Genomic DNA, 144,179 nt, shown 5'->3' with positions numbered 1-144,179 from the left:
TGCATTTAATTCAAGCGGCGTAACTGTAAATCACAGAGCGTCGCGCATTGCGCGGGTCAGGAACGCCCGCTGTCGATACGATGCAATTACGTCCATCCTCGCGAGGATGCGACGACGATAGCGATGCCATACGCGGTGCTCGTTAAATGAATGATGTATTTTTTCTTCTTATGTTGATGCATCGATCGCTCGCGTCTTGAAGGAGCGATTAAAGAAATTGTGCGGGCCACATTTGTATTCTGTGGATAACTGTCGCTCATTTTCAATTATTCATGGCAGATTACATCACGTTCTTGCAACGCTTTATTGATAAACTTGATATATATATAGTGTAAATTATTAGAATGCTGAAATATTTTCCTAGTAATCTTACGTTCTCTGTGCATTTTATTTTACATTTTATCTAATCAATATTTATACATGTAAATCTCTCTGAATGACAAGAAATTTGAATGAAAATGCAAGATGGCAAGAAGACAAGTCATCGATTATATATTTATGATAATTAGCAGTGGAGATTAAAAAAAATCCGTTAACTGAATAAAACTTCGATAATATCGAAATGCAGAATTAAACGAAGATTCAATTTTAATGCTAATTTTGTTTGATACAGAAAAAAATATTAAATAACTTTAAAGATACAAAAAATGTGTCTAAATTTTTGACAGATATATTTTTAATAATTTTATAGATGATTAAAATTTTATTTATTTGACATTATTAACATGCAACTCCGATTTATAATCTTACGTGTGCTATGCATCAACGCCGCTCCTTCGCGAGATAGAGCTTCAGCAATGAAGATTCGCGCGATGAGCAACGACGTAGCTCAGCGCGCTTATTAAATTTGCATATCGCAATTTATAGCATGTTGCACGGACATCCACCTCTTCGATCTACGATAGTATTGTCCCGCCACCCTGAAGAGAACCGGCACACCATCACAAACGAAGGTTTAAGCATCGAGAGAAAAATATGCTGTGCTCCGGTTCCCGGATGAAGGGAGGTTTTCTTCAAGAATTTTGACCGTCACTTATCGACCGTTCGTGTCGCAGCGAACGGGCGACAATAATTTTAAGGCACTCTCCTCGTAAATCTAGTCTTGGCGAGAGAACTGGTACCTCCATTACGCGCCAATTTCTCTTATGGGCAAAAAATGTTGGGATTGGCAACCAATAAGCGATCTCACGGGCGTTACCAAGCTCAAACACCTATATATATATATATATATATATATATATATATACAGTCACGCATGTGCATTCATTCGCACACAAATACACCCGCATATACATGGAACATCAACTGATCTCGATTTGAGCACAAACGTCGCCTATGCCCGCAAGGGTTTCTAAACTAATTCCATATCACCGCCGAACGCGCGCGATACGATGTCGCTTTAGATGGCAAGACTTGACGGCTTGCCGGAACTACGGGTGACTTTCAATACGTTTTAACGAGCCCCGAGACCATTTTTCATAGAATCTGAAATCAGATTGCTCTTTCAGGAAAGATATATGCACACGCTCGTAACCGTAATGACACATTTTCATACAATAATTTTATGTGTTAAATGAACTCAACAAGTTTACATCATTATGTCCTTCCGCAATGCAGCGCTATATATAACGCATTTAATTGTCTTGAATTTAATTTTTTCAAAGTTTTTAGTACGCACCAGTGAATATTCTTAGAAAACAGAATGAATATTAACATATAAACTGCTAGTCTATTATGTTAATTTTCTATGTATTACAAAATTCTTTATGGTTTTTTTTGTGTAACTATATATTCTACTTAAGACCCCTATATATCGCATAATATCGATAAATATTTAACAGTCTGGTATATAGTAAAAAAAATGCTTACACGAAATGATCAGCTGCAGCAAAAGAGAGTTAGACATTGCCGCGTTTAATTATTAATATTAATAATTAAGACTGTGGCAATAAATATCTAAAGAATGCTTCTAATAATGTACTTGTGACTTTTAGTCGTGGAAGTACATATATGATTTCGACTCTGACAAATGCATTTGTCATGAACGTTACAGGGAATTATTGATACCGTAACGAGTGTGCGAAATCGCAAAATATCATTAGCGCGTGCAGTAGCGTAGAACGAAAAGAGGCGGCGAATAATTCGTTGGACGCCAAAGGGGACGTAGGCGGCCTCCGGTACCATTTATTTTGCTCTGCGCGCGATAGAACGAGTACTATTCATCTTATCCTTTTCCCTCTCGTCTCGTTTATTCCTTAAGAAGACCGAACAAGATACAGCCGTCGGCGGTGTGGCAATACCTTGGTAAGGAATACATATCACAAAGAGCGAAAAGTCAATCGCTAACGGCGCGAGCTTTTCTTTGTACGCACGCAATGATCGCTTGAGAAATCTTCAGCATCTACGGACAGTTTACACACACATATTCGCTTTGCGATGGAAAGTCGATGTATCATAATGTTATCGGGAATGAAATGCAGTAAGATAATAAATTCGACCGATACGGATGATTGCAGTAATGCTGATCCCCGATTGTCTCAGCATGTTTACTTTAGTGGGACATGAGACGCAAATTTATATATATACCACTCAATAATTTTATTAATATAATATGTAGTTATCTCTTGAGAGAGAGACTATTACAAAGAAGTTGTTCTCTGTTGTAACAAAGAAAATCTTTCAGTAAACCTAGATAGTAGAGACCACGAAATGACTTTATCTTACTTTCGCACCTGTTCGACAATAACCGGATGTCGAGCAGACGACAGTAAAGATACTAAAATAAGAAAGCGGTCTGTCGAATTTTATATGAATCGGAAGAGGAGGATTGTTTTTATAGGAAAACGAGAAAGAAAATCGTAGATATTCCATATCTTGAAGTACTGATTCCCACTTTCAATGGGCATAAAATTGAGTATAGGATACACAAATACATATAATTGTGACATAGATTGTTGACCGGTAGATAAACTCGTGAATCAGAAATAAATTGGGTCATCGAACGACATCTCTCTCGACATTTTCGCGCGGTGACCTCGCTCGAACTTTAGACCTTGGGCCAGATATTACCCTCCAGGATCTCACGATCGATCCCTCCGACAGATGCGACCTTGTTCGTAGGTGCTTCGCGAGATGTAAGGCGGCTCGAGCTAAAAGGGTCGATGACGAGAGAGTTTGGAAATGTGCGTCCCACGTAGGTGAGTTAGTGCAAAGCCATCTTTCCTCGGCGAGTGCGGTCCTCATTCCAGGCCTCCTCGGTATATCCAAAGCCGGAGGACTCGGTGCGATTCGATAGGTGTCGTCGGATGACGAGGGAAGCCGGAGGACGGAAGATGCGGCGGAACGAAGGAGTGAGAGAGATGAAGGGTCAAGGCTTGGGGACAGGACGAAAGCTCAGGTGTTCCGTTTCTCGTGCCCGACTCATCCGCGCGACGCGCGGTTTGGCGAACTCGTTGTCGGTGAACCGACGGTCGCACAGTACCCGTCCTCATCTTTGCCCCACTGCTGCATCTCGCGTCCGTCTGCACGCCCACGCCCTAGGAGAAGTCCTTAAGGTCTTTCTCACAGTCGTACGTTGAACTGCATTCGCTGCGTTCGTCGTACGGAGTGTCGCTAGGATCGTAAGCGTGGAAACGTCTCAATCTCACCAACTTTTGCGTCTCAATTATAAAATGCTTTCGCGAGAAAACATACATGGAAAAGTAAGCTACTATATTTGAAAGTGTTCGTCTCTCCCTTGATTTTACACGACTCGGTTTAAGTGTTTTGTTTCATCCTTTGACTTACATACATTTTGACGTAAGTCTACATACTAGAAGAGTTTTATGAGCTTTTTTGATTAAAAAATATTTATCACAATAAAAAATATTAATATATACATAGTAAAATTGTGGTAAATATTAATATTTTTTTTCGTAATAAATATTAACCAGAAAAATTCTTCCAATACCATATTGTCTCATGATTATCGTGATTTTCAGGGTAAATACTAAGAGAAAATTATCTCTGTATATAAATATATTTATATATATGTATGCATAAAATGAGGACATATTTAATGCTAAATAATTTGTAATATTTATTATACATGAGTATTGTTAAAATTTCACGAAAGAATCAAGGCTTAAATAATACATTTTATGATATCGTCAATCGCATAAGGTTTAATACAATCGACTGCAATCTCGAGCATACAAGTTCTCCGCAAAATAAGGAGCGCAAAACCAGTACAACAAAAACTACGAACTGTAACCGGAATAAATGGAAATAAATAGCGAACATGTCCTCAACCAGTTCTTGCAAAATCAATGCGACAAGTAAAGTTCCAGTAGGATTTATTAGATTTCAATCTTCACCGCTGGCATGCGGTCCTTTCTCATTGATATGGACAGCCATATTTCTACTTTGACAAACGATTCTAACGAACGTACTAATTACTTGCCGCCATCAATAAAGTCCTTCATTGTGCTCTATACCGGATGTAAGAAAGGAACGACTTCCTCGTTGGATAACCTTTTCTTCGTTCGTGTCTGTTACTCATTAATTTATTTTCCTTGTGCGTCTTATAAAATAAAATAAGCGTAATAAAATATATCTCGTGGTGTCAATCGGACTTTAGCCTCCAACAAATCGTACATACGCCAACGTCGTCAACACAAACGCGTGTACGCGACCGTGGAGTGTGGATTCACCGCTCGTCGTGCGATTCAATGCGGCCACGGGATATCCAAGAGAAAGAGCAAGCGAGAGAGAGGAAGAACATGAGCAATTACCACGATGACTGCTCTACATCATCCAACTAGTAATTGTACCCTTACGTGATACGATGTAGTCTTGCACTAATACATAGGAACATGTATCGATAATATACATGTCTTTTGGTGGAACCGGCTGCTTTTGTACGCGTAACTTATTGCTAGGCGTTTACACGACGACAGATTCGCTAGCGCGTACACACCGTCAATTTGTATATCGTATGAACAAGATATGAAATATTAGTGAATAGGTGCTTAATGTTAACAAGGCGGCTAGCAAGATTGAACCGCTCCATATATATTGCACGTACGTTGGAACTTTATAAAGTAATATACATCATTTCAACGCGTCATGGCAATCTCTGATATGTACAATGAAAGCGAAAGCACCGTTATGCTAATTTATTTTATTCGGAATAATTACTTGTATTATTATTTTTTTTAGTTCAATTAATTCTCTTTATACGTACTCTTTACCAGGCCATTTTCTTAAATACGAGACACAATTTTTTCATTTATAATTTCTAAGAAACAGAATTAAGGAAGTCTTTTTTAAAAAGTAGTTTTGTGGAACATTTATGAATATATATTAATTTCTTGTATCATTTTTTTTATTCTAACAATCTGAATTTTAAATTAAATTTAAATAGATCTTTGAATAAACTCATCAACATTTATATAAATCACAAATTGTTATTTATAATTGAAAAAAAGCTTCCAAATTCTCAATAAGAAGTATAAAAAACTGATTTCCCTCACAATAAAATCTTTTATAAAGAGCAAGGAATTTGATCTCGCGTGGCTCATTGTATCGCATTTTTTCATCAATATTTTATGAATATCTTATGTATCTCACAGTGTCGAACACACTTCGGACGATTGCAATCGCTCCTTTGTGCATACGCCTGATCATTACGCGTCGAAATCGTCGGTAGGTGTTTATCCTTGTAAATTGTAATGAACACAAAAGTTTCGAGACGGATCTCTCGAGAGTAACCCGAAACCGCGCGCATCGAGAACGCTTAGAAGGCGTCCGTGAGTTGTTCGCATTTAAGAGTCGTATGAATATAGATGGTCGGAGCAGTTTGCTGCATGCTGGATGCATGCGACGAGGTATAATCTTTGTCCTGCACGCAAGGGGACTTTTGAAGGAACAAAAAGCGCAAGAGAGTCTGTGATGAGAGTCGAGGCTGGCACATCTCTCGAAAATTTTCGTAATCACTTTTATAGATCGCGTTTATCGCGATTCGAGGATGTAGCAATTTTTTTTATATTAACTGCGAAAGAATTAAATTTTTATGCCATCTTCTGAAAGTTTAATTTATCGAATTTTATATTCGATAAGCTCATATATATCCGGAGTTGATATTTTTATAGTCCCTTTTATAATTTTGACTGACGACGATAACGTTCACCTAAGGCAGATGAGCCATATATCACCGGTGTCCGAAAGAAAATATCTCGCTCAGCTTTATGTCTGATTTTAACCTACGTTTATCATTTGGCGCGTATTTTCTGACACGGCCAATTCATACCCCCACGTATACATTCACTTTTGGTTTTACGATCAATCGAGACTTTATGTCGCTATTACAACGATCACATTACAGACGCGTACAACACGCGTCTCGATGCGCTACCCAGGCCGGTGAATCACGTGTCCTATTAGCCCACGTGGTCGCCGACATCGGGAAAAGTTTTGCCGGTTCTTCGATGATGGTGACACTCTCGCAATCCCGATCGGCGGGTCAATTCCAACGCATCAGGAGACATTATATGAAGACGTCGATCGCGGATGCAAGTATTTCTCTTACGGAATAAGGGCGCAGGTTGTGCCTGCAATTTACATCCGCTTTCCGTTATGGTGCACACTAAAGTGACAAAAGTAACACGGTTTCTTTCGCGATGCAAGGCTGAAGGCGGACATAGATGAATCGCCAGTCAATAAAGATTGCCAACGTGTTGCGTCCTGATGTACTTTCCGCAAGAGCGCACCGAGAGGAGTCTTGAGAGAAAGTTCAATGAATTAGTGAATTTTCGACTGCAGCAATTTTCTAATAATAATATAGAACGTACCGCAAATTAATATAATTTATATGTATTGGAGAATATACACTAACGTCAGCTTGTTATCAAAACAATTAAGAATAATATTGCTAATACAAACACCGCTGATTTCACCACCTGTATATGAATAAAAAAAAAGAAAAAAAATACTAACAAGTTGAAAAGAAAGGAGAATCGACAAGAGAAGCAGCGAGAAAGATCAGGAACGCTAAAGAGAGAGGTTTGATCCCCGCGAAAGTTGCGACGCCGCAAAGGTACGTGATATCATGTGAGAAAATTATAATATCCTCCGTTTACTTTCTATATACGGTCGACGACGCGAGTTCTCGAGAGCGACCGAGGAGACAGAAATCGCAGTTACGTGCGTGGACCAATAACAGAAACGTCGTGAAAGTCGACGTTAATTGCCGCTTTTCCCGAATAACAACGAGAGCGGCTCGCCGCATCTCGGGATAATCATTCGTCGTTATTATAAAATCGGGTCCATCCGCGCGCTGCTCTCCTTCGGATGATGGACCACTCGATGGTTCATATCGCTTCGGTTAGCGCCCACACGTCGAGTCTCGCTCCACATTGTCGAGTTTTTACACGCCGGGCCGTTAACACTTCCATGACAAATGAAAGCTCCTTCTCTTCCTGCTCGTGACGCCACGCACACCATGCACCGGCACGGATGCAGGCGAGCCGCGCAGAGGGCACCTCATAATGCAACGCCCTCGGAACGAGCAATTACGAGGACGCATGCTCGGGCACGCATTCTGCCGCATGGCGAATTATATCGCGGCGGCGCGGATATACGTTACGCTCGAAATTCGCCGCGATAATGAGCGGCTGGGACCACGCGATAACTGCATCTTATGTGCATCTTATGACCCGATTTTATACCCGAGGTGTATATGGTACCTCGAGGAGCGACGACGCTCGTAGGTGGCGGTCTCGCACTATTGTATGCTTAAATGATGCTTAAAATTCCAGGGGGTTCGCTATACGCCAAATTCATTCGTTGCTCGGAGCAATTCGTACAGTAATAATGTGCATATAGAATCAGGATATATTGTGTATAAGTTTATGTCTACATATGTACGTATTTTTCTTAGATAATATTTTTGTAGAGAATATTTTCCAACTTTTAAAAGATAAATAATTTTAATTGTTTATTTGATTAATCAAGTTTGTGTGACATTTTATTAAGTCTGTAACCTTATTGAAATATCTAAAAGTATTCTATATTTCTTTTATATTCTTATATAATTCCTTGATTTTTTCTTGACAATTGTCTCGATGATTAGATGTCTTGCGTTGGTTGTACCATATAGATATATGTAAAATATATACTCCAGTTAAACCAAAATTACAGTAGTCAGGTACATCATCGTTCGATAATGGTGAGACTCCGGTATGTGGAATATCTTGGTACGATGAGTACGGTTAAATTATGACTTCTTCAAGATATCGATAGTATTATTACAAGCAGCACGACTTGGCTGATGACATTATCCTGGATAAGTAGTTTGCTGATGGTGTCTATAAATAGGAGACTTGAAGTATGAAGAGATTCCTCCGTTGTAATCTAACTGAAAAAATGGCTATTGCAATGCTGTAAGTAACGATAAGTTCATCACTATCACGATTATAAATCAATAGTATGAAAACTCACGAAAATATCACGGATCAAATTTATTAATCGATTGTCTAAACTGTTGCCCTTTTGTGCTTATCTCGTTTCATCCTACACATTATTTGCGACCTCAATCGTCGATGATACTTTCGCTGAATGACAAATAAATTGGAAGAAAAAAAGGTGAAAGCGCATCTTGTGATTTAAAAATATCTACGCTGTATTTAAGTTTTGTTTACTTATAATACAAAATGTTCAAAACACACTTTAAAACATGTTTTACAAAACTTATTGCAGATGATATTTTTCATTCCTAAGAAGAATGCTATCTTTGCTTATCTCTTTGATTTTTTTTACATATAAAGAATTACGTTCTTTTTCTTACGTCTTTATTTTTTTTATTGTATTTAAAAACAAAAAAATTAGATACTGCATTACGTATTCCAAAATTTGTAAAATAAAAATACTTATTTGTATGCATTCGCACGGAGCAGAGACTTATTCTGCGGTATGTTATAGCGCTTTCTGAAAGCGGAGGAAAATAAATACTTTCATCGGGTTTGTCGATAGTTGTGTAATGACAAGGCACTCTTGGATGCTGCAGTTGTTGCATACCTGCGTAATAAGTAACAAGTGATCCGTGCACATTTTCTGCGCCGGAGAAACGTTAATAACGCAATGTAAGGGGGACCACCACGCCTTCACTCTCTACGACGTAGTCGCTAACTAGCGAACAATTTCGAAAGAATAAAGCAATGAAATTTGCGTAATTTTACATTTAAGTATAATATATAAAACATTTTTTTAATTAAAAATATTTATAGAGTATAATTTTTGCTTTAAAGGATACTTTATATATAATTAACACGTTAAACTATCAAAGAAAGTAGAAACAAATAGTTGAATTTCTTATAATATTTAATTATAATTCTAGTAAATTTATTTTTAATATTAATATCATTTTCAATATTAATATCATTTTTAATATTAAAAGTAATTGCTAGAAGAAAGAATTGCATGTAAAAATTTTCGAAATTTTTAAACTTTTCGAAAATTTTAAATATTAGTCATAAATAAAATATTAAATTATAGCAGGTTTTCAAAATGATTATTTTTTGTTATTCTTAATATTTACCATTAAAATATATATTTTTGTTTGAAACATCTTGTATAAAGCTCTTATATCATTCAATGAGAAATAGAATTAACTTATTGCTTTTACGTGCAATACTAGTTACAACTTTCACTGTAGTTTTTTAGTTGGTAATCGCTTTCAGCTAATATATTATAATCAAGCTTAGAAGAATTGTGTGGTGAAGGAGTTTAGTTTCTATTAATAATTATTATGAGCGACTTAAATTATGTGCGATTTACTTATTTCCCACGGCAATTTGATCTTTGCGCTAGCAGGTATATACGTAATGTTACGAAATGCACTTCTTTAAATGCAACTTGACGTATTGTATCCGCACAAGCAAACATTGCGATTTCGATAAAAAATTTCGAAAAATTTGCAAAAATTCCATTACGACTGATAATTGTGATTATCGCCGTCTATCTGCGCACGTTTATGTACAGAAGGTGTCAATTACCCGAAACGACGGCTTAAAGTCTATATATCTGCCACGCCTGATAGGATCATAGGATGGATTTTTTGTTATCGAAAGGATCACGACTGGCGATCCGGCCAGACAGGCTGGCAACACATGTCCCCCTGGGCACAAGAAGTGACGTCACTCCTTGTAAACACACATTTTGAATTCTGCTTTCCTACGGCAGTCAATCTCGGCAACGACCACGCACCGCATCGGCGATCTTTGAACATCGTATATCCATTAGATCCTTTGATAATGAAAGGCCACAGATTAATTTGGAAATAAGATATGATTTGCATGGTTATCCCGCGTGATAATTTATTTTTCGGCCAGGGTTAATAGCTGCGACCAGAGCAGCATCAAGCCAGGGGTTTCACGAAAAATAAACGCAGTAGACAAAACCTGTCAAAATGTTTCATTATCGCAAGCTTGTAAAATGGAATTGGCGATACACATGCTGAAAACAAAATTTTATTTACTGCATCAGAATGCAGAATATTTATTATGACATATTTAGGGGAAAAAAAATAAACAGTAAAATTACTAAATAAAATTATTATATGAGAAAAATATAGTAAAAAGCCAAAAGTTAAAATCTAAAATATTTTTTTTTATTAAACAAACTTTGTATTGCTCAACTGATCACGTATTGCAACTAACATGTCCTACACAAATATTTCTGCCATTATAATCTGATAATTTGTTGTGACATTATTCAATTGATAAATATGTATATAATGAATAAAAATTAATGTATACATTTGACAGATATAATAATCCCTGTACTGTCTCGAAAATTCAGTAAGAGTAGTTTAATTAAAGTTGATTTAATTGATTCTCGATGATTTGTTTAATTAAAATAAAATAAGAATTATTAGTGGAGGATTAATTTAGCTATGTCGGAGCACGACATAACAAATTGATAGGTCGAAATAAACAGCACATCGCGCGTATTCATCAGCCACCTTTGGTACCTCGTAAAATTAGAGCTGATCTAACCGGATAGGATCCTGGTGGCTCCGGGATGCCTACGCACGGAATCGCACCGTTCGTAGCACGGTTATCGTGAGTATTGAGCATCAATGATTCACTCTCGGAAGACCAGCTGAATGAATCAGCTGATTGCAAAACTAATTTACGCGGTCTCGAAAACGCGGTCGATAAATTAATATTAGATCGTATTGTGTGATCCAACTGTTCTTATGGCGCTACTTCCTAGTCGTTTTTACAAAGATAAATTTTTTATACATTTTTAGGCAATTGGGAAGTTGTTTTATACTTCTCTTTGATCCTGCCGCCTATCGATGCATACATTGATTGCAATCTGACGCAACAATGTGCAGATTATATAAGTTTGTTTTGTCTACTTTGAAAAGGATTAAATTAAGATAGAATCGCAAGTAGATTTAGAGCCTAAAAAATTGATGATTTTAATATTGTGAATGCAAGATTAGAAATATTAAGAGAACTCAGTTAAAATATGACATTATTATATATAAGCATCAAACAGAAAAATAAAAACAAATAATTCTAAAGAGCAAAAAATTTATATATATATTTTTATATATCTTTATTTTAGAAGAAAGCAACATTAATTATATTTTATATAATGCACGTTTTTATTATTTTTAAAGATATAAAAGATTCGCGAATTTTGCAAATTCTTCAGTCTTGGAAAGCAATAATCGCGCGTGTCATGAATCAGCCGATCGTAATTATTGCGGCAAGATCAGATACGCGGCTTTTTGCGCCGTTGTTTATCTACGAAAATAAGGATCTGGTGCAATATGTGTTTACGAAGCGAGCCGCGAGCGCTTATATAGCCTATATTGCAGCCATCGTCTACGTTTTCAGCGTTGACAGATTACTGATACGGAAAATATCTAAAGTGATATCCGGTGAACGACGCGACGCGTTGATGTGCTCAGCACATCGCGAGAAATGAAAAGCTCTTAGCCGGGTATCCCTGCCTTATTACTTGGAAAGGGGTCAACTTTTTGCCGTGCATGCACTTGCGATGATAATGATCGTGCAGGTGACATAGTTCGGACGTGCCGCGATTATGTCATCGGTCCGGGAACGTTTTGCTGTTACGATTATACAGCATCAGACTTCCCGTGGATCAGCATCGAAACACCTGCACAAGGCGTTATCGGCTCAGTTTACCATCTTCTCGCTTCCTCTCACCCTTCATGCAGGAACCCTTATCGGTGATGTTTACTTTAACTGCGTCATTCATAGCAATGCACCTTAGGCGCTTGCGAATAATCTCGCCAAGCGGAATCTACATTCTCATCGTACAATGTTACTGGGAAATCGGTCTGATGATAATATGAAATGGATTATCGTTATCAAAACACTGCCGCGGATAAAAGAATAGTTATAGATTTTACACAAGATTGACGTAATTTCTCGATGAGAACGTTATGAAGATTAATTTTCGCAATAGAACGATAAAGCGGCAGGAATAGATTTATGATTCAATTCTGTCTGGCGATTGCGAAATCGACGTAATAATAGAACGAAATGGATATATATTGAATTGTACTAGATTCCTATGAATTTTTATTCGTAACATTTTATATTGGATTACCATAAAAACACATATGTTATATGTATGTTATATTTGATGACTTGCTTTATTAATTTAAAAATCAGCGCATAGCTATAAATAAAGTATAAATTTTATTATTTAAGATTTTATAAAAAAAGAAATATTAAAAAGATAATTTTAAAAAATTAATTTATCGTTAAGGCATATATTCTTAAAAATGTACATGATTTTGTATGTATATATACATGGTTTTGTATATGTTATTTTATATTTGTATTTTTTATCTATTGTGTATCTCTTTTTTATTATTTATAAAGTATACCACGTTGCTATTACACAATCGCAAGCGGATACCATCACAGTATAGCTCAAAGCATTCCAAAGCATTGAGATCATTGCTACATCGAATCTATATTCATCGATCTTATCAACATGTCAACGATTATTATATAGGTATTGTGCGATCGTTATTTGTTATACATAAAGTGAGAGTTGCAATCCTTAGTCTGATAAACGTATGTGGAAATTTTTATTTACACGTAATGATATTTGTAAACTCATTGTTATTTGGTTTCCTTGTATATAAGATTCACATATTCGCAAGCAAAGTTTGATGATAATCAGCGAGAGATATGATTTCTTCCTCTCGATATCGCGAACGATGATATCGTCAAAGCGTCCAGACGACGACATCGGCATTAATGAGTTTGTGGCGATAAATGCCACAAGCATAAAATATTACAAAGTAAAATATATATAAAATGAAAGTACGAAATAAAAATATATAACAAGTAACGAATGTTAAGGATATCGCGACCGGGGATACAAAAGAATAAATAAACAAGTAAGCGTCTGACATGACTAAAGGAAGTTTTGATTGCTGTAAATAGAAAAAAGCGAAAGTACCGGAGAATAATAGAGAGACTAATAACCGAAAAATAAAAATAAGGTCGTGGAAAAATGGAGAGAACGAAGACAATGCGCGGCCTCGACAGGCAGAGAGATTTAGACTCGCGTCCGCGATAGATGTTTTATCTCGGTGGAGAGAACTAATTGTAATCTCGGTGTCTCAAATAAATCCTAGTAAAGACCATATACAGTTTAACACCTGATAATAATTCCGTCTGAATTATCCTCTCCCGATTCGCGATATCGAAGGGACAGTAATAATTACCGAATTCACGCATTCGCGCACGCACGCATTTAAAATCAAACGACAAACCCCAAAAGTTTATTCGCCGGTATCGAGAATATAGATAGAAACGCATAAAGGAAGAAGTTTCTCTCTCTCCCCTTTTCATCTGGCAAGTTTACACGAGAACACACTGTGGACGCTTCACGAAAAGCCACCTGACATGGTCCTAGCATGACGAACTGGTTATATTCACGAAGCGATACTCGATGTCATGCTTTATTTACTCTTCAAACATCTTAATATCGTGCATAGATGTTCCGCCGTCTCCATCTCGTCAGCTATTTCTCTCACGTTTCAGACAGAAATCATACGATAATAATTATACTTTTTTTGTATCAATAATTCTAATGAAGAATAGATCATACTTTTAATTGGGACAATGTTAAGATCATGGACAACGAAAATAATTATTATAAAAGACTCATTTCTGAGATGCTACATATCAAGGAACAAAAAAATGGACTAAATTTAAACAAAGATACTGAGTTACTTAGCGAGTCGTATTTTGATATTTTGGATATATTAGCGAACAATAAATAATAATAGGACAAATAGGACATTAACGAGTAAAACATAGATATTAGATCATATATAAACACGCACGCTCTCCGATCAAGTAGAGTTTAAAATGAGCTGTCTTTCTGTATTGTTGTTTGTTAAGTGTCATCCTTAATAACTGTTAATAAGTAGCAAAATTGTCAAGAAGAACGATGATAGGTAAGCATACTACCAATTGTAGGGGATATATATTATAATTTGGACATACGTTGATCGGTAATTTCTTATTAATCGCAGCGCCTACGGTACGGGTTAATTTCTCGCATATTAACGATTAAATCCTCCGAGATCTGAACAAATCAGAGATCATATCGAGGCGAACATTGTTGGACAGGACGGATTGAAACACGCGTTAATTGCTCAAAAACTCTCGATTCTGAATAACTATAATTAAATTTCGATATCATGTGAATTGTAAGAATTTATTTTTCAATAATTATACTGAAGAAGACCGCGTGCGGTCGAAACGTTTATAGAATGATTGTAATTTGCGTTAATTTGCGTTAGTTTTAATATAATATAATGACTGTAGTTTTATAATTTATACATGTAATAAATGGTAGTTGACTGAACATCTCGAATATTCAGCTCGATAAGTTGGCCTTATATTTATCACTTTGTATTATAATATTTGTATTATAATTGTTTGTATTATAATTTTTTATGTATTATAATTTGGACATACGTTGATCGGTAATTTCTTATTAATCGCAGCGCCTACGGTACGGGTTAATTTCTCGCATATTAACGATGAAATCATCCGAGATCTGAACAAAATCAGAGATCATATCGAGGCGAACATTGTTGGACAGGACGGATTGAAACACGCGTTAATTGCTCAAAAACTCTCGATTCTGAATAACTATAATTAAATTTCGATATCATGTGAATTGTAAGAATTTATTTTTCAATAATTATACTGAAGAAGACCGCGTGCGGTCGAAACGTTTATAGAATGATTGTAATTTGCGTTAATTTGCGTTAGTTTTAATATAATATAATGACTGTAGTTTTATAATTTATACATGTAATAAATGGTAGTTGACTGAACATCTCGAATATTCAGCTCGATAAGTTGGCCTTATATTTATCACTTTGTTTTCAATACACGAGCGACAATTTATATTAATTTATTTTTAATATACGCTGGCCTTACAATGCGTCAATTTAACACAAAACGGACTGATTACTATTTTAATTTTAATTTTATTCATAGAGTTTTTGGAAGAATAACCGCAGATTATTTTAAACAATGGATTAATGCGAACTACTTGTTAATAAGAGCGAGAGCAAAATTGGAATTTTTAAGAAATTGTAAAAATAGCGATGTTTTTCCTACACATTTGGAAGGTTTTTGCCGCATTAAATTTAACGTTTTTCATCACAGATCAATCAGAAGACTAGATAGTATGTTGTACAAGTTCAAAACAAATGCGATGAGCATTGAAATTTTTGATTTGCATAGACAGGTAGAGTCATTACAAAATAGGATTTTTCATCTCACTAGCGGGTTATTTAATCGTTTGCCTGTACTCGCGTGGAATAGAATTTTCGAACATCATAACATTGCTTTTAAAAATTGCCACAACAGATTGGTTACTGCACACGAAAAGAAATTCAATTGGCTTAAGAGAAAACAATACTACAAGTATATCAACAGCATCAAACCTATAGATATACATTGTTCTTTACATTTTGAAACTTCACAACCGACGAAAATATCACAAAATTCTCTCAGGGCAATCACTAATGATGCCAAGGAGATCAATATACACATTGAAGCCAATAAATTTCTCAATGATACAATTAACCCTTTGGAAAATACTAATAAAAAATGGTTTGTTAATCTATCCAACACAGACATTCCGCCTAACGTATCTAATCTGTTGCAAATGGGTGATAAATTTTGTCTTCCGAATATTAGTAAAAAAACAGCGATACATGAATTTATCAAGGACATAGAGAGTAATAGCAAACGAAATAATATTAATAATCTCACAACGATCAGAAATATCGCGGTTCCAAAATTTGCACAACTTCTTAACACGAAGGATAAAAATGACGTAAGTCAACAAAAATTACTTGGTGCACACAGAGATTTAAAAAAATTTTGTAAAGACAATCCGAATGTTCTATTCACACGCGCGGACAAAGGTAATGCTACGGTCGCGATGGATAGATCTTATTATATTAACAAAATGAAAAACGTTTTAAAAGATGTCAACACTTACACTATTGTCAAAAAAAATCCGTGCAAAAAAATAGAGAACGATTTGAATGGTTTGTTGAAGAGATGGCTTAAGGAAGATTATATTTCAAAAAACGAATATTATAAATTACGTTGTAGTGATTCTCTCCTTCCAAAAGCGTATGGATTACCTAAAATCCATAAGGAAAACTATCCGGTTAGAATCATAGTTTCATCGGTTGATACGGCTCTATACTCGCTGGCTTCGTTTTTACAAAACACCTTACGAACTAGCCTACCCAAAGCGAAAAGTCATATTAATAATAGTTTTGATTTGTACAGCATATTGTCTGGTAAAAAGATTGATGAGAATGATAGGATGTTTTCCTTGGATGTGGTGTCTTTGTTTACGAACGTTCCTCTGGATCTTGCGATTGACGGTATTAACGATAGATGGGATCACATTGGAATAAATACTAAAATACCGAAAAACGAATTTTTGGGGGGTATAAAATTCATATTGACTTCTACATATTTTACATTTGATGACATAATTTATAAACAGACGTTTGGGACCCCTATGGGGTCACCGTTATCACCAATTATTGCAGACCTGGTTATGCAAGATCTTGAGGATACAGTTCTCAAAGCGTTGAATTTGGAATGTTTGTTTTATTTTCGTTATGTGGATGACATAATAGTGGCCACCTCTATGACTAATATGACTCAGATTGTGAATAATTTTAACAACTATCATGAAAGACTTAAATTCACGGTCGAACAAGAGGTTAATCATAGCTTGAATTTCTTAGATTTATCACTTAAAATTATTAATAACAAAATATATATAGACTGGTATCAAAAAGAAACCTTCTCAGGAAGGACGTTATCATTTTATTCAAACCACCCATTATGCCACAAAATTGGAATAATATATAACCTTGTAGACAGATGTCTATTGCTATCACATCCACTATTTTTTAATAAAAATTTGGAGTTAATTATTAATATACTCAGAAGCAATGGTTACCCTCTTGATCTGATTTTTAACAAAATTAATCATCGGATAGAACACATCATATCTAAGGGGAGCATTTTAGAGAGACAGGCCAACATAGAAAGAACAAAAAGTATAAGAAATGACTCGGTTAATAAAAAATTCTTTGTCATTCCGTATATAGATAGGGTCTCAGAAATGATTGTTTCCTCGGTGAAAAATAAAAATTGTATGGTAGGGTATAGATGTCTCAACAAACTGGATAATATTATTAAAGCACAGAAAGATAAAACTAAACATCCATGCAATTCGAATGTGGTTTATAAGATCAGTTGCAATAATTGTAATGCATCTTATGTAGGCCAAACAAAGAGGCAATTGCAGACGCGAATAAAAGAACATAAAAATAATATTAGGTTGGACTCAACGAAACATTCAGTAATTTCTGAACACATAATAAATGAACATCATACTTTTAATTGGGACAATGTTAAGATCATGGACAACGAAAATAATTATTATAAAAGACTCATTTCTGAGATGCTACATATCAAGGAACAAAAAAATGGACTAAATTTAAACAAAGATACTGAGTTACTTAGCGAGTCGTATTTTGATATTTTGGATATATTAGCGAACAATAAATAATAATAGGACAAATAGGACATTAACGAGTAAAACATAGATATTAGATCATATATAAACACGCACGCTCTCCGATCAAGTAGAGTTTAAAATGAGCTGTCTTTCTGTATTGTTGTTTGTTAAGTGTCATCCTTAATAACTGTTAATAAGTAGCAAAATTGTCAAGAAGAACGATGATAGGTAAGCATACTACCAATTGTAGGGGATATATATTATAATTTGGACATACGTTGATCGGTAATTTCTTATTAATCGCAGCGCCTACGGTACGGGTTAATTTCTCGCATATTAACGATGAAATCATCCGAGATTTGAACAAAATCAGAGATCATATCGAGGCGAACATTGTTGGACAGGACGGATTGAAACACGCGTTAATTGCTCAAAAACTCTCGATTCTGAATAACTATAATTAAATTTCGATATCATGTGAATTGTAAGAATTTATTTTTCAATAATTATACTGAAGAAGACCGCGTGCGGTCGAAACGTTTATAGAATGATTGTAATTTGCGTTAATTTGCGTTAGTTTTAATATATTATAATGACTGTAGTTTTATAATTTATACATGTAATAAATGGTAGTTGACTGAACATCTCGAATATTCAGCTCGATAAGTTGGCCTTATATTTATCACTTTGAAGAATAGATTATTCATTATTTCAAAATAAATAAATATATGTACATATATATTTAAAAATTTAGAAATGTATATATATATATATATATATATATGTATAATATATTTTTATATAATATTTTGATTTTTTAAAATTAATATTGAGATATATTAAATAAATAATTTTATTAATTAGATATATAGGCTGCAATAATTGAATAAAAAAAAAACAGAAACTATGCAAAAAGATTGACGGCTCCACGGAAGCAACAAAATCTCATTTTTATCTACTTATAGTCAACAATGCGTTATGGAACCCTGCTATGACGTCATTGTCGTGACTGCACTCACCATCTCGCATTCCTCATGGCTCTCCTCCCCTTCCGAGTTCTCTCGTGAGTGATTATCAATATAAAAATGCGAACCGAATTTTGTACGATAAATCTGGGGGGAATGTGAGGAGCCGCATGTGCCGTCAGGAATACCAATCAGCCGGTCGGACTAGATGTTTGCTCCCGATCTGCATAAAGATCGAGGCACGTCGAAAATTATGCCGAAACACGCTGGTTACGATGCTCTCGTTATGCTGCCTCGCGATTCATCTCGATTTTTTCGTCTCTTTCTGTTGGCGCTCAAAGCTTTGCCATCTATACCTCTTGCATTGTCATTAGAAAAATGAGCAAAAAATTTACATTCTTTTCTTTATAGTTAATTTTAAAATTTTCATAATTTGTAGATGAGATAAAAATGTATAGCGACGTTATTTAATAAGACGATAAATTTTTTTGAGATTTGCATAATCCAAACGCAGAGAAATATCGCGATCATTTGTTTGTATCTAAGAAGACATTTTGGTTTTATATAATGAGAGACAATGCTTGTATGTTATGTAATTGTTTAGTACTTTTATGCGCATGTCTGACCATTCACATTAATGTGCGCATTCAAAGGGCGGTACATGCAAAGCAGGCGACTGTAACCGCGAGTATTCGAAGGCGGTACCAGCTAGTTTGAAATCGTACTTACATCCATCGATGTACAATTATCCAACAGCCATAGTATGCCGCCGAAGGCGAACATCTGGAGCTAGTTGTTCGAGTCTATTTGTCACTCAACGATCATTAAGCAATGTCACAGACGAAAGGCCGATTGATAAGCAAGGTGGAAATAATTCTTAGTCCTGGATAGGCGTGCCTATCCTAGGAAAAAACAAATAAGTTGTCATAAAAATGTGAATCTTGTTATAAAAAAACACTTTTTGCTGCAGAAAGAGAGAGATCATGAGATGTGCTAGTTTTTATTGTAGATAGTTTTCGTCTTTCGATCTTCCTTCAACGATGTGAAGAAGATGATTAGATCGACGAAGATAAACAATCCAAATTATGCAAAAGCACTTTGCGAAATATTTTTCATCAAAACAAAATCAATTAATTATCTAATCTGTTAATAACTCTCGAGAAAAATGATAGGGCCGGAGGCAAAAGTCATTAAAATGTATCAGATCGATATTATCGGATTGGAAAGGAGCTTGTAGATGGAAAATTATCCTCTATATATAAGATACATGCTATAATATAAAACACAATTTATCTGGTTGACAAGAATTATTAACGCCTCATATTTGTAAGATCTAGGACAGATTTGACGTAATGAAACGGAATGTATCAAAGATATTTTTCTAACTTTTTAAACTACACATACTTTAGTATTAATTAAACAGAAATAATTTAAATAATATCTCGATCATAATATGTGGCTTATATTATAATTTTTTGTAATTATTTTAACAAAGTTTAATATATAATTATGATTATTATTTCAATAAATAAAGAAGATTGCTGCATTGAACAATTCTAATAGAAATATATTTATACATGTTTATTTATACATTTATGTTTTTTACAATTTTTAAATAAGCATAAAATAATTTTATAATATCTCTCTTCTATTTATTTTTCCAGATGTTAAAGAAAAAAAAATCATTAATTTATTTTTATAATTTTTAAAACTAAGAGTTTTATTTTGATGCATATTTTTTTCACACTACACGAATAATGTGCGCGTCTCTCTTATAGATTTCGAAAAATGCGGTGTAAAGATGTCGATTTAGACTCTCTATAAATCATGCGATACGTAAAAAAGTGATACTTTTATAACCCACTTGAGGAGAGCATCGTCATCAACGTTTGAACGGATTAACTTAATCACTAGAGAATTCATCTACCTGCGGTTTCTGAAAGTCGAAACGGCCACGTGTTAAATTTTGACGATCGACGTAACTGTCATGATATTATTTCAGTAGTGCGAATGTCCAACATGCGACGAGCCAGACGAAAAGTCATCAAGCGTAAAATGCAAACGGGAGTTATAATCTGCTACGATATCGACGCATATATTGCGCACCATTTTTCGGTAACGAGTACCATGCATTAAGTACCATGTGTGGTGCAATGAAAGTGGATTAGCATTACGTGCACATTGTCATGCTGAAAAACGCGCGACCGTACATTGGACTTTTCGAAGCGTAGAAAATCGAGGTCGGCTCAATGGTTCGTTGATTTTACTCTAATCTCTGTTTACGAAGTTCACTATTTTATTCTTTGCATTATATGAATAGCTTTAGGATCGTTTCTTTTATAAAGTACTTTTATAAAGTACCTTGTCCGCAATTCCAATAAGGAATTTAATCGTCCTTCACCGCTATAACGATGTAATGATGAAGATGAAGTTGCAAGAAGTAAATGCATAGAATCGAGAAGAATAAATATTGCAATATTAAAAATTCTTTATTTTTTTTATATAAAATTTTTGTTTTAGTATTTCAAGTAAATTGTTAGTTAACTTTTTCTCTGCTTACTTTATTAAGTGTAATCGATAATTAATTATATTTGTATTCCATCGTCTGTAAGATAAGAAGACTCGATAATAAACTTTTCGCTGTATTCTTCGAATTTGGGCAGACGCACGATAATTCGATCGGAAGCTCATACAAGTGTGTTAGTAACTAGCAGAAGCTAAAAGAACGACGCGGATCTGGTTCTGAGGTAAAATTCGCTAAGCGGTAAAAAGTTGTTGATTAGAAAGCGGCGTCTTAGAGCCAATTCCGGCCGGCGAGCTCTCGTTCCAATACGGGGAAGAGTTTCAGTTCCGCGGGAGACCAATCACAAAAGAAGACAGGACCGGACGACTAAAGGACCAAGGACATAGCGTAGACGGCCACCCATACCGATTGATCCATAGCCCGGGTTATATTCCCACGTACAGCGCCTCGGGCAGCGCCGGGTTCTGCCAAAACTTTCAGAGACCCAAATTAAAGTCATTGGCTGCCTCCTACAAACTGTTCATAGTCGGTTCATCGCATTTGCTGCATAATTAAAGGAGCGTCATGTAATTGGAAGTTGCCTTTGTTTCTTCTCTCTCTCTCTTTCCTGTCATTACGCACTTGCCGCGCATTTGCGATTTGTCGATGAACGATGAACTTTTGGCAGCATGACTTTATATAATTATTAAAATAGAATTTAGTAAATAAAGTGAATTGAAAGTAACATAATATGAAAAGGATAGATTGACGAAATAGCAAATTTTTTATTTTTTATTTAGCTTAGAAGCTTAGCCAAAGACTTAGAACTGTCTGATCTTACCGTGTGATGTTTCTTGAAACGCAGACTGGATTCGTGACTTTACAAGGTAGATTTTACGCAGTCATCGCGTGTTCCAACGATTAAGGAGAGAGAACGAGGGAGAACATTCTACAAATCATAAAATATGAAATATATCGGTAAAAGATCGTTGAGTTAGGAATCTATTTTGTTGCGGACCGCTGTAGAGAATCGTGGAAGAATTTCGTGTCCTTTTTAGAAGGTTAATATTACTAGAAAAGCAGCACAAAACGATGAGCGACTACGGCTAGCAAAGAAAGATCAACTATTAATATTTTTATTGACCGTAAAGATCACGCTATAACCGAACATCGACTGCGCCATGAAACGGAATTGAAAATGGAGATCTCGATCCTTATCCGTGACAAAGAAGATCGCCGAGAAGTTGATGATCCCCTTATCGGCGAAGAATAAGATCCAAGGTTACAAGCTGTTGAATTGCTGACTGCTCATTCATTATGCAATTTATTAATTATTTCAAAGATATGTCGAATTTATAATCGATTGCATTTTAAGTGGAATATTGAAATCACTTTCCAAAAATCTTGGGAGGATTAAGACAGTAAAATCTTGTATAAAACGATTTTTTGAGAGATGCCGAGAAATTATCAGCACATTTTATTACATTAAACAAAAAATACAATTTTAATCATACATATAAAATCTTTGATGCGTAAACTTACATATCACTTGTAATATTTGTGATTTCTAACACGATTAAGAAATTTCCGATATGATTAAACTTCATCGATTAGCCTATTTTAACACTATTCAGATTTACGATTAACGTTTAATTGTCGAGTTAAATATATGTGTAATGGAACTTAACCCCTCGATGTGACTTGACGTTAATTGACATACACATATTTGATTATACATATATACATATATTACATGTTGTATACACGTCGTCAACGCCAGCCGTTGAGCAACTGAGTACATTGAATCCATATATTAGTATGTAAATTATGCAGATCCATAAGGCTGTATTAATCTTTGACATATTTCTTGGGTGATTTGTCTTATTTTGTTTTTGTTATACTTACATAATAAAACGCACACAACAGAATTTTGCTTCCTTATTCATGCGTTCCACTTGCTCTGCGCATTTAATAATTACGTCGTTAATTATTAAATTTACTTGTCATTTTAATATTGTTTATTTATTTTACAACATTAAAAGTTCTCATTATACATATAATCTTTTGTACATCACGATTTAATATCTATATATAAATTTTATTTAAAATATTAATTGTACATGTAGATAAATTATCTTTTGTGCACCCACTTAAAAAATCTTTGAATCGAGATAAGTATTCTTTTAATAAAAAATAAAATAAAATAAAAATAGATATAGATAATAAAATAGATAAGAATGTATATAGTTACATTGCAAGATAAATACATCAACTTATAATTTGTAAAACATACTGCCTACATTTTATTGGAAAACCCAAAATACTCAAATTTATAAATATTAATCTCACACATATTTTTGATAAAGTTTACAACACCATAGAAATAAGTCAACAAGTTGAATAAATGTCATAAACACTCACTTTTCGTGGAAGAAAGTCGACAAGGGGGGATAATTGGCATGGATTTTCAATCTCTGTAACACGAGAAAACGATCGCCCATAAAAGTTTTAGGCAAAATGGACCTTTTCGACGATTTATTTAGATGCTTGAAATGGTATCACACGAACTCGCGTCGCAGAGAAGAGTTATACATATATTGTGCGATCTTCCAACGTTGGTCCGCGATCTTCTTTTATGAAATTTTAAATCATTCAATTCGGGAATCACGCATTATTTATTACCCATTCGGATACGTTATTTGACGTGTCCTATGGAAGATCCTACTCAGGCCAGCCTACTCTGCCTGCACAAACCAATGTAAAATATCGTCTTTGGCAGAAGGAGGCAAGACATTTACATGCATTCAACGCAATTTATTGTATTATCGTGAAATCTGATTTATACATCTCGTTCAGTAACACACTGCGACAATCTGACTGAGAAATGGGTTTTGCAATCATAATAAGTATACAGGGTATTTTATGTATTCTTTTTTTTATATTAATGAATTTATCAATGTTAAATGTTTATTCACACGTTACATTTTTCCTAGCTTTTTTAAAACTGTTACATTATTAAGTTTTTATGCTTTTCCGCTCTATTATATATTTTTAAAAATTCCTTTTTTTATTGAAAAAACTGATGGCTATCGTTTCATTAATATAAGACAATTTTTAAATAAGAAACCTTAAAACGTAGAAATCTTTATTATCGGTTAAGTATTACACGATAGTTTCGATGCTTGTCACGGTGGAGACTCTTCCTTATGCAAGAAGCTTATTTGTTAGATATCATAAGTTAAAAAAGATAAAATATTCAAGTTTTTATTAATGCTTTTAATTTTTAATTAAATATAGTTATGTAATTAAACGTAAAAAATTAGAAAATCTAATTATATATTGCAATTAATACTTCATATCGATATATTGCATTGTTTCATGTCAGTTAATTGTAAAGAACTATATATATCATTGATATATCTTTGACATCTTTTGACACTTTATATTCAGATATTCGATATTAGAGTAAGACATTTTCACATCTTTATATTTGGCAGATATAAAAGATGAAACATGCAATTAGCAACAATAATGTAAAATAAAACAATAATTAAAAATAAATAATTAATTATATACTATTATTAAATTAATTAATAATATATGGCTTTAAAATTTTTAAGTAAAACGATGATAAATAATATCTATAATAAACGATAATGCTATCCCAATTTTTAAAAAATTAACAAATAAGTCCTAAACCCGAAATTGAAAGATTTTAACGATGGCTATTTAAAATTAACACAAATTAAATATAATCGCATGTTAATTATCAACATTAATTTGCAATACAAATTTAATTTATTGCATTTAACTGTAATATATTTAAGTACATAAACATATAGTAAATAAATAAATGCTAAATAGACAAGCACAATGCCTTTATATAGATACAACAACATTAATATACTTTACATAAGCAAACATATAAAATTCAAGTAAAAATTTTTATTTAAATTTAATTAACAAATCACATGTATACATATAAAGACGCCTGACACATGCAACCAGATATTCAAAACTGTTTATCAGAAAATAAGTTCTGAGGAGACTATTGTTATAATTATTAACAATTTATAAAGAATTGTCTCAGGAGAGACCATTAATATTTAAACACAGTTTATGTCACATTTAAATATCAAATGTTATTTTATATTAACGAATTTAAATACACATTATATCATAAAAATATTGTTAGAAATTAATATTTGTTCAAAAAATTTCAAAAATACATCTTTGCATTATTTTTTTACAATTAAAGTGATTAAATGACAGTAAGTTGCTATTGTATTTAAGATTATCCAATTCCATCTGCTTTTTTAGGACCATACATAGATATGCATAACAGCAACTATCAGTTTGAAATTTCTCACCGGTTACTGTATAAATATAGTCGATCGCGTCAAGCGCCTTGGGAAAGTATGCCTTATCTACGTTCTTATTTGGTGTCCGGTGTGTGCTCCGAATGCAAAGTCGCCGCCGTTATCATCGCATAAGCATCTCCCGCGAGGCGGTTTGTTTTATACACGATTACTTGATGAGTCATTTCTGTAATTGGGGTATATTTTTTCGAAATTTATTGACGACAGGGCCCAGCAACCGGCGGGATTAGCATAAACCGAGGATGACTTACTCGGCCCGTCTGCCAGCAACGTTTTAACGAGCGTAAACTCGCTCGGTTTTATTTATCGTGCATATTATCAGTCTTTTCTACCTCGCATTTTGCCTTGTGCTCCCACAAGCCTTTGTAACCAGGAGAAAACGCGGCGGCGCCTCTGTTTGACATTTGATCGTACCTTTAACCGACCAGCGAGCTTGTATCGTAATCTCCCATTTGTGTGTGTATAGCTATATCTTAGAAATTCTAATGTACAATTTACAAATTATGTATAAAATGCCTTTATTAGAAATACAAAAATTAGCATTAGACATAAAAAATTATTATAATTGTACATACACCAATTTTTTCAAGTTTATGACTTTCTAGAATGCTGGAATTTAAAAATTATAAAATTGTGATAACAATGATTCTTGAAGATATCAAGCGATTAATAATGCATTAACGGTGGCAGGCTAAATACGGAAATTTATTGAAAAAAAAATATATAATAAGGAGAGAACTTGATTTATATCCGAGATTTCAACCGTGGGACCCTCGAGCCATTCAGAACAGCGACCGGTACTTAACCACGGCACTTTTTCTTTAGCAAAAGTGCTCATCGAATCCGGGGAGATAAATATTCATGTCCTGGGGTCGTTTTCCGCTCATCTTTTGCGGGGTATGCATTAGCAAATGGTCAATCTAGCCTTAGGTCGGTCGATATAAACGGAGTATGAGCGCCTAAATGCGTACAAGGTCGTTATCTTAACGCGGCACCACTAAAAACGGGAAGAAGTGGCAAGAGAGAAGAGAGAGAGATAAAGAGAGAAAAAAGAAATGAGAAAAGAGAGAGAGAGGCAAATAAGAGAATTGGAGGTTGTCGCGTTGGAGAGAGGAGGATCTCTTGGGATTGAGTTGTCTCAAGGTGCCGGATGAGTCTTCCGTGAGTTCCTCCAGGTAGGTTAGGTATGTTAACAAGTTAGGCGATACTAAGATAAGAATCCTCTGCGATCCTTTGTGGTCTCTCTCCACACGGTAACGCGACACCAGAACAACCTGGACTAAAACCAGACCGTCGCGCCTGCTTCGCTCTCTTCCATCTTCGTTCTCCCACTTTGCTGCCTGTTTCGCTCTTCCCTCTCTTTCTTTTCCTCCGACAATCCTCAAAGAGCAGATCGATGTAAGAGCTCAATGAACACGATGCTGGTAGCCGTAGGCAAGCGCCATTCCTCTCATTCATCCCGACGAGAAATCGCGATTCATAAAATTTAATCTCTATTTTTTGCCACGTTGTTTTCTACGTAAAGCTCGATCTCCACTTTAATTGTCGTCATATAAGCGAATTATGATATTATTATTATGATAATTTAAAACTAGTTTTTTCATTAGTATTAATAAAATTAATTGTGACTATTTTTATCACATATATTTGAAAAAAGCCAATCTTTTAAACAAAGGAATTAAACTTTTTTTTATAAAACGCTGAATGTGTGTATAAGTCAGCGTTTTATAAAAAAACTTGAACTTTTTATAAAAATATTGAATTTACAGAAAATAAATATGTTATCCATTAAGAAGAAAAAACAAATTTTATTGTCTGCATTTACACAATATTTTTATTATGCGTCTAACAATAAAATATGTACTCAGGAGCTGATTATTGAGTTACAGTATTTATTTAATAATTGTATTTAAAACATTATTTAATTATTTCTTACATTTTTAAATCTGCTAGTACACTGTTTTTGTCCTAATTAAATTGAATACATTTTAATTTTTTGTGTATTATATCTACATGACATATATTTAAAAAATTTCGAACTGATTGAGAGAAAAGAAATAATTCTATCAATAGAATAATTTTTCAAAGAATCACCACAGATTTATATATATATATATATATATATATATAAATCTGTGGTGTGATTCTTACATATATATACATATATATATTCATCCTTTTTTCCCTTAGCGCTTTAAAACTCATTCTTCCTTACTCATTGAATCAAGCATGTGTTCATTCATTCAATAGTATACGATTTGTTGTCATGTGTGCGATAAAAATAGCTTACGATCTAAAAATTAAATTCCTTAAATAATTCTTTAAATATCGTAAGTTATTTTTAACGTACACGTGACAAATCGTATAAGTATCAATGAATGAACACAAGAATTAAAAAAATCTTAAACTATAGAGAGAGAGAACCGCGCCGCGCGGACTTATATACCCATACTCGAGGTATTTCACATGCGAGAAAGTTTCCCGCTAGCGCTTAGTGCTTTCTCTGGCTATATAAGCCCGCGCGGCGCGAGCTGAGAAATCACTCTACTGGTAGAGTAATTTCTGTCACGGTTATTCCTATCAGTAGTTTGAATTTTTTTTGTCTGTTCATTCATTATTACTGTACGATTGCCATGTGTGCGCTAAAAATAGCTTACGGTATTTCAAGAATTTACTTTTTTTAAATCGTAAGCTATTTTTATCAGGAATGTGACAAGGTCGTATAGTAAACTGTAGTGAATGAATAAACACTTGATTCAATAGGTACAAAAGAGTGATTTTAAAGCGCTCACGGGAAACTTTTCCGCATGTGCAATCTATGAATGTGGATATATAAACGTGCGGCGCAATCTTAGAAATTATTTTACTAATAGAGTTATTTCTGTTTTCTCAATTTACGATTGGGAAATCAAAATTTAAAAAATTTTTTTTATTATTCCAACACAAAATGTTTTAAAGTTTATTTAATTCAATTAGGAAGAAAACATACTTGTGTGATGCTAGCAAATTTGAGAACGTAAGAATTAATCAACAAATAGTACGAATTTTAATTATGATTACTAAATAATTAGCACCCCTATTATAAAAAATCGAAATAACATACATATATACATACACATAAATATTTATAAATTTTTAATCTATAGTAATTGTAATAATTAAAAAATATAAAATATATTCTAAGAAAGAATTAAAAAATGTATTATGCACACTTTGATTTTTAAAGCCTCTTAAGAACTTCTAAGCGATAAATATGCAATAAAATTTAAAAAGTCATCGGTTTCAGCCATTAAGAAAAATAGATTCGTAAAAGTAACATGAAAACACTATTGAATTTTTCAATCGCATAAAACATTTTTTTTTATATAAAACGAAATTATTAAAGATCAAAGAAACTGAAGAATTGCACCAGATTCTTGTTATATTTAAAAAAATCATTTTTCATTTTTCATATAAGTTGATTATCAATTTGTTGTAACAGTATTTTTCACTACAAGCTTAAAAAAGTAGAAACAATTATAAACTTGTTCGCTATAGCTTTTCTCAACAACATTTTAGGTCTTGAAAAAAAACGTATTACAAACTTTGGGTCATCAGTTGGAACAGATTTTTTGTCTGTTACAAATGTCTAAATTTACGAGCATAGGAAATAGACCGCCTTTCTTTGACATAGGATCATGAGTAACGATCTTAACAATAGTTGGAAGTATCAGCACCAAACTGATTCCTCTATTAGCTTTGAGAAGTGAACCCCCGCGGTGTTAAATCTAGTTCTCTTTCCTTTTTTTGGGCACAAGCCCACCTTGAAGCTTTGTCAAGTCACCGCCGTCTCTTTTGAAACTAACTTTAATTTTCTTCCTCTTTTTTTCTCGACCTATCAAACACTATAAATTTGTTGTAGATATTTTTCTTTTAAGGGAAAACTTTTTACGTGCAATGACCTTTAAGAATCGAACAGGAAGATGAGAATATCGTTTGTTTTAAATATGTATATTTTTTGCATTAAATGCACATTTGTGTTTGTTTTTGACCATCTCGGATCATACTTGGACGATCGGCTAACATTAAAAAAGGGTAGGAAACCAAAGGAAGTACTCTCACCCTCGCGGGTAGACAACATAACTTCACGTCCCGCCCTTAACCCACCGGTGAGAGATCGTGTTTGGGCTTAAACCGGATCGAGAGATTACGAGGCTCGATATCGTTCACGAGCACGATGGAACGCGGTCTATTCTTCAGGGGTTAACTGATTTTGACATCCGCCAGAATTATCACGCTTTTATGCATACCGCTCCGTCATCGTCGCTTCTGCTTTCTCAGGTACTTTTTTATTCAGGCATTGAAGTGGTATCATATAGTTTTAATTATTTTTCATTTTTCATCAAATTATTTTTCAAATATTTTTCATCTTTTTCTGCAAAAGACGCAAACATTGTGTTATTGAACAATTAATTTCAGTGTGAAAAAATTTTATATACATATGTGTGTATGTGAAGAAAATTGGAGACAAATTATTGCAATTATTTACTTGAAGAAGAGTAGATAAAAAAAATGCAAAACATAGAAACACGAACGAGAATAGAGGAAGAGCGGAGAAAGAAAGAAATTAAATCATAATTCCACCGCCTAGTAAAAGAGGTCTAGTTCTGTTTGTGTGTCGTGTGCATTCGTGTCTAATCGTGTTTCACGAGATTTGTGTTTCGGTATGTGTCTCTCGCGAGTCCGACAACTCAATAGCCGGATACAATAGGGAACAAGGCCCCGTCGTGTTTGGTCCCGACAATGAGATGCCGGGACTAGTCAGGTAGGCCTCAACAAAACGACAAGGATAACCTGCGAGGGTATTCGTCCTCTCTCTTTCTCTCTTCCGGTGTCTCACCCGAGAGTTAGATCCGACACCCCCTAAAATCACTGGCAGTCGACATTCTCACGCTAATTGGCCGGCAGCGCCCTCCCTGTAATTTCATTAAGGGGTCTCGTGCCCATAGTGAGTTTAAGGCCCCGCCAACGCGCCTCTTACCCTTATCTCTCTTTTTCCTCTCCACAAATATTTGCCAGCTTTGATGGCTTTACAGAGTTCAACAGAGTCGTGAACGGAAGAATTGGAAGCCGGTATATACTTTACGAGGAGAGTCGTGCTTGATGTTAATCCTTCCTAGCGCTTCTATCGCTTATTTTCGTTTATCTCGATTCGTCACATACGCGCATAAATTAATCGAATATTTTGCACATTAAAACAAAAAGGTGTTTTATCGATTTCTACTACGATATTATTATAATCTAATTCTCACTCTTTTATGGCGAACAGCATGATGTCGGAGAGTCGGCAACTAATGCATTATAGGTTCACGCTGTCATTTTGTCACATCTGTCATTTTGCCACATTTGTCATTTTGTCGTCAGTTGAAACGAAAGATCTCTCGCGGCATTTTACTGTTATATTTTATGTTCTTGTTCTCAGGTATATATCCCAATATAGAACGAGTATTTCCTTTCTTCAGAAATCTTCCGGGTTGGGAGGTCCCATAGGACTGTAACCCCATACGGGCTACAATGGTATTCATGAATGGCGCTAAGTCGATAATGAGTAGGAAAAATATATTGTCTGTGTGATGAATGATCTGTCACTGATCTTGTCTGCGCTGTGAATGAATGCGCATGGATGCCCATTGATGTTGGATTTTGTGACTCCTTGATCCTCGCCGTGATCGTTGGATTTTGACGTCAAAATACATGCTAAAAATTTTTGCGTGCCATTTTTAGATAAAAAGATATTTCAATAAAACAACACTACAAAATCCTTTGACACACTTGTAAAATTGTCCGATAACTATTCTTTTCCCTTAACAGTCAATCAACAGCAGAGTAAAATAATTGAATCATCAGACTTTGTTCTGCGAAATGATTGCGCATGTGCAAAAACTAAATAGACTGGACTTCATATTACAGTCATTTTACAGCTGTTGATTGATTATAAAGGGAAAAAGTTAATTTAACATGGTCGGTGAGGATCAAGGAACCTTAATCTCTAATTTATTTATATCTATTTCTTACTGTCACACATATATTCATTATGATTTCTATTTTGCGCTATTTACATATTATCACTGAAAAAGCTTGGCATGCTTCGTGATAACAAAATCTAATTGCTCGACCCCCGTTGGTTTTCGCATTAAAAACTAAAAGGACTTTTCGCGTCGGATCGTGTGAACAAACGATAAACGTAAATGTTGGTCGCCTGGAAAGGTCTCGCGAATGGACGATATATGACTTCCTATCGACTTGACTTTACTAAGAGTCAGCGTCATCTCCAGGCTCACGAACCTGTTTATGATTCCTCAAGAGGAGAACCACCAGCAAGATCTCATGGGCGGTCGTTTCGAATGCCTCTTGGTGAACAATGTGCCAGGGTGTGCATACAATTAACCGGCGCGTTGTTGTCGACTTTGCACGTCCTTTGTAATTGCATCGTGTTTTGCTACGTTGTATGAGCCTTCTCGATGTTCTTTTTCACGGTCTATGTGGCCCAAACGTGCCTGAGCATACGATCTGCTTGCTAGCGGAATCGCGAGTGACCATATTCACATCTCACGACCGGCGAATGCGCATGGATAAGAATTCTTCGCTTAATCGTCGCGTTTCTTCTTTCAAATGATAGGGTCACGAGCTTTAATAAATACTCTTATGTATCGCGCGCGCGCGTATAATTTTTTAATTATTTTATTACCATTATGTCACTGCGTGATATATTTATAATACGTAAAATAAAATTTTATTTTATAGGCACATTTTACGAATTTTATTCAAATCAAATATAAAAGTATTAAGACTAATGAAAATTGTATTATATTTTTTTCACAGCTTTAAGGAAGATAATATATGCACATATTTCTAATTGTCATTATTTTAATTATTTTAATTATTGTGATTCTATTTATGTAAAATACCAAAGAGAGTACATTCATTCTATATGTTGTACGATAGTTGAGCAAATCTTTTTTGTGCTTTATTACACAGATTGTCGACGCAAACTTCCTCCGAGAAACCATCGCATTAGGATGCCTTTAAAAACATTTATTAATGATAAATCTATTATAAAGCGGAGATACCCAATTATTTTGATGATACGGAGGAAATCTTTTCGGGTATTAATTTTGTTCCATGTAATTTTATAAGTGGTTGGCGCCAGTGGATTAAATCTTCTCGAATGACCGGCGTCGGCGTTCCTTTTCAGAAAATCGGCAGGTTAAAATTCTCATAGATCTCATAGAAAGAGAGAGAGAGAGAGAGAGAGAGAGAGAGAGAGAGAGAGAGAGATCAGGAGAAGCATCCGTAACTGGCGAGCCGTAAAATCGCAATTTGCTCGCAGATTGTCGAAGTTTAGAAGCGTGAAACCGAGAGGGTGGAGCGTGACGCCACTTGATGCCGCTACTTAAGCAGCACGAATGTTTCACGCCATTATGCTTGTGTTGAGAATATTTTAAGTCATATGTTTAAGACTAAATTCAATTCAATTAAAAAAATATTACAAACAAATTTATATATAGATATAATAAATGCATAAAATTTAATGATTAGCAAAAATTAGTTTTTAAATTATGTATTAATTTTGTACATTAAGTATAAAAAAAAATATATTTTTTTTTAATCTGAAACATGTGTGTAGTAAAAAGCAAGTAGTGAATAAAAAAAGATTATTGGAGAAAAGAGCAGTATAGAAAAAGAAGTTAGCTAGAATTTAACGGCATAGCCAGATAATCAGATGTATATTTTTTTACGTATATTCTCTAAGATTGTTATCTCTGGATTTTATTAATTATAAAAAATACAAACTACCATAAAAAAGAATTATAATTTTCAAAATTATTCTTTCAAGAAAAGTGACAATGATAGGTTTCCGTGTGTTAGTTATGAATATATAATATGTTTAAATCTATGTAGATAATACGAAAAAAGAAGGAGCTTTAATTCTTTCTTCAGGCCGCTTTATACTTTACTGTTCGGACCGCTAATATATTATCGTCGCAACCGTGATATATTTGACGTGAGTGTCGGGAAAATTAAAGCAATCCTTTTCTGTTGGTATCGCCGGTGGTCCAAGATCGCGAGCCAAAAGAGCTTCGTTCATGGTAATCGGAGATGTTCGGATACAAATATGTGTGCATTAATAGAGAGCAGCTCTCCCACAACCACTGTTCCACAAGAAGCTCGTCTCAGGTCAGGATGAAGAATAAAGGATTACTTTCCACGGATGTCGGATGTAATTTTTCCCACTGGTACACACAAGGAATTAAAATTAGGTTCAAATCAGTTGAAATTTTGACTAAACTATCTTAATGTTATATATAAAAATCGTTGATATCTCAGGACAGTTAAGTTCTCTATCAATTAACGGTTTCCATTTTTTCATCTTGATTATATATATTTTGCCAAATTACTTGTTAAAAAATAACATGATCAAAATAGTTCGGCAAATTGGGCTCTCAAGAAATGTGAAGGTTTTGTTCTCGAAAAGGATATAAAATAAAATAATTTTTATTAATTATGTCAGCTTGCACCGCGAGGACTTTAGAATAGAGATTTAAAGTGAAATCTCATTTTATTATAAAATGTAAAATTTTATTACAAAATTTTATTTCCCACTTTCTTGGTTTAAATTGAAATCTATTTTACATATTGTTAGCTCGACATATTCGAACTTTACAGAATTCATTATTATTTTAAAATTAATTTCTCTTTTTTCACTATTATTTTATTTATGTTATATTTATATATAAGTAGTTAAAATCTGAAGAAACTATTTATGTAGAAGAAAAAAGAAATTGTAATCAAAATTATCAGCACTCTCGAAATATTTAGTTTACGATAATAATCAAAAACTCGATGATTTGTAGAATCTATGTCTAGAACAGTTTAGAGTCTCAATCGCACTTTACATATCCGAAACAGCTTTCTCTCTTCGGCTGGATAATGTGACACGCTTTTTGGGATTCCCGATGGTCGTTTCGCGGATGTTAACAAGGCATCAACATGAGTCTCGTGCCTGACTGCGGTCGACAAGTGAAACGATCAAAAAGGGTGCGGCAAGACTGACCGCGAATAGATGGAATAACACCGATATCGAAATACTGAATTCGCGGCACATGTTCTTGTAATTTTTTTGCCAAATTTTCTGTCAAATGTTTTGTCTGTTACTAATAACTATTTTTGACATCTAACGCCTTTTTGATACATCAATCGAGAATATTTGTTAGTATTTGTTTTTCTTGGGGAGTATTATTTAATATTTATAGGGCACTTTTCCATTGAAATTAAAAATTTTTTTTAGTTAAAATTTTTGCATATATGTAACCTAGATGCCCTGTAAAGTTTCCAAATTTATTACTATAGGTATATAATAGTCAGTCCGACCCTTTAAACGGTTGAAGGTAATTTTTTTTAAAGGCCACCAACAAAGTATATTCTTGTCGGGAAAAAAGCATTTCTGGACCCATATTTTATTTTTCTTTTTTACATAATTCATTTCTGAAATGTTGCCTTGTGCTCTGAAACATCCTGTATATATTCGAGCTATGCGAAACGTTTCCGCCGCAACGTGCTCAAAGAGATTGAATAGATCGCTTTCTACCTTCAGAACATAACTTAATATGTAATTATATATATTCATATATAATCTGAAAAAATTAGTACTGATAAGACACACATACAGCAGCTTATACCATTGTTTATTTATGGTAAGATACAATTTTTTACTAATATTATGTAAAAAATAGGAAACTAAGATTTCCATTGTGATGAAAAATCAAAAGCATTTTCAGTGGATAAATTGTCTATTGTTAGAATTATCAAAATGTCAAACGAAAAGGCCGATAAAAGGACTAATGCAAAAATGAAAGGACCGATGACGAAAGGACAAATATTTACTTGGCATTCAAGAGAATTGTGTGCTTCTGTTCTGAAAGATCTCTTATCTCTTCAATTGTCATTTTATTTTTTAGCATTATTCCTAGCAGTTTGCTTTGTAGTTTTTATCTCAAATTTTCGGGGGACTAAGTGCCTATTATCACAGCATTTATACAATAGAGTAAGTTATTTCTTAGCATTATTTCTAGCAGTTTGCTTTGTAGTTCTTATCTCAAATTTTCGAGGGATTAAGCACCTATTATCACATTTATACAATAGAGTAAATTATTTCTTAAAGATTTTCTTTTATAAAAAGAAATCAAGCAAAATAACTTTCTTTAATAAAGAAGAATAAGATTAAAAGATTACAAAGATTAGAAACATTAAGATTAAAAGAAATTGATTGCATTTATTTCTTTCTTGATATACTTTGAAGCGTGTAATTTAGGCGGAGATAGAACACAAAGAAGACGCTACAAAAATAGTGAAAATTATATAGAAAATGCTTTAAAATTAATTTAAAAAAACAATTTTTTGCATTTGATTTAAAATTTTGTATGCGTGTGTTAAGTTTGCTTTTAATAATATGCCTTGATAACATATTTCAAAATTATTGAAATCGGCAGATGATCTCTATTTCTACATTTATCTCTCTTTCATATATTGTTTGATAAATATAATAATTCTTTATATTATGGAAAACGATACTGTCATCAAACTGGATACTCTATCAAATAAATTTCTCTCGTACAGAAGTACAATATTCTACGAATATATAGCGAAGAGCACAAATTCAAGATTTGATAAAATACTGAAAATTCTTGTTTCTTTCTTTTTATTTTATTGTGACTTGTTACAGTTTTAATAATTTCTCGTGCGTTCTCCATAATTTTTAAATCTTTATCGCGGAAAATCAGACGCTCGTGTCAAGAGAAACGTTCTAATCGGCGAAGAATCGTGGTTGCACGTACGTTGCACGTACGAAAGGACGACAGTAAGGATGTCGCCGTTCGAAAAATGAGAATGCATTACCCCGACGCCTTCTCTCAGAGTTCTTGGCGAGATCGACGTTGGTGGTTCGGTGGATAGCACTGGCGTCTGGATCTGGACGCTATTACTAACGTGTGTAGAAGCGAGCGAGAGAGCGCACCGCAGAGCGACAAAGAACGAGAACTACTCTCCTCGCTCCCAGCATAGGCATTCCAAAACAAAGAGCCCGCGATGCTGGTTCAACGGTGGACAATATGTAAATCAGTGGCTGGCGGTGGTCACGATGTCGCGACCTCGTCGTTCCGCTTCGGGCTACCTTCTCAAACCTTCGCCATCGCCGCTACCAAACCCGCTATTAGACCGACTATATCCTACAGAGGTATAGAAGATAACCATACATATAATGGTCGCCGATGGGAGAAATTTTACAGAGAGACTCGAGTGGAAAAAGAGAGAGTGATTATTTCAGTTGTTTAAGAATTATTTGATCGAATGTGGGATTTCACACTGAGAGATCTGAATTATTTACTAATTCAATAAATTATTTTATATGTAACATAAATATATTTTTGCTTTTAATGATTTAATAAATTTTTATATGCCAGTATTTAATTAAAAAAAAAAATCTTATTTCAAATTCAGATGTCTCAGTGCAAACTTTCTCGCTAGAAATAAATGATATGCTTTAAACAAAACTGTTGTTACAACGTAATGTGTTACATGAAAAGTCACTTTTTCATTATGCATTTTACTTTGGTGACTTTCAAAAGTGACCACGTTTAATCAGTCTTGATGCATCAACTGTAACTTCAAACTGTCTCGTGCATTCATGACGATGACGCATTCGCCGGTCAGGATGGCTTTGGTTCCCATGCATTTCGCGAGAATGGTCCACGATATAACAGCTCCATGGTCAACTTCTCGGCCGTCCCTATCTACGGCAATTAGCTGTTAAAAGTGTTCGTGTGTTTCACCAGTTATCGCCGACCCACCCACGTGCCCGAATCGCCCTCCTGCGCGTTATCTCGCGACAAAATGCATCTCGTTGGACCGGAACAGCTGGCCGAAAACGTGCTCTGAGCTGTCGCAGTAAAAACGTGTTCGCGGTACAAGGACGATGGTAGAATATTGCGAAAGAGAGGCATTTCCATAATGCCGATCATTCCCTCTTTATTCGGTCCTTTGGTCTTTCTTCTTTTTCCCGACTGATATTTACGTCGTGTTCATGCTTCTAGGAAGTGATCTTACGGTTCCCACAAACGGTGCCTCTTTTCTTTGAAGCCATCTCACCGCTAACCAGAAGAAACCGCGTCGCAATCACTAACACGGCGGGATACAGCTCTAAATATACGCTCAGTGCGAGAGAATATTCATTATTTTTTATTTGTCTTTAATGATATTTGAACAAATAAAATATTATACTTCAATTTTTTTTCGCTTTAGTTAAATTTTGACACGGACAATCTAATTTCTAATATTTTTTATATATTGTTAATGTTATATACAGAATTTTATTATAATTGAATTTTATTGAGAAAATATTTATGTACAAATTTATTATTATTAATTGCGTATATGATGGTGTGCATTGTAACGTTACATAAAGTCATATAAATTTTTAATATGTTATAAACAGAATTATATACAAACGTGCGAAACATATCTTGAAAACGTCAAGTAGTTTAATGTAAAATTGCTATTAATATTTATTAAGTAATAAAGCACACACACGCATTTCGTTGACGGGGCACGAATAGAGAACCCCTTGCATCAGGTTGTCGGCTAACAAGGCAAAATTAGTCGTGAAATATATCCAGACTATTTTATAACGCGTGGTACCCATGATAGGATAGCAACCTATTAGCACGCCTCTCAATTAGCAGCAGTTACAGATGACCGTGTGCCATGCTCATTTTCTTCAGATTGTTCGAATTAACGATACTGTTTTCTCATAAATAAAAAATTAATATAATTACTTTACAAAAAATATATTTTACGCAAAACGTGCCACAAATTGTACTGTCGATTAAATATTTCTGCTTATAAAAATTTTAAACTTTTTCAGTAATAAATGAGACAATTTTTATATAATAATTTTATGAGATGCTGCTGAAAATTTAAATCACATATAATCATGAATGAAAATGCTTAAGTGACACGTTTTATCGATACAGAAAACTATACTTTTCAAGGATACGCGATGTCGGTCTTAGGAGGACCGCTCAACTTTTGTCTCGATATTATTGAAAGTTGTTTTAAGGGTCACTAGGAATGTAAGAGGATGCCTTCGGGTATTCGAGGATAGCGATGAGGCGAGGACGGAGAAGGATACGGCAAGTTAGATAGCGAGTGACGAAGAAGACTGAAAATAGTGAGTGGCGATTTCCTCTAGCAATCCATGCGGGCGCACTGTCCTAATTACAACGGGGCCTCCTATTTTTTCTCTTTTCTCTTTTTCTTATCTGAAAGGGACCGAAGTATGTGCCTGCGGCAATGGCGGGAGCTAAACGATTTCGGACCGCTCTCAGCATTCATTTAGAGCGAAGTGCAAAAGAATCGTCGTCGATGATAGAACAAACTAGAAGAGACGCCTGAAGAATGGTAGAGAGGGAAAAATAAAAGAGACGCCTTCGTCGCAGTTTTCAAGCCATTCATATAGTGCCGACCGATCTCTTCTCACGATTCATTCATACCTCGTAGCATGAGAGATTTTCGATCGTCGATCTTTACCTGACGACCGGCGCGGCGCGCCATTCTTCCTTTAACGCTCCGTAGACCGTCTAAAAATTCGGCAGTAGGCGCCGGGCTTTAAAATTCCATTGGAGAAGATTCACTGATTCGTTTAGTCAATTATCTGTTAATCGTTTAGTTGAATAAATATTTTTGAATCATTTGAAGTCATTATTATTAGATATATTACAATTATTACAAATATTTGTTTCAATGAATTATATACTGTAATATATAAATCTTATTTTTATTATTTTAATAATTTATACGAGGAAACAAAACACAGAATACACTTACTTAAACAAACGCGACACAATATTATAAATAGTAAAAATATTTCGAAAAAAATGTTTTTCGAAAGTAATTTATTTTACAGCAAGAATTTCTTCTCGACATCATGTGTTATTACACATATTGATAAAGTTATCTGTTTTTTACTTCAAGCAATTATCTCATCTTCTCATATATGTAAAATTCGAGAATCGTATCGCTCTTCAGCGGTCAAACGTAGCGTAGGAAGATGGGCTAACGATCTTAATGGCTAGGCAAAACATTGACACCTTGGCGGCGCTCGGGAGACCACCTGGATGAGGATGCCAAAGGGAAGGCGGGCAGCGATCGTTAAACACAGGGTCAGCACGAGAGAAGTGGAAATCTTTATGAGAAAGTAAGTTGGGCGAACGATGACAACGAGCTAACAGCGTGCGCAAACACGGCGGCTTGGGACAGAGCCGTACCCGGTCCGATGATCATGTACTTACGCGTTTCCTCTCAAACACCGACTACGTCGACAGCTCCAGAGACACGGCATCGGACACTGATCATGGGAAACGACAGATTCCGCTTGTTCAGGCTTGGAATGCCTCGAGCTGAATGCTCGAGCAACATGTGCCGATGATCGGAGAATTGTCTCGTTAATATTCAAAAGCAAATAGTGAAATGTGCACAGAGTACATTTACAATTGTATCTTTGAAGTAAGCAAGATTTATTGCATGAATATATTAAGATAATAGTTTTTTCACTTATCTATTTAGCTTAATAAGCTAGTCTATTTGCGTCTATTTTTTTAAACATATTTCGGACACATTTTTTTAGAGGAAGTCACATTGGGGAAAACGGAAAGAATGGCAGTGAAGAAACACAATAAAAAAATGTTGAACGGTCTTTGGTTTAATATGATACAACTGAGCGGGCATTTCCCGTTCAGAAAAGAGCCCACAAGAGAGCTCACTTTTGTATTACATATCCACAATTATAATTCGCAGTTTATTATTATTATTATAGAATCTTATTATCAGATAATATTATTATCAGATCTGTTTATATACAGTATATGAAGCGACCGCGTTGATTAATTTAAATTTAATTTATCGTGTATAACGATGGAACGTGTCTATCTTACTTACTAAAATTTTAGCTTACAATCTTGTACGCGATTTTTTCATTTATAATTATCGAAAACATTTAATTTTACAATAAATCAGAATGTGTACGATCGTATATAGTTTTTTTATTTATGTATTACATTTTGTTACAATTGTTCGAGTTTGTAATTAAAAAAGACAGAGAGATCGATTAAAGGTGCATGTGTAATATAAATTTTGTGATTTTTAAATTTATAAAAAATAATAAAATTATAAAAAATAATACTTTTGAAATATAAATTAGCTCTTATCATGATATCAAAAAATATTACTTTATAATAAAAATATATTTTTTAAAAATGTTATTCTAAATTTAAAATCAATCATTTAAAATTATAAACAATAAAGTCAGATTACAAATGGTCGAATTAAAATTCGAGACAATAAGTATGTCCTCTTATTCTTTTTTTTTTGCTCTTTTTTTCTCTCTGTCTCTTTTTTTTTGAAACAAGAGGAAGCAAAGTGGATAATGAATAATTAGTCGCCTGAGGGATGTTCTAGGATGCATATCACAGACGCGATGATACGGAAATAAAAATACACTTTATACGATACGCGCATGCGTGCGCACAAGTAATAATAATTTAATAATGAACGCATTTAAAATTGCGTTAATGATCAATGATTGAAAATATGAATCTCGTATACGCACATATACATATGATTTATAATTTAAGCTTACGAGTTTCTACTAATGTGAAAATTAAGTATGATTAAGGGCGTGTGAAAACATGTGATATTTGCAGGTAATCGCGCACTAACTTTTTTCTATTGTGGCCATTCTTTATAAAAGATCGCCACGCGACTACATGTCATAAGTACAAAATGAATCAATTTTGAAGATTACCGGCATAGGACGTATCAGAACATGACTTCTTTGATTTGCAATTATGTGAACAAGAATACATTTATATTACACAACATGTATAAAATATATATCGATAATTACATATTACAAAATAAAAAAATATTGATCTGTTTATAAAATTGTAAACGCACATTAAAGGAAAAAAATCTTTTTGATACGCCCTTGCTAATAGTCCTCTACAGCCTCGCATATTATTAAAATGAAAATAATCGATGTAATCGCGATATAAAAAAAGATCATGTAAAAAGATACTCTTCATAAACAGGATAGTATCAAGTAACGTATAATACTAGAAGGATCTCATTATAAGTGAAATAATTGCGATCAAAAGTGCAAAATATTAACGAGCCTCATTTCTGATTAGTTCTTATACCCTGCACAGGTATATCGAGAGAAGGAAACAATATAACAGCAGCGCGACACTTGACACGTTAAATGGTTTTTGTTGCATCAGTGCGTCTTTCTCTTTTTGTGGTATGTTAATTGATATATCGTGATAGTAAAATTCCGTACACACACACACACACATGAGCAAAATACGTGCGCACGGGATTTTAATTGTAATACATATATGTCCTTCTTTCTTTTATACACTAGGCACTTTTAAGCTCAACTAGACACTTTAAATACAATTAATCGGAGTGTGTAAAATCTTTATATAAAAATAAAATAAATAATCTGAATAAATATAGATATACTAATATTATCTAATTAGTCAATAAATTATTATATCAGATAATTATGGGGCACACGAATCGCTCGCGAAAAAAATATTTCTAATGATGCTGTAAAATTCTTCGTCGCGTGCACAGTGTAATTTATACACGCAATTTTCTCTGTTCGTTGGATCACAAGAGATCGAAAATACTGTGTTGAACTCTAACAGCGTAAATGAATTTTTTCCTATTAAACTATTTTTTTTCTCAGCTCTTGTTGCTTTAAGCATTTGAGCATAAATAGAAACTCGTAATGTTAGATAAGTGTTCACATCTCTAAATCGACATGAATTCAATAAAAAAATATTACCTAAATAATTATACTAGATAAATCGACTTGAGATTGTTTTATAATGCTTTTTGTGACAGTTCTTACTTTCTCGAGTGCTCTAATCTTGTGTATACTGTGTGTATAATAGCAGGTGATTTTTGCAATATTATTCGTATAGAGAGGTATCATAAAGAGAGAGAGAGAGAGAGAGAGAGAGTCTCAAGTCTTTAAATGTTTAAAAACTAAACAAATTAAATCGTGATCGTGTTCAACGTTAATAAAATATCGTAAGAAGAATGTGTATCGAGCGTAACAGATATCACGTTCTTAAAATATTAGATAATCGTGATATGTAGTTGTCTCTAAAGTCATTTGCGTTGAACACGTTGGACGATCGAATCGTTGAACTTATCATACCTACTTTTTTTCTCGCATGTTAAATCAAATATGAGCGTCGTGGTGCATCTTTGCGCAAAGCGATAACGATGTGTGATTATGCATGTGTACATGTGTGTAATCGTGAATTATGACGGCGAAAGCTAATGGGCCAACAATAACGCGACTTTTTATTTTTACTTTTCTTTCCCCTTTTACGTTGTCCAACTCGACGCATTATATTGTACCATTAGAGAATGTGAAGATGAATGGTGAATATTATTGAATGTGTTAATGATGATCAGGATATCCATCGGTTCGACTATGTTGATCACATCATCGATCAACGAATAACACGCTTTACGCTGAGAGGAGATGTAGCTCATTAAAATCATTGTTTCTCAATATGCGAAAATATATCGAAAAATTATCTTTTTTTGTGTCCGCCATCTTTCTCTTTATCACCTTAGAAGAGTAGAGCACCCAGCCGCAGTTGCACCGATTTCCCGTGATAGGAGATGGGGAATCGTCGTCTGGTAACTCTTTTCCCGCCTCGTCACCTTTAAGACTGCATGAGGCGCAAGCGCAGGAAAGTGAATACTTGGTTTATGTACTCGAGGGCGTTCATATAGTCACGAAAGATCATCCAGTCCCGCTTGATACGGCACGTCGTGTCACGCCTTAAATTATCTCCTCGATATTCAGGAGGCATGCGGTCTCGATCGACATTTGGCTGTGGCGTTATTCCGCGCTCCATCATAGCATTTTGTATCTCACAGAGAACCTGAAAAAAAAGCATCGAGATATTAAAGATATTATTTATAATACTTAGATCAGTCGGTACATGCAATACAAAAAATAATATTACTTTTTTTTATACAAGAGCATCTAGTATTAATAGGATTGCATTTAAAAAATATTTGTAGAATTATGAATTTTGTTAAATTTATAATCATCAATTTAAAATTAATCATTATAATATATAAAAATACGAATAACAAAGATAAACATTGCTAATAATTTTCAATGGGCAATAGTGTTTTGTATTTTTTGGATATTTTCCTCAGTGTGCAGATATTTCTCAGGATGTTTCGAAATCGATATATATCGAGAATAAATACAAAAATATAGAAAATTTTAATAACATAAAAACCGAATTGAAAGCCATAATCGTAATGGTTGTTAAAACGGCATTTTCGTTTTTCAGCGATGAACTTTAATGTTTCCTTATTTCCACTTTTACGTAAAAAGCTCGTAAAACTTGACAAAATACTTTTTTATCACAGCAACAGAAGATAGAATAATTCAGGCTAATTGCGCACTGGTGCTATTGTAAAAATCGCGCGCACAAAACTTTTTTTTATACTATACACACTGCAGAAGAGCGACAAATCAAAAATTTGTTGTCCGGTGTAATTATTAAAAAAGATAATGAATTTGATCTCAAAAATAAACTTACACTTCGGAGCTTGAATTCGCATTCCTTGAAATTTTTGGCAAACGGGTTGCCTATGAGTTCCAGGTCCCAAACCATTTGTTCTATGCTCATTGCGAGTAGCTGCATAATTTCGTACCATGTAACAAGTTGTTCATCCAGCTGAAAATGTATCAATTATGCTTATTAATTGCCTATTTAAGAACGTTTATTTGTATTATCAATTTTCGTAAAGACATGCATTTTTCAAAGATTGTTGTTGTATATTATTATCAATATTGTACGATGCTAGTAAGTTACAAAAAGGAGCGACAAAAAATAATATTATTGACAATACGTACCTCCAACTTTGACAGATACTCTTGACTCAATGACTCTCCCAGCTTCTTGGGTATTGGAGGCAGCCAGGGTAAACATTTTTTTGTAAACAATTCGTTAAGGTTGTTGAAATCTGTCTTGTAGGTCTCTTTAATCTGCAAAATTAAAGAAGAAAACCGTGGGCGCGATTAGATGCATAGTTTCACGTAAAAAAGGAGCCGCAACATCGAAGAAAGATGTGCGGAACTATCAAGTTTCCTTCATCGTCATCCTTTTAGTGTGCAATTTCGTAGAAATTTGAGAAAAATTGTTCCGCGTAGGCTCTGTTGCTACTATCGTTCTGCATATCTCTCATATTTATTACGCACGAGAGTTTATTAAAGTATATATAAAACAATACAAAATATGCATATATTTATGTTAAAATGATATAATTGCTATTTTGTTAGTGATCAACCACATTTATTATATATAAAAAACCAGTCGCTTCCATTTAATTATTTTATTTTTTATCGCATCTCTGTTTTTAATGAAATTTCAATTTTATTCTCTTGACAAAAAAATTTAAAAAACATGAAAATGCGCGATTTAGCAAAAACGCAGTGCATTTAGCGCTATTTTATCTTGAACAAAGTAGCGCTTCAGATCGTAAGAGGCTCATGGATTGGCGCATCGCGCTGCTTTTATTGTACTTCCAGGTATTCGTCAATTATGCCGACACTGATGCGAGTACTGGATTCGCGAGCTCTCGCTCTAATTTCTGCGCGGTAGCGTAGTCGTAACTCGAGGCCACTGGATGTCAGCGTGAGTTTAGTCACCGATTACACGCCGTGCACAATAGCCTTTTACACGATCAGTCTTCCGATATCCCGTGTTCTTGGCGCGTTGAAAACAGGCAGCACGCCGTGCGAAATACCACGTAGAATATAACCACTCTCTCAATGGGAGGGTGCGCATGCCAGAAGCAGCGGCACGCTGACTTTTCGGGAATACCGGGATGGGTCAGCCAACAAAAGCCAGCTTAGTCCTCCTTTACTCAGAAATTACTTGGAAATCCGGGCGCCAGTCGAGACACAATAATTATCCCATCAAGGGATCGCTTACATCGAACGAGTCATTATGAATCATCCACTGAACAGGGAAGTGCCGGTAGAAATAGGGAAACATGCCACCGTTTTCGTATATTCGAAGATCATTTTTTGTACTTTATTTTTTTATATATCGTAATGTGATTTGATGCAGAAGATTGTTTCAATGTATTTACTTCAACTACGAAGCTTTAACAAAATTAATAAGTATGCCTGCACTGCAATAATTATTATGTAAAATGAGATTTTATTGAATAATAATTATGTAATGCATTTCGCATAATAATCTTTTGCGATGCGTTCACTCCTACTTGAGATAGGTCATTGGCCTCTTATTATGATAATCAGTTGTGATTTGAAGGATGAAGCAACCGTCTTGAAAGAATCCCGACATTATTATTCTACTTTAACATCCAATGGAATTTGTGTTCATACGCGAAGAAAGATGACTTAGCATCATTGATCTCGTATCTTACAGTAATTGTTTTTAGCGCAGATAACACATCGCATGTGCACCATTATCTTAGGCAGGAATGGAAATAATGATCGTATACGATACTCTCATGACCTGCAATGCGATAATACGTTCGATCGTAAACAACATTCCTGAGATCTAACGCTATCAAGGAACCACGTGTTGCGTAGCCTGATAAATCACATATGGTCTCAATGTTCTTTCCTCTATCTAATGCATATAATAAGTTTGTGAGCTCGCATGTAGGTTTACGAACGAAAAATAAGTATAATACGCGACAAACGAATTTCTCGAAGATAGGAACGACGCGGAGGGGTAGCTCATAGTAGAAAGGCGGCATCGCGGTAGTCATTCATTAAATTCATTCCCTCGTTATATGGCATGTTCGATCTCGTGTACCTGCGGGCACTCGTGCGCCGATCGATGATCGGCCCTTCTCACGCCCCGGTCGTTACGAAAGCATCCAGAAGGATACAAAGATATCTTTTCGGGGCTCCCATCACTTTGTATCAAAAAAATATTAAATACGCACGGTGGTCGGCCACCGATTGCGTCATCGGCCGTTATTGCTAATAATACCGGTAACGATATCTCGACCGCAAAGTATCCTAGACTAGTATAATGAGGGATTTGGTGAGTAATTAAATGAAATTTTACGACAATTTTGTGCAAGCAATCCTCTAATAAATACATTAGCGAGACCTACGCGTCTACCTACAGCTCTCTTTCTCTCTCTCTCTGCTAAGCCCGCGTCTACCTTTCCTTCTTTCAGGTGCCGAAAAGAACTCGTTTTCATCGTCGCGTTTTATGATGTGTCGGTTACATTCACACGATGATGACTCTCATTCCGCTCGAGTATATCGATACTTTGGCTAATTCTCCGTTTTCGTGCGACATCAAGCATGAGAAGTTTGCAAAGACAATTTCCGTGATCTTTGTTTCACGCTCCGAAGAGCTTTGAATTTCCTTCCCTCGCACTTTTTCGCTGCGAGACATATAAATACGAAGAAATTGCGAGAGCAGGAGAGCGAGCAAAGAGGGAGAGGTGATAAAAGCAAGACAAAAAGGAAAGAAGAATTGTCGCTAACAACCACTGGCGGCGGGCAAATCTGTGGCGCGGGTCTTTTGTGCCTCGTAAAAGTCTCGTCGGCTACACCGGGGCACACGAATAATCGTAAAACCGAGCTGGAAGCTGGCAGGAAGTAGGCTGGCAAGAATAGGTCTCTCCGTGCGCGGCGCTGTCCAGGACCCGTCAAAATCAATTAGCCTTTCAGTCTTTCTTCTAGCGCGGCTTCACCGCTGCACCGCTTATTAGAAGTTATAAAATTTCGGTGTGACGGCGATTTCAAGAGCCGATTGAATGGCTCGCAAGTTCGACGCCTTCCACGAGCAAGATGTAAAGAGAGAAAGAAATGACTAAAAGTGGGAAATCGAATTTTTTTTATCTAAATAAAGCCTTCACACAACTTTTTCACAATTCGTCGATAATTTCCAAGGATCACAATAAATTGTTGTAGATTTTTTCCGATATAGAAAAATCGTATCGTATTTTAATCTCTACAACATTGAAACGAATTTTTTGTAAAATTTTATAGAATAGAGAGACTAAGAATCCGCGATGCGTTTGAAAAATATGTCATTGCGCAAAGTAGAAAGACGCGAGCACAGAGACAGAAAGTCAGCGGTTATATACCGTGGTAGAAGAAATGTGTCGTATCGAGACGAGTACATGCACTGGCAGGTTGTATATCCGGTCTGGGTTTTAGTATGCAAGCGATGTGCCAATGTGGCGTGCCCGTCCGCGGCGGATGAGAGGGGTAGCTTCCGATTCTGATTTATTGGAATCCTTCGCTTCCGATATTTTATCCGATTCTTTCACGTACGAGGATGCAGACGCCGTCGCTCGCGATCACGACGGATTGCAGACGACCGAACTCGACTTATAAGTTGTTTACAGGCTGTGCGTGCAAGGACGTACGATGAACCGTCACGAAACAACAAAAGTTTCACGATAGAGCGAATAAATGTATGGCAGAAGAACGAAATGTAGATCCACAATCGAAGATCTAATACATAGACAAAATGTATTCTAAAGATTCTCAATCATCCAGGAAGCTTTACGGAAAATTCTTTTTCCAATTAATGAGAGACCGCGACATTTTGTTGCAAATTTTCTTCGCGTTCCTATCATGAGATGCATCGATCGTTTTCTCGACATCCTTGACTAATCTATATCCTTTCTCCCAGTCAGTAGACGGTCTATCTAAACCGATAACGTGTGTTGGAAGATGAAGTCATACTGGATCACTAGACAGTGTGTCGCCGCGTGTCGATATCAAGAGAGGAAAAGGCGTCCATGGAGTTCTTAGCCTCGACGCTTTGCGACAAGGAAAGGAACCTGACTCTTCTGTCTGCTCGACTATGACTTCACTCCTTTTCCATGCCATTCTTCCTATGTCGCAAGCGAGAGATTTACACGTGTGCAATTTATTGTCTTTTCTGCCAAGGGTAGAAGCGAGTCGCGGATCCATGCGGATATCATATTATGCGCTGACTTGGAAAACATCGGCATCCGGTATCGCTGTACGATGATGTAACGGGAACGCTTTCTAGCCGCCTTCGGCCGGGGCCCCAGGGCGAGACAGGACCCTATAATGTGGAGAGGCATAAATACCCTTTCTCGATGCACGCGACGAATGTTAATTTACTCGGTCATATACTCGCTTCGCCTAGGTAAATACCGTTCGCGCGAGCGGAGGAGGGTCTTTGTGTGATCTTAACTGATGTTGTTCAACAATCAATCATGGGTGTTTATTCCTGGGTACTATTATTTGGCAAAAACGCAGCCATTTAGGAATTAATGTGATTGTTCGCTTTTTCGTGTCTCGTTTGATGAGAGTGCGGTTTCCTACATTGCCGTATAACTATCAAACATGCTTAGTGAAGATGTAGTATTACGTCTCTCGACTCTAGATTGCATCTAAAAATTATCTCGAATAATCTTTCTTGAATAAAATTTCGCGAAACATCTTCTTTGCTTCTGCGGTTTTCAAGTCGGTCTCTTTTTTTGAATCGTCTCTAGAGAGAAACCTTGAGGCACACCGCTTGGGTCTGGTGCGTGATTTATTGTCCTTGGCCAGAGATAATAAGGTACGATTGGTTGGGAAGATTCTTTCGAAACGGAAATTTTTCTCGCGTACGTATCTGTCTCATCAAATCGATTACATGTTACTTTTGAAATTTAAATCGTGTCCCAACTTTTTTGATGTAATAACTGTAATAGAGAATTAAACTTCGCGTACTTATAATAAATAAAAATATAATTAATATAATACAAACAATCTAAATAAAAACGGCAATTACGAGCAAGCGCTACGATGTTTAAACGTGTACCTTTATTAATATAAAATTAAAAATTAAAAATTGTCCATGAATATACAAAAACATTACAATAATATCATCTCAATAACGTACGTTTCGGCGCCTTTTTTTGGGTCATTCTCAGCGTAAAAAAAAGAAAAAAGTTTTTCAGAATCAATATAAAGACCATTTACAAGATCGAAATCTTTTTCAAAGATTACTTAATAAGAAGACTATAGAACTACGATCGATGTCTGGACGACCGGAAGTACTACTATAATCATCTTCCGTTTGAAATTTTCTCGCTCTATCTCTCTGGTCTTCTCTCTCTCTCTCTCTCTCTCTCTCTCAATAATTATCAAAATATTAATAAATTTAATATTGGGAACTATATTGTGACATTGTAATTTTAATCCACCAAAATGGATTACAATAATAGCATACAAATAACTAAATTTCTCGAAGAGGATGACGATGAGAAACAGCGCAAAACATCTATTACTTATTTATATATACATACTATACTATATGTACACACACACACACACACACACACACACACACACACACACACACACACACACACACACACACACACATATATATATATATATATATATATATATGATATGTATACTTTATATTTATATACTATATTGTTTTATTACTTACATATAAATCTCGAAATATTTGCACATGATCATATGCAGTTTGTGTTTCGATGCATATGCTGCCCAGGATTTGATCGTATTTTGGCATAGAGATTTCCTGACCACTTTCCAGATCATCGGAGACTTCGGAAGGACCGCAAGGTTCCACCCACTTCGGAGGACTTTTGACCATTAGTTCTTGAATTACTGCTGGTAATTTTGTTTCACGATAACAAAAATCCATTTTTCTTGGATTTCCGTGTACCGAAACCACTAATAGGATCACAATCACACACCCTGAAAGCAAAGATGATCGTGTTAGATTTGTCAACCAAGTAATTTTTATACATACTTTGCATTTGAATTATATGCCATTAAATATTACGTTAATGAAATATATTATAGCGTCTCTTCAGTTTCATTTAGACAAGATTATAATTTAATATCATGATATGGGTATATAAAGAATATTTTTTTTATTTTTTTGTGCATGCACAAGTTAGAATGAGATCGATGAAAAATATTTCCTTTCTCGTTCTTTAATTCTCGCATTGCCGACGTGGCATTTTAATGCATGTTGCATATACAATAGGAAGTTTTATAGCGATCGCCGAAAACAGTTACATTAATGCAGACGTGGCGAATAAACGCTATAAGATTGGAGATCATTTCGCGATGAAGACTTAACTTGCGTAGGGGATTATTAACGGAATTGTCTGCGTATTAAAAAAAAATAATAAAAGACGAAGATACAGCTCAATATTCGACGGTAATCAACGATTTGACGGTGAGAGCCGCGAGATGCCTGCGTGAAAATTATCATTGAGCTTCCGGCTCGTCGGGCCCTCTCTGTTTCTTCCACCCTCGGGGATTCACTCGTCGATAGTAAGCGCCTAAATGGTAGATTCCGAACGGGACCGTCTTATGATCATCCGGCAGTTTCAGGATCACCGCTCATCGAATTACGTGCCCGCGAATTCGTCGTCGCATTATTACGCGAGTTACGACCCTTGATGAGAGGCCTCGGATCACGTGCAGCGATATGACGACAAACCATCAACAGTTGTGTACGCATTTGGAGGATGTATAACGACGAGAGGCTACCGCATATACGACGTGTGTTGTATGCATTTAATCCGTGTCTCTCCTCTCTCTCTCTCTCTCTCTCTCTCTCTCTCTCTCTCTTTTCGGCCGCAGTTTCAAAAAAGTCTCGAAAATCAAGCGATAAAGTCGAACAGATATCATTGCGGAATGTAACTCCGATTTTACATTTGTCAATATAAATTTTATGTAATTGCCTATAAAATAAATTTTTTACATCAAAATCTGTCTCTTAAGTCAAATGTAATCTAAGAGAAATTATCATAATATACTTATCATAAAAAAATATATTTTCCCCGTTAATTAATTTTATGATTATTATTTAACAAACTTTGTTAAAATATTTCACAGTATCTCTTCGCAAAAAGATTATAGATTGAAATAACGATATTTCTGAGATGGGTGGAAAACATTGCGTCAAAGTAGAGGAATATCAAAGAGTCGAGTATCATCAGATTGACTCTTATCGCTCTCGACAAGATGAATAGTCGCGTGACCAAAAACCGGAGGTGCGTTGTGCCACCCATAGACGCTAACGAATTTAATTTTAATGTGCGTGAACGTATGATGCAGCGTGGCCAGCGGACGCGACGTGCGAACAGAGGGAGAGACAGAAATGCAGACGGAGAAAGAGCAAGCTGTGGAGAAAACGATGAGTGGGACCGGGCGTAGGGAGACGCCTCGGACACTTAACGCATATTAATGAGCGGCTCTTAAGTGCGTTCTACGTTGCGCGATGAGAGAGAGCAATTTGCCGTAGGGAAGTTTGCGCCCTAAAGAGACGACGCAAAATCATGTCGGTCAACGACGGCGACACGCGTAACTTTTGACACAAACATGTCCCGATAAAACTTTTTTTACGTTTGAAGATTTAACGCGCACTATTAATTAATCAAAAAACATCGCAAAAACGCGATAAGCGCTAATTATTGCGTGTTTAATCATTTGGTTTGTTTTCAAATAAGTACGAGATAGATTGTACAATCAGCTGCAATGTGCGAAATAAAAAATATGCAGAAGACAAAGTTACATGATTTCTTACATATATGTATGTATTATCGTTGCATATGGGCACATTGCTTCGATTTATTATTTGTTTCTATGTCCACAATTCATTGTACACAACACACGATGTCGATAAAAGTATCTATTTTTGTACTTTATTTTCGTCACGGAAAGAGGGAAAAAAATATCTTCGAAAGGACGACCATTGTAACGGAAAACATCCAATTATGATGTCCGCTAATGATGTTAGAAAAACCATGTACTTACAATGTACTTTTAGTCCATATTTAGTTTGAAGAGGTTTATATCTCAAGAAACAGTCATTCACATTGCAAATATAATACTTTTATTGTGTCGCAGAGTTTATATAGTAATTCACATAAATCTCTTAGGGGATCTACGACTGTATGTACATACATACATACATACATACATACATTTATATATATATATATATATATATATATATATATATATATATATCCTTAGTCGTTGCTCTAAGACATCGTTTACTTTCTCTTATTTCTTTAATTACGCCACCTTCCTTTTTTTCTCTTAGACATTTAATTGCTATGCGATTAGTCTTCCATGATCGGTTAAATTTGTCGGCGGAGAAAGGGATACGAGGTGAAATAGGCGTTCTTTCAGACAAGTTCTTATTCTTGGAGAAAGAAAGAAAGAAATTTAAACGACAGCCAGCTGCTTCGAATTTACTCTCGTATCCACCTAATCTAGGAATGTCGCGGATTTAATTATACTTCGCAAAAGCATGTCTATAATGCGGTATGAAATTCTGATCAATTTTCAGTAGATAATAATATATATCAAAATTAATTTTTATACAGAAATACATAAAACTGAATATTTTTAAATCTGAATATTTATTCTAGTGAATATTTTTATGTATCTTATATTTAGACAAAATATGCAATTTATAAACATTTCAGTCTTCTTTTACTCTATTTATTGTCATTCATGTCATTCTTTCTTACGAGTTTGACGTCATATTCGAGCAAGCCGATGAACGCATTAGTCATCCGCCTTGTGACGGTCCTCCTTATTGATTCTTCATTTATAAGTTTGCGGATCTTAAATCTACATTACGCGCGTTTTATTCTCCATCTTAACTGTTTTTTTCTTTTTTTTACAAAAAAAAGTCCTCGATTTAATTCAAAATCTATCTAATAGAAACTCTAGAATTTCCTGAAATAAAATAATAAATTCAAAATACGTGCCGCGTATACATCGCGGTTATATATTTGCTTTTGTCCGCCCACCTGTTGGACCCAGTGGGATTCCTCTACAGGTGGTTTAATGTCGGTTTCCGCAACTGTTACAAGTTCATTTGTTAGTCATCTACCGAAACACCTTTTTCTACTGTGAAATCAGAGAAATCGTTCGACGTCTCACTGCTTATTATGGAGGTGTCGATGCAGAAAAACTTGTTGCAATAAATCAACAATTATGATATGAAAAATGATATGATGAAAGCTTGGGTGTCACTAGATTTTCTTCTAGCGATAAGAAATTGACAAGGAATAATCTATAATGAATTGGCATGCGTACACGCATATACGTGCGTATCGCGACCTACCGCAACGCACTTCGATCCGTGGATGCGAACGGAAGAAAAGGGAGTAGCGGGTCGGGTGTAATGGGGTATAATTGTCACAAGCAATGCGAGGACAGTGCGTCATTACCGCATTTTTCGCCGTCTTTCTTGCCGGCCGACAGCAGAGATGCGCTTTTGCACCGGTGTTCACCGGCTTTGCGAGCCATACTTTTTTCAACGCAGCTGCGAGTTCTTAGGAATTTCGATGGAACGCGTCGTCGTTGAGGTAGGCCCTTGTAATATCGGCGATGTGCAGACGGTATCCGGGGAAAAGTATAAAAGAGGGTAAAATATGACGTACACGAGTACACCGTCTGCTGAATTATTCGTGTCAACATTTTTTTCAGTTAACGTTTGTTGATTGATAAAAGTATTCCTTATTAATTATATGAAGCATTATTCATAATGTTACGAAATAAATTTTCTTACTCTCGAAATGTGAACACGCGCAAAGAATGGCATGATATTATACAAGAAAGTTGTAATTTTCATGAGCTGATATGAAAGGTATAAGAGCAACAATTGAAGAAAAAATGTATTTATAGATCACAGTGAGTATATTTAAAGCCCGGCGTGTGTTCTGAAGGTACTTGTCACGAAACGGTTCAATGATTAAGGTTTCGAGACACACGTGGGTTTTACCGCCAAATCATGATCCGTTTTGGGTGTTTACGCTGTCGAATGTGTAGTTTATCGATATCAGCTGAGTAATGAAAGTTTTTAGCGCTATCTTCGCTTACTAATCAATAATTCTGGTCGGATTATTACTGTGTAAGAAAACTGATCTTGAAAAAAGTTTTCTTGAGTTCTTTATAGTACAGTTAATACTAAATAAATTTTCAAAATCTGTATATAAAAATATATGTCAGTGTATATATATATCTTTCCTTCTCTCTGTCGTTTGATGTTACAAAAGCTTAATAAGTAAGCAAAGGATATAAATGGCAAGCTTGATGCAAATAAAGCAAATCTTGATACGATTTCTAAATCAATTCGTGGAAAGCTTTGTAACCGAAAAGAGGATACTACTTTTATATCGACACGCTGCGCGAAGATATAATATTGTAACAGTCGAAATATTGTTATAATAATTACATAATGTTATTACGTTGCATTATAATGACCTCGAATTAATGAATGTGTAGCATAAAAATATGATAAAATAATTTTTTCATATGTCAATTATATCATTGTTTGAATTATATTCTCTTCTTTTATATTAATTCAATACATGATCCTTCTTTGAAATTATTATCCGGCAATTTTTTATATAAACGTATATCTCAATTTAATTATTTCTCATTAATAATATGTGTTGAAGAAATTAAATTTTAATTATTTTTGTAGTATTAACATTTTTTAAATAAGTTTCAAATGTTTCAGTGATGAATATAGTTAATAGTAACTTTGACTTACTTAGATACCATGATACCCTGACAGATGCGCTACGAATCGGTCGTATTCCTCGATCGTCGTAAAACGTCGGCGTAAGATGCGAATTGTATGGCAAGAGTCTTTGAGCATGATTATTTCTTTTTGTTCTCGCAATTGTTGCTTCGGTATAACAACTAGTTGCAACGTCGTTTCGACATTTAAGCGACTTTAACGTCGATTTTGGTTCGTAGCTCTGCGCGGCACGGTCAAGGACCCGATGGGTCGTAGTTCTCTGATCGCGGATGAGTATGACTTCCATCGTGATCGATTATTTGGTCAATGGATCATCACGTTTTCCACAATTCTCGCGACCATATGAAACACTTTATCACTCTAGGCGGGCGCGTCTTTCGCGTCAACTAGGACTGTATATGAGTAATAGATACACGTGCGTTATAGATATGTATATGTACGGATGCCGCGGACGGTGCGTGTATATGTATATATATATATATATATATGTGTTTGTGCTCCAACGTCCTGTCGTCACCGATTCCTGGTCACTCCGCCGAGGGGTTGTCACACTTGATAAACTGTGCGCACAGAATCACAATCCGTTTGGCACTGGTCCCAGCACACGCGATGCACTGATTCTTATACGACAGGAGGCAAGGGGGGTTGTGGGATCCCGAGAGAGAAAGAGGAGGGGGTGGGTGACAAGGTGGCGGGGGTACTAAAGAAGAGAAAGAATCAAAAGGGTACACCGTTAAGGGTGGCCCAGTCTCTCCTCTTCTCCGAGTTTTCCCACTTTCAGTTATCTTTTTCGCTACTTTCCCCAGTCTGCGACTCTTCTTTTTATCTTTCGCTTCTTCGTCACGCCCTTGCAACACTGTTGGCTGATCGGAAAAAATAATCGCGTTTCCAAAAATGTCACAGAACCTCGAATAGGAGTGAACCCTCCGTAAGGGACTGGAAGTGGAGAACTTTTGCCTTGGTCGTACGTATATCGTCCTTATCCCTCTATTCTCATTTTTTCTTCTTCTCTTCTTTCTTTTTCTTTCTTTTCTGTCTCACGACAACGCAAGTCTCTCTTTCACTCTTTCTATCACCTCTTGCGCCAGTGTATGACTGTCAGTGTATGGTACTGTCCACTCAGTCGACCGGTGCCTATATACGATTGTAAAGCCGCCGAAGCACGTGGTTCGCACCCCGCTTTCGGACAATTCTCCCACCATTCTCACCTTCCCTCGATCACCCGCGCTTGGTGTTACTTACTTCGTCCCATCTTCTATTCTTCCTCCTTCTCTTCATCATCAGAGTCGCCGCCGCCGCCACCTCCTTTGCGTCCATTATCTCTTTTCCCTCCTCCTGCTTGCTGTTTCTTCAGCGCGGCTCCCACCGTCGGGATCGCTGGTGGTTCAGGACTTCGCGACTCATTCATAACTCCCCGACTCGATCGACTCACTATCCCCCACTCAATCAGCTCATCCCACCACGCGTACGTAGTAGGCGCTAGTCACCCAACCAAATGCTAACCAAGGCTCACAGTCGACCTGCCGCTACATTGTAGTCTCATCTCCCAAACTGCCGATCTTAAGTACCACGAATAGATACTGGAGTTTTCTTATGCCAATTGATATCAATTTATTCAAGCGATTTGTGACCCTTCAATTTTTTTGACTCGAGTATCGCCAATAATTGCAATCCTATTCTTTATAATTGTCTATTTTTTATTTTACATAATTTAATTCTTTTATTTCATATCATTTTATTACCACGAATAGATACTGGAGTTTTCTTATGCCAATTGATATCAATTTATTCAAGCGACTTGTGACCCTTCAATTTTTATGCTCGAGTATCGCCAATAATTGCAATCCTATTCTTTATAATTGTCTATTTTTTATTTTACATAATTTAATTCTTTTATCTCATATCATTTTATTTTCTTTATTCCACTGTATTCAATGTGAAAGTGAAAATTTAACCCGATAGAAAAGAGATTATAATTTGAAAAATATATAGAATGTATATCTAGATAAAAAATCTAGCCACAAAGATTTTAAAATTTTCCAAATTTTTAACAATTGATTACATATATTTATAATTTGTGTGCATGTGTGCCTACAATATATAATTTGTTCTATAAAAGATAATTCCACAATATCGTGACACAATTAAATCAACGCATTTTTCATGATAAAAAATATATCTCTGACAACATATTTTTGATATTAGTATCACTCTAATTATAAGTTAAATAATGCAGTTTTCTATCTTTATATCATAATTATGTTAAGTGTTATTCACGCGAAATTTTTTTATCGCAGAGATGTATGCAGTTGGTCGATTTATATATTCTTTAGAATCGTGACAAAGTAATGCATTATTATATAGATAAAATAAATTTGTTGACAGAGTTAATTATAGCATAAAACACTCCGATTATAAAGATGTGCATCAGTAGCACAGTCGTACACGATTCCGCTAATTGTCGCTGTCGACGAAGGCGTGACACCATTCGTTATCCACGGTATGTCGTCGAGAATCTTGTACGTCCGTAGCATCTTTGTAGTATCGAGTTTCGTGATCATTGCGAAGAGTTCGTGGCATTAATGAACGGCACTAACGACGGCGAGCTGGGATTCCTTAGCCTTAGCTACGTCAGAACGTGTGCATATACGTTTCCGTATAGATAATAACGACACTGACAGTGACGTTAATAGCGATTATTACGTCGTTTCATATCGTTCTTATGTAATAAGTGTTGATGTTAGATTAAAAAGGAAATCTTTTATTAAAGGTTGCACGAAGTTTCCACATTTCATTGTGAATTTATTGAGCACATATATTTCTTTCTATCGCACGTATATATTTCTTTATTTTCATCTTGTATAGAGTGATAATATTGAAAATATTTGTATCTAAGATTGGTATCGTAATTATGTCGTAATTGGTGAATTTTATATATTTGTTTTTTTTTGGAATCCATATTTTTCGTATCGTTAATTCATCATAATTGATATCGTATCACGATCAAGTACATTCCGCGTCGATGAAACTTTCTTACAGAATTGCGAGGAGATTTCTATTTAATCGAGAATGATCCAGGTTCTCCTCTCGCGCTTTGAAATTTCCCACTATGGCGCCTGTGCGCTCCCTACTCAAAACAGCGTCCATATCCTCTTTTACCTCCCACTTGAAGTCAGTGATGACGTTTCCTTTCACTAGCTCTCGATTGCTTACGCACATCGCTGTACCTTGAACGGATTGAAGTTGGAAGCACCCGCGTAAGTCCATTTGTACTTCAAAAAGAATTTTCTTACAACAAGCAGCGGATGCTTCAAATAGGATATCAACTGACATATATTTTTGGAAAATCTAATTTAATAATCCGGATGCAATTAATTAGAGTTAGATTACATATCATTTTCAATATGAGACGATATGTCATTATTTTTGTATCAATGTTTCAATCATTACTACTGATTATTATTTAAGTGTAAGATAAAAATATGTTATATGATTAAAAATAATGAGAAGATATTCATTTTGCTGACATAATATAATCTTGCAAAAAATTTTTAATATGCTTATATTAAATAATTATTAGATATTATACAAATAAATAATACAACACATAATTTCTCTGAATTACATTATCAATCATTTAAAAATCAAACAGCAAATGGATTATATCAGTAATTTGTAGTTTTTACTATTGATTGCATCATATAATGTAATCGACGAACAGTTGAAATAGAATTTTTACAAATCAAAACACCTAATTTCTTTCACACTCGATTAATTTTTAATTGATTAATTTTATTTAATCAAACTTTAATGTCATCCATCTGTGAAAAGTGCTTTTAATTATTTTCTCTTCATTTCTTTTATTATTTTACTCAAAATTTGTTAAAATAATGACGTAATGGATTTTCATCACAGTTATGTGAATCATGAGACAAAAATATTGTGAGACTGTTAAAAGATACTCAATGAGGTCATATTCAATTCTCGGTGTTAAGTGTGCCGGATATCAGGTCAAACATATCAGGAAGCACATAACTATCGAATATAAATTATAACAGATGATATAATGCTTCTCATGTAAAACGCTAAAGATTATAAATTCAATTATAAATTATTGAAGAAAAATTATAGATTAGATTATAATTAGAAATTTTTATCTAAATATGTGTAGCGTGTTACATAGCAATAAATATTATAATAAAGGATAAACATTATATAAGATAATAATGTTTAATAGTAGTTGGTAGTTTCGTCGTCATAAAAATAAAATTTTCGAGCATTTGCATGCCTCAGAATTTTTATTTTTCTCACGATTTTGTACATTTACAGAAACGGCGTTTCGATAATTTTTTGTTTATGAAAACCATATTGATGTGCGGCTACTTATATCGTTATTCGACAAAGTGCAATTCTGCTACGTGACTATCGGTAAAAAATGGTCGTGTCATGATACAACTTATTTAATATTTGCGGATATAGTCAGTAAAAATCACGTGACGTTATTGATAAAGCACGCAGGAGGCGTGACCACCGGAAGAGTTCATCAATAAATGACCTAGGTTAATAAGACGCCGGCAAACAATGTATGGAATTTATTGGTACAGATTTGTTATGACGAATATGGTCTCTCCCCTCCCATGTAAATGTATGTACGGTTTAAATATAAAAAATAAAATTGCAATATTTTTTCTTTATTTATATTTACAAGTATAGAATTAGATTTATTTGTATACAAACATATTTCAAAACTGCATTTTATCATATTTCACATGCAAATATTTCATTGTGCAATTCCATTAAGTATATTTATATTGATATCTTTTTTAAAAAATAGGTAAATAATAATGTAATATGAATATTATACATTTAAAACGTGGTTATATTCATCAAATTTTTATTAATATTACTATTATATTATAAATTAATTCCGATTCCCGATTCTGCGACTTTCGGATCTATATTTTTCTCTCGCACTTTATTTCTTTAGGGGGAATAGGGGATACATGGAATTAAAAATCTCTTGTAGAGATTATTCCAATTTTATATCTTGGCCGTGTCCAAGTAAAAATTTGGTGCTTTGTGCACAGGTATTTAATTCTAACGAAAAAATTTAGTTTCGTTTAGAATAACGCACTGTCATCCGCGATTTGGCTCTTATTGCCTATCTTATATATGTTAAATTTATATTTATATATTACAGAGCCTAGTTAAACTCTTAATTTATACACGCTGGCTTAAAGGCGTTTATTTACCAACATTAATATATATAACAGAGAAAAGTATAGAATCGAAAGGATCTGAATAGCTCAGTTGGAAGAGCAGTCGCCCGGCAAGCGAAAGGTCTCGGGTTCGATTCCCGATTCTGCGACTTTCGGATCTATATTTTTCTCTCGCACTTTATTTCTTTAGGGGGAATAGGGGATACATGGAATTAAAAATCTCTTGTAGAGATTATTCCAATTTTATATCTTGGCCGTGTCCAAGTAAAAATTTGGTGCTTTGTGCACAGGTATTTAATTCTAACGAAAAAATTTAGTTTCGTTTAGAATAACGCACTGTCATCCGCGATTTGGCTCTTATTGCCTATCTTATATATGTTAAATTTATATTTATATATTACAGAGCCTAGTTAAACTCTTAATTTATACACGGTGGCTTAAAGGCGTTTATTTACCAACATTAATATATATAACAGAGAAAAGTATAGAATCGAAAGGATCTGAATAGCTCAGTTGGAAGAGCAGTCGCCCGGCAAGCGAAAGGTCTCGGGTTCGATTCCCGATTCTGCGACTTTCGGATCTATATTTTTCTCTCGCACTTTATTTCTTTAGGGGGAATAGGGGATACATGGAATTAAAAATCTCTTGTAGAGATTATTCCAATTTTATATCTTGGCCGTGTCCAAGTAAAAATTTGGTGCTTTGTGCACAGGTATTTAATTCTAACGAAAAAATTTAGTTTCGTTTAGAATAACGCACTGTCATCCGCGATTTGGCTCTTATTGCCTATCTTATATATGTTAAATTTATATTTATAAATTAATATTATTGTGAATTGTGATACTGATAGAATCGATTTAGAAGTACTTGATTTATTTGCATATTGCTTTGCGTATTTAGTTAATAAAGAAACATGAGTGAATGACACATTGTATTGAGAGACGCATTTTAATTTGAAGAATGCTCTACGTGACCGCCTTCACGGTTTTGTTCGCCGACTCTTGGCGTAAAATCAAACATTATGAAAGCACTGCGTGATCGTAATACAACGCGATAAAACCGTATTTAGAAAAATGATAATGTAATTAAAATTTGCGTGTATATTACATAAAAAGACACAAACGCATGAATATTATAAAAGAGAGAGAAGAGGAGAAATAAAGAGAGAAAGAGGAAAAAAAAAATATATATATATATATGTATATATTATAAAAATGTTTTCTTTATATTAAATAATATGTACCAATCATATTTTGTCCATTAAACTTAAATAGTTTTTGGTCAATAAAAATCAGGCAATTTGGAATTTAATTATCATTTAATATCGCGTTTTATATTTTGGTCGTGTAAAATTTTTTTTTGTACCTTGTTTTGCCATTTTTATTTATCACGCATGATACCATACCGACGTGTTCCTTTCTTCGAACGTACGTGATTTTCTAATAAGAAGGTAAAAATAACATTGTACAACAGCGTATATCAAAAATGGGTAAATGTTCAAGGAATTTTCACATAAAAATATTTTTCGCAATAGACAGTGTCTGAATTTTTATACATTATTGTCCTGAGAATTGCAACATTCAAACAATAAAAATTTTTCTGCATTCTTAGTAATTATTTTTATCATTAATTTTTTTATCGTTGTGTATATGCATATATTTATATCTCACTCAATTTCTAGAAATGATACGGCAAATATTTTTTGCTATCTGCTGCGGCAACAGATTATATTGAGATTTATTATAAGCAAAGAATGCATATAAAAATGATAAATACTAATTCCATTATTCACGTATTTTTTTTCGCAACAATATTTATTCCAAATCGTATTTTTAAAAGATGGATAGATCTATATTGAAGAAATCAATTATATAATTCTTTACGACAATACTATATCCCCTGTTATTAATATGCACGTGTTTCCTTCCGTTTAGAGTTCACGACAAAGCAGAGTTAAGTGATGACTGGACCGAGTTTACGCAGAAAACGTATACGCGGTCGCGTGGTTTAGGAAAAAAATGCGAGCGAGAACCAAGCGAAATGTTTTTTTGCTTAATTAATGAGTCAATTTTATAATCTTCACTTCGTTGGAAACAGATGCGTTTTCCGCCGAAAATGGAATGCGCGATGCGCAAACGCAAGTTGCGTGTGACGAATCTATCCTTGTCAACTTCTACAAGATTGACACATAGAACTCGTTACTTATGGAAATTAGTCTAATTTCGTATCGCGGTTGGCCATTACGCTCGTAGTCACGCATCAACGCGTAATGCCCATCATCATAACCGATAATCACTTCGATGGAAATACAAGAGGAGAATCGCGGGAATTGCGCGGAACGAACACGTATGCAGCGCCGTAGAAAACGGGATATTGTTCCTCAAGGCAAGACTCAAAACTTTGTATTTGCAAGTGTATATAGAATATATATATATATATATATATATATATATATATATATATTATACACTATCTATCATATCTTTAATTACAGGTGATTCAGCCTTTAAATATTTAAAAAGAAAGATTTAGCGTAATTAAAATCTGTTTAATTAATGATAATCATTAATACTGCAATTATATGTTACGTATGTTTACATGCAATATTAATTGATACTCCATTATATAATTATATATGTATGTAAAATGTGTATTCATTAAATTTTACTTAAATAAAGAGATGTTTAATATAATAGTAATATGTATAATAATGACGTTTTAATACATTTGCAAAATTCTAGGATTCTATGAATTTCGGGAATTTTAGCTATATCTTGTTGATTTGAATAGCCAGAAATAATCCTGTAGAGATTATTCTAATTTTTATTGATATTTTGTGTATAATGATCGGGAATATTATAATGCTGAATGAATTAATTCCATAGTAATGAATTCTATACTATTGTGAACTTTAAACTGGAACTAAATTCGTCTATTTTTTTCTTTTCTTTCTATTGGTGGTTCGTAATAAAAAACATATAAAATGATTCACGAATCAAAATTTATCAAACAAATACAGAAATTGTTCCAAAGTAATCTATCTTTTTCTTCCGGAGAACCGGATGCTAAAGATAGAAATGCATATTCCAGATTCCAATATAATATAGGGTTCATGGATTAAATATATTAAATCCTCTTAGAATTTGTCATACAGCGAAAAATCGTTAATATAAGATTAAGAAATAAAAGTGTTTTGAAAATATATTTAAAGAAAATCTCAAACATTTTTGGACGAAATTTTTGAATGTAAAATCTATTATCTTGAAGAAAAGAAAGGTATGACAAATATGTGAAAGTAAATTTAATATAAACTTCGAAAGATTCCATTTGTAATACAGCATCAAATATATACTTTCCTTTCCTAAAATCTCTTGTATTGCTCATTTCTATTTTGAAGAATAGAAGTGATATCTATGAGGTAATACATTTTAAGAGTAATAAATAAGGCAATCTACTAACATAGCAAAGAAAGGACAAAAATTATGACAACAATACAATTTAGTAATATATTCTCAGTAAATACGTAATTATTCATTATTTTTACAACGTAGAAAATGTCGAATAATTAATTCTGTTATATGTCGGTCTACCGTAGTATTCGTCATAATCCTTACAAAATGTATGCAAAGTTATCTTATGTGTTATAAAGTTGTTTTATACTTATTAGCAATCTATTTGTATAACAAGACATTTAAGTGGATTTACACACACCTACATATACATTAACATCACTTATATTGTGTCTAAGATTATTTATATATTTGGCCTGGCGCTCTGAATCGTGCATGAATCATGGCATTAATTCTGGAAGAAACGTGCGAGATTTTGAATAATTAATAAAGCAACCAGTAAAATAATATGAATTATAATTGTATGCTAGCAAAAATTTACATATACTGCACACATTTCGGATTGCTGTCTTTTAATCAAGTTACTACGTATACCAAAATCTCAGATTTATATTGTTTAAAAAATATATTATTTTATTTTAATTTGATATAAATAATTTAAAAAAATCGGCACAGTACAGATGAAAAATTACAAGAAAAATATTGCTGCAGAATTTGTCTTACAGTTAGATTAAACTTTCAAAATTGGATTATTTTAAAATTATTAGTTGAAGATTACGGACAATCGATTTACTAAAAACGGCAACAACAAACGACAAATAGTAATAGATTAGATAAATCCGTGAGGTGCAATACGGAGTTCATTGTTCTCGATCGAGTATGATAATTTCAAGTCGCAACCGGTTAAGATTTTGCGCGCGACATTACATTACGCGAGGAAGCGCATTCGAGGCGCGTACGAACGCGCGCGCGCTAAAAAGCGGCGTTCGACAATCTGAAGTGGAAAAGGCGGGGGTAATTTTTCGAAAGAGGCAATTATCGATTCGTGTGGTCCCCGCGATGGCGGCAGTTGCAAAAAGCGGATAGAGACATCGGCCACATTCCATTGTACAAAAGGCACGTCGGGACACCGACCGATACCGACCACGCGCCTTTTTTCCTGCCGCCTTTATCTTGGTCTTTCTACTTAATATTTCGGCCGCCTGGGACCACCCATAGATCTCCTAACGCACAATATTCAATGCGATAATGTCCGGCGGCGAAAACCAAAAAATTTTTCACCAAAAGCGTACCGCAATGATCTACTACTTGCGGCAACTCCACTGAACATCTCTACCGGAAATATAAATGAATAATTCTTAGAACATCTGCGACCCTGGATAGGCGCCGAAACGGCAGTCCAGGGTTGCATTCAAAAACGTCCCCGAGTACATTTTTTTTCTAAATTACTGACAGAAGTGATTTTCTATATCACTGACGTAGACGTTTTCGAACTCAGCCCAGACAGGAAGTATACGCCATTTTGATGTCTACGATGACTAGAGTTCGACCGAAATCTCTTTTTTAGTTTCGGCCAAAACCGAAAACCGATATTATTAAATTATAATTTAAATACTGAAAAAATTATTAAATTAAAAAAAATACATTTATTTTAATACTGCTAAATGAATCATTTATTTGAAACAAATAAATATTTATTTGAAAAAGATTTTTTTATATCAAATTAATATTATTAGTTTCAAATAAATTATTTATAAGGCAGTATTGAAATAAATATTTATTTGAATTTAATAAATTTTTTTTAGTGTAATATTTGTAATATGATGAGAGATTTTATGCAGTCGATAAGTTTGAAAGATGATGTCGGAATTAAAATTTAAAACAGTGAAGAGTTACATCTATTTAAAATATTTCTTTACTTTACTGAATGTATCGAAAAGAAATTTGCTTACCACTTTGAAGAAAGTGAGATTTGACAATTTCTTGACACGTGTCAACAGTCATTAATTCCGCTGTTTATGGCAATAAAGACTCCCATCTCAAAAGATGCGCTAATCAACGAAGGATATATCCCGATATGTCCCGATAAAATATGTTTAAAAAAGTAGGAGATAAATAATAAGTAATTGTATGAATTTTGTGGCACTATTGCAACGCCTTTGGAAAATCCGAAGTTTGAAGGTTGGCAAGATTCGTTTGCTTTCACGAGTCAACGATGTATTATAACGAACAAAAACAAAAAAAACAAAAGGGTCGCGTGACGATATATCATGCAATACAATATAAACTCTTATCGATGTTTTGTATTGCATACATAATTGCCGGGAAATCCGAATTTATATTTTGATTGGCGAGCAAATTAATCATTATCATGTAATTATTTTCTGTAGTCTGTAGCTAGACATTTGATATAATGAAGCAAGTTTATGTGTATATTATTATTATCTCGAATATATTTAAATAAAATTGATAATTAAGACATGCTTTATTTGGTACAAACTAACATAACATATATTTTTGCAATCAAGCAATCTAGTAGATTTTATAAATATATTCAATTGGTAAAATTAATATATATGAACTTACGTTTAGATTAATTAATTCCGTTGTTCGATCGAAACATTATTTTCAAAATATGTGCGTAAGTCAACTATTTGTGAGATAAGTGCGACGTATGTACTTGGGTACTTGCGTCACTCTATCAATGAAATTTCCATGAACATAAACAATTGGAGAATTTATCCTCCTGATATCACAAGCATTACATATCATTATAGTGCATTTAACAATGTTTCGAAATCATACACGATGATGTATGATGATTAGTGTGCGTTTAATCATGTATTTTATTTGTCATAAATACTTAATCATTTAAAACTTACGATTAATTATTCTCAATGTATTATATAATGATCTTTTATTCTTAATACTTAATATTTAATTATTTAATATATTTTAAAAACCTCTTATTATAATATTATTCTATGCAAACGTATCATTTATAAAACTTTTAAATTCTTTAAAAAATAAATATTAAAAAAAAATTACTAAATAGTTTTTATCGACATTTTATTTCTTATTTTTGTTAATAAAACAGAAAAAATATATTTTAAATGCACAATACGTAAATTATCAGTATAATTAATATCAGCTGTTCCTATATTATGCAGCGGAAATTTGTTCTTGTATGTTTGATTGGTTCTTATCTTACTCTGGTTACAGACGAAATCATCTGACTTTTGAATTGAACTTCGACTCTCGAAACTCCACTGTCGATTTGACAACAAACTGGTGCCTTATGTGCTATTTTAGTTGATTTCAAGTATACCATGGTAGAAGGAGAGCATATCTTAGACTTAAAGTGCATCCGCGGCCACGATCGCCAGACACTGAATTACGAAGATATATTTGCATATCATCAAATATAACTGATAAAAAGGACTTTAGATTTAAAATATTTTATAATTGGTTAATAATTGTTATATATATTATATATTGTTTGACACTTAGAAGGCCCAATAAGTCGAAATTAAAACCTACATTTATTATATTGTATAATATTAGCATTAAACAATCAATTCTCACATCTAATAACATTGCATGAAAAATGTTTCTTAAATGCAAAATTACACTACGTTTCTATAAAAAAATTGAATTAATTTATATGTAATTCAAATGTTAAAACAATTTTATACATATTTTTGTACAACTTGTCAAGTGTGAATCAATTTCTCCAATCTATATATGATGTGAATCAACCCTTAATCTCATGCTTTCTCCAATCTTTGATTCACTCTCGCCTTCGTCTTGTCTGGTTGTAACCGTCTGCTATTATTTTTAGCGCATGATCACTACGCCACGCGAAGGCGAGGGGAGAAAGGAAGGGAGCGTTTGTAAGACGGCTCTAAATGCCGACTGAGTATATTAGGTCATCCCGCAGGCTTGGCTTGCATAATTATCGGCTCTTCTGTCACCAAAGGCCGACCTGCATGTAACACTGTTGCGTTGCTCTTATACCACACCCTCAGTCGTGGCACTCATCAACATGGTATGCGTAAAAATGAACAATGTGAGATCGTACAATAATTTGAGAATTTCTGTTCTATTGTTGTGATTACGAATTATACGATTTTTTTTCTCTTTTTGCAAAATTATGAAAATATATTAATATATATATCAAATATTTAAAAGAATAATTATTTTATATGTACATTGCACATGCATCTTATAATAAAGCGTAATGCTTGAACATTATTAATTGAAGTTCATTGATTCAAAGGTGTGCAATGACACATGTGGAAACTCCTGCTAATAATCGTTAAACACTCTCCTAAGTCTCGTTAATAAGTCACGAGGAAAGATGCTATTTTGTGCAAGTAACTACAGTGTAAGAAAGTCTTGCCAGGATTTTCCAATTGTGTCATGAAACAGCTTGTATCAATAAATATTGAAAGGTCTGGTGCGTCAAGTAAAAAATATAATGTAAAAAATTTAATTAATTAATTATAGTTGATATATCAGCACTTTATCAGTAAAAAAAGATCGATTATGATAAAATTTTTATTCACATCAAAAAACTATTTTTACATATACGTTTCGATATATATAGTTAAATTTATCTATTAATATATAATCGAGAATTAATATAAATTAATATTTACTGATAATATAATACGATATAATTATTAAATAGTTTTATCATTAATTTGAAAAAATGTTTTAGGTAAAGTTAAATATAACTTTTTGTGAACATTGATGATATCACTTTGCATGTTGTATAAAGCAATAACTACTGCGTTTACGATACATCATAATATCATGAATCTATATATAAATCTAGATGAGTAAGTCGAGTTCACTCATAAAATTTTCTCCGTAACGTGGGAAAAGTACGGAAAAACATCTGAATCTTGATACATTAGAGTTTTAAAAATCTTCTATCCATATGGACAGTGACTAGTATTCTTTTGTACGTCACAGAGTCAAGCACGATTTTTGGTGTTGTTATACTTTTTTCTAATAAGAATCTCTTTTTCATTTCAATTATGGGCATGTAGTGATATAATAAATAAATTTAATTTATCTTTATAAATTTTCAGTTCTAATAGTGTGTTTTAATAGGTACTGTAAAACGTAATATAAAAAAATATTGTAAACAACATAATTTTTTCATATGAAATGTGTGAAGTGTGCGCAATGCAAAATATATAAATTTTTATATATTATTTCGGATCTATATTTTTCTCTTGCATTCATTTATTTATTTTCCGTAGGGGGGTTAAAGGGGTATTGAAATTAAATCTCAAAATATGAGATTATTTCATATTTAAAATCTTGGCCGTGTCCAAGTAAAAATTTGGTGCCTTGTGCACCGGTATTTAATTCTAACGAAAAATTATTTAGTTTCGTTAGGATAACGCATTGTCATCCGCGATTTGGCTCTTGTTGCCCGTCTTATACGTTAAATTTATATTTATATTACAGAGCCTTGTTAAAACTCTTATATTTGATACACGCTGGCTTAAAAAATGCGTTTGTTTACCAACATTAATATATATAACAGAGAAAAGTATAGAATCGAAAGGATCTGAATAGCTCAGCTGGAAGAGCAGTCGCCCGGCAAGCGAAAGGTCTCGGGTTCGATTCCCGATTCAGCGATTTTCGGATCTATATTTTTCTCTTGCATTCATTTATTTATTTTCCGTAGGGGGGTTAAAGGGGTATTGAAATTAAATCTCAAAATATGAGATTATTTCATATTTAAAATCTTGGCCGTGTCCAAGTAAAAATTTGGTGCCTTGTGCACCGGTATTTAATTCTAACGAAAAATTATTTAGTTTCGTTAGGATAACGCATTGTCATCCGCGATTTGGCTCTTGTTGCCCGTCTTATACGTTAAATTTATATTTATATTACAGAGCCTTGTTAAAACTCTTATATAAATTTTTATATTTTCTTATTTCTCTCAATTAATTTTTATAAACAAATGTATTATACATATTTGTTATTTAACAGACACGGTTAATCTGAAGTAAATAAGTGTGAATAAGTTATTGTGATGATCAATCAATAATTTGTACTCATTTATTCGCCAAGATACATGATATTAACCTATTGCTGAGGTCAATGCAAATTATATTCGCGACGCCTTCGTCTAGACGATATCCTTTTTTCCTAAGAAAGTGATGTTAGAAGTCAATTTTGTGGCTGTCATCTGGCCGCTTCCGGACATACAACATCCGTCTGCTGGCGGAACTATTCATAAAGATTCTCGGAAGTATAAATGATCAATCGAGGAACTGAATATTTCGAAATTAAATTCATCGTTCATCAAAATAGCTTTCCATCTTAGATTATACATATATATATTTATATACGTATAACTACATTTTTAAATTACTTTTAAATAGTTAATATGGTATTATATATAAAAAATCTGGTATTATATATAAAAAAGTATAAAACAGATTATATTTAAAAAAAGTATTTAAAAAATTGAAATTTTATTATTAAAACGAAAAATTTCTTTAAATTATTTTATACACTACAATTTAATATTACCAAATACAACATGTTGCGTGAAGTTTATAGTACAACAACCTATCAGGATAAATGTGTATTTTCCTATCTATGGGATGCCGTAAGACGATGAAAGGCCACCGATTACCGTGTGTGTTAATGGATATCGCATTTGCATCTCCGATACTGTTGTTTCGCGCGATGCATCGACGAAGAAATCATCGGCATCAAGGCAAACGACTCAACGAGAAAAATTAAACGAACAATACGCGACTCCCTAATCGTCGAAGCTTGACTTCGATGTCACGGATGTCATAATAATACACACATGTAGCACGTTTTGCGCGCTTCGCGATTTTTTTTATATATCGAATATTTCTGTTTCTCGTATCTGTCATTTGGCACGCTCCCAATCAATTTCACAGTACGCGTCAAACCATAATTTTAAATCAACGTCATTCCCATTAGGCGCGAGAAAAAATATTATTTTTCTTCGCTAAATAACGCGACTCATTAAAATGCTATTAAATAATAAAATAGATTGCGGCCGATTACGTTTTGCGCGATGCTATCACGTAAATGACCTTTCCGCAATGTTTGACGTCAGTGCGGTACTGTGTGTGACGGATGTTACATGATAGATTATGTTACACCGCAAAGATGCTCGTAGAGAATGTGTCACTATTAATTCGAATTTTCTGCGATAGCAGAATTCAAGTAAAGTACGATCGATCCGTCACAAGTATGACACTTTCGTTTTCCGTGGGTGCCAGAAATGTGGGCGCGAAATTTTATGTTTCACGACGACTAGCCGCCCACGTGGCCGATCCAACGTCACGAGTGCTACGTCATAGATTTCTTAGACTTGAAGAAGTATTTCGAGCACGTTACCGTTATCGCGTAACAGTTCTCATCGCAAGAATGTCATCAGCTATAACTTCATTCGGTAACGGATGTAAGAGCAACTTTGTCGCTTCATTGTCGAAACAGGATGTATCAATGTGTCGTGGAAATTTAATCTCAGAGATAAGGCACAATGTATTGAGAGGGACAGTTATCGTATGCACTCGACTGGTATTAATTACACATATAGCGTCTATCGCGCGCGAGGTATACATCTTGAAGAATAAGTTTAGATACCTATGCGTACGCAACTTTGATAAATACCCGTGAGAACATGAATAGCTGTAGTTAAAACAAATAATCGTATTTCAAAATTATATATTATAAATATTTTGAAAAAAAAAATTGCTGACAATAAATGACAATTTTTGCTCTAGAAAATTGTAAAAAAATAATAGCAAAGTATTCAATTGACTTACCTTATCTCTTGTGAAGAAATCTGAGCGGAAAAACGCGATCTGCAACAGAAGAAGATAAGAATTGATTGTCGTCAATTTCATAACAGATTTCTTAAAATATACATGTTCGTCATTGAGTTTTCTCGAGTTGCATGAAATTTTGACGTCTTTCGTCTATCGGGGATAAACACGAAGATGCGAAGTCCGAGATATTTTAAAGCTTTATGCAACGATTACGTTACACGTCGAGCAGGATATTCTATTGGAATATCCCCCCGTTGCATTTATCCTGCGGTCACCGTAAGTCCGTAAGTCAGATTTACCGCTGCTGTAATAGTTGCTTGGCGGAAGAAAAAAAGTAGTCATCCTTCAAGTATGCGGGTATTGTTTCTTAATAATATGCTTTGAATCATGCTCAGTTGGTAGACGAGTCTTCGAGATGCATCGCATTCGATTGTTGTGCCGTGCAATGTATTTATTGATGTCATAGCAAAGGTCAGCTTGCTTCTATGCGTTTTCATGTCCTCTTTCGAAAAAATTATATACCTATCTATATATTAATTATGTAGTAATATAATGTACACTCTTCTGCATTATTAGACAGAATTTAAAAAAAAACCAACAAAAATAGAAGCATATATACATATACATTAAGTATAGTGACTTTATATTAAAGAAAATATTGAAAAGTGTGTATGCATTAAATTTATATTTATATAAACTAAATAGACTAAATATTCTTATAGAATAAATAACGAATAAACAGGATAAAAATTGAAATGTATGAAGAAGATAAAAAGTTGTAATATTATCTTGTTTTTTATCCTAGACCGGAAGATATTAATTACACACATCGCTTCTTGTCAGATTAATTTTTCTCACGCAAGCAAGACCAGGTGGACCGATAAGAAACACTGCAACGGACTCTGTCATATGTGATCAACATTGTAGATGTATTGCACCTGTTTTAGCGACTTCTTCGTAATCACCATAGACTTCTTCAAAGTAAAGGCCAGTTGTGCTGGGTTTAGGATGCCAGTGCAAAAGCAGCGAGTGTAGTTGTGTGTATCATTTATACTTTCCTGACACTGCATACTAAGAAATCGTTCTAGTCAGACCATCTGTCTTGATATATTCTAACTTAGACAATATGTCTCGAATATCTCAATATTAATGTCTATCTTAATTGCAGTTTCATATTATGATTGTTTTGTACTTATTTTGGTCATTTATTTCTTTGCAATTTATATATATATATAAATAATATAATTTTTTTAAGAGTATTTATATTTTTTCCTTTTTTTGTTTGTATTATATTTATTTAATTATTTATATATTTAATATATATAATACATCATTAAATATATATGAATTTATAACATATTAATATATATGATTATATTATAATTAATGTATGTTTATGTATAAAAAAATATACATAAATTTTCGTCAGAGTAATGTGTTTAAATCAGATCTTGTGTATAAATTTTCTAGATTAAGAGATTTTCTCTAGAAATACACAGGACACCCTGTGCATGCACATATTACGATCGCACGATGGCACGTGGTCGGAGCAGCCGGTGCACACTCAAGTATACACTTGTCGCTTGCAGAGCGCTGGTATGTACAGATCATTTCCTCCGGATGATTCATCGTCATGCCGATGCCCTTCAGGGTTGAGACGATGGATCTTCACTTGGGGTCAGAAGATCGCACGATATTATGTTACTCTCAGAGTGCACCTGTGCAATGTGCAACCCTTGTCTCAACTACAATACGCGCTTATTTAGAATACATTCCAATGGAGATTACTTTCTCCTAGTGGTCTGCTGGTGGTCTTCCTTCGATTCTTTAGATATTTGTTATTCTTGTCTTAAGATATTTGTTATTTTCCTAGATAAGATTTCTAGCAAGGTCTACAAAGCTGCCGCTTTGAATTTTCTACGCTTATTCATGTTCTCGTTCAAAGTAGTCGTCTCGACTAAAGTAATACTTTAAACATTTGTGTCATTGTATTAATTTTTTTAGTTATATTCATTTGTGGTTTATGATAATCATATAATTTGGTCTCTTAGGAATCTGTTTGAGAACTTTATCACTTTTGTTATGTGACAAATATATAGTTTTGTATTACTATTTCATTAATGAAAGAACTTGTGTTACAATCTTAGTGGCTAGTGTTTAATCTTTAATTACGTTATCGATACTCTGGCCACAGTTTGTTATTATCAAAGATCATTTTACTCGGCCGTCTGCTAGCTATCCGTTTCGATACAAAGTACAAACAGAACTAAGAAGGTTGCATACCATCGATAGTGATATGATGCATTTAAAACATTTATTCATGTTACTTATGTAATTTTTTGCACAAGCATCTCTTCGTTATCTAAATAGACTTATTTAATGTTTAATTATTATTTAACTATTTAATTAATATTTAATTATTTAAATATAAATTCTCAAAGAAATAGAAATAGTTTTTTGTCTATTTGTTAGTTACCAATTTTTATAATAAAACAATCTATTAATTTATAAAATAAAAAACGAAATAAAGCATATTACTTAATATAGAAAAAGTAGAACTTTATTTATTTGATTTTTATAAATAGTATAGCTATGGGAAGAGTATTTCCGGAATGTATATCAAAATAGGTGCAATTTTCGTGAGGCGCCGGTTGGCTTTGCCTTCAAGGGCATGCTTGTAAGAGGATTGAACGTCAATAGGATCGTCGAGACCGTTTGTTGAATCATCACGATTCAATTCCAGGAATGCTCCATTCATCTCGGAGCAATGTCTTCGTAAAGGACGCATACATCGAAGGTCTTGCAAAATCGATGTACTTGCTTAAATGTTTTCATAAAGGACGCATAAACAGAATGTCTTGCAAAATCGACGTATCTGTTTACGGAAGAGTCATTCTAATTTCATTCCGCAAAGCGGTTGTAGTCTTAAGGACATGTCTTTCCAATATAATAACAAAGCGACCAACATTTTAAAAATGTCACGTTTACATTGCCATTTGGCACAATCAAAGAAATATTTAATCATCTCTTATATCATGGTATAACGCTATTTTTATGTTCCAATGGTGCTATCTTTCGCAAGTTATTAAAATTAAAAAATATATTTTTCCATAATTTTTGATTACAAATTTATAAATTGTTTTTATTTACATATTTTTTACTACAATTATTATATTCACTAGAATTATATTATTATTCAATGCATTACTGCATGTTTTCTAATCGTATACATGTTTGTAGATTACATAACTAAGATACGGATTTTCCCCTATTTTATACCTTCAGACATATGAACTCATTTACGCTTATGATGACGTGGCATACTATTTTTGCGAGTCAGTGATTACTCATTCATAGTATCGTAGATTTTCTGTCCATTCAATGGAGCTTAAATAAACTTTGGATTATTCTCTTCAAAATTGTTATGTCTGCGACAAGTACATGTTTAATACGAAATTATTGCCTGTAATATTTCTGCGTATTTTCACCTGCGTCACTGCTTTGGACCGTTTCCAGCGATCCAAGGTATTACGTAGTGTGTCTAAGTAAACGCATATACCTAATGTGAAATGCGCTGAAAATTCGGTCGGAACTATTTTGTAAGCCGGAGACGCGGCACGCTTTGAATACTCTGAATCATTGCGAATGAATTCCCTTCACGATGGGCGGTGGACCACCTTTTTCTCAATCGTTTAGTCACGATACCGTGTCTTTTTGGGATCTTACGCAAGATGGAATCCCGTTACATAGCGCTTCGCTTCTTGATTTTTACGTCGCGTCGCTCTTATGCAAATCTCTTTCTCATTCATGCAATCGTACGTTCCGTCATTCCCTGGATATGCGGACATTTCTGGACAGTACTATTGCAAAACATTGTGTAAGATGTAGTTACAATTATTACATTATTTATAATATTAGTACTAATGTGCAGCGCACATTACATACGCCATTTATGCATTTTAATTTATTATTTTACTTTATTAGAAAGTTATATATATGTATACATATGTATATTTTATTTAATTTTTAAATAATTTTTATTAACCTTTAACTTACTAATTTTAAATAATTTTTACTTTTTAAGTAACTTTTAAGTAACATTTTTGAAATTTTATTTATCTAGACGTAAAAACCTATTAAAAACTCAACATTTCTCTTAATTTTTAAACCTTTGCCAAGGTTTTATCACAAACGTCTAATAGATTTAATGTTATTTTAATTTTCTAAAAACACTATTATTTTTAATACTTTTATTTGAGAAATTTTTTTTTAATACTCCACATCGATTTTTTATTATCAAATATTTTCTGCGAAAATAACATGTTACTTTAATTTATATTTGTATTAAATATTTAAAAAATTATCAAAATCTTTAATAATAACGTAATTTCTAATAATAAATTTTTCAATATTGTTACAAACTCAAAAAAAGTGTATAAGTTATATGTATAATTTTTCGTCGTTCAAAAGTAGTATTATAAACTGGAAAAGCTTTTATCAAATAAATAAAATTACATATACTTACTTAGTAATTTATTTAATATTTAGGTTGTAAAATTATATATTTTTTAATAATGAATCGGATAGGTAGAAAAATAAAGAATAAATATTTTAAGTAAATAAGCCATACATTTTCTGATGTATCATATAAATATACATTATTTTTAAATCTATTTCTAATATCATTAAAGAAATTCCGAGAAACATATTTAATTTGCAATAAAAATGCAATTTCCTAAGATTATTTATGTGTATCGTTGTAATGCATCGCAAGGCCTCTTTTTATATCTGTTATTCATTAAGGAGAAATACATCTATGTATTATATGCGTAGATGCCAAGCGATCGGTTTTTGCGTAAGACGTCCAGACGATACCGAGGCGTAATTATCATTCACTTGAATCACCTCTCGGCTCTCGCACCGCCGCAAACACATCGTTTGTTGCGTCTCAATCCGAGTACTGAGGATCAATTTCGCGGAATTTGCCTTCGACTTTTGATCGAGGCCATTAGAGATTTAATAGCGAGTCGCTCGTAATTTCTGAATTAATTGTTGCGCTTAACAAAATAAAAAGAATGCCGTGTAAAGATTGTTCGCGTCGCTTTGTGAGGAGGATAAATTTTTTTTTTCTTTTTAAATCGACATCGCGAACGACGACGTAGGTGTTCGGCACGCGATTTTCACATTCGACATGTCGCGGATCGTCGCCTTTCTAATCTCTGTACCGACAGGTACGAACCGTTTCGTACGACGAATGGTCAGTGACGCGTGACTCACACCAGCCTTAGAGTATCAGCAAATTAGCACACCCGTATCGTTATTCTCACGCGATTGTAACGTTTGTCGCGAACGTGCGCATACCTACGTTCCGCTTAAGGACACGTTGTAAAAATATTTCAGAAAAGGGTGAATTACGATCGATCCCTCTGAGCAAACGTAGAGCTGCAATCAAATTTGCATTTTCTAAACAAATCTTTTTTTTTTTTTTTTTTTTTTGAAAGATTCTTATATCGATTTTTTGCATATTTGATATTTATAAGAAAATTGTTTAACGAAAACAAGAATTTCTGCACGAGTTCTGCAAGACTCGAATAATTTTATTCGTTGTCATTAATGTTGTGACAGACTGAATTGATTAAAATAAGCGTGATTGAATAAATTAGAAATAAGGTAAATTTAATACAAGCTCAGAAAAGTGTAGAAATTAAATTCTATATTATCAAACTCACAATTGGTATTAAAATGATTATTAATTATCATAATTTTATGTTATCATAATGATTATAAAATCTGTGGTTGTACGATTTACTAGCTGCAGCGCACAGCAGGAGGATCGTAGGTAAACCCGTGCACGATTAGCTGAATCATTCCCGCGCGACTCCGAGAAATGAACGAGAGAAGTTTCCCAGTAACCAGATCATCCGCCTTTTAAATCGAAAATATTAAATGCAATCAAGTGATTGTGGCTTATCATGCACGTCATTATGTTATCATCGTACGAAAGATCGAAAATATAACTTCGCGGGAATAAATAGAAGCATCGTTTACACGTAACGTGTTAAACATTCGTCCTACTTTAATGACGTACCGGTTTCGGTTCCTGTTTCGTCTATTTAGATTCGATCTTGTCCTATAACTTATAATAGCTATATTTAGCTATATTTCACAAATTCGAAAGTTTTACTCGTTTTTTCCATTCCATTCGAATCTAAAATGTTCTCTATTCATATCACAATTGTCTCCCCATCAATCAAATTGCGTTTCTTTATTATTTTATGCATATTGCAAATTGTACTTTCGCGTCATAATTTGAAAAATAATAATTATTCAGAAGATTGGAACATACATAATTAATATTGTGACATAAGTGAATCATAAAATTAGAAGAATTTGTTTTTTTCATTTTCAGATTAAAAATTGAGACAAATATCTCTATATGTAAAAATGCAAAGAGAGAGAGAGAGAGAAACTGCATGTATATGAGTGTAATAATTAATAAACGTTAACTTAATGATTGCAATTCATTGAGTAAAAACGATGGCATACGTGCGCTTACCTCAAACAGTATATTCCCATCTATAACCTGTGACTCTTTGCGCAAAGTGCAGATGCAACAGCACACTCGCACAATGCATCGACCTACCGTCCAAATGATCGCTATAAATCCACGGCCTTGCGGCTTGCGCGTGCGACGGCGCAAAAGTTGGATAATACGTTGGCTAAATCGTTACGTTATCTCGCAATACTGACCTGCTTTTCGTAATGATCTGCCGGAGAAGGTATTAACATTTCCTAGACTAGTCTACGGACTTATCGCTCGATTTTATGTTTTGTTCGATCACGAACGTGCGGAGGTTCTATCAGCGCATGTGAATGCACTTGGCAAAGTACGATTATCCGATGGGTAAGCAAGATGCAGTTAATATAAGAATTATCAGATTGCGAACAATCGCGTGCTAATCCTATATTTCGATCTAATCACTATTTTTAGTCTACAAAAGGAGATTGCGAGTGAAAATTAAATATAAGAATTCAAATATTATTCAAGTACAAATTTTCAATTTGTTTTGTTGGAGATGGATTTTAAATTATAATAATATATAAATAATATATAAATGTATATATACATATTTAAATATAAAAAATTTAAAAGTATGTATATATATATCTACGCACGTATAAAAAATTATTTAGTAAAAAATGTATTTTTTTTTAAGCAATATTTCACGTAAAATACATTAAAAATAGACAGTTATGTATAATTTAATATTTATTTATTACTGTATAAATGCAAAATTATATTGATTCTTTAACATTAACTAAATTAATATAACTGCCTCTGCGTGCTTAATGGGACTAATTTAATAATTATTTGTAGATTTAATCTATTTTAAATCTAGCGCGATTTCTATTTGAGTCTAAAACATTTATTAATTTATTAGTGGAATATTGATTAATTCATCAGTGAATAGAGACGTTTTCCTGTTCGTTTGCAGATAAGAGATGATACTCTTGCGCGGTATTCGCGCGATGAGCGAAGAGAATACCAAGTGGCGCTTTAACCGTGTATGAATCAGTAAGCAAGTGTAACAACCCAATGACGTCAAGGAGATTGCACAAGAAAAAGCATGCCCGTAATCCCAATTCGCCCGATCGATTCCTCGATCGCATGCGAGAGCGATCGGGATTTAAAATTCAGAATGCATCGTCTGGATCCATTATGCCCTTCGGGCACCATCAAAGACTGATTTAAAGACGCTATAAAAATCTGCGATAGGTCGATCTACAACTAATCTATGAAGATTTACAAACGTGCTTCTTAATGCTCAGTTCAAATGATATATTTTAATTTTTCGTTATAATTGTATACTTTAAGTGAAGTAACGAATGAGAGTTTAATTTACATCTATCAATTTCTATGTATTTCTACGTGAATAACCAACACATTAAAATATTAACACGTATTTTTAGTACGTATATTTGACAAAAACTTTGTTAAAAAAACCAAGATTTCATAATTGAATAAATTATTTCTAATAATATTATATATATTTTTAGAGGTATATTTGAAATTTTAAGTAAAGATTTTCTGAAGATTATTAATATAAAACATGCTTGAAGCAAAATATTGTTTAGAAATAGAAATGCCTGTTAGTCATAGCAACATAAAATTTTATTAGATTATCTTAAATCTAAGTTTTGTTCAAGGTTTGCATTGCGTTAAACCTCGTAGCAAAGGTGACAATTGTTTCAAGAATTGCTCCCTGATTCTAATAAATGCACGTCAATATCGACCTTTCATTCTCGCAGTATTAAAAGATTTCTATTAAAATTATAAAACATTTATGTCTTAGTCATAAATTATCGCTTCGCTTTTCACGTTTTTCTATAGCAAGACTTAAATGTAAAAAAAACGCCATAAAAATCTGCGATAGTTTGATTTACAACTAATCTATTAAGATAAAAATGCCTGTTAGGCATAACAAGATAACATTGTATTGGATTATTTTAAATCTAAGTTTTGTCATTCAAAATTTGCATCGCGTAAAACCTGGTAGCGAAGGCGGCAATCGTTTTCAGGAATTGCTCCCTGATTCTAATAAATGTACGTCAAATTGTGATATCTCGACCTTTCCTGCTCGCAGTGTATCGAATTTCTATTAAAATTATAAAACATTCATGTATCTCAGTCATAAATTATCGCTTCGCTTCCCACGTTTCCCTATAACAAGACTTAAATGTAAAATTTCCAGCTCGTGGAATCTCCTTTTTCCGCAGGAGATATCGTATTTATGATAAGAAAACTGTTCTGACGTCATAAGATCCGCCTTCGTAGATGCTGATTGCGTCGTTGTATTTGGTTCATTCGACGAGAAAGTGAACAGAGACAGTCACCAAACAAGTGAAAGTACAAAGCAATGAAATCATTATAAATAAACTTTCCAACAAAAATCCACGTTTTACGATCAGTTATTGAAACACACTTCGGCTGTGCAAATCTAAGATTATATAAGAAGTTGTTGAATTTTCATTTCTAAATATTATATTTAAATAATATAATTAACTTGTAATAAATTAAAATAATAAATTAAATTAGTAAATATTCACAAATTACAAAATATTTAAAAATTTTATATTTTATAATTTTTTATATTATGCATACTTTTATATTAAGTTTCAACAGATATTTAATAATTATTATAATTTATATATTTACATTATTTATGTTTATGTACATAATTTTTAATATTGTAGACATTAATAAGTTTGATTTACCGTAATTTCGGTAAAATTTCGTTGTGTATTCTTCATCAGAACTATTGAAAAGAATATTGCGGATTAAGTTATTAAAACTCTCTGCAGAAGCGGAAGTCGGCGTGCGATCAAAGTATCAAGATTCTTATGACGCGTTTTAGAAGATAATAATACAAAGTTGTGTCATTTCCGCAAACGTTCCAAAGAATTTTGGAAGATTTTGTATTGCGATGTGTCACACATCAAAAAATTCCTTTGCCTGAACGTATAGCGGCTCTGTGCAATGGAATAAAGAAGTATTATTCATCCATTTACGTAATTAGAATTATCCATATATAACGCAAAATCATTCAACAATCTCAATTGATGTTATTAAACCAGTTGTGATTAAATAGTCACAACATTAACATGTTAATAACTGAAACTTCTGATCGAGGATCGGAAAGCTACATTATTTTATTTTATGCCGCTTTTGATATTATCCAGGAAACTACAATTCAGACTGTTATCTTCTTAGGCAACGTTTATTAATATCTCGAGTCGTCTACAAATATTAACGTCATTTAAACATGTTAGCAATAAATTAGTTAGCTTATTACTGCGTTGCTAACGTCACATTATTGATTAAATTACACGTACAATTTTTTCAAACTTTGTAAGGTATTTGCTTATCCTATATGCACGTCATTGATCAGACTATCATAAATAAACATAATAAAGATTTTTATGTTAATTATTTAAGTCTAGATTATACTCTTGTATTAAAACATATTATAAAAAATCTATGAAATATTATGCGATTTCAAAAAATGCAGAACAATATTAGTAAATAGAGAAATAACTGAAATTTATCATTTTAAGTATGCTAATTTTTCAGAAAATCTCTCGTGTCAATGTGAAAATTAGAAATATAAAAAGATAATAATTGGCGCTTAAATTATTTCTTTTAATGAATTCTATTATAGAATTTTAGATAATGAAAATGATAAGGAAAAAATATATTAATTTTAATAATAATATCTTAATATTTTCGCGGAGAAGTTGTAAAGTTACTTGCAATTAATAAATTTTTAAACAAACAAACAAAATGTTATACAATTGTTTTATAGAAAAATTAAAAAAGATTGTACTTATTAATTTTCAAATCTTTTCACGCTTATTTGTTCAGCTGGACCAGCATTAACGAGCGTTCGCGCGATCGTGCGCATCCACGCGCGACGCATAGGTGCAGCGAATGTGCATGTAGTTAGTTAAAGGCCGCGGTCGAACGCGTGTGCGTCGTGCGCGCGTACTCGACGCCGCGCACGCTCTACACGTGTGCGCTTTCTTGCACACGTGCGTCACACGCGTTCGTGGGTATGACGCGCGGCTCGCTCGCGCGCTCGCAGATCGCTCACTCTTTCCTTCTGTCAGCGAAGATCGGTGACCTTGGCCTCGTGACCATGAACACCAGTTGATTCGTTATATTAGCGCGAGGGCGATATAGTATTTCATATTTCCTATATATATTCATATTCGCGAAATTTTCTCTATAATATATGACGAAAGATCTTTCAAAATGAGTGAGATTTGTCAAAGTGGTTGGCTCGAAGGAACTCTTGAAAGCCGACTGAATTCTTATTCATTAAGATATGCGGAGACACTTTAGAAAAAAAGAATCTCTTAATGTATAGAAAATAATTGCGAAAGAAGCGGAAAAAATCGAAATATTGTTAATTTATATTTTTTAAGGAACTTGACATTTTAAAAATATTTTTATTGTTGACTTTATCTATGCGTCTCACATAATATGTGAAATATACATACGAAAAAGAAGGAACGACAAGAAAAAATGCAAACAAGTTGCTGCTGCATATGTAAATTATATTCTTATAAAGTATAATTACATGATAATAAATTATTTACAAGCCTGCTTAAGATCAGCAACCATTAGAATTAAATCAGATATAATCATGTATAAAAGATAATTTAACATGCTAGATTTTCTATCATACATCTCTTTTAAATGCTGTTCTAATATTAATAGTAATCGCTTTGTTAAAGGTGTTAAATATTAGAAAAAAGTGTCATATAAAAATATTAATTAGTTATACACTTATGCATAAAATTGCATTCATGCATAAAATTTGCTTTGCATTGATAAAGAACTTCTCCAGTTTTGGTAATAAGTGTGTCTAGCAGCAGCAGCAGCGGAATGTGATGATTGAGAATAAAAAGACGATCCGTCATGTAGGCGGTGATTAGCATGATCGCAGGAATGTAATATCAGGCCGCACAAAAAAAAATTAGGATGAAGCAGGTACAAACTGAGAGTGGCCGGAACGCGAACGCTACTGCATGAGTCACTCTCACGAGTCGTGACTCATGAGAAAATCGTTGGTGGAATCCGTGAAAACGTAAAACTAATCGCGCATCCGACGTTATATGAATAATATGTACAAATAACTCTATTAGAAATTTTGATTGTAAACATTTTTTCTCTTTCTCCTATCTCTTTTTCTTTTCTCGTAACGCTACATACTGCACGTTAAACTAATCGCTTAAGCTGAACGAATAATCCACTTGTAATAGATTGACAACGATATGTTTCAAATGAAAACGCGAAAATTTCCAGGTCACTCGAGACATTAAAATGCTATCAGAAAAAAATAAAAAATTTGAAGAATTATCTGCATATGCATCAAAAACTTCGTTATGTTACAACCAATTTCATTAAATAATGATAAAATATATACCGTTTACGCGGATTACTTTTTCGGTGCAAAGTCTTAGACAATTTGCTATTTATATTTTATAACGGTTAAACATTCTATCGAAAAAGATTATAATAATTTGCTTTATATTTCATATAAATGTGATTGTGCGAATATAAATTGAATAATTTAAATTGCACGCTAAATGTGTATGTATGCTCAGATATTTATGTGACGCGCAAATGTTAAATTTTATAGCAATGAATCATTCATTTATATATTATCAATCGTGTTATTAATCATGCAGATAAATTTATGCATACCTTATCAATATAATTTATTAAATAATGAAACAAAATTCTCATCTTATATTGATGTTTGATATACATATTGATATTTGATATGCAAATTACATTATAATAAAAGAAGAATTTATAGATTAAGTATATGTAAAATATTTTTACATTTCTTTAACTATATATGGAAATTATTTTTATTATATTTATGTATTGCGTTAAATTTAAATTAAATTTTGCGATTAATTAGTTTTTTAAATTGTGTACATAATACACAATTAAACAAAAGAACTATATATACAATAGATGTTGTATACATAATCTAGAAGAAAAAATTTAATTAGTTTAATGCGCGATAATTGAGAATTATGTATTTCGTCTTTTCAAAATATTAAAGTTTTAATTTAATTTAATATAATAAAGATGTTTAGAAACTAAAATGTAATAAAGGATAGATTGATAGAAGGCAAGAATTCTTCTGAAATTATCAGATTATTGCATAAAGTATTTATTTTAGCGTTTGGTGTGATATCATCTATTGTTTTAATATTTTATTACTTTGCTTATATTTTTTAAAATTTATGTTTTAATAACACAAAATAAAGAAGAAAAGGGAAAAAGAAAAAAATGTATTGCTTCAATAATTATTGCAAATACTAACAGAGAGATTCACTAGCAACTTTGCCTAAAAATTATTTATGCGTTTCGATGAAATAATAAACGTTTATTCGTAATAAATTATTATATTATTTATTCATAAAATTAAATAATAAATAATTTAAATTTTGGACCCATAAATGCTTTATAATGTCAATGGAGACATCTGTAGAACAGACGATTAACCCGTTTGTACACCTACGCAGAAATAGTGAGTCAGATCCTATGTTAGAAGACACGCATATTAGCATAAAAAAAGAGACGTTTGTATATTTCTGTGTGTATGTATTTGCGTGGAAGTTACGTTATAGTAAACTCCTTTACCGATTGACAGATTCTCCTCTATCGACTACAGAAAAAATACGATGTAGCATGAAATTGCGTCGTGAAAAATATGCACATGAGAATACAAAGTGTATACATTTATAGTTTGGTGCTAGAATCATTATCTTACGGCGACACGACAATTTGTAATAAATCATGCAGTGCATACTGATAAGCCATTTTACAAACGCAATATTGATATTACATAAAAAAATTGTAATACAAATTGCATCACTAAGTTACAAATACGAGTTCACTCAAAAGTGATAACAAGCAATCAATGCAGACATAGATAATATTATTCTGTAATTAATTCGAAAGGCCATTAAAGCTAAAAATGATAAATGTAAAATATACTTTTAGAATATAAAGAAGATGTATATAGAAGATGTGTATGATATTGTATTTTTGAAGTTACGTTTAATATTCTAAATTAATTTATATAATCTTAAGCAGTAATCAATTCGGCCACAATGTTTTCAAAAAAATCTGTAATTTATTTTGCACAAAAATATTAATAATTTATTAATTGTAGAATTCAATGTTACATAATTATTAAAATAAAAGGTGGATGATTTTAAATGTACACTTAAGCGTACAAGAAAATTATTCTAATTAGATAATTTTTGACAAAGTGTATTAAATTATTTTTCGAGATTTTACTGATGTTGTTGCGAACACAACAAACGAAGATAATTTCTTACCTTCTTCTAAAATAACTTATACATATACTAAATGATGATGTGAACTGAATTGATGTAAATAAATAAATGCACAAAAATCGAAATATTGCACAGTATCCACTAGAAAGAAGAAAAGGGATGAACGCGAATACAGACGTCCTGTGCTTGCGGCGCCAACACGACGGACTAACTGCATGACATTGCTTCGAGTCGGGCACGACTTATCGATTTTATTCTTAGTGTAGACCTCCGGAAGAACTTGTCCCAATTATCGTTACAATACTATCTATTATCGCAATTACTTGTTTAATTTGAATTAAAAAATATTTATTTTTTTTTTTATGAAAAACGTTACGAAACTAAACATAGTAAGTAACAATATAGTAAGAAAATATATATCGATAAAAATATATGTCGATAAAAATTTCTTCCTCATATAATTGTTGAAAAGTATTATATATCAATTTGTCAGAAATGCAAGATCGAGAACAAAACGTAGGAGAAGGCATTCCGCTCTAGATGATCCATTTTTCTTACGTATAAATATCAAACAAACACAATTAAAATTTTCCGTTGTTTCTATACTTTTGATATTACGTTTATTATTATTTTCTGAGAAGCTATTCGTTTTACAGCTTTAAATATATGTCTTAATTGGTCGATGTATGTCTAGTTTGTGTTTTTATTCGCCCACACAATATAGTATTAATATATAGTATCAATTAGTAACATCAGAGAAAATTTCTAGAATTTTCTTTTCGTCATGTTTTAAAAATAAATGATATAAAAACAGAAGTAGTTTTAGATAAAAAAATGCGCATTTATATCTTTATGAATTCCGATTTATGTGTCATTTCTGACGTAAAACAAAACGTGAATGAGCGAGAAACATTTCTACGATAATTTTTTTATAATATTTTTTTACTCACATATTGCATTTAAAACTAAAACTATATATGTATGATCTAATCTAATACTTTTTTCATACAAGTCTTTTCGCAATTAACTGTCTCAATTTTGCCGTCTCAACTGTTTTTGATATTTTTTATACAGATAAGCAATTTTAAAAACGCAATATATACTCTCGATGTATGTGTATGCAACGTATATATAAATGCTCATATATGTCACAATACGCAAAAAAATTATAAAATATAATTACTGATAAATTATATGAAAAAATTGATTTTTAACGGAAGATATAAAAATATGAACACACATTGCAAGAAATAATTTTCTTAAGGTCAACATCTGCATGATAAAGCGATACTTGTGATTACGCAATTACGCGGAAACATATCCTGAATAATTAAAATTTGATTTACGATTAGATACGCATTGAATAAACTTCTTTTCTTTTTTCGTTATAAGCAAAATAGCATAAAATTGTCGATTAATTCCTATACTATTCGAGGTATAATTTATAGACATATAAAGTACCTTTTATATTTTTAAAATATAATAGTAATGAAACAAATTGTGTTGATAATAAGAGTTTTATAATAATAAAATAAATTTATTTTATATATAATGTATAACTATCTCTTTTGTATTAGACTAATATGTTGTATCTTCTGTGATTTTAATTATATTCAATTGTAGATATAATTCCTTGACATGCCATGTGATTATCACATGGTATTTAGGTCGTTCACATGAGACATTTATATTGTCACAATTGAATTCATTAAACATCACACTAAGGTTAATGAATGGCTGCTTTGTACGTGATATCATCTGTGTATCAAAGTCGAAACTAACCAAAAATAAATTTGCTTTAAATCATTAATAAATTTCGAATTTTATTAAATTATATTTTAAATTTACATAAAAGCTACCATGTTTCCAGAGAAACAACAATTATTTTTAAGCTTTTTTATATGTAAATTTTAAGAGTAACTTTTTTTTGTTTATATATATAATTAAAAGAGAAATTATACCTTAAGCAAATTAAGAAAGACATAGTTAGTTCTTTGATTAACTACATCCAATATAATGATATTAAGTAAATACTTAAAAAAATACTTTATAATTTTTAAAAATAATCTCAAACTTTAATTAAATTAGTTATAAAAGTACTCATTCCTCAATGAGGAAAACTGCAATAATAAATACGAGCATAGATTGTGTTTGATAATCAAGTGAATCAAGTCAATCAAGTAGCCGTAAGTATATATAAACAAATCAGTCACGTGTCAAATCAAGTCGATCTAATGAATCAACTATGTATAAATTCTTACAATCAGAAACACACATATATAGCACGTTCAATTAAAATTCCATAAAATGTCTTACTTTTCTCTGTATCTCGATCAGAGGGTTCCTTGATGCCAAGATTAATCAAACTGCTATAGATCGGAATCTCTTGCACTCAGTTTGGAATCTTCCACGGCGATATGCACAGACAGGAAGCAACCCGACGAACGTGAACGTACTGCGACTTCGCGGCGCGACTCGCGATGTTCCTCACGCAGCTGGTATCTCCTCAAGGACGGAGTAACGGTGTCACCGGCGCGAACGGCACCTTCGCGTATGATGGATCCACGAGGTGGCTTTTTTTCACCTTGACCGGTGGACCACTGATCTTTTCCTTAAGGATCACTCGCGACGAAAAAAACAATACGAGGACGAATTTTTTGTTTCGCGAAAACGCGAGACTAGGAAGTAGCCTAGTGTTGGACTAGGAAGCTCGTGAGTAGCGAACAGAATGATCGTAGAATGTACTGCCGTGGCGAGAGAGACCGTAGAGAATAACGCGGTTGAATATATCGGTCTAGCGGTTTGTCGGTATTGGTATGAGAATGTATAGGTGCCTCCTCCGCGTAATACATAAATATGCGTCTTTGATGTGTGATCGCGTGGTGGGGCCTTCGCACGTGTTCCGTCTCTTTCTCTCGCTGTATTTATTTCTCTCTCTCTCTCTCTCTCTCTCTCTCTCTCTCTCTCTCTCTCTCTCTCTGTCTTCCTTCTTCTGAACAAACTTTATATATACATGGAAAGTCGCGTGCAGAGACGTATGCATGAAACCCACGCAATATACATACGCGCACGAGATCGTACCTCGGAAAGCAAGGAATGGAGACAGTAAACACGCCAAATTTCTAGTACGTAACAATGATAATAAAGCAATATGAATATTTAAATTCAGTTTTTATTTTTATCATAATAGTTTTTGCTACAGAACAGACGTTTTGCATATAAATTATAAAAGTATGCAAATTTAGATTCTAAAGCGTCTAAATATTATAGATGCTAAATATGAAAAAATGTGTTAATTAATAAACGTAATATATTTATTAATAACTGTTTCATATTTTAATATATTTTAATTTTGCGATTAAAAATTTATGTAATCCGAATAAACCTCAGGACATTAATAAAAAAATTAATTTTTCGCTGATATTAACATTTTATTAGAATATCTGTTTGTGTATGTACAAAAATGCTGTGTAATAATAATAATACTATATTTTATTTTGACATTTTAATGAATGCAATCCACATATAAGTAGTACAACAGAATTGCATAGGAGATAGAAGTTATACCAAGACTTACGTAATAATTGCTAATCAGAATTTACTAACCGCTCTAAAAACATCTATTAACAAAACAGGTTTATGTGCACATAAACTTCCTTATATACATATATAGTTAAATATACTATAGAAAATGTGAATTGTTATATCATCTCTATAGTTTATATTAAAGATTTATATCAGATTAAATTTTTAATGTTCAATAGATTTTAAATAATAAAATAATAATCTGTATTATAAAAATTTAAATATTTAATTGAATTAATTAATTAAATACAATAATTCTACTATTTCTTCAATCTTACTATTTAAAGCCAATAGATAAAATATTTAATATTTTTTAATAACAAGCAAAAATTATATTAAATTTAACTTAAATGTTATTCTTCTTATATTCAATCAAAAACATATTACATTTAAAAACTGTTATTTTGAAAATGTATATCCAAAAATTAAATACCTCAGTAATTTTATATATGACAACAATTATTAACTATTAACACTATTAACACTATGTGTTATTACAATCCGTTAGTTATTTTTAATTTATAAATATTTCGAGGAAAAACTGCACGCGCAAGCATAAAATCGGTTTATACAGAGTTATATGAGATATTCTACATATATTTTTTTCAGTTGTTATAAGAATGAATTGCATGTTAATTTGCTGCAAAAACATCACACAAGAAAGAATTCTTATGATCGGTTTAAATTTAGAGGTCTAGGAATTTACTTCCAGATAGTCCCTGTTTTCATGCATACCTAGATCTAAAATTAAACTAGCACACTTTGGGTTAAACCGATCGTATACTTAGCATGTTTATTACAAAACGTTTAGTACAAAATTAGAAAACGCGATAAAATTCTAAAACATAACTTTTTACCCAATTTGATAAATCAGAAATATAGGGCGAAAAATATAGCCAATCAATAAGGATTATCAACCAAAGCAGTCTGAGTATGCAAGCTTATACAGAGTGTCCGGTAACTAACGGACCAACGATTACAAATGAATTCTTTTTTTGTATGTCTTAATAGACAGTATACAAGCTTGTATTAATAGTCTGATTTAATAGGGAATCAATTGCCTATTAAATCAGCCTATTAAGACATATAAGCTTGTATACTGCCTATATTAAGACATATAAGCTTGTATACTCAGACTGCTTTGGTTGGTAATCCTTATCGATTGGTTCGTTGAATATCATGAATATTATCCCTTGTTTGTAGTATTAGTAATAAGAGATATTGCTTTGTTAAAACATTATAGCGCATGTGATTAAGCTAATGGATTATTTGTAATAATTTCTACAGAAATATATTTCCGTGCTTCTTCGTTGCGTAAGATGTTTCACAGCCCGTAAACACGAGAAAATTATCGCGCGGAAGGATGAAAGGGGTAACTGTTACAACAGCTGTAATAGCGAATTCTTTTCGGTAGTTTCTGCATCTGGCGCGGCGTGAAAAAATTGTACCTCGTTGGTACGCGCGTGATTGCGTTGAATTATGATATCAGTTTTGGTAATAAGTGGACTTTTTTGAGCATTAGCATTAAAATAATTGTCGACCTGACAAATAAAAACATAAGTAATAATGAGTTATATTATTTTTTTTATTGTACACGAAAATAATTTTCTTTTAGAATTTAACTTGAAAATCATGGTAATTGTAGGACATGTTATTATACACACACACACACACACACACACACACACACACACACACACACACATGTCTAATATTAAACGCAAAAGAAACACATATAATAAGGCCAAATATAGAGTACTCTCAACTGCCTGACTCGCGTAAAGAGACACGGCGTGTCTTTTTCTTTCTTTTTCGGACTTACTTAGCACAAGACACTATCGTGTCTCTTGATTACACAAATATTTTAATAACATAATAATAATTTCATATTTAATTAAATAATTATACAATATTAATTATGTAATAATATATATGTATTAATTATTAATTATGTAATAATATATATGTATAAATAACAAGAAACTTTTTTGTTAGAAATAAAAGATAGTAAAACATTTTATTTGAGAATATAACTATCTTGTCTAATCTATTGCAATTTTCTCAAATATATTTTATTTTTGTTTGTTATACAGTAGCTTTTATACGATAATAAAGTCTGAATCTTAAATTTAAGGCGTAAAGTAAAATAGAAATTGATTATTCTATGCCGCAAATGCTATGCATTATTCTGTATTGTTTTGTATTGCTCTTGAAAGCGTAGACTCTTGAATCGTTTGGAGACCTTTGAAATATAGTTTCTTAGGAGAATGCTTCGAATTTCTTAGGTAGAAATTAGGTCTGTTCCTATTGACTGAATTGGCTGCACTAGTTCCGAGTTTATCTTTTTACTCCACATTGACCAACAGGGAAGTCTTACAGAAAGCAATCATAGAGTTTCCTCCGACAGTTAAGCGAAGGAAGTTGAACTAGCTTTGATACATCTTGAGAGGGAAGAAGTCCTACCTTTTATAGTTGATCATGAAAAATTGCTAACGTAACGTCAATAAAAGGTCAGCAAAAAACAAATGTCCTAGTTAAGGAATATCTACAAGTGAATCAGGTTTGTAAAGGCAGAATAATTTGTTAGACTGGCAGAGAACGAAGTCACATTCATGCTAGTGTTCGCCATAATCGAAGAGATTAGGTACGACACGTGTATTAAGAAGAAGTACTTATATTTACAAAATGTAAAATTATTTTGCGTAATTATGCATAGTCATTAATTATTGCAAAAAATATTAGAAAAATTGTGTTGATCAGATATTTTTTATGAGATCAGTATATTTCCGACAAACCTATAATTTTTTTCGGTTGATTGATTTTTCCAGATAATTCTGTTGATATGACTTTAGTTATACAATCATATTTTTGCATGACATTTCTATTTTAAATTAAATGGAAATTTATACAATACAATATTTTATAAGTGTTTTTCTTAAACAGTATTTTTTCGCGTGATCTTATCAACAATGTTGGATCATTAAATCGAGCAATTATTCAATATTAAATTATGTAATCTATTCGATTAATTTCCATATATTAATGATTACCGCGATAGTAAAACCAGATTACGATTAAATATGCTAAATATGATTAAAAGTATTTTTACTTGAAATACAGTAATCAATGCTTGAATCCTTTATTTTTAAAATAATACAAATTGAAAATGATGTTATTTTAGATTGTAAGTATTGATAATACTGTAGCAATTTCTGCGTTGAACCAATAAGCTATTATTGACATTAAAGTTTAAATGTAATTTTATCATCAAACTTTAATCTTTTATTAACAGTTTTAAGAGATTACAGTTTATTGTTCAATGCTTACTTCGATTATGAAAACTAATGCAAATTTTCAAATAATGATAAAAAAATCTCATTTTTAATATATGAAAAAATTAATTTATTTCATAAAAAGTTATTGAAATTTAATTATATGTATATGTTTAAAAAAATTTATATCTGGCCATTATTTTTCATTTGCAATAAAAAATATAAAATATACATTTTTTAAAGTTGTTAACAAAGTAAAAATTCAAATTGTGCGAATTATGTCGTAAAAATTATATTTATCAAATCTCTTTTCTTTTAATAATCTTGATCGCAGCCACACGCGTAATATAGGTGCGAACCTGTTGATCATTATCGGAAAATGCACGCGCTGCGTATGAATAATTTATTTAGAACTTCAGAACCTAGTGAGCTATTGCTTTATCCGTCAGAAAAGGCAGTTGGTTTCGGTTCGTTCAGCTTCGTCACTTCGTAGAAAAGCTACGAGGTCGTCTCGTAACTCGATCCCGGGAAGCGATTCCTATGAATTTTCATGATTTGCTAGAATAGACGGCAGTTTACGCAGAACCAGTCCAGGTTTTCCGCGAGTTTAGTCTCGCACACAGCGCGCGCGGGAAGTATTCTATGGGAAATACACACCTTGCCCCAGAAAAAACGAGCAACGTTATTCTATATGTACATATATTGTTTTCCCTTTCTTTGCATATGCATTATGCAATGCATATGCAATATGTAATAACTAATAAATGCATTACATGTCAAAACACATATACACAGCACACAAAATAAGCTTATTAATCGTTATATTTACTATGTGATATGTATGTGATGTTATAATGCTTAGTACATGATATAGTCTATAAAATAAATACATATATTTGTTAAAATATATATGAATTAAATATGTTTTTCTGATGTAACTCTTTTTGTGCCCAGTATATTAACATAAATATATAATATTTAATGTTATAATTCGAATATTGATAGATATGCAATTTTCTTAAGTGCATTAAGTGATACTGTATGCACTTGTTTTTTCATACATATATTTTTAATTTTTCAAAAATTTTTTAAATAAAATAAATTGCTATCATAAAATATATAACGTTACATCTGGCTGCTATTTCTGTATGTCAAGTTTTCAATGACTTTGACGTAGTCATGGGAGGATCGATAATACGCTTTTCAAAGAGTACTATACAGAGTATCGGTGTTCGTGGTATAAATGATATAAGCCAATGGTAGAACCAGTATTCAACAACGCCACGCCTCAACAGTCTCAGAGAGATCAGTACCTGAACCAAGAAGATGTTGCCAAAGCAGATAAATAATTGTCCTGACAGTCCAGGTCGCTGCCAATACTCAACGTGTCAATATTAAAACTACCGCATTTAAATGGTTTAAATGAAATTGTCAAAGAAGTGAGATATTTAAATACCGTAACGGATAAAAACAATACAACATGTATAGATTTATTTTCGAGAGAAATGTGTAAAATGCTTATCAATGTCTAGCGAAGTTTAAAATTAAAAAAAAACTATAGCGCAAGTTAATTATTTAAACCAAGTTATTCTGGAAGGACAGACCATACTTCTCCAACGAGTGGAGCGTGCTGCAGAAAATGTGCAACGGGTAGCCATTATTGTTGCAACATCGGGGCAAGATGGTGGACTGCATAGCAGAGCAAAGAAATTAAAAAAATAGACAAGTGATTAAGAAAGATCGACAAGGAAAAAGTTACAAACTGCGAGGGACAAAATTGTAAAGGGAATTACTTCAAATATTATTATAATAATCTCTGGAATTATAAATTGCAGAACCGTAATTATTGAAGATTAAATCTCGTAGCATGTTTTATTAGGTGCGATATAAGCTTTATTGTGCAACAATAATGCGCAGATTTTGTAATGTTGCAATAAGCATGGTAAGCATTGATAAATGTGAACAAAGCGATCCTATTCTCTCCATTGAAATTGTGTTTAAGGTCTCGTGTTGCTCGATTCATAATCGCTGACGTGAAGATTTTAATGTTTGTGGATGCGAGGTTTATACTTCTTCTGATCAAAGTAATAAACACATGATATATCGGACATGTTTATATCATATTATACATCTATTTTTAAATAAAAAGTCTTTAGCCTAAATATGTAGTTTCAGCAAACAAGATATGTATATGTATTCTGAAGTAATCTCATATACTTAGTTGTGTACAATTATGAAATTGTAAAAATAAAATTAGCTTTTAACAGAAAAAATAATTGATTTCTCATGTAAGAAATAAAAACTTAAGAAAAATTAAAATCAAATAAATTGATTGTTATTATCGATAACATCGATTTTAATAAGGCAATATTTACTTGTATTTTGTCGATATAATAGCAAACCATGTAGATAGTCATACTTTCAAGTGCATTTATGCGACTTTAATTATTATCACAAAAAGTGATATTAAATAGTGGTATCAAAATGGCGGTTGAAGCAAATCGTCGCTTATGATTAATACGGACTAACCCGACGGGTTTGTGTCTGCGGTATGATCTAGTGGTTGTCAGGCGTTTCGCCGAGAACCAGCCGTCTTTCTGGTTCGATACGGAAACATTCGATGTCTGGACCAGCAACATCTTGAAACACACGCACAACAGAGTCTGAGAAAGAAAGTACCAACTACCGGTAGGGTCGATGTCCGGCGAAGGCCGCTAACGACGCCTAATCTTTTCCAAGAAGTTGTCACAACTCGCCGCTCTTCTGGTATCGGGCCGTGTTCACAATTAACAGTAAACTTTTTAATATAATTATTTATGTTCGACAAAAAAGATATAGAGAGATTAATCCTATTGATATATCATTCAGCAATAAATTTTTCAGAGCTTTGTTCGACATAATAAAATTTTTCTGTATAATTTTTTTAATTTTTTATTACAAGAACAAATATAATAATTTTTGTTTGATCCTAAATATATTCTTTTATTGATATATCAGTTAACATATGTTATCTCACGTTAAAAGAAGATATCGAAGAAATTGCAGATAATATTTTATTATAGATGTTTATACATATAGACGAAGAGCTCACACAAACCAAAAAGTTGTACTTCTCTTATTAGCTGTATTTTGTTGCAATATTATATTAGGCTCGTGCATTTCACTTGCTTCAATCCTCTTTACTTCCATCAATTTACTTGTTTTTATTTGTCATCGATTATTTTTCTATTAGATGTGTAAAGCAAACATTTCTAAGGGATAGATCTCCCTCTATATCAGAAAACTTTCTGTTAGTTGATACCGTATATTACAAGACAATGTGTACTTTCTTATAAAAGATGTCATTAAATTAAATGGAGAAAACTCTGACTCTTCTATATTTTCTGTTCGACTTTGCGATGAATATCGAAGAAAACTCTCTGACATTAAATATAATCGTCTATCGTGTCTATCATATTTAAGTCAAGGCGTGAACGGTGTGCTATCTACGTCGCCTAATTAATTAGAAGAATTAATTAGCATTCTCAAGTAGCATAATTAATATGCACATGCGAGACGTCTTCCTCCGGATGTTGATGCACGAAGTGGATTTTCGGCATCGCTCGATACGCCGCACCTACTTCGACCACCTACGGTGACCGCATCGAATTAATGACACATCAAACATTACATTACAATCAGTTGAGAGACATTTTTCAACTGTCTCTCATTCAGTTTCTAAAACTGTATCAATTATTATTTTGACATATTTATAGTACAAAAAAACATTTACGCAATGATGCGTACGTGAGACTCCGTCTGATGCCGTGGACATGGTATTGCATTCACGATTTATGACGGTTCTCAATGACATTCCATTTAATCTATTTATTCTGCTTCTGTGACAGTTCACTTTATTTGATTTTTTATTCGTCGATACAAGCTTTTTTCTCTCTTTTGTTAAAGCTATAAAATATTAAATACAATAAAATATTGCATATTTTTTAAAATTATATACTAAAATATAGTGCGCTACTATTTTGAAAATTATTTATAAAAATGTAGTACACACATAAATTTTATATTATTTAAATATTGAAAGAGAAGTTGTTTCGAGAAAAATATATAAGAAACAACGTCAATAATAATATATTTATAATGACACATAAAAATGTGTAATTAATAAAATGGCCGTGTAATTAATAAAATGCGTTTCGCTATTCAATATTTATTACATTTTGCATATATAAAATTGTTTAATTAAAAGTATTTTCAGATATAATAACTATAATAAGAGAGTGCAAAGCCATGAAATATCTTGATATTTTTGGGCGTGGACACACGCACGCGACATTAAATCACATCATTGAAATGAGCACCCATCTTGTGCGAATCCCGACGATCGTTTCCGACAGGAAGTCTGGCCAAAGAGGAAGCCCCGGACTGCGTCAGCAGACGTCGCTCTCTAGCGTACACCTTTCATGCCAGAGCTCGTACCGTTTCCACTACATTCAAAACCTTTTGCATTTGCTCGCACGAGTTCGCCGACAAAGAACGTCGCCGCGAAACCCGCGCTGCATTTTTGATCACCCGACGTTCTCTCGTCCGCCTACATTGTTCCTCCGTATTGTTTACTGTTATTTAGAGGTCAATTACAATTTGATTAATTCGACAAAAAACGACTAATATTTATATTAGTAATTTTCTGTTCTTCCAAATCTCTCGAAAACATTGAACTGTGACAAAAAATGCCGTTTACTCCGAAAAGGAGCTGAATTGCCTTCTCTTCCTCGATGGAATTCGGATAAGATCGCAAATTCCCGTAAAATTGGCGTCACGAAATAAAGAGTTTTACAAACTATACAATAGACATATGTTTCACGCTCTTGAAGAATTCCGTGCAAAAATCGGAATAGCCACGCGATTCGCGATCGTCAAATGCTGCCACACCCTTTCGTGCCGCTTCCGCCCTTCGTTGAGAGATGTTTGCAACAAATTGGAATCTCCCTTGCCCTTCCTTTCAGTAATTGGCAAGCGATGCACTGGGCGTTTTTCTCGGTCCGGCCCCGATCCGTAATTGCGACTGACCGACGGACAAACACGCCGTGTACACGCATAGATGGAAGTCAACCATCCTGATGTTAAAACGATCAGAAACATTCACAAAATTGGAATAATATATAACCTTGTAGACAGATGTCTATTGCTATCACATCCACTATTTTTTAATAAAAATTTGGAGTTAATTATTAATATACTCAGAAGCAATGGTTACCCTCTTGATCTGATTTTTAACAAAATTAATCATCGGATAGAACACATCATATCTAAGGGGAGCATTTTAGAGAGACAGGCCAACATAGAAAGAACAAAAAGTATAAGAAATGACTCGGTCAATAAAAAATTCTTTGTCATTCCGTATATAGATAGGGTCTCAGAAATGATTGTTTCCTCGGTGAAAAATAAAAATTGTATGGTAGGGTATAGATGTCTCAACAAACTGGATAATATTATTAAAGCACAGAAAGATAAAACTAAACATCCATGCAATTCGAATGTGGTTTATAAGATCAGTTGCAATAATTGTAATGCATCTTATGTAGGTCAAACAAAGAGGCAATTGCAGACGCGAATAAAAGAACATAAAAATAATATTAGGTTGGACTCAACGAAACATTCAGTAATTTCTGAACACATAATAAATGAACATCATACTTTTAATTGGGACAATGTTAAGATCATGGACAACGAAAATAATTATTATAAAAGACTCATTTCTGAGATGCTACATATCAAGGAACAAAAAAATGGACTAAATTTAAACAAAGATACTGAGTTACTTAGCGAGTCGTATTTTGATATTTTGGATATATTGGCGAACAATAAATAATAATGGGACAAATAGGACATTAACGAGTAAAACATAAATATTAGATCATATATAAACACGCACGCTCTCCGATCAAGTAGAGTTTAAAATGAGCTGTCTTTCTGTATTGTTGTTTGTTAAGTGTCATCCTTAATAACTGTTAATAAGTAGCAAAATTGTCAAGAAGAACGATGATAGGTAAGCATACTACCAATTGTAGGGGATATATATTATAATTTGGACATACGTTGATCGGTAATTTTTTATTAATCGCAGCGCCTACGGTACGGGTTAATTTCTCGCATATTAACGATGAAATCATCCAAGATCTGAACAAAATCAGAGATCATATCGAGGCGAACATTGTTGGACAGGACGGATTGAAACACGCGTTAATTGCTCAAAAACTCTCGATTCTGAATAACTATAATTAAATTTCGATATCATATGAATTGTAAGAATTTATTTTTCAATAATTATACTGAAGAAGACCGCGTGCGGTCGAAACGTTTATAGAATGATTGTAATTTGCGTTAATTTGCGTTAGTTTTAATATAATATAATGACTGTAGTTTATAATTTATACATGTAATAAATGGTAGTTGACTGAACATCTCGAATATTCAGCTCGATAAGTTGGCCTTATATTTATCACTTTGTTTTCAATACACGAGCGACAATTTGTATTAATTCATTCTAAGTATATTACTTGTTTTCTATCGCCACTACAAAGTTACAAACAACTGAAGGCCTTATTTTCACAACCAGTTTGGTCCATCTCTGCGCGCAATTCATTACTATTGTGCACAAAATTAGAGGTTTATATGGAAATATTCAAAGTATCACATCGCTTGGATCAATTTATAACACGATCAGAATATTTCAAAATGAGCATTTTTAAATAATATATAATAATGTAGTAGTTTTAATTGATTGACAAAATAGTTTTTTCAATTTAGTTTACTGATGACTGAGAACGCGTTTGCGACAGTAGGTCGTTTCATGATGACGAGAAAATGCTAGATGGAAACTAGCGATTTGTCGATACGACTTGTACGATTTGCAAAAGCTGCATCTTTCTTATTTTTTTAGCATTTTCTCTATTTAGTTTTTTTTCCAGATCCTCGACTTGCCGATCGATGACAGATGAAGTGGTCGATTTATTTCAGCGGATGTATTTGCTTGGCTAATTAATTTTTACCGAATAACTTTTGTGCATAAATCTTTCTGCTTATTATACCCCACATCGACTTCTCTTATTCTGGCCTAATGTAACAAACATTAATTTTAAAAAATAATGTAAAAAAAATTATTCGAGCGGCTATATATACATAAACGTATAAATTATATTCCTCTCTTCTAGCAAAAATAGCATATGTGCTAGAAAGATGTACGCATGAAATGTCTAATTTTCGTTTTTTTTTTTTTTTTTCAACAGTTTAATGTCCGTAGCTCATTCAGATCGATCGACATATGATATCGCGCCGCGGCTAGCAATCGCAATGACAAAAACTCGATAAGGTCCAAGTAAAAAGATCACGCACGTGATCGTGTGTGCTGTGCCGTCGTGTATTATTAGCAGGTAGCTTGTTAGGCGGTCGGTTTGTGGATAATGGCAGGTATTACAACACGCGACCGTTATTAACCCCTCTATACATCTCCTTCGGTCGCGTAACGTCACCGTAAGCCCGTCTTTATCTCGCCTTCTCGTTCATTCGCTCTCTAGAGGAACACCCCTATACCGGCACAGACAAGACATAAATCATTATTCATAATAAGCTCTCGCGCGACAAAAAACCCGTACCGACAGATCTTAGCTACGCTAAATAATCGCGGTCGTAGAGTTCTCGCTCCACCGGACATCCCTCCCTCTCTGGTTCTTCGGAAAGTTTCGAGACGATCGTTCCGCAATTAAAGGATGCCGGCGCTCTCGGGATTCGAATGATTTGTCTTCAACCCATTCTCGAATCCCCATATAAGTGATATTCCCATTTTATACAAAATATTCTCAAGTATAGTACGCGCACCCGCGCGTAATCGAAAACTTTCGGATATTCTGACATTTTATTTATGTCCTTTTTTTTTACGTCGGCATTCTTATTTTTATTGTATTTTATTTTTTCATCGATGATATCGAGAAAATAATTGTAAGTAAATCAGATTATTATATTTAACGTCCAAAGGACACCCTTATATCTAAATAAGTGTGAAAAATTTTAGGGGATGATTTTTTGTCAAAAATTAAAGGGGGTTTCTTATATAAATATATACTCTCTTATATATCCCTTCCTAAGGAGTTACACTTTTCTAAAAATTAAGTTTTGATTTTTATTTCCTGAAACAGAAAATGTCCACCAAGTTTCATTTTTTTAATTTGTCTAAAATTGAGAAAAGAAATTTAATTTTTACCTCCCTCTTTAGAAAAGTGTAACTCCTCAGGGAGGAATATAAGAATATATATTTATATAAGAAATATAACCTCTTCATTTTTGACAAAGAATCATCTAAAATTGACAAAAGTCGCTTTATTCTCTACTATTCCGATTTGATAGAGTTACTCTCTCGGCGTCAATACGTCTTCGAGCGTCTTCTTGCGGTTGTTCGCGTTTTTTTTTTTTCGGCAGACTCCGAGAGAATTCGCGGCAGAGAGAGGATTTCGTCCGAGCGATTTAGCATGGTGAAGAACACGTCTTTATTTTAGCGGTCAGGAGGTGCCGGTGACATTCCACGGCCTCGGAGGCGCGATGGGAGAACAGAAAAGGACGCGACCCGGCCGCGAGGAGGATCGACGTCCTGGAGGGCGTCGCCGTCCTCGCCGTCTCCGTTCTCCGTCACGTCGTGTGGGTCCGAGCGTTCCGGACATAGCACCGCGTCCTCGCGATCGGCCGACGTTTTGCTGCCGCGCGACCCGAGTTTTTCGCCAGGCTCTCCTCTGGCGGTAACTCAACAGGCCTGGCAAGCCGAGAGTGCATTACACGCAATTAGACGCCAGGGTGGCCCCGAGGTATGTCCGACAAACGGCCTCCTCCTCGCATCCCCCTACTACATTGCGTTGCGTTTTCCTCCTCATTTCTCTCTTCGTCGCTTCCATGCCGCCCGGTTCCACTCGGTGATCCTCTCTTATCGGGCTGTCTTTCCTCTTTTCGATTTCTCGAGGAATCGTTCCTCAATTGGACCAAACATTGTAAAAAGTCACATTGATGTTTTAAATTATCTGTTATTTCATTCTGAACAATGTTCTGAACATAGATCTCGAGACTTAGAAATAAAAACTGGCCTGAAAGTAAATATTATGGAATGCAATATCTAAGTAAACTCCAATAAATTAGTAAAAGAGGAAAAATATTCATGCCAAAATCAATGCAACGAAATATTGTATATGTTGAAATAAATATTGTAAAAATACTTTAAATATACACAATGTTATACTTTTTAGATTAAATTATAAACTCGGCAGCAATTTTCACATCCGTTATTAAACTAAATGGTAGTGTTCGATAACTCTAACGCGGTAGTTCTAACGACAAATACGGGTGTGGTATGCGTGTCGGTCGCTTCTGCGTCTACAAAAATAAGAGTCTAATTATATTTGTCTGTGTGCGAACACATGTTTCACGCTTTTGCGGGTAGTCAATGGAGGTTGTGACTATTGTCGACTATAGCATAGCACACACCATCGTGTAAGAATGAGATACGAGCTACGTTGTTGAAAGAGACGAAGTGAAAAAGAGGACGATGACTGACGAGGGACGCAAAGGGAGAGGTGTATAAAAAGCGATGGCACCGTTTAGCGCTTCAAGTGTAATTACCATTGGCGTAATTAATTTAGCTAAAGAGCCGGCATTAATTTACTGCGTGATTCGATCCTTGTTCCCTTTGCAACAGAAGCCCTCTTCTTTTCTCTCTTTACACCTGAATTGCAGTTGCACAAGTTTCCTTCTTCCGGGACTGCGCTTCTTTCTTTTTCTCAACTAGTAATTTGAAAAAAAAAACAGCAATAGTTTCTGTAAGAAAATTCGAGCAGTTAGTGTAATATTCATTCATTGTCATTAAAATGGTTTTTTCATTACTTAATTACTATTAAATCACGTGTCATTAAAATATGTTAAACAAATAATTTTTCAGTATTATTTGTTTAATGGTTTTTTTCCTCTCTCTCTTGTATACAAAGAGATTCCGGCTAATGTACGGCTCACATAAAGTTTATATTGCCTGTCTATTAGCTAATCTATTATTAGAGTCTTCACAGCTTATGATCTGACTTTTCTCTAAAGCTATTTTTGTATGCAGCACAAATTGAGGTAATGATTGTATGCTCGCAAAAACAATTAACAACTTATTCTTTTCACTTGAATGTAAAGGATGTTAATATTTATACAAATCGAAAGGATACGAAATGACTGCGAATATAATGTATCGTGAATATAGATTGCACCACATCGTCAACCGATAATTTGCGTCGCAATCTGATTTCCACAATTGGCTTGATAATCGAGGTCGAGTCTACCTTCATTATTAAACGCGTGTATACACTTCACACGCATTGATAAACGAAAACAATTTTTGCAGACCGTAGATGCACGCGATACTTTAACAGAAAAGCAAATTTGCTTGAATGGCGCGAAATTACGGTTCAGACACGAGACCATGAAATGCATGTCTCCATGAACTTAGTATATTATAGCGACTCATCTTATTGATAGTAAACAGGTTGATGAAAGCTTCCTTTTTTAGCTTTCGTATCTTTTGTTCTATAGGATAATAACTTGAAAGTCAAGAAAAATTCGTTTGAAAAGTTAATGTTGTTAAATTTAATCAGCTATTTTATTCCCCTTGTTATTGTAAGTATAATAACAGAAAATGTTGGAAATAATACTTAACAAAATACATATATTTAATAATAAATTTAGATAAGAAAGCTTATTGCATTGAAAAAATAAGTACACGAATAATGGGACAATACGAGCAAGAAAAGATCATTAATAAGTATTAACGTCGTTTAAGAAAAAGATAATCTTTTTTTCTATGACACTGCAGTCCTTGTAGAGCTTCATAGAAAAAAAGGATAAAAAATCCTTTTCTTAAACTATGTTAAAAGAAGGGTCACTATATTAAAAGGAGTGTCAATTTGGTTTACAAGGACTGTAGCGCCATAAAAGAAATTTGTCACACCTTGTGTATTTAGACCTTTTACAGTTTTCTGCCGATTTCGAACAGATAAATGGAATCTTTTGGTAAGGCATTTTCAATGGTTTGTCATTACCTATAGAGGGACATAAAGAAAAAACGTATAAAATCTCTCACGGTCGCATTTTAAAAAAAAACATGCAAAGAATATCTGTAATGATTTATCGCTTTCAGTGATTTGTATAATTTATATTTCTAATAAAAGGTTTTCTTTCTAAAAAAGACATGCAAAATCGGTTCTCACAAGTATTGTTACCGTTTTTCTGGTTAGTTGTCTCGATTCGCATTGTATGTTATATTCATAACATCAAGCAGCGAAGGTTAACAGTTTGAAAAAATCTTAATTTTTTATAAACACACAAAGAGAACCAGCGTTGACACAACCAAATGCTTAGTAATCGGAAAAAAGCCGAAATTTCAACAAATTATTATTATTTTCTTCTAATCGACGATTTAATAATTGTTAATGTAGTTTTGCGACATTATTCCTTAAAATTCTAATTATACATATAAAAAATTTGAAATACATAGTACCATTTCTTGATATTTTTAATGTAATATAATTGATAGGAACAAATCGATCGGATAGGAACAAATTTTCATAACATTATATGTAAAACTAGCGTAAAAAAATTATTTTTTTTTTATGTTTTTCTTGTGGTGTAGAAAACTAAATTTATTTTTATCTCAAACTGTTTGTGAAAATATATATTATGCGGACAATTAAACAATAATATAAATTATTTTCTACTGATATTCTTTACTGTATACTTTTCTATATCAAGGTAAGATAAACTTTAACAAGTATAATAAGAACTATGTATAATATTATTTAATAGAAAAATCTGTGTAATTGATGATTATTAAGATTGTTTAATATATTATAAAAGAATAAGTACGAAAATATAATCAGTCATATGAGCAAGCAAAGATTGTTAATAAATAAAGACTTTTTTTACGTATATAGATAATTGTTAAAATATGTTTAATAAACATAAATTGGACGTTTCGACACTTATATAAATATATGTATAATATATTTAATACATTGTATTTTTCCTTTCTGTTATACCAAATAAAATGAGAAAAGGAAATAAAACAAAAATAAAAGTAAAATAAGAACAGAACAGAAAAATAACGAATAAAAATCAAAAGAATAGAAGAATATATATAAAACACATTATAAACATAATACACTCTAAATTCTATTTTATTTTTTTTTATTTCTCTCATTTATTCTATTATTTCTTTTTTCTTCTTTTGTTATTTTTTTATTTAATTTATTATTTTTAAAATCCTGTAGCTGTATGGTTGTCTCAAACATAATCGGGAAGAAATGTGATAGAAAGTGTCGAGCTATCGATTATGCTATACGTTTGAGAGACGCAATAAGCATCAGTTTCTGATCCAATTAGTGCAGTATCCGATGAACGAACCTATTCGAGATGGCTGAGCAATTATCGCGATTGAGGCGGCTGTATAAATTTCTCAGTACGAGCCAGGTACGACCGGTAGGCCGGTCTATCTGATCGGACTAACTGTGCACATGCAGTGAATTTTCTTGCGTGGTCGCGCGGTGTTCACTGCCGACACACAGTGTCGCTAAAGGATATTAAATGCCTTCCTTGTAGACTGACCGATGATTGCACCGACGACAGTTACTATCTGGAAACTGTCGCCCTCCTCGCGTAAAACGGCAGGAGGCACAAAGCAACTACAGTTAAGCGTTGTCTAGCAAAAGATTACCTTTGAGATCACACCGAATATCCGGCACATTCTTGTATTCTCACGCCTTTGCTACATCATTTCAGATGATAGCGCAGATAGTATTTGCAAGAGCGTCCCGCTCAAGAGATTTATTATGACGGATTTATTATTATGATGGAGCGCTTGTTGAAATCCTTGAGTGTCCATCCTCTCAAGCTCCATCTTGATCTTTTCATATAATGTGTATATTTCTGTATTATTTTATGCGCATTTTTATTTAAATGTTGTTTGATTTAATGTGGTATTTATGTGCATTACGTTGTGTTTAATATACACGCACCATATTATTTCTGTCATGTATAACTATTAAAATCAAAAACATGATTTATTCTAGTAACATTGACTATTTTATTGACTATAGTTGTGTCACGTTAAGTTTGATTTCGAAATAATACAAGTAACAGTAAGATTTATCAAGGTGACAAATTTATTTGGCAACACGCAATGGCACGTGTTTAGAAGACAACTTTGTATTACCATCATGAATCTTTGATATTAGATATTATTTGTTATCTGAATCTCGCAGAAAAACGTAGCGATATTTAATTATCATTTACATATGTAGTTCAATTCAGAATCAATAAAATCGATGACGTTAGAAGAAAGATGTAAGAGAACAGTGCTCTGACCTCTTGCGAGCAGAAAAAATGCAAATTTGCGTAGGGGGATCTGGCTTCTGGCCAAAGATTGCTCTTCTGTTGGCTACTTGGCCAACCGTTTTAAAGTGATTCGCGAATAGCTTTTGGTTATCCTACAACCACCTACGGCACCGCGAGAAGTTATTGTAGTTTGAATAATACGATGTGCGCGTTTCGCCAGAGGCGATATTGATTCGCGTGTAGTCATATTGCTATTCAATCAAATAATCTTCGTGATTCCATGACTTTCGGGAAATGTGGAAATGTGGAGTTTCTATTGCAAATAAATATTTTTAATCGGTGATTTGTGCGTATTAAACGATTTTATTATTAATATAAACAATGTGCAGTGTGATTTATAGATCAATTTTTAGAGTAAATGTAATATTTTTTACAATACTAAATAATCCATGGTATTGTGAAAGCAATAATAATTTTTTGTTAATCTGTGAATAAAAATAAAATTCTCGTGGGATATAAATTTGAAGCAGTATTTATCAAGAAAAAATATTGTCAAGGAAAACTTAATTACAAGATTGAAAAAAGGTATCTTTAATTATATAATTTTCATATATTTTTGAATAAAGAGAAATATAAATAATCTAAACATAGAGTGCGTAATTTTATAAAATATTTAGAATTATGTACTTTTAACATAAAACCATTCAATCTGACACATTTATTTAAGCTACGTTTACTATATTTGATTATATATAGTATGCATATGTACACATGCTAGAGAAAGATTGCATTTCAAAAATTAAGAAATTAATTCATTGACTTTATGTGTGTATTATTTCTCTTTAATATATAATTATTCTCTAATATAATTATTTCAAAATTTATTTTGATCGAAAAAAATAAAATTTTTGTCTGATGAAGTACAAAGTAAAATTAATATATATTATATTACTAAATTCAATAGTCTGTCAAAATATGATATTTAAATATATTAATATGCAAATGAGACTAAAAGAGAGTTAGAAAATATTTGTGAGGTTTTTACCACATTTTCTAATATCATATGACAATAGTTTCATTATTTTTCTTCTATATTTACTTGCATATTTCTTAGTCAATACATACAGTTTTTATATATTTGCTATTTTGATATCATCCTGATGTGCATTATGTATTAAAACAATGCAAAAATATCGATAATGTTAAATGATTTAAAGCAACTCTGTTAATGATACACGAGCAATCTTCTTATAAAAATATTTTTTATGATAATACAGAATATAAAAATATTCACACCGAAAATTTGTTATCGCAAATTTTTGATAGATAGTTTATCATATTTAAAATACATGAAATTAATAAAATAATGTTGATTTCTGTTTTATTAATTAATATAATTTTTATTAAATATTATATTAGAAAAGATGTTTATTAAAAAACAATCAACAGCTATATTATTAAAATTATAATATAGAAGAGAAATGAATCTTGATTTTACAAAATTTATATATAATTTTCTTGTTGTGTTTATTAGCGCAATATGTTGTAACATATCACATCGACAATAAGACAAGTAATAGCGTTCATGAGACTACTGTAAGCCTTGTGCTAAATATATTTTCTAGATTGTAATGTATAGAGTGCACATAGAATGATAAAATGTAGAACGACTAGAAAATATATATGCATACTATATATTAGTCAAAGATGCAAAGATATTTATATTTTTTTCTTTTATAATAAAATCTGTAATTTGTTTATGGGTGTATAATTAATAAGTATTTTCAGTATTTTTATATTATTTTTTTAAATTATTAATGATTTACATATTAATTATATAAAGTTTATTTTTATAACAAATAAACTTATGCCATACATCAGTGCTTATTTATAACAAAGTTGTTATCACTATTTTATTAATATAAAAAGTATGTAAATATATACATTATTTTTCATTTTTCAAGGTTCTTTATACTATGGAAGAAGACGTTAATTCAATAAAAAAAGATAATCAAAACGATAGAAAAAAAGAGAGACCAGGTATAAGAAAATTTTTTAGAAACGGTAAGAAAATAGGATTTAAAACATAAAATAAAACTGATATGATTGAAAAAGAGAAAAAAAACAAAATAATATAAATATTTTTTATTAAATAATAAATTTTTTTATCATTGTAGTTTGGCGTAGAATAAAGATATTAAATGGTAGAGGCAAACAAGAGGAATCAAATACTAATGAAGCTCATCTGCACAGTATGTATATGTTTGCCTACTTTTTTGCAATAATGAATTTTTTTATTAATATTTTTGAAACACGCGTTTTATATTATAAAATACTTATCATATATTAATAAAAGAATAACAATGCTTATCAGCAGTTGGCATGTAAACCTAAATACAATACAACGTAATTGTAAATTCTTAATTATTAACTTGCGTATTTATTTATAATTTTAAAATATAATGCAGAATATTTATTAAAATCATTAATATCATAAAATGTTTATAATTTTTTTGAGCATTTTAGGTGGCATAAAATATCGTATATCGCTAGATGTCACTACAAATCATTTTGCCTCAATATCTAATTCTGATCAACAAACGGTAATTAAAATTTAAAAATTTCTTACTATAAAAAATTATTTAGTCAATATTAATTAAGGCATATTAATTTGTATCGAACAAATTATTTCTTATATATATGAGAATAATTTCTATAAATTACATTATAAAATTAACGATTGTGTTTTAATTTTTTAAATCTGCATAAACTTAATAATTTACATAATAAAAAATGTAAATTTTTACTGAGTAACATTACACTTTAAGATGAAAAAATGCTCAATAAATGATCAATAAATTTATAATATTTTATTTTTCTTGTACATTATAAAAAAAAATACATTTTATTTCTTTCTTTATATATCAAATGCATTTAAAACTAACAAATTAATTAAAAAAGGATTTATTACTTGATGATGTATATTATAAACATATATACATTAGTGTGTTATATCATTGTTCTGTTTTGAAAATGTCTAATTGTGTAAAATGTTTTCACTTTTTAATGTTCTACAAATATATAATGTTACGAAAATGCAATATTTTTAGTGACACATTGCTAATGGTACCATTTCCACAAAACTTTTCAACATATCGATTTATTATTTCTAAAATACATATGAAATATTCAAATATTCCAAAACTTTAGCACTGTAGTCGAGAGTTACCATGTAGTTCAAGTTTGCAGTTATATGTAGAGTAAACTGTTAAATTTGTTTATGAAAATCTAATGTAAATAGATGCATAAACTATTATAGCATCCATATGTAATGTTCCAGATTTAAGTATTTTTTTCTATAAATAAGATTCTAGAAACTAATGTAATTATATATATAAATATATATATACATAAATATCAGAATAAAATATAATAACAGAATATATTTCAAAAGAAAAAATATGAAATTTTTATATATGTATTTATGCAATTAAATGAAACAATATGTAACAATATTAATTAGAATTATAGCAATTTGTGACAAATATTGAATTTAATATTTGCAAAATATAATTTCTATTTAATTAATTTTTACACAGTTTATACATAATTTTGAAATATTTTATATATATAATATAATTATTGTAAATATTCTGCTAAATGTTTAAAACTTTTTAAAAATAAAACGTTGCATTTTATATTATAAATACAATATTAAAAAGATAATAAACTAGAATATTATTGCAAAGATAAAACAAGCAATTAATATTTTACAAATAATAAATAATAAAATAAATTTAATTTAATAGTAAATTAAGTTGTTTATCTTAAAGTTGCCTGCTGTTTTTCCGAATTTTTTACCTTTACCCTTTATTACATCGTGATTATACTCATGCAACAATTACTCGCGGAAATACAGTTAATACGATCGCTTCGATACGCTTATCGAGTCATTAATTTATAATTATAATATGGATAGGAAATGATTGCGTTTCTAAAGAATAATCCACGTTGATACATGCAGTATTCCCGATTGAATTTGCCTCACGAATGTCAACAAATTCAGCATGTTTGTCAACAATAACATACTGTGCGCAAAAGCCAAATATTGTATGAAAATTAATTCGTTATCACGTTCCAAAAATATATGTAAATAGCATATTTTATTATATATATATATATATATATATATATATATAAATTCTGTGATATAAAATTAGAAAGATCTCAATATTTATAAATAGCTATAACATAACTATATTTTACAGTAGTAGATACATATTTAACAGCATTATGTCTGTTTGTTATCTTTGTTGCAGAAAAATAAAATAATAGCGTTACAACATTGTACAGCCAACAAAGTCTTTCCCATTTTTTCTCTTTTTTTTTCTTGTCCTAAGACATCTGAATCACCACCGAGCAGTGGCGTTGCCATGATACTATTTATCTCCATCCTAGCACCGGTCTTCTTATTTAACAGAAACTGCTTCCACGCCTTGCCATTAATTCCATCCAGGAGCCAGAATTAACTTCGTCTTTGGAGCGAAAATGAAAAAATCATGCCGATCCTTAACTGTTTATAGCTATATGCCTTCATTGTTTTTTTCTTATTATTTTAGCTGATGGATGACCATAAATAAAACGGAACGTCATCTGAGATATTACGCTAGTGGAATACTTTATGTATCTTATAGCCTATAAAGATTCCACTTTTTTATGATTTCAAGTTAATTTGCATAATTAAATGCGGCGTTTGAATATAAAGGATCAAAATGTGCTGTGCATATAATTTATATTCTCTTAAAAATATTTTGTATTTTTAATATATTTTAATAATCAATTTTTTGAAGTCATAATTTAATGCCACTTTCAAACCATTATTTGCATTTTATATTTCTATGCTTTTAATCTTTAAATTGAAATATTTATTATTCTTTAAATATATGTATTTTTGCATTATTGCTCTTGTTCTTAAACATATAGGTAAAGAAGCTGTAAATATATCAAATAATGTAATGCAACGTGTAAATTGCGGAAGTTCAAGAAACTTATGAATTAATGCTTTATAATGTTGAATTTAACTATATAAATAACACCAAGTAGGATCGTTTTCTGTACTCAAAAGTGTTTGCGATGCCTCGTATCTCATCTTTGTTTTACTCCCATCTCCTTTTGACGGAGTGCTGTAAACAAGCAACAATCGTGTTACATCCTCAGGGTAGATTATCCTACTCGAGGATGCTTTTACAACTATGACGATTGTCGGCCGAGATCTCTGCGAATATGTCGCAATCACATGAGTTTGCAGCCGTTTATGTACTAAGCACATGCTGAATTATGAAGAGCACTCATTGTTTGAAAAATTCGTGAGTGAAACAATCTCACATAAAAGCACTTGAATAAAGAAATATCTCGTTTACACGTTTATTAGTATTTTAAATGTGCAAGCAGGAAATGGTTCGGTTCTTTGTTAATGTTTAAACAATTTTGAAATATGTTATAAAAAAATAAGTAAGATAGAAGATAAAATTTTCTATTACTTTGTGGCATTAAATTTCATGGAAAATATTTAATTAATAGTTTTCAGAATATATCAATCTATATTTTACACTTTTTAATTTATTTTTATAATTGCACCGACCAGACTCTAATTGTTTAATCGTCTATCTTTATAATAATTTACAAAGATACTTTTGAGTTATTATCATTATAAAAATATACTAATATAATGATAAAAATTATTTAGATGATTATGTTAACATTACAATTGACTTTTTCAACGCCAGCAAATCGATAATGATAGAATACACTTTTCAGCTTTTTATAATCGATAAACAGAATACATTTCTCAGCTTTTTATAATTGATAATCAAACAAATATTATGGATGTTAAATTCGATACTCGACGGAGGTAAGGATTATATTCCCGAGTCTTTTCATATTTTACGATTTCAATTTCCCTGCTTTGTCGCCATCAATGATTTTCGTAAAATGTGCTGTGGTTGACAAAAGCCAAATAGAAGTTGAGAATTGCAAAGAGAGATAAGCCATTCATCCGCTTTTCTCAACGTTTAAGAAATATATATGTAAAAAATATATTAGGGCAGTGATCTACTTATTGTATTTTCTTAAGTGGATTACCATAGAAAGAAAAAAAAACTTTTGTGTCATATTTAAAAAAATGCTCGTATTATAATTCTGGTTTAATGTTTCTTTAATAATTTTGTTTATAAATTCGATTATATTGTGTAAAACTATATTGTTTTTCATCCAGTTTTACCATAGTGAGAGAGTAAAATTCTTTCTTCCAATGCTAGCATTAAAATATATTATTTTTTATCTTTATAAAACTGCAGCTCCACAAAATATTGTTGTATTAAACAATATAATTATGTATATATCAACATTTGCGTGATTAACTTGCAACAAGAGTATTATGGACGTCTTTTGATGTATATATACGATCTAAGATCGCCACCAACTATCGTATTCCGTATCAAAGGGAGAAGCGCATTCCATTTGATATGCTGCGGTCTAAATTGGTCTCGTAATTGCCCTGTCATTGCCACGATTCAAATTTTCGTTGGCAGCCGGTAGCTTTCACGTTAGAGCCACTGCGGTTATCGTAAATTGGGGCAGACCTGAGAGGGTATGCGGCGTTCACAGATTTTGCCACTTGGGAACTTCCGGTATCGCGGTATGGCAATACAGTTTGAGGGGCAGATTAAAACTGACCCTGGAGGCATAGAGCATTGACTTTTAAAATGCTTGAACCTTTGCCATATTCTATATCTATGTTATTATAGATTTTTGTTTAAAATATACTAGAGAATTTTTTTATAAAAAATATTTTGCACAATTTTACAAAAATAATAAAAATATGTTTTTAAATGTATTGTAATACAGATTATCATTATTTTCAACGTGAAATACGAATAATATTCCCGATCGCATCGCTGTCAGTCAGAATTTGTCGACTTCAGATTTATTTTATTTAGCAGGAATATTTCCACGAACATTTACATGACGAGACAAGTCTTGCCTTACCGTTTTGTTCCTCCTCTCGATTCTTTATACGTAGCTTTAGTCGGCACTTTATCACTTTCATCTCCCAGGAAAACTTTTGCAATTAATGCCGTGACAGCTAGAGAATGTTAATTTACCGTCAACGATAACGGGAACCGTCTTTTCACTCGCGGCATCGATAATGCGATTAAGGGATGAGATGGTTTGTATGCCAAGTCTCTCCTTCTCTTCCAACAACTACGAGTATCTGCCAAAAAATTCGGATTAATCCTCGTAATTATCGGAAATTGACTTTAAAGTCATCAGGATACTTTTTATTTCTCTTTGAACTCGTGGTATCAGACGACTCAAAATACATATGTATATCCACATGACCAAGCGATTTTTCGTAACGCCATATGATCTTACCGCCGTATGATGTATTCTAAGCACGAACAAGTGGGCTACGTATCATCGATTTCTCGATGGGAATAAAATCCATGAATATAACGGCCGCGCTTGGTATATCGAACGTCGCGTATTGCATCTTTGAAAATTTGCGAATGAAGCGAATAAAATAAATTATATAACTTTATGGAAAATTCCGCTATTTATTCGTGCTTACTCCCTTCGCCAGACGCAAAATCGTTCCCCTGATTTCATCGCGGATGCTCCTATATCCGTCACCGCAAATTACAGTCTGCCATCTAATGCGCATGAAAATGAACGACCGTGCATCCGTGCAATGAAGTGCTATATTCGCCGACAATGTGGCGAGACAGATGACGAGAAATGTATAAGATATATTTTTCGTACTTGCAGATTTGAAATAGCTACAAAAAACCAGAAATTGATATTACTTTTCACAAGTTGATTAATTGATAAATTAATAAGCATATACTTGTTAAACTTTTTAAATAAACGACTATTTTGAAAAATAATTTAATAATCCATTAGTTTATTAATTAATTATTGTACAAATTAATATTTATTAATTGCTATCTAATTTGCAAAGGTATTTTTATTTTGCTAAGGAAAACCGCATTTTGTTTTGTCATTATTTGCTTGCGATAAGATTATCTTAGATAGATTTTATTGCAGTTACATATGAATAATATAATTGGCAAATATTTTTATGTTATAAATACACATGCATCGAGTTCGGTGCTGTGTCGCACTGCGCTATGTTTTTTTTATTATGTAATTTTACAAATATTTACGTTTGCATATATGTATGACAAAAATTAATTCTCGCGCATTTTATATTTTCTCGCAAACCTCTTTTGGTATCTATATAAATCTGTTCACAACATAAAATTCAATCAACGCATTTTATTAGATATTGCCCACACTATCTCTCATAAAAAAACTTTTTTGAAAAAATCTCTTCTGGCTGGAAGTGACTTGGAACACGTGAATAGTATAATAAAATCCATTTTAAAGTTTTTTATGTTTGTATGAAATACTATTATATATTTTATTTATTTTAGATGACATAAGCTGTTATAAAACACTATTATTGTTTCATTTGCAAATTATGTTAAAGAATAGTAGCATAAGTGTAGTTTGGTTATCAAAAAATGTAATAAAATTACATGAAATAATGTAAATTTCAAGTTATTCTTATAGTAAAATTCAAAAGCAATTAAAAATGTAACGGTTCACCTTTCCCGACGCCGCGGATCGGCTCGCCGGTTCCAGGATTCGGGAGGAAGGGGGGGATTCAGACTCGCTTATTCCTTATTAACAATACTTTGGTTTATTCAAAAAGAAACAAGTAAACAAAATGATTGTTGGCATAAAGCCTAAATAGAGAAACTTATTGACTACTCGGTATAAACAAAAATGTTTGTTGGCATAAAGCCTTAAATAGAGAAACTTATTGACTACTCGGTATAAACAAAATAAGGAGGCGTATAGCCTGTAGCGGTGTCCGGAAAAGATTTACAAATTACCCGGTATAATAGAGATACGGTGTACGGAGGCGTATAGCCTATAGCAGAAAGAAACCGGGAAACCCGGCGTAATGACGAGAAACCCGTCACCCGGTGTATAGCAGGAAGAGACCGGAAACCGGGAAACCCGGCGTAACAACGAGAAACCCGTTGCCCGGCGTGTAGCAGGAAGAGACCGGAAACCGGGAAACCCGGCGTAACAACGAGAAACCCGTTGCCCGGCGTGTAGCAGGAAGAACCGGAAACCGGGAAACCCGGCGTAATGACGAGAAACCCGTCACCCGGCGTATAGCAGGAAGAGACCGGAAACCGGGAAACCCGGCGTAACAACGAGAAACCCGTTGCCCGGCGTGTAGCAGGAAGAACCGGAAACCGGGAAACCCGGCGTAATGACGAGAAACCCGTCACCCGGCGTGTAGCAGGAAGAGACCGGAAACCGGGAAACCCGGCGTAACAACGAGAAACCCGTTGCCCGATACTAAAGGTAGGAGGCCAGAAACCGAGAAACCCGGCGTAACAACGAGAAGCCCGTTGCCTGGCTAGGAGGTCCGGAACAGGACTGGTGCCGGCTCATCCGTCGAGCCGGCTTATATACCCTGCCGGCGGTTCCCCCACTCTTCCTCGAGGCTGTGGTGGGGGTAACGCCGGCGTCGTAGTGGGGCGCCTCTGGGGGTTGTAGTGGGGCGCCCCTGGGGTAGGGTGACCCGTGTATCAGTTATGATTTTGTGCTTAGGGGCGCCTTAGGCGCCATAGCCTCAAGTGGCGGGCGGGTGATCGGCCCGCGAGGCGTTAGTAACGGCTACGCCGTTACACTACCCCCTCCCTAGACGGTGGACCGTACGTGATCGGCCGAAACGGTCGAACCGTATCATCCACCGTCCAGTAGGGAAAGTGGCTCGGAACTTCCGAGTGGCGTGGGCGGTATGGCGCTGGAGGAATCACGGCGGCTGGTCCTGTCCTACGCCCCGATGGTTTCCTCGTCCTCTTCCTCGGATGCCGCCTTGAGGTCCTGCACATGGATGTGGCGGTGCCATCGTCCTCGGGCGTCCTTGAGATCAACAATTACGGGGGATACGATCCTCCGGACAGTCATCGGTCCGCTGTACTTCGGGGCCAGCTTGGCGTTGAACGCGTTGGCCTTGCTGGACAGGGGGCGGTCGCGTTTCCAGACGCGTTCGCCCAGCTGCGGTCGCCAGTCTCGTCGCCGCAGGTTGTACGGCTTCTCTTGCCGCTGGAAGGCCCGGGCGAGGTGGATTCGGACCACCTTGTAGGCGTCCTCCAACTGGGTCTGGCGGGTGCTCGGTCCTGGTGCTGGTGCGGTTCCTGGTCGATCCTCTGGATGTGGGCGAGCGAGCTCTCGGCCATGCAGGATGTAGGCCGGAGTGTATCCGGTGGCCTCATGTCGGGCGGTGTTGATGGCGAACTGTAAGGCGGGGATTCGCTCGTCCCAGTCTTTGTGCCGCCGGCCTACGTACTGGCTGATCATTGTTTTAACCGTACGGTTCGCTCGCTCTACCGGATTGCATTGCGGAGTGTACACGGGGGATGTCCGATGTTGTATCCCGTAGGAAGCTAGCAAGGCCTTAATGCGTTGCGCGACGAACTGAGTCCCGTTATCGGATACCAGGGCGACCGGACACCCGTGCCGGTATATCAGGCGGTCGGTGAGTGCTCGGGCTACGGCTACGGCGGTGGCTTTTCTAAGCGGGACCATTTCGATCCACTTACTGAACCGGTCTTGTATGGTTAATAGCCAGGTATGGCCGCTAGTGGATCGAGGCAGGGGACCGATCAGGTCTACGGCGGCTTGTTCCCATGGTGCGCGGACAGAGGTGGCCATCATCCGACCAGCCGGTCGTTGTTGACTGGCCTTGTGCCGCGCACAATTAGCGCACCCTCGGACGTACCGGGCAATTTCCCGAAACATGCCGGGCCAGTAATATAGCTGGGCCACCCGAGCCAATGTTTTGGAAATGCCTAGGTGCCCGGCGGCCGGGTCGTCGTGCATTCGCTGAAGCAGGGCGGGTCGTTGGTCTGTAGGCACGCACTGCTTCCATTGCTCTTCGGCTGGTGTTTCCCGGAAGTCCAGATCGTGGAGTATATGCCTGTACAATCGTTGATCCTGGATTTTATAGTCCGGGTGATCGGTCGGATGTCTCCGTACTTCGGCTAGTTTACGGTGGTACCACCGGCATTTCGGCCGGGTCACCGCCAAAGCTTCCGGGAGGCGGGAGAGGGCATCTGCCACCTGGTTAAGTGTCCCGCGCCGGTACTGGATGTCGAAATCATGTTGTTGTAATTCGAACATCCAGCGGGCTAGTCGTCCGGTAGGGGCCTCGATGTGTTGTAACCACTTTAAAGCTTGGTGGTCGGTCACGACGGTGAATCGGTAGCCCTCGAGGTAATCCCGCATCCGGCGTATACCCCACACGACAGCCAAGCACTCTAGTTCGGTAGCGCTATAATTCTTCTCGGCTGCGTTGAGGGTCCGGCTGGCGTACGCGATAACCCGCTCTCCTTCGCCGAGGTGTTGGGTTAATACGGCCCCTAACCCGTGGGCGCTGGCGTCGGTTTGTAGTAGAAATGGTCGCGCAAAATCTGGACAGGCGAGGACAGGTGCGGTGGTTAAGGCCTGTTTTAGTTTCCGGAACGCGGTTTCTTCTTCTTTTGCCCAGGTCCAGCGCGCTCTCTTTTTAGTGAGTCGAGTGAGAGGGGCGGCGATAGTGGAGAAGTCAGCGATGAATCGGCGGTACCATGACGCTACCCCCAGAAATTGCCGAACCCTGCGGAGGGTCGTGGGGGCAGGCCAATCGGTAATGGCTCGCACTTTTTCTGGGTCCGTCCGGATTCCGTGCCGATCGATAACGTGTCCGAGGTACCGAAGACTTGGCCGGCAGAAGTGACACTTTTCTGGGTTGAGGCGGAGTCGGGCGTCACGGAGGCGGCGAAAGACTTCGGCCAAGTGGCCTAGGTGCTCCTCGAAAGTACGGGACGCGACAACTATGTCGTCCAAGTAGACGAGGACGTGGGGTTCTAACTCGGGTCCTAGCACGGTGTCGAGCAGCCGTTGGAAGGTGGCCGGTGCTGAATGCAGTCCGAATGGCATGACGCGGAACTGCATCAGCCCTCTCCCTGGCACCGTGAAGGCGGTTGCGGGGCGGCTCTCCGGAGTTAGTGGCACTTGCCAATACCCGCTGCGTAGGTCCAACGTGGACAAGTAGTGTGCGCCTCGTAGCTTATCTAAGGTGGCGGCAATGTGAGGCAGCGGGTATGCATCTTTTTCTGAGGCCGCGTTTAATCGGCGGAAGTCTATACAAAATCGGTAGGTCCCGTCTTTCTTCTTTGCCAGCACTATCGGAGAGCTCCAGGCGCTGGTGGAGGGCTCGATGACTCCTTCGGCTTCCATCTTTTGGACCTCTTGGTCGATCACGGCTTGCATGGCCGGATTACGGGGCCGATATCGTTGTTTAATGGGCGGCCCCGGTTTTAGCCGAATTTGGTGTGTGGCTTTGTCGGTCGGGCCGCGGACCGATTCGAACTTTGGAAGTTCGTTATTTAGAAAGGCCTGTAGCCTTAGCGCCTCGCTGGTAGTTCCTGGGCTGATACTGGCTGTCGCGATTCCATCTTTGGTTGTTGTCTCGGTGACAGGTCTGGGCGGCGGGCGCAGCTCGACTCCTAATTTCGCCCAGAGGTCTATGCCTATTAGTACGGCGTTGTCTAGTTGTGGTAGTACGGAGAAGCGGTGGCGGTACGATTTTCCTCGTAACCTGACAGTTGCTTCGATGGTCTCGGCAATGGGGACTTGCGTCCCGTCGGCCAGGCGTATCTGGGCTGCCTTGAGATCTGGGCTAGACGGTGTGCGGTTGATTCGGCGGGCCGTTTCAGCGTTTACGAATGAGATTTCTGAGCCGGAATCGAGGAGGCCCCACAAATGTTGTCCGGCGATCTGGATCCGGAGGTGCGGTCTCGGGTTGTATTTTAGGCCGAGTCGGGCTGGACGACGGCCGCAACGTCTCCGGCCCGCACCCCGTTTCCCGTCGGGGGGTGGCAGTCACGGGTGAGGACCCCGTCCTTGCCACATCTCGAGCAGAATTTCTTCGGAGGTCGCTGGCAGTGCAGGCGTGTATGTCCTCGTTGCTTGCACCTCCAGCAACATTCCTCCCGACTGTAGACCGCGGAAGCTACGACCGGGGTGTGGCTTTGCGGCACGTCCCTTCGTCGTTCCTGTCTTCGGCGGTCGGCCTCTTCGTATTCGGTGGCTCGGATGCTCAGATCCCCGACGCTGAGCACGTCCGCCCGACGGATGTACAATTGGTACTCCGGATCCATGTTTTCGTAGAGCTGTTCCAGTTGGTCTAGGGGTGAATATCCCCCGGCGCGCCGCATCATGGTCAGGACCTCGGTGGCGTACTTTTGGAAGGACTCTTTAGGGCGTTGTTGACGTCCCTGGATCGTCCTTTTCATCTGTCTCTCATACCCGCTTGGCAGGTATTGCTGGCGGACAGCTTGGCGAAAGTCGGCCCAGCTGGCTATGGTATCGCGGATGTTGCGATACCACAGCAGGGCGTCTCCCCGTAAGAGTTCGGGTAGCCCTAACAGCATCTGGGCGTCGGTGTAGCCGTAGCCCAGGCACAGCTCTTCCGTACGCTCGAGGAATGCCAGGGGGTCCTTGCCCTCGAAGTGGCACCCCCATTTTCGGATCTGGTCCATGATCCTGGCTGGTTCAACAGGTGTCGGGGTGGTAGCTTCTTCGTCTTTGGTTGGGCTTCCGGTGGCCATTTCGACGTTGATAGTGGGCACAGGTAGGTGAGTTCGAAATAGCGCGGGGTTTTGCCCGACAAATCGGCGGAGGCGTCGGCGGACCTCGTCTAAAGTTCCTTGGCTATCGATTCCGTGTCTTTTGGCCAAGGCAATAGCTTCGGTTTTTGATAATTGATTTACCCACGCGGGCATCTGGATAGGCTTAAGCGAGTCGGGATCTCCACTGGGCAGGTCCCTGTTCGGGCGCCATGTAACGGTTCACCTTTCCCGACGCCGCGGATCGGCTCGCCGGTTCCAGGATTCGGGAGGAAGGGGGAGATTCAGACTCGCTTATTCCTTATTAACAATACTTTGGTTTATTCAAAAAGAAACAAGTAAACAAAATGATTGTTGGCATAAAGCCTAAATAGAGAAACTTATTGACTACTCGGTATAAACGAAATGTTTGTTGGCATAAAGCCCTAAATAGAGAAACTTATTGACTACTCGGTATAAACGAAATGTTTGTTGGCATAAAGCCCTAAATAGAGAAACTTATTGACTACTCGGTATAAACAAAATAAGGAGGCGTATAGCCTGTAGCGGTGTCCGGAAAAGATTTACAAATTACCCGGTATAATAGAGATACGGTGTACGGAGGCGTATAACCTATAGCAGAAAGAACCGAACCGGGAAACCCGGCGTAATGACGAGAAACCCGTCACCCGGTGTATAGCAGGAAGAGACCGGAAACCGGGAAACCCGGCGTAACAACGAGAAACCCGTTGCCCGGCGTGTAGCAGGAAGAGACCGGAAACCGGGAAACCCGGCGTAACAACGAGAAACCCGTTGCCCGGCGTGTAGCAGGAAGAACCGGAAACCGGGAAACCCGGCGTAATGACGAGAAACCCGTCACCCGGCGTATAGCAGGAAGAGACCGGAAACCGGGAAACCCGGCGTAACAACGAGAAACCCGTTGCCCGGCGTGTAGCAGGAAGAACCGGAAACCGGGAAACCCGGCGTAATGACGAGAAACCCGTCACCCGGCGTGTAGCAGGAAGAGACCGGAAACCGGGAAACCCGGCGTAACAACGAGAAACCCGTTGCCCGATACTAAAGGTAGGAGGCCAGAAACCGAGAAACCCGGCGTAACAACGAGAAGCCCGTTGCCTGGCTAGGAGGTCCGGAACAGGACTGGTGCCGGCTCATCCGTCGAAGCCGGCTTATATACCCTGCCGGCGGTTCCCCCACTCTTCCTCGAGGCTGTGGTGGGGGTAACGCCGGCGTCGTAGTGGGGCGCCTCTGGGGGTTGTAGTGGGGCGCCCCTGGGGTAGGGTGACCCGTGTATCAGTTATGATTTTGTGCTTAGGGGCGCCTTAGGCGCCATAGCCTCAAGTGGCGGGCGGGTGATCGGCCCGCGAGGCGTTAGTAACGGCTACGCCGTTACAAAACTAATATGAAAAATGTGTTAAACTTTCTGCTTATTTAGATAATTATTGTACGAATGATATTTAATCACTATGCAAATAAATTGTTCAACATAATAACATTACAGTGCATCCGTTATTTGAACTTATAGAAATCTATTAGTTTATAAATATAAATTTAACATATATAAGATAGGCAATAAGAGCCAAATCGCGGATGACAGTGCGTTATTCTAAACGAAACTAAATTTTTTCGTTAGAATTAAATACCTGTGCACAAGGCACCAAATTTTTACTTGGACACGGCCAAGATATAAAATTGGAATAATCTCTACAAGAGATTATTCCAATTTTATATCTTGGCCGTGTCCAAGTAAAAATTTGGTGCCTTGTGCACAGGTATTTAATTCTAACGAAAAAATTTAGTTTCGTTTAGAATAACGCACTGTCATCCGCGATTTGGCTCTTATTGCCTATCTTATATATGTTAAATTTATATTTATATATTACAGAGCCTAGTTAAACTCTTAATCTATTAGTTTATTATATCGCACATTATTTTATCTTTCTTTTAAGGCTACGTTATTCTTTTAAAATATATATTAATATTTTTTTTTCTATGTGGAAGATTGTTTAATGTCATTATTATTCAAAATAATTGTTTATTTATTATAATGTAAAAATATAATTTTATTAAAGAGAGCATATGTTCGGAATTGAAAATTTAAAACAATGTAATTTATGTATTCCACTGAGTTTCTATCATGTATTATGCAGACCAATAAGTGTCATTCAGTGATAGCTGTCGACATGCTGTAGGAGATTTAAAATGCACACATATATTCATGTCATAGTGATATGATTCAATACAACTAGGCGTCACGAGTAGAACCGGAAGGTAGACGCAATTTTACGAGATTCGTTTGACAAAGTCAAAAAAATGAAACTTTTACTGAAGGAATGAATCTCGCTGTATGCTCGAGATCCAGGAAATATAAACGGAAATTATAGTGGTTTGGTAAAATTTCGGTGTGAAAAAAGGATTTGCATGTACGTTGAAATCGAACTATTTGAAAGATGTCTGGTTGACGTTTGTTTTAATAATTTAGAAAATATAATTTGTTAGAATTTTTAACGATGCAAATCTAGATAAAAATTTGAATTTCATGTATAGCAAACAATTTCGATTTTGATTTGCAATTCTATAGCATTACAATGTTGATAGACCCGCGCAGATTTATTTCGAATGTATATTTTATAATGAAATTATTTCCTTTGTGTAGATCTTGTGTAGACTCTACATCTTAAATGTTTATTTGTAATAATTTAAACTTATAACTAAATGTAAAACTAAACATATAATTAAATTTTCTTTCTATTTATATATAGCAAAATTATAAATTGCAAGAAATATTTTGATTATATTTTTATATATAATAACAGATTATAAGTTATAAGAAATGTTGATTCATCATGTAGCTATGTGAAATAATGGAAGCATTCTTTTATTTGACGAAGCAGTATTCTCTCATAGAGAGTCAAGCGAAACAAGACAAGCTTTGAAACAGCCAGTTTCGTAGACTCGACCTTTTGAAAGATGTACGATGCAAACTTTCAACGTGTCATTACTGTTAAATGACATAAATGGAAACGACGAAGTTTGATTTTCTCTTCTACGGAACCTCATCATTAATTTACTTTCCTTTTATCGTTGCTCTATTTTGCGTCTCTCTAATATATACTGTATCGTGTGATAATAAATAATAAAATTTCTTGCAATTATCTTAAAAATTAAAAGTGGTAATACTAAAGAAGAGCTACGTTTTCTCCGATGTTGCCGAAACTTTATAATATTGTGTATTTTTTTGCGTAAAACATGAATCTGTAAATTAAAATTGTCGCTGTAGGAAAAAAGTTATAGTGGCCTCTCCTAAGGGAGAGGGCGGATTTTAATTTACAGATTCGTGTTTCACGTACAAAAATAGACATAATTGTAAATTTCGGCAAAATCGGGAAGCACAAAAAAAAAGCAGAATTAATGATTTTTATGATAAAAAGAAAGATCTTTTTGTTAGTAAGAAATTAGATTAAAATATTTTAATTTTCTATTTTAGATGCTGAGTTTAATTGAATTATTATACAATTTCAAATTTCACTTTTGAAGTATAGCTATTCAGAATTCGCTAGAAACTTAATGACACTATTATATCTATAATATCTTTGTGATACTTCTAAATCATAAAATATTATAAAAAGTATTATTGATATTTTTTTGCAAACTAATTTATTTGCTATGTAAAAATATGTATACTTAAAAATATATATAATTTATTATTATAAGCTTAAATTATTATTATGGTAACTTGAATTATGATGAACATTACACACAAAGATGTTCAAGGTGTATTTAGCTGTTGCGAGCTTACAAAATATAATTATTATCGTAATTATTATTTTCCAATTTTATTTATTTCTTTTCTTATATATATATATATTTTTACATATCGTTTTATTATCGGCACTTGGAACAACAAATGAATGCCTGATTCTTCGTTATATCAGATAATTGAATTTCTCCTTGTTTGGTTTGACCCTAGAGAATTATCGACAAAGATTCCAATAAATTACTCGATCTTCAGACTCACCTACTTTCCTTTAGAATTTTATTCTTTTTGCGTGGAACTATTCGCATACCGATAACGATTGGGCGTCATTTTATTGACCATGATAAATCGAATAGAATGTCATGTTAGATTATGGCCATTATTCTTCATCAAACTCTTTTGGATCATAATTTCCATAAAATAGATCATAAAAGATTATTCTTCACTTAATTTTATTTTTAATCTTTTATTACTAAATTACACGTAATAATTTTATTATTTAGTATTTTATAAATATTCTGTGTATATTCTAAAATTTTTTTAGTAATTAATTTTGCATTATAGTTCACATTTAAAAAACATTTATAAAAAAATCATAAATAAGAGAAGAAAAACGGATCATATTTATTCTACTTATCTATAATTTATTAATTATTAAAATATTATAATAATTGTAGTAATTGTTATGTAAATATTATTATATGTATTTCTTTGCAAACGTCTTATAATTTATAGATTCCATTTATGAACACACGACATGCTGCATAAAAATGCCGAACAACTGGTCTTAATGCACGAAAATCTGCATTACAAACAACAGAGTTATCTCGTTTTTTGTGCAACCTGTATTTTTCGCGTTTTTGCGTTCGCATTTGGTGCAGCTGTGAGTCCAAAGTAGATTGTAGTTTTTATTATCACAAGATATATATTGTTCTCACCAGCTGCACACAAATATGCAATCGAATATCGTATTCTAAATTTTAGAATTTTATCAATTGATAATATTATCAATAGTTAACATAGTATAAATAACGCAATAAAATTTTATTTTTGTATAAATTTATATTTTTATAAATCTATATAATTTTATAAATTTTAAAATTCTATTTTTTTATAAATTTTGATGTATAAATAACTAAAATAAATAATAATAAATCCATTCACAATTTATCTTATATATTATTACTATCTATTTTCTTATCATGATAGTATTAAATTTATTAGTTTATAATATATTTTATATATATCTTTCAGTTTGTTAGTAACAAATGTATATGATATTAATAATTTATTTTCCGGATGACAAATTATAATTAGCATTATATGTCATAATCGTAAATTTATTACGACAATTTATTGCCATGATTTAATGATATTTATGTATGAATGAATGAATGGAGTCATATTTTTCGAGGAAATCTGATTTAATGTATTAAAAGATTAATTGTCCATACTGTTAGGTCTATGTGACAGTTTGTGAATTTTGTAATTGTGAGTATCTGACAAGATAACACACAATATAGATCTCGTGATTAAAAACAATGAAAGAATTGTTCCGAAATTCTCGCCAATTAAATTTTCAGCAAAAATAATCTGCCTGACGAATTTTTCTAAAAAGTACGTGCATTCATGCGTGACAGTGAGAGCTATAGTTTTATCACTGTAATGGATAATCGATATTTGCGCATCGCATCACGCCAGATGCAACGCGTGCTCAGCTGTGCATCCAACAAATCGCTTAGGCGGATCTAAAACCGTACGTGAACGTGACGATATTACCGAGTGTGACTGACAATTTGCAAAAGCTTGCGTGAGAGCATGGCTTCCGTTTGTTCTCATCTTAGACCGCTATTTAGAATTGAGCCTTACAAGAATAAAGGAATGTAAAAGAGGCGATATCTTCTCCAGATATATTTCGCTAGGTTGTGCAAGAAACGTTTGAGCATAAAACAAAATAGGTTTTACATATAATCTTTTTGCGCATATACAAAATTAAATACATTTTCTATATTATGCCAATATTTGAAGATAATTAACCAATGTTATTAATTTTTTTATCTTAATTTGGCAATCCAAACGAGAAATTAAATTTAAATATAGGGCATAATTAAGGCTAATTAATTATTAACAAATAATAATTGCTAATTTGTAATTATACTTCCAAATTTCTCATTACTTCTTACTAACTAAAGAATTAATATTAAAGAGCAAAAAAATGCTAATTTAATATTATGCTAACACTCTCTCTTACATTAAAAAAAAGGACTTACAACTTAATAAAATCGTAATAAAAAAACAAACAGACAAAACTACCAAAATTTATTAAAATATTTTTGTTACAAAAATAAGCAACCAATTAATTTTTTTAAATAACAAACAAAAATTTAATACCGTGAAATTTTTGCAATTTTTGCGAATGAAAATTTTTTTTAACTTTTTATTTTTGTAAATATTGTTAACTTTCTATTTTTCCATTTTATTGTTTATATGATTATGTGCGTTTTGCATTTGTTTATAATTATTTAATATTTTTTAAATTTATTTAAGTCAGTATTTTTATTCTTGAAAATTAGTTATTCTTTGGTAAAAATAATAAATTCCGGAATTAAAGCAATCAATTGAAAATAAATTTGCCTTAAATTTTGCCAACTTTATATTTAACTTTGACTTTTTATGATAAAATGATCAAATTAACAAGTAATTATTTTAGACAATTATATTCAAATTTAAACGATAAATAAAAGCTGTTTCGATTTATCTCTCACTATTTATTTTGAATTTTTAATTGAATCAGATTGTTGTTTTATATGAATTATAATGTAATTAATATTTTTTATTGTGTTTTTATTTAGTTTAATAGCATTTGAACAGAATTTAATTAAAGGCCAAGTTTTGTAAGCTCAAATAGAAGACACTACTAAAATGACATCACATGAGAGATTTACTTGAAGAGTAGTTTGGGGACAAGAGATTTGCTCTAGTTATCTATATGCCAAACATGACTCTAAACAATGAAGATGCTTAATTTGATCTAAACTACTGAAATCTTATTATCTACTAACTCGAGTTACCAATGAGTTGATTATTTCGGGAATGATGTAAGTACAGAGTTGTGGAAGTTTTGATACATCGTTAAACCTGATACATCGCTTTAGTACATATCTTAATTTTTATTAAAGTTTATAACAAATTATTTCGATACTTATATTCTATTATTTTGAATACTCATATGTATGTATGTATGTATATAAAATAAGATTTTTCGTGTTTTATATGTGTGATATAATTGCTTAATACTTTTCTTAAACATTTATATGTAATAATGTTTTATTTCTTTTAGTAATTTAAATAAGACATTCTCTAATATATGAATATTATGTATAATTATTCATATCTGTTTGATTATGCATACTATCACATATCATATTTAATAATAATGATATATTTGCATAATTGAAAATATTTCAAATCACATATAGGGGCATGTGAATTAAATTAAAATATCATTTTTATGTATCTGATGAGTCTATGACAATATAAAAATAATGATGATGGTCATCTTAAATAAATATTGTTGTATTACAGAAAGAATTGTTGTGATAATTAGTGTCGGCCAGTTTAAAATACAGCCATTAATATTCGGTAAATATAGTATGTGTATATAATATATATATTTCAATATTCTATATTCTATTTTCGTTTAATTGTATATTTTTCTTGACATTTTATTTTACGTTCTACGTAACATAATTTCTCGTTGAAAGTTTGTTACACCATTTTACTTCGAAAAATTCTATTTCAACAACGAAAAAGAGAGACTGATTGAGATTGAACTTTCGGCGAGATTGCAATTACGGGTTCTACGACGTAGAATCCGAAACGCCTTCATAGCACCTCGTAAATAGAAGCTTTATTTAGGGAGTCTGCGTGGCTGACAGTTGTCGTAACTCAATACATGGACTCTACGGAACTGTTCAGTAGATCAAGTAGACCTCGGACGAGGCGGATGCGCCAGTCCCATTGTCCCATCGTGTCCTTTGATCGTGATATTTCACAGGTCACAAGTTAACGGGTTCGCACGATGTTAAATGTTACCATTTCACGAAGTCATTAGCTATGCTTTTGACATTTCAAAGTATAGGGCAGAATCACATTTGCGTTTGCTGCATTCTCGTAGCACATGATGCAAATTTATGGTCGACCGTTTGCTAACAAATTCGCTACCCACATAGGGGCTGATGATACGTTGAGCTCTTCTACTAGATTAGAGCTGTTATGTATGTACGAGTAGTTTGTACGTACGTTCAAGTAGCCTCTCGTTCAAGACATATTTCAATCAAGAAATATTCTGCTAATCTTATATTTAATATGATTCATTGATGCACTTGATGTATTTTACATATATACAGCGCATAAATTTAGAATGAAACTTAAGCAAATCAATAAATACATTTAAGTATATGATGAAAAATTTTCATTAATTTTTTATGCATACATTGCGAATAAAGATTTACAGAAATCAAATATATTTTTTTTTTAGAATTTAGAATTTCAAATATAAAAAATATATTCAAATTTGAAAAATATATACATATGTATTTAATTATTTATATATTTATGATATTAAATAATTTCTTTATTATATATATGTGTGTGTTAAAATAAGTTAAATAAAATATTCAAATTCACATTTTTTTCATCTAATACTAAAAATAAAACTTTTTTAAACGTTTAGTTTATTTTATATGCAATAATAATTTTTTATATTTATTTTTTCGAAAAAAACTAAAATCTTTTCTTTTTAGAATGGAAACTTTTGAGAGTGTGAAATTTATTCTCCTATATCTCGCTGCTGCAGAGTTTTGCTATAAATATTTTTCTTCCTACTTTTTTTTGGTACAACTTTTATTATCTGAAATCGACCGATTTTCATTTTCTCTAATTTTGCCGCTTTTCTCGTCTCGCTTGCGTCGTCATGACACAGAGAGCTTTTTCTCTCATCACGTCATATGAATGCCCGTGGCAACAAGTTGCTTAGCAACAGCGTTTCCACCTCTTCTGGTTAGCCACCAGAACTATTGCTGACGCCGCGCCGGTACCGCTTTCATTTCCATTTATCCTCGCGGTCCTCCTTTGGCTATTGTACGTAATTTACATTTCGTACCAACTAGTTTCTCCAACGCAAGCTTTTAGTAATGTGCTACTGATCGGCGGAACTGTGTTAGCAAACCTTATCACTCTCTGAAATTTGTGTTAGAGCGCAAATACTTTTACCACGAATGATCCACGAATATCCTATCTGGATATCACTGACGAGTTAGATGATAAAAAACGATCTCACTTTCGCAGAGAATGATCCTCTTGGGAACTTTTATGTGCAAGAACAAAGGAGAAGAGTTATTTAAGGTTCGTTCTCCGCAGCGGTTTGGTGGAATGAAAGTTTTATCTCACTCTTTGTATTCGTGACCTTAACACGGTAATTTAGGAAACGTGACAATTATTTTGCGAGTCCTTAATTTGCTACCCGACAAAAATACAATAGACACTTCATAATTCTTGAATAAATTTCTAAATGTCCGTTATAATATGTCATATTTCATAACACAAAGTGATGATATAAATAGCAAGTAATAAATCTTAATATTTAATAAGTAAATAAATTCCGAAATATAAGAGAGGAGAGGATAAGATATTTTGAAATATAATACAAATTATATAAGATATAATATTTTATATACAGGGTGTCCCATAATTCGCGAATCATCTTTCATGGGCAGATAGAGCGTGTTAAACTGAATAAAAAATTCATGTATTATTTTGCGATATTCGCAATAATTATTTATTAAAATATCTAAACGAATAAGCAGGTAGAAAGCATTATTTGATCGAGAGGCGGCATCATGCAGCGAGCGGCGACCAATGTAGTGGCGCCGAAAAGTAAGATGATACTTTTGATACTAAGCGGCATATAACAAATAAGTCATCCGACATGCACACCAAGTCCGGCCTATCGCTTTCTACCCGCTCATTCGTTTAGATATTTTAGTTAATAACTCAATAATTATTGCAAATATCGCAAAATAATACAGGACTTTTCTATTCAGTTTAACACGCTCTATCTGCCCATAAAAGGTGATTCGCGAATTATGGAACACCCTGTATATACAAAGTACTTATATATTCTAAGTATATATATTATATTATAATCAAACAAAAAATTAAATTATCATAATATATATTCTATCTTTGGTGGACTTTTTTTTTCTTAATTTCACCACCAGAAATTATTTCTTAAATCCATTTCGACTTTCTTTTATCGTATAATAGAAATATCGACGAAAAAATCTAAGTTGAATCGACATTGATATGTTGTTATGTACGAGAATCGTGAATCTATCGAAATGCATAAAAAAAAATCTGTAAAAGTTTACTTGACAAAGTGCGGTTTACTGTGAAGCCATTACAAAGACGAATTGTTCGAATTTAAAAGTGAAATTGATACAAAAAATATATGCATATATTTTATAAATCTTCTTCTGGCAAATTACAACATATTTAACTTTAAACCATTTTAATTTAAAAAGTTATGTGTCACATAATAATCTTCACACATGCAATTATTGCACTACATTGAAACTTGCTCTAAAAACTTTTTTTTAATTGAAATATATAAAATCGGGTTGTACATTAATTCATATTTACAATAACGTTTAATACACATAACAAAATTTTTACTAAATATTACAATCATTCATCTTAACCTGTAACATTAACGCAGATTGTGGCTGTATAAAAATTTATTAAATAATTTATTAAATGAATTCATGGACCAGTTGATTGATTGACACCGTTTCGTAAAATGTTATGAGAGATAACTGAAAAAAATAGCATCTACCATTTCGTATGTTTCATAAGATGTTTCAGCTAATGAAATAGTTAAATACATTTAACTATCTTTAATCTGACCTCTTTTCATATATTCGTGTACTATCTGTGCAAAATCTCTGCCGTATCAAATACGAAATGCACTGAAAGTATTCATTCTCGTGAATTTTATTTAGTAGTTTTAGATTCTATCAGAAAGCTTTCTTATTTTCGCATTTACATAATGATGATTATCTTGGTTATTATACTAATGTGGAAAAGGAATTGAAACTATTTATCTTTAAAACCATATACAACGACCATCACAACAAAAGAATAAAATGGAATTCTTTGAATTATTTAGAATTTTATCTTTTATTTAAGTATTAATAAAATTTGCCAATTGTAATTTAATATTGAAAAATTATTAAATTGAAATAATTTTATGAAAATATTTGTTTTTCTTAATTGCATTATGTTATTGTTAATTATATTAATGATTTATATAATTAAAAACATATTTATATTCTTTTCGTAAAATTTATACTGTCACGAAATTTTTATTAGTTTATGATATATTACTCACAAATATATAAATAAGACAATTTTATATATTGTAAAATTTTAGTTTTTATATTAATTTTTATATTAATTTTAGATTTTTTAATATTAATTAATAATAGAATTTAAATAATAACGTGTCAAATATATATATATATATATATATATATATATATTATATTATATATATAATGAAACATAGAGTAATATTTGAGTGAATAAAACTATAATTCACACTATTTTCCATAATTTACATCAAGATAAAGAATTATTATATATTTTATTAGCAATGATATCTAAAACTAACAGAACTGTTATTCACGGATTTTGCAGAAATGGTAGAAGATGAATACTATCAATATGTGTAAAACCAGTCTTTGAATTGATATTAAAAATCAAATTATGAAAGAATGAGGATAGGTTCTCACAGCGTATATACTTATATAACTGTATGTTCAGTATTGATATTGAATGAATAAGCATAGCGGTGCTCTTCTACTGCAATTAGCAGTAAAAGCACTGCGCTAATCTTGTGCAGATTCGAGTAAAAGTGGAATAATATAAAATTCTTTCATGTATTTTTTTGATAATGAAATGTAAAAAAAAGAAAAAGAATGTATAAAAAAATACATAAGTATATTTTTTATGACAGGTAATCGGATAATAATTATCATAAAAGCATTGAAAACATGATACTTTTAAGGCTACCAAATCATTCTTACTTGACAGCATATACATATATATGCGCTATAAAAACCATTTTTAATTCTTTATAAGTCGGTTTTTAAAATTTATTCAAAGGAATGATTTTACATATATTAATAATACAAAATCTTCTACCAATCTTGTAAATTTTATAAAAGTTGATAAAAAGCAGCGCATAACAACTTTCTCTTGTAAATTATATTTTTATATTATTAACATAATATGATTGACTTACTTATGTTGGGCGAGTGATATATATATTTGAAATAAAATACTCTTGATGCGTTGAGAACTGTTTATTACTCGGAGAAGAATCAATAATGAGAGCGCGTCTCTCGACCGGCGGTCGTCTTATATACCGCCGTCAAAATAACCGACGCTTCAAATCGCGCCAATCACGCGAGGACACGAATTCGACAAAAATCTCAGACGACGAACGGATAAACATGTACAGAAGACATACAATACAAAAGAATATAAATACCGAGACAATGCCTTATAATAATACATGCCCGCAATAACAAGACGGACGACGGATAACTAAATAAGTCGAGCCCAACGAATAAATGCCAACACTTATATTATTAAAATATAATACGATTATTAATAACGGTAATATATATAACATTTTTACATAAATTTATGTCTGAGATTATACGATTTATAAAATATACAATTAACATGTTTTGTTAATTCGACTTTCTGTGGTTTATTTCACTATTTCGTATTTTATTATCGTAAAAAATTAGCTGCAAAAAATATAATAATTAATTTTTAATTAAATTATATTATGCAGTAAAACGTATACGTAATATCTAAGTTATTATACGTTAATATTTTAAATTATAAAACATTTATAATATTGATTTTTGAAGTGTCACATTGCCGTCATATATGTATAAGCGCGATACACATTTCACTTCGTTAAACACGAAAGATATACGACTATGATATCTCGTAGGACGTGCAAATTTTAGGAAGCGCGTTACGATACTGGCCTTTTCACTGTATCTAATCGGGTTATGTCAGATTGTTGATGTTTCAACTCATACATCATTGTGAAAGGAAACAATATTTATGACATGCAATATATCGCATATATCACATGCATTGTAATAAAATCTACATAATGTTTATCTTCTGCATATTTTCATTTCATTGCACAGAGATTCTATAATAAATTAAAATAAGTGCAACACATTTGTTTATATGCGTATAAATAAAACCTATATTTTATTATATATCTATAAATATTTATTTTAATCAAATTAATTTTTAAAATATTTTGTATCTAAAAAATGTATGAGTAAATTATTTATAATTATATATATGTCCCTTGTAGAAATTTATCACTAGTAACGCCAATTTATCACTTATTTCGAGTACTTAATCACTTATTTTGAGTACTTAAATTACTGTATATCAGTATTTTAAGTACTCGAAATAAGTGATTAATTAGCGTTACTAGTGATAAATTTCTACGGGATAAATTTCTAAGGGATGCATGTACATATTTTACGATATTTTTTATATTAATTATTATGTGTATGGAACATATTAAACAAATATATGTACATAAAGTTAAAGTTTTATATTAAATATATGTAATTATTTCTTTATCAACAGTTTACGTGAAGATTTTAGACATATTCTGCAATTTATATTATATATCGAGTTTTTTCGCGCGCGAGTATATAGTATTAGTTAGTATTAATTGAATTGCATATGTATAATTGATCAGTAAATGATTATGCAAATACGATACATAAAGTTAAAGTTTTATATTAAATATATGTAATTATTTCTTTATCAACAGTTTACGTGAAGATTTTAGACATATTCTTCAATTTATATTATATATCGAGTTTTTTCGCGCGCGAGTATATAGTTAGTATTAGTTAGTATTAATTGAATTGCATATGTATAATTGATCAGTAAATGATTATGCAAATACGATACATAATACACTAATTTGCATAAGATATAAAGCTCATTAAATGCACAAACCAATCATGAAGACACGGATTTCTCTTATGAAAGCTGTCTGATTGCTTCGTTCGCCCATCTATTATATCTCAGATTTTATGTAAATGGCTGCAACCCCTACTTTTGCTAGTTTCCTAAACTGGTTACTTCGTCTTAAATGTTTCGCAAGTGAACTAAACTGTTAAACTGTCATTTTGCATTTGATTCATTAAATCTCTTACATATATAATACGATATATTTTATTATATTATTATAGAAAATAATTAAATGAATAAACAATTAAATATTACACAATTTCATACAGATACTAAAATAATCTGTTAAATTTGTTTTATATGTAATTTTTTTATATTTTACATTTTATTTAAAACAATTTTTTTAATGTTTTAAAGAAATGTACACTTTTTAAACAGTATTATTTATTTAAAAAATTAATCAAAACTTTAAATAATTTTTATAAACACAATCTCTCTTTATTCTCGAATAAATTATAATTTGTTTATGATAATTTTACTACAATGTTGTATTTTTACAGAGCTCTTAAAAGAAAAACTTATCAAAGAGCGTTAAATATTTAACTAAACGGTTTAATAAACACACGTAGATTTTCGTAATTAATTGTACATGTAATTAACGAATGTACTATAGCAAGACATATGTCTGAATGTATATTTGTCGTTTCTTGTAAATTTTCATTTAAACGTTACATTCAAATGCTTCTCGTATATCATAATCTTACTTTTATGATTATCCAATTACAATAAACTTCGAAATCTAGTCATCAAAATACTACATAACACATCAATTATATTTTGACATTGCAATAATTTCAATTTGATAATTGAAAACGTGTCAGTCTTCTTTATATCATATAGCTTCATATCATAATCTTCGTTGAATATTTTGCTGCTCTAGTCTCTCTAGTTGAAATAGCGTATCGATTTTTTAACAAATTTTCATTCTGTATTGTAAAATATATAATAACGTAAAATTAATTTGAGATATAAATATATTTTATTTTATTTATTATTAAAAATACGATTATTATTTTTGTGTGTATATGTACATAATTTTAAATATATGCGAATCTTATATTTAACATGAGTTCAATTTAGTTTAATATTTAAGCTTTTACAATTTTATAAAATATTTAAAACATTTAAAACATTTTGAAACATTTATATCAAATAAATGTTAGTATTTTTACTCGTATGTAATTGAAAATGTGTGTATGTATTTATGTGTTTGTATGTAAGGTACTCAAAGGTACGACAAACATATCTTGTTGGGAACATATTAGTATAGAAAGTACGACGATAAATCTTTTTGACAGTCGAAATCTTCTCCAAAAAACATTGAAGGTCTCGTTTCACAGGTCATTTATCTCTCGTTATACCGCGTGAAAATCGGATGTCGACACGGAATGCATTTTGCAATTTTCAGTGAAAGTAATATGTTTCATATCTCATATAAAGCAAAATCTTTCTTATTAATTTTACGAATAATGTTTGATTTTTATGTTTTATTATTCTTTTCTTTTTTCGACTTTTAAACCCCAAGACGTTTCTAATTTATCGATAATTCTATCGATTATTTATCGATAATTTTTGTTTGTTTACAATTATGACACAATAATCAGATTGTGTAATTTATCAATCTTGAAGACCTCGACAATTTAGTATAATTACTTTCCTTCTTTTATTCTTCTTTCTAATTAGCGTTTATTTACCTTTTTGTAAAGTCTTTCTTATGTTTATATATGTATATTTTCACGAACTTTGTGTTTTTTCTTATTCTAACTTTTACATTTCTCCTCGACGTCTAGAAATAGCTATCTTAATTTCACGATGAGAAATTCTAATACTAATGCGATGCGATTAAGGCGCACATGGTGCTAAAGCGACGCTCTTATTATATTCATGCCTCAAAATACCTTGATATTATTGATGAGATACATTCTGATGATTTTAAGAATAAATATTTTTATGAGCAAGAATTTTTATAGTATAAAATATATAAAATAAGTAGTATAAAATAAATTTAAAAATAATTATCATATAAAAAAATTTATCTTATATTCCAATATAAATTAAAATTTCTTATTTCTTGAAAATTATTTTCTTTTAATTAGCGTAAAATTTTACAAAGAAAACTTGGCTTATATTGGTTTTAATCACTTTTTTGTTTTAAAACATTTTTGAAATGTTAATAATATACTTTTATGAAAAAAATATTAGAAAAAAGATATATGGATAACAGTTTTATAACTCCTTTTATAAATCTTTTTAATAACTCCTTTTTAGACGCTTTATTTTATTATTTTCATAAATTAATATATTTAATTTATTTTATTATTTTATTATTTTTGTAAATTAATAAATGGTAAATTTATTATAAATTAATAAATGATAAATTAATTTCATTATTACGTCTGTACAATGGTCTTTTTGACTTTTATTTTAAAATTTTATCGTAAATTTACGCTGTCTAAGCATGCATTAAAACTCAAGTACGTCAGCACGTTCGGAGCACCGCATTATCTTCGTAGATAGAGAAGCACTTCTCATTGAGGAAAATCAGCACTCAGCAGTTTGACAATCCAATATACCTGTATATATTCTGGATCAGCAAATTCCTTTGACAATGCATATGAAGGAATTACTACTTTTAAATAAAATATCTTTTGGTATTCACAAGAATAATACTAAACAAGAAGAATTATTCTTTTGAAAGATTTATATATATATATATATATATATATATGTATATTATAAAATAAATTATATATTATTTATTTATTTCACAAAAAATAAAATATATTTATAAAAATTAAAAGATATTTGATTTGAAATAAATTAAAGAAGAGATCACACATCGAATGAGAAGGAGAAACAAATTTTTGTTAAATTTATATTTTCATCTGTCGAAAAATGTGTGGAGATATTGATCGCAACTTTGCCAAAGCAATATTTGTTTCACTAAAGTACTTTTAGCGTCTTTGAGCGTATCTTGAACTCAGACTTCAAGCAACTTCCTTCTCGAAAGGTCAAAACTTCGTAGCGGCTAAGAGAATGAAAAACAAGTCCGACAGAGGAAGCATTCGATAAATTACGTAGTTAGAGGCAGATCGCACGCGCGCTTCCACAGACCTCGACTTTAATGATATTAATAGCATCTGTGGACACTATTAATCTTTAAAGGTGTCACAGAAATGAGAGATAAAATTTTATATGTGCACGAATATACATATAAGGCATTATTATCTTAATATTTCAATGAGAAATTACTATGCAAATTTAGGTAATAATTGATTGTACAATTAAGTTTATATCATTGAGATCGACGCGCAACAGTGGAATTGAAGCTATTTTGATCTGTAATTAATTTAATAATTAATTTATTGCTGAAATATTTTATGTATTATAAAATATATGTATGTATTATTAATATATTATACTATATTTTTTAAATTATTAATTATAAATTAAACACGCTTAATATTCAAGGCGTTTTATTACGTTAATTATTTGATCTTGCGATTCGTGTTTTAAGGTAATGAACGATTTCTCAAGTAACAAATTAAATTTAGATCGTCAAAAAATGTAAAGTGTCCAAATATATTTGATTTCTCAAAAAAGCATTGTTAAAAAATTATTATCCGTAAAGATTACAACAAAATAATTATTTCTAATTTTCATCCTTGTCGCTTTGATTCATACTTGAAATAATAAATAAAAAAAAATCGAGAGAAATACGCGCTTCGATAAAAATCTATCATCGCAATACAAATATACACATCGTTTATTAAAAATTGATTAATGACAATAATCACAGCAAATTTTTTCCCAGTGTTGCCAAAATATAGAGTATGTTATTAAAGTTTGAAATATACAGATCTTTAAAGTCTCTAAAATATAACGAAGCACAATAGAACAATATAAATAAAATGAAGAACAACTCAACCAGGATTAAAGTAGAATAGTGGCAAGCTAATACTGTTTCGAGATTTCCAAGTGCACGCGTCAGCCATAAACTCTCATGAAGTTCTCTACCGAGTAACTTACTATAACTACCATATCTCTATATAGACACTTACCGCACATGCCGATCCAACTATTCACTGTCGCATTACAGACCTTATTCGATCGTGCTTGCTCGTTTTGGCCTTTTGCTGTCGGCAAATCTGGCCGTCTAACTTTGGGAATCTGCCAAATCTCTATGGACAAGTAATCTCCATCTATCCTATCGCCTCTCACGTGCGAGTATCCGTAAGTGCTGTTTCGACGTATCCCGTATCGAAGGTTTCAACGCTCTCAATTATACAGAATAACCGATGAGTCCCATATTTCACGAAAACGTTGTATGTGTGTATGACTAAAACTTCGTTTTAATCATAGATAATCTTTAGATCTCTTACACATTCAAAGCATGCGATACAGCGTGCTATAAACAATATATGTATATAGCATGCTATGTGGAAATGCACTTTCGTTTGAGAAGTCACTTTATAACGATTAACTTTTTTATAAGGAATAGTTATGAGAGATATAGATAAGATTTAAATCGATAAATATATAAATTAAATAAATTTAAATCGTAATAAATTTAAATAATTATATACATTTAATCAATGTGAATAGCTATATAACGTTAAATTTATAAACAAATATTATTTAATATAGGTATTAAATTTAAATCTTTACTACAGTTCCTTTTAAGCCTGTCTAACGAGATATAAGAAACACAATTAATGCTAAGAGTGTATTGTTATTAATCTTTCGCAAGCTCTTAAGATTGTTCATTGAAAGATAAAATTACTTTCATGTTTTCCTCTTTTTTAAGATGTTGCAGAGAAATCAGTATTATATTACTGTTTCATGACAAATAATTGAAATTTATTAAATTCTTCACGCGGAAATTTTAATTTACTAACTTTTAGCAGCTTTGGCTTTTATCATCTACGAGTTCTTACGCATAAATTATTCATCCATTCTCCAAAATGGAACAATGTGCATCAGTAGGCGTTGCAAGTAGTAATTTTATTCAACATATACTTGCTAGCTTTCCCTTGTTTCACGTTTCTAGCATTTGCATCGAAATTAATGGATTAAATCTCTGTATGCGCAACACCTGCAGTATAACGGTTCAGTCAAACAAAATCCTGATATTATACTGAGATCAAAACACAACTCGTGCTACATCAATGAAAACTCGAAGCTGTCATCTGTGACTACTTTCTGTGTTCATTTGCCACGTAATTTTATATAACGATATACTCATGTATATTCTTCTTGCAATAACTGATACTTGAATCACACAAACAATTATTTGCGTTTCGATCACATCAATGCAAAAGATGCCTCCAAATTACCAGGTGTTAAATATTGCAAAGATTGGGAATTGCAGTCTCGTATTGATTTCACGTAAAATCAGGCATTAAGCGAAATCCCAAGGCATTAGATTTGGAACAATAGTTGTCACATAGAACATGTACGATCGTTTGACTCAACGAAAGTGGAACATGGGAATAATATCAAAAGAACGAATATTCTAGATTCTAGACGATAGCTGAGAAAGCGACATACTTTTATACTTATCGAAAAGAAAACGGAAATCTAGTACCTAAATTTTATTGATATTAGATAGTGTTATACTCAGCAATTGCGTTATATTCTACTCTATTTTATTGATCCAAAACGTTAGGATATACATATATTCCTAAAATAATTCCGCGCACTTTTATGATATTTATAATAATAACAAGTTTTAAATATTTACTTTGTTTAATGGCATATAGTTTTCAAGAACAATTTGTTTATTGTTAAAGTATTTTACAGTTGAATATATATTATTTATTATATATATGTGAACAAATTTAACTTTTTAATAAGAAAATAAGTAAGGTATCTTTTTATTTTAAATATATTTTTATATTAGAACTTCAACTTGTGAATAACGAATAAGATTGAATTTCTTTTTCTCTTCTATTAGAATTCTATATATCCATCAATATTTAGTTTTCATTCAAAAATGAAATTACACACGGTAAAATGCGGCCATGATCCGATTTGTATCGATTGATCATATTATACACACACGTGCGCTCGTTCCACATTTTGCCAATTTATAAATATTTCAACCAGAGTATTTGCAGCAAAAATAAAAACTTCATTTTTCTTACAGTAAATTGTGATCTCAATGTCGTGATAAGAAACCACGAAGAAATTTCAGTTTAATGGAGATCTGATTCTCCCTCGTTCAACAATGCCACAGCAAGTGATAACGAAAGCGTCGCGAATTGTTTCGGGAGAACGATAAGCATTCGATTTCGGATATCGCTTTATTCAATCGAAAATCGGTTTCGGTTTTACTTCCTTATTTTACGCCAGCTATTGTTTCCGATATTGATAAAACGCGATAAAATAAATCGTGTCGTATTCTGTATTATCCGCATATATAGATTGACAGATCTATTAAGTTACTGTCCGCTTGCTACAGAATGTTGCTTACCGCTTTTGATAACAGATATGTCAAAATAGAATATTATTTTTTTTTTTACAGTAGTAACGATATCTTTTCCTGGAGAGGAGTTAAGTTTTACACGTTGCTTCAGATTGCCGTTAAGATAGTCGATAAAACACCCTTTCCTGCAATTTCCAATTACTTCGAGCTTTTATCAGAAAGAAATGGCTCGATTAGTGGATAGATGTGATATTCATAAATATCGACTTGTGCAATTAAATGTTCTGCGAAAGATCCAATTTTAGCATTTTCCGCAGTTCGTAATAGCAACAGAATAAATTATATTATGCGCAATAGTAATTTTATTTAAATTTATATATTTATATATTTAGAATTTATATATTGTATATATATATATATATATATTTATATATAATATAGAAAATATAATAGATTCTCTCTCTAAACCGATGATGATCTATGAATCCAATTTAAAAGCTATAATTAAAAGCTTGCAAATTTTTAATTGACTTCCACTTATATGATCAATAAAATTTGCAATATAACAGATAATATCAGTTTCATAAAGAATTATGCATAGTAAAAGCAATATAAATATTGCATGCAAAATCAATCTAATCAATATGTCAATTAGAGTTTGTTATTATAGAGTTGCATATTATCTTGTAATATCAAATTTTCTGTATTTTTTAAAATTACAATTTTTTGTGGTATAACAAAATTGATTTTTTCTAAGAAAAATTGTATTTTTTAGTTATTAATATTTGATTCAACTCTATTCAACACATTGATTTCATTAAAGACGTATATGAGGTAATTACGAAGTTCCTTAGAGAGAAAATGAGAAGTTCGCTGCGCGGAGATCATAATTCAAAGATCGACGAGAGATAGAAGATACTTAAAAACTTTTAACCGTGATAGTTGCTCCTTCAACTTTCTTTACAGATGGTCTTATTTTGTTTTTTGTCGGAAGTTTAAGATCCATCCGATAGACTCCGCCGATCGTTAAGTTAGGGTGAAATATCTTAGGATTGGTAAATCGCAAAGGAAAACTCTTTTCAAACTCGATCCTCTTCTTCTCAGTATGACAAGCCCACTACTATAAGTGCACATTGTAACTTACGGTTTGGCATACAAAATATCGTAAGAAAAGAAACTCCGATCGGACACGAACGAAACCAATGAGCTTAGCAACGCGTGAAGGGGATAGAAGCTGAAAAGATCCTACCAGAAAAGTTTACGTGCTCCAGAGAATAATGTGATAAAACTACAAAAAAAAAAAAGAGAAATGAATACTGGAAAAAAAGCGTGAGTTCTAAGAAAGCCGTTGCAAACTTTCAATGTTTTTTCTTCACGTTTTAGATTTGTATATTATAGAGGCTCGAGATGCAAATTAGTGGTCGAGTAAACAATTTTAAGTTTTGAACAAAAATGCAGTTTGCACAGTTGGTTCAGACGCACTTAACAGAGAAACTATAGTTAAGATATTTGTAAATTAAAATTATTTAAATATTCGTAAAACTGCATTTAAAATAACTTAATAAATATGTAATGAGTAAATTGATGATCAGCCTAAGCGCGTACAACATATTGATTTTTTTGTGATAAAATAATTGTCAATTAAATCAAATAAGTTGTCGCTACAGATATCAATATTAATTACTTCTATACTCATTCGAAAAATTCTATTATAGTTATTGATTAATAAAAAATATAAAATTTTCCATTTTATTTCTTTTTAGTAAATTATTACAGTCGTCCCTGTGTTTGGTGCCAAGAATTATGAGTATGGTTACTTACTTTTAGATTATTTACGACAGAAAAAAATTTATTTGTTAATAAACAAGGCCCGGAAGAGTTCCGTTTAACGAGATGTTTATATATATGCGTACAAATTTCTGCGTAAACGCCTAAATACTCGTTTAACAATTTTAATGCATTAACAAATACATACACAATGATCTCCAAATATTTCAATTAAAAGAAAATAATACGCGATAGATATAAGTCTCGATAATTTTAATGAGTAAATTGAGAATTTTTATCTCATAAATTGGTTCAAGGATGTCTAGTTATCTTATTTTTTGAATATGATACACGTAAACTATATTTGCAATATTTGCATTTCATTAAAGTGATGAATACAGTTTGCTCGTTTTATCGATATTCTTGAACCACTTCTCTCGAAGTAGAAACACGTTTTTTTTCATTTTTCTATTTATCTTATATGGTTTGAAAAGTGAAGGATCATAAAATGAGATATTTGTCTATATTCGTTAATTAATGCAACGAAATTTATCGTAAATATTTTTTTACAAAGAAATAAAAAGACTGTATATAAGTCACATTATTAGTTTAAAAAAATGTTTGAATTCAGTCTCTTTATTCCAAAAAAGAGGAGGAATATTAAATATAATTAATTGATATATTATCACAATAGAGAGTTGACTATTTTCATCTTCCGATAAGAATCTTCAAAAATACGTAAAATATAAAGATACAAGATTATTTTAAAAGAGAAAACTAAATGATCTTTTAGAGTTTAAATTATTGATAAATAAGTATACCTTTTTATAGAGAAAATAGAGTCATGATTGTGTGTGCAAAGTGAATTCTATTAAGTACATCTTATCGCAAAGTACAAAATCTCCGTCGTTTCGCATTTTCTTGTTACACGTTGAAACTAAAGACTTGGTTAATACGACGAGAGTCAAATAAAACCAGTATAAAAGAAAGTCACTGGAAAGTTGCTAGAATTATTTTGTAAAAGCCCAATAAAATTGTCGAATCCCGTAAAAATGTTTGTGTAAATGTGATACTTAATTTATGTATATTTCTTAAAAATCGTAAGCATATTAAAATAAAATTAAATATATACATATATATATATATATATATATATATATACATATAAATAAAGAGATTAAAAAATTATTTCTATGAACTTATTTACACGCAATCTAATTTGTTGTTGACATTAAATTTTGTATCTGACATTAAAATATTGATACATGATTGACAAATTGACTGTTAAATTGTTATAATAATAATATATAAAAATGTTATAAAAAAACGTTAATAGTTGGAAACAAATTGAATGTGTCAGAGTGACATGTCAAGTAAATCAAATTTTAAGTTTGTCCGTGATGAATAAAAGATCAGAGGTCTTTGACGAAAGAAATTTACCAAATTATTTTTGTTTGCAATATTGAATTATATTGTAAAGCATTTCATACTAGTATTACGCGCATGTTTTTGTCGTTTCCTAGATAAGGATTATCTGCGCATATCTCTCTCGAAAACCCGTATGCATTTTCCAGAGCGGCACAAACTAATAACTGGAATAGCTAACAATTCGCACATTTAACATCTCTTAATGTCTATTGCACATTATCAGTATTACGTTCTATATTTCTTCTCTAAAGAAAACAAACCATAACACATCGAGTAGTTATCTTTTGCAAAAATTTTCATAATATCTATTAATTATTTGGTGTTGACGCTGGTGCATATTTATCTCCAGCCACAGTTGTTTGATTTTAGTTATTTGCCACAGTTGTTTGATTTTAGTTATTTGGGTTTGAAAGAGAGAGAGAGAGAGAGAGAGAGAGAGAGAGAGTTCTGTGGACTATAATTTTACTGGTATAACTATAAACAATATTTATTTATGCAGTAATAAATATAAAAAATGTATAATTTAACAAAAATGAAAAAGAGACAAAATAAGAAGAAACCTCTTTTTCTTTCTTCTTTATTCTTTTTGTTAATATCGTTAATTATTATTTTTAATTTTCTACATATATTCTATATT

The 144,179-nt window shown here is 33.0% G+C and overlaps 1 protein-coding gene and 2 long non-coding RNA genes across 4 annotated transcripts; all 3 read right to left on the bottom strand.

Moving 5' to 3' along the window:
- Window positions 1-40,744: 40,744 nt before the first annotated feature.
- On the bottom strand, window positions 40,745-56,932 carry LOC114928870 (uncharacterized). Its single transcript, XM_029300242.2, has 5 exons — window positions 55,709-56,932; window positions 50,597-50,871; window positions 45,025-45,156; window positions 44,708-44,845; window positions 40,745-44,032 (listed from the first exon to the last, which is right to left on the bottom strand). Exons 1-5 carry the CDS (start codon window positions 55,983-55,985, stop codon window positions 43,811-43,813), a joined length of 1,044 nt encoding a protein of 347 aa, XP_029156075.1. The 5' UTR covers window positions 55,986-56,932; the 3' UTR covers window positions 40,745-43,810.
- Window positions 56,933-70,355: 13,423 nt separating this feature from the next.
- On the bottom strand, window positions 70,356-88,816 carry LOC114928871 (uncharacterized). The gene is made up of 3 exons (XR_003819152.2): window positions 88,316-88,816; window positions 72,110-72,148; window positions 70,356-70,523 (listed from the first exon to the last, which is right to left on the bottom strand). It is a non-coding gene; the product is annotated as an uncharacterized LOC114928871 (long non-coding RNA).
- A 9,186-nt stretch (window positions 88,817-98,002) lies between these two features.
- Window positions 98,003-132,463, bottom strand: LOC146719986 (uncharacterized). 2 transcript variants are annotated; one of them, XR_014926236.1, is made up of 3 exons: window positions 132,134-132,463; window positions 102,514-102,708; window positions 98,003-99,970 (listed from the first exon to the last, which is right to left on the bottom strand). It is a non-coding gene; the product is annotated as an uncharacterized LOC146719986 (long non-coding RNA). The 2 variants fall into 2 exon arrangements; XR_014926235.1 differs by lacking the exon at window positions 98,003-99,970 and adding an exon at window positions 101,012-101,981.
- Between the last annotated feature and the right edge of the window lie 11,716 nt (window positions 132,464-144,179).

This window comes from Nylanderia fulva, unplaced genomic scaffold (assembly GCF_048542155.1).
Source record: "Nylanderia fulva isolate GAGA-0341 unplaced genomic scaffold, ASM4854215v1 Scaffold8, whole genome shotgun sequence".
NCBI lineage: Eukaryota > Metazoa > Arthropoda > Insecta > Hymenoptera > Formicidae > Nylanderia > Nylanderia fulva.
This window is presented reverse-complemented; position numbering and strand designations above follow the sequence as displayed.

Bases quoted from the DNA above. Each gene is read 5' to 3' on its own strand.
- LOC114928870 (XM_029300242.2), bottom strand. From the start codon at position 55,985: ATGGAAGTCATACTCATCCGCGATCAGAGAACTACGACCCATCGGGTC. The intron at 50,872-55,708 runs GTAAGTCAAAGT...CTTTGCTTTCAG, and splicing joins CAGGGTATCATGGTATCTAA to GGTGTGTGATTGTGATCCTA. The intron at 44,033-44,707 runs GTAAGTTTATTT...CTTTTTTTTCAG, and splicing joins GCGAATTCAAGCTCCGAAGT to GTTCTCTGTGAGATACAAAA.